Source organism: Capra hircus, chromosome 5 (assembly GCF_001704415.2).
Source record: "Capra hircus breed San Clemente chromosome 5, ASM170441v1, whole genome shotgun sequence".
NCBI lineage: Eukaryota > Metazoa > Chordata > Mammalia > Artiodactyla > Bovidae > Capra > Capra hircus.
Genome location: NC_030812.1, coordinates 104,381,484 through 104,493,311, shown reverse-complemented (window position 1 = coordinate 104,493,311; position 111,828 = coordinate 104,381,484). Strand labels below are relative to the sequence as shown.

Here is a 111,828-nt window from a genome sequence, read left to right as displayed (position 1 = left end):
GCCCCTTGTCCCCTCCTTCAGCCTTGTCCCCTGCTACCCATGTGCACCTTTGACCCTTGCCACACCACACTGGGTGCTGGCACCTGTGGCTCTGGGTTTTTAGATTATTTTATTTGCCTTTTTCCCATTGCTAATTCCTTCTTGTGCTAGAAGACCCATATCCAACTCAGCTGTTTCAAAAAGCTTTATTTGAATGTCTGTTTCCTCCACGGACCACATTGTATTTCTCCAGGTAACTCTGCTGTCATTCAGCTTTTTGGTTTTCCTGCTTTTAAAAGCTGGTGCAGAGTAAGCGCACAGAAGAATGTTCCTCTGACGAATAAATCCTATCTGGAACCTTTACTATGTGCTTCTGATAACCCCAGGGTTTCCCTGGTGGCTCAGAGGCAAAGCCTCTGCCTGCAATGCAGGAGACCCAGGTTTGATCCCTGGGTCAGGAAGATACCCTGGAGAAGGAAATGGCAACCCACTCCAGTACTCTTGCCTGGAAAATTCTGTGGGCTACAATCCATGGGGTCGCAAAGAGCCGGACACGACTGAGCGCCTTCACTTTCACTTTCTGATAACCCCACACTTTTGTGAAGGGGAGAGAGTGAGGGGTCGCTTCACGAGCCTGTTGCATCAACTCGAATCTCTCTAACCTCAGAATGTCCTTCAGTTCTTTTCCCAAACTTTAAAGAACGGAGGCAAGAATACAGGAGCAGGAGGAAAAGAGCTGTCTCTCCCGGCTGAAAGGTGGTTTGGGACCGGCCCAGAGCCCCAGCCTTTCAGCTCAGGAGTCACAAAAAGGGCGGAAACAGTTTCTATAGCGACGGGAGCAGGGTGTGGCCCTCCGCCGGCGCCCGCGGTTGGGACCCCGTAGCGCCCGCAGTCTGCGCAGGCCCGATGCAGCTCCTCCCGTCTCCCACCCACACCGGCGTCAAGTAAGGGGCGGGGGTACACGTCCTGGCCATGGGGATGGAAGGTGGGGCGCGCGAGAGTGGCAGGATGCGGGAAAAGAGACGGGCTGCGGGTCTGGGGAGAAAAGGGCAGGTGTGAATGCACGGAGAAGGCGAGTGCTATTTCAGATTTCAATCCGAGCCCAGCTGCATCCTCAGAACCCAACCTCAGTGTATTTAGGATTCGTTTCATTTTCGGATCATAATATCAAAGTTTGGCCCCATTATCTCCTTGATGACAAAGTGCTCAGATAATAGGCATGTCTCTAAGAAGCACGGATCATCATTGCTGAGTGTAGGACCTATACATAACCCTTCTCTGACATGTATTAAACCTTTTTTTTTTTTTAACTTTTCATTTTATATTGGGGGCTTCTAAAAAGCCTCTTGATGAAAGTGAAAGTGGAGAGTGAAAAAGTTGGCTTAAAGCTCCACATTCAGAAAACGAAGATCATGGCATCTGGTCCCATCACTTCATGGGAAATAGATGGGGAAACAGTGTCAGACTTTATTTTTAGGGGCTCCAAAATCACTGCAGATGGTGACTGCAGCCATGAAATTAAAAGAGCTTACTTCTTGGAAGAAAAGTTATGACCAACCTAGACAGCATATTCAAAAGCAGAGACATTACTTTGCCAACAAAGGTCCATCTAGTCAAGGATATGGTTTTTCCTGTGGTCATGTATGGATGTGAGAGTTGGACTGTGAAGAAGGCTGAGCGCCGAAGAATTGATGCTTTTGAACTGTGGTGTTGGAGAAGACTCTTGAGAGTCCCTTGGACTGCAAAGAGATCCAACCAGTCCATTCTGAAGGAGATCAGTCCTGGGATTTCTTTGGAGGGAATGATGCTGAAGCTGAAACTCCAGTACTTTAGCCACGTCATGCAAAGAGTTGACTCATTGGAAAAGACTGTGATGCTGGGAGGGATTGGGGGCAGGAGGAGAAGGGGACGACAGAGGATGAGATGGCTGGATGGCATCACTAACTCAATGGACGTGAGTCTGAGTGAACTCTGGGAGTTGGTGATGGACAGGGAGTCCTGGCGTGCTGCGATTCATGGGGTCTCAAAGAGTTGGACACAACTGAGCGACTGGACTGAACTGAACTGGTAGCTCAGCTGGTAAAGAATCTGCCTGCAATGTAAGAGACCCCAGTTTGATTCCTGGGGTTGGGATGATCCCCTGGAGAAGGGGTAGGCTACCTACTCCAGTATTCCTGGGCTTCCCTGGTGGCTCAGTTGGCAAAGAATCCACCTGCAGTGTGGGAGACCTGGGTATGGCCAGTAAACAAACAATGTTGTGGTAGTTCCAGGTGAACAGGGAAGGGACCCAGCCATACATACACAGGTGTCCATTCTCCTCCAACTCCCCTCCCATCCAGGCTGCCACATAACATTGAGCAGAGTTCCGTGTGCTATACAGTAGATCCTTGTTGCTTATCCATTTTAAATTTAGCCGTGTGTACCTCTGACATGTATTTCTTAAGCTAAAAACCTTAAATGTGCACTATTTTAATTGCTTCCTTATAGACTTACTAACTTTTGTATAATGCTCTTTGAAAGTCTCACTAACTGCTCTTAAAAATTTTGGGTGTGCGGAGAGTCGAATTTTTATTCCCATTTTCTTATTGAGAAAAGCTAAGTGACTTGCCCAAGGCCTCCTGATTATCAACTGCTTTCTTCAGATTGGAGCTTCTCCCGTTGGCCCAGGTGTGTAGATTAACAAATCTGTACCCCCACAGCCCCAAGCAATATGTTATACTTTTCCATTAAGATAATGTTGCATCACTGGCTTGGACTGAGTGCAGGATGGGGAGAGGTGGGTTTTAGAGAACTCATTAAGACCTACTGGACATGTTTCTAGACCTGACCCCAATACCTTGGGGCCCAGAGCTTTCTTCTCCCTTTCTTTTCTTTTTTTAGAAAAATTTTATTGGCGTATAGTTGCTTTACAATGTTGTATTACTCTCTGCTGTGCAGCAAAGTGAGTCAGCCACATGTATACATATATTCCGTCTTCCTTGGATTTCCTTCCAATTTAGGTCACTGCAGAGCACTGAGTAGAGTTCCCTGGGCTATGCAGTAGGTTCTCATTCAGTTCAGTTTAGTTCAGTCGCTCAGTCATGTCCGACTCTTTGCGACCTCATGAATCTCAGCACGCCAGGCCTCCCTGTCCATCACCAACTCCTGGAGTTCACTCAGACTCACGTCCATCGAGTCAGTGATGCCATCCAGCCATCTCATTAGTTATCTATTAGTATCAATAGTGTATATGTGTCAATCCCAATCTTCCAATTCGTCCCACCCTTCTATTCTCCCTTGGTATCCATATGTTTGCTCTCTACATCTGTGTCTCTCTTTCTGCTTTGCAATTCGGTTCATCTGTACCATTTTTCTCAATTCCACATATATGTTAATATACAATATTTATTTTTCTCTTTCTGACTTACTTCACTGGGTGACAGTCTCTAGGTCCACTCATGTTTCTGCAAATGGCACAGTTTCATTCCTTTTCATGGCTGAGTAATATTCTACTCTCTGTGTGCCACATTCTTATCCGTTCATCTGTTGGTGGACATTTAGGTTGGTTCCATGTCTTGGCTATCGTAAATAGCACTGCAGTGAACGAACACTGGGGCATCTATCTTTTGGAATTATGGTTTTCTATAGGCAAAATGCCCAGGAGTGGGATTGCTGGATCATATGGTAGTTTTGTTTTTAGTTTTTTAAGGAACCTCCACACTGTTCTCCATAGTGGCTATATCAACTTACATTCCCCCCAGGAATGTAGGAGGGTTCCTTCTTCTTCACACCCTTTCCAGCCTTTATTGTTTGTAGATTTTTGATGATGGCCATTCTCTGACCAGGGTGAGGTGATATCTCATTTTGGTTTTGATTTGCATTTCTCTAATAATTAGTAGTGTTGAGCATTTTTCATGTGTCTCTTGGCCATCTATATCTCTTAGTTTGGAAAAAATGTCTGTTTAGGTCTTCCACTCATTTTTGATTGGGTGCTTTGTTTATTTGATATTGAGCTGTGTGAGCTGCTCCCTTTCTTGTCTTCACCACACATCTCATCTGACTTGGTCATAAAAAGTGGGCCCACAACCCCACAGCTCATGTCCAGAGATCTCTGGCTGATACCCACCTCTTCTGAGCAGCCCACGTGCCTGCCATCCTATTGGGGGACATCTGCCACTCGGGGGTGATTCCCAGGCTTAGCAAAGTTTTCTTTTAGAAGGAGATGAGCAGTGCAAGTTTGGGATTTTTTTAAAGTCTGTAATTAACTTGTGCTATTGGAAATGTTCCATCAGCCAATTCAGGGCTTAAGTAACCTGCGGCCCCTTTGACCTGTTTTGGATGACTGATGATCAACAATGTTATTAACTCAGGTTTCACTGTTCAGGCTTAAATGGAGACTTGGCAAAAGTGTGAGGCTGTTTAAACAGGAAGTTCAGGCTACAAAAGAGCAGTGGAAGTGTCCTCAGTCACCGGTCTTGCTTGAGGGATTTAATTGTCTACATGTAGGTACATAAAATCTAGGTGTTCTAAGGAATTCTCCAAACATGGACTCTGCCAAGTTGGTTCTGAGACTCAAGTCTGTTAGTTCCCTTTTCTGTTTTGGACCTTATCAAAGAGAATGATGATAAATGTGAAGGGATTCTGGCATGTCAGCCACTTTCCAACTGCTATTGTTGCCAGCACCTGAACTGTAATCCACACTACTCAGCGTGTGGAGAACCAGTGCTGGCCACAGACAGACCCAACATGGATGTGTTGTAACAGCTGAAAAAAGCCAGTACTGGTTTTGTCTGCTTTAATTGAAGATCAGTGACCATGTTGATACAAGGCAGAAACCAGCACCAAATTGTAAAATGATTATCCCCCAATTAAAAAGAAAAATGAAAAAAATCAGTCACCTGGTGAGGGATGCAAAATTCTGGCTGCCCAACAAAGTGTTGATTAGAAGAGAACATTAATTCCAGCAAACAGTAGGCTTTTTAAGGGAGGTCATTTTTAGTCCAGACTTTCTCTGTCCTGCCTGGATACTCTATCAAATGAAGAGGGATTTGATGTGAAAGCACAGATGCCTGAAGATGAGCAGGTGCTGGGAAGCAAAAAGTCACTGTTTTGAATATTTAAGAGCTCTTGAGTAGAAGAGGGGGTGAGTGTGCTCTTTGTAGCACTGTAGAGGAGAACAGATGTCAGCAGAGAAGAATAGGTGTCAGCAGAGGAGAACAGGTGTCAGCAGAGAACAGGTGTCAGTGTAGGAGAACAGGTGTCAGTGGAGAACAGATGTCAATAGAGGAGAACAGGTGTCAGCAGAGAACAGGTGTCAGCAGAGGAGAACAGGTGTCAGTGGAGGAGAGCAGGTGTCAGTGGAGGAGAACAGGTATCAGTGGAGGAGAATAGGTGTCAGTGGAGGAGAACAGGTGTCAGCAGAGAACAGGTGTCAGAGGAGGAGAACAGGTGTCAGCGGAGGAGAACAGGTGTCAGAGGAGGAGAACAGGTGTCAGAGGAGGAGAACAGGTGTCAGTGGAGGAGAGCAGGTGTCAGTGGAGGAGAACAGGTGTCAGTGGAGGAGAACAGGTGTCAGCAGAGAACAGGTGTCAGAGGAGGAGAACAGGTGTCAGTGGAGGAGAACAGGTGTCAGTAGAGAACAGGTGTCAGTGAAGGAGAACAGGTGTCAGTGGAGGAGAACAGGTGTCAGTAGAGAACAGGTGTCAGTGGAAGAGAACAGGTGTCAGCAGAGGAGAACAGGTGTCAGTGGAGGAGAACAGATGTCAGTGGAGGAGAACAGATATCAGCGGAGGAGAACAGGCATCAGCGGAGGAGAACAGGTGTCAGTAGAGAACAGGTGTCAGCAGAGAACAGGTGTCAGCGGAGGAGAACAGGTGTCAGTGGAAGAGAACAGATGTCAGTGAAGGAGAACAGGTATCAGCAGAGAACAGGTATCAGAGGAGGAGAACAGGTGTCAGCAGAGAACAGATGTCAGCGGAGGAGAACAGGTGTCAGTGGAGGAGAACAGGTGTTAGCAGAGAACAGGCTGTTGTCAGCAGAGGAGAACAGGTGTCAGTGGAGAAGAACAGATATCAGCAGAGGAGAACAGATGTCAGTGGAGGAGAACAGGTGTCAGCACAGAACAGGTGTCAGTGGAGGAGAACAGGTGTCAGCACAGAACAGGTGTCAGTGGAGGAGAACAGGTGTCAGTGGAGGAGAACAGGTGTCAGCACAGAACAGGTGTCAGTGGAGGAGAACAGGTGTCAGCGGAGGAGAACAGGTGTCAGCAGAGAACAGGTGTCAGCAGAGGAGAACAGGTGTCAGCAGAGAACAGATGTTAGTGGAGGAGAACATATGTCAGCAGAGGAGAGCAGGTATCAGTGGAGGAGAACAGGTGTCAGCAGAGAACAGATGTCAGTGGAGGAGAACAGGTGTCTGCAGAGGAGAATAGGTGTCAGCAGAGAACAGGTGTCAAAGGAGGAGAACAAGTATCTACAGAGGAGAATAGGTATCAGCGGAGGAGAAAAGGTGTCATCCAGAGAACAGATGTCGGAGACGAACAGGTATCAGCGGAGGGGAACAGCTGTCAGCAGAGAACAGGTGTCAGCGGAAGAGAACAGGTGTCAGCAGAGGAGAACAGCTGTCGGCAGGGAATAGGTATCTGCAGAGGAGAACAGGTGTCAGCAGAGGATGCTGTTCAAGATCATTTTCTCCAATTGACATTGATGGAGGTCCAACCATGTGAAGGTTAACAGCTGGATGTGAAATGGGTTGCCTGGGAAAACAGTGAGTTCTGTTCCAGAAATATTCAAGCAGAGATGCGTGGTTACTTGGAATCTTCTTGAGAAGGTTATTCACACCAGTGGTGGGATGAGGCGGGGGGGGGTGGGGTGGGGTGGGATAGCTTCTAAAAATTCTTCCAGCTCTTAAGCATCTGTGAATCTGTGGACCATGGAAAGTATCAGGGAGAACTGCATAGAAGCTAAGGAGTTCTCTTTGGCAGAAGCAGCATGTTAAATACACCATCTCCTGTTCCCAGAACTGTAAAGGGACTCCCTGCAAGTTGTATCTTGCCACAGTCTCTTCCCTGAATGTGGTCCCCGGGCAGAAAGATCTACTGCAGTAGAACCTGAAATTACAACAGACGAATCTCAAAAGATGTATTTTCTTTCTGGGCTTTGAAGTTCGGTCTAGATAGATAAAGGCTTCCCTGGTAGCTCAGTGGTAAGCACCCTGCCTGCTAATGCAGTGGACACGGGTTTGATCCCTGGGTCAGGAAGACCCCCTGCAGAAGGGAATGGCAACCCACTCTAGTATACTTGCCTGGGAAATTCCAGGGACAGGTTAGCCTGGTGGGGTCAGAAAGAGTTGGACAAGACTGAGTGACTAACACTTCCACTTTCATACATAGAGGAAACATTATGTATAAGATTGTTGTGCTTGCAATAATGCGGTGTCACTGTTTACAGTCTGTCTTGCCCACCAGATTCTGAACTCTTAAAAGAAAGGATTCTGGTTTATTATATGTGATTCTTCTATGCTTGGCACAGTATCTGGCACACGGCGATCTGAACATTTCAGATAAATTAACCTAAGCTGTTTTAGATGTCTTTCCTTTCAGCAAATTTGTACCAAGAGATTTCAAATGCAAGCTGCTGTCCTTGTCCCCATGATAAATATAAAACATAAAATACCAGTTCACCATTTCTGTCCCCAGGAGATTGACAAGATACAAACAGACACATAAATGGCAACCCACTCCAGTGTTCTTGCCTGGAGAATCCCATGGACAGAGGAGCCTGGCGGGTTATGGTTCATAAGAACGCGAAGAGTCAGACATAACTGAATCGACTTAGCACTAGCACTAACACATGATAATTAACACTAACGCTGTTGACCAAGTGACAAAATGATCTCTATAGACAAAAGTGTTGAAATCCAGAGAAAGGAGATAGTGATGGGCTGTAGAAGCAGGAAAACTCTGACCCATGAAAAATAATAGGAACTTAAAATCTCAGTTCTCAAAGCAGTATTCCTCTGGATAACTTCTCAATCATGGTGCTGTCACCGCTTATTAGCGTGTCCCCAAGAGCTTATTCCCTGGTGGCTCAGATGGTAAAGAAACTGCCTGCAATGTGGGAGACCCAAGTTCGATCTCTGGACAAGGAAACGGCAACCCAATCCAGGATTCTTGCCTGGAGAACTCCATGGGTAGGGGAGCCTGGTGGGCTGCAGTCAGTCCATGGGGTCACAAAAAGTTGGACACGACTGAGTGACTAACACTTCAAGAACTCATGGCTGGCGTGGTTTGCAGAAGCTGTGATAACATTTGCTTTGGTGCCTGATCTGCTCCTATTCTGTGGATTCTTAACTCCCTTGGCTCTTGCTAGAGTGAGGGGCTGGAAAGGGGGCTTCCAAGAGATGGAGTGGAGTCTCAGCGGAGGTCTGCTGACGTGACAGAAGGTTGATGATGGCGTGAGAACCCTCTAAGACTCGATCATCCATTTCCTCAAGTCACCACGTTAGCTAGAGTCCATAAGCTTATGGGAGTTAGTTTTTCATCTTGCCATGAGTTAATTATTTAGGGAGTTGTGCTTGGAAGGAAGAAGATGCAAATGTGACCCAGTGAATCCAGAAGAAGCATGGATCACTTAAGCTAATGAGTAGGTCCATATTTTAGGGGGAAAGATGCTGGCAGCTGGAGAATGGTTTACTCTGCAGTCAGCAGACAGAGGTGGGGCTTTTTGCTTGATGTCCTGAGCTGCTAACCTCCTTCCTAGCTCCTCGTCCTGCCTTGGCCCTGGTCTCCTTCTGCCATGAGCACGTACGGTTATCCAGTGTCCACGTAGGCCACCAGAAGGGAGACAAGAGGAACAGTGGTGCCTCAGCCATAATTAGACCTGCCACCTTCTCTTCTCCAAGGCTGCCCGGCATTCTTCCCATCCTGGGGTGGGGACCATTACTTACAGAGTCAGTCCCCTACATACAAACGAGTTGCCTTCCGAGAGCACGTTCGCTAAATCCAACCTATTTGTAAGTCCAGCAAAGTGAGCCTAGGCACCAACTAACACAATCGACTATATAGTACTACCCTGCAATAGCTTTATGATATTTTCATACAAATAACACATAAAAGGCAAACAAAAAGTAAATAAAACATTTCTAAGCTTACAGTACAGTGCCTTGGAAAGTACAATAGGACAACACAACAGCTGGCACACAGGGGCTGGCATCGAGTGACCAGGCAAGAAGAGTTACTGGCTGGAGGAGGCAGAGGAGGGGGGAGAGGGTGGAGCTGAAGGATGGTCAGCAACAGGAGACGGAGGGCAAGCTGCCAGCTCACTCGCGCCTGATGTTGACAGCACAGCTTCTGGTTCCTTGTCAGATTCAGTTCTATCACCCCTCTTGGAAAAATGATCCAGTGACCTCTGGGAAGTAGCTCTTTTTTTCTCTCATCATGGATGGTGCGGTAGCGCTGGACTTTGTTCTGAACGGCTGCTGCAGCCTTTGTGCCCTGTTTGACATTCAGGTCCTGAACCCCCCAAAACTAACCGTGCCTCCTGAAATAAAGACAGTCCCTTTGTCATCTCCTGCGTCGCGTATCTCTTCTGTTCTTCAGTTTGTTCATCTCCCTCTTGTCTACATTTGTCCTTTCCCTGGGCCTCCAATCCCATCAGATCTTCATTAGCAAGGCTCTCATGCTGTATAGCAACAGGCCCGTAAGGTAAAGTACACGAAAGCATACCCAACTCTAGAGGCTGCATGCACGTGACAATGGACACCAGACACATGAGCTAACTTCCGGGATTGGACGTGTGAACACACGTTTGCATCTTTGAGAATTCGCAACTTGAAGGTTCGTGTGTAGGGCACTTGCTGTGTTTTACTTCTAATACTGGTTTATCTTTTTGTCTCCTTCTGCAGGACTGAAATGGATGCTAAAAAGCCAAGGAAAGGCAGTTTGACATCCTTCCCAATTTTGAAAGCAACAAAGAAACAAAATCTCACCTCTGTGAAGGTAAGGACCCTTGCATTTCATTTGGGAGAAGAAAGGTTTTGTTGTGAAGTTTTGGGGACTCAGGACCCAGTGGGACTGTTGTGCCCCAAGCATCTGTGGTGACAGGGGGAAGGGAAGGGGCAGAGCCAGGTCTGGGTGGGCCAGAGGGAAAACAAGCTGGATGGCCAGTGTATGGTTTCTTGAACTTGAGGACTTCAGGATAATAATCTAGCAGGTGACCTGCATGTGAGGAATCCTGGGTTAATGTCGCTTCCAAAGCACCTTTTATTCTGCTCTGTGTGTTGGTCTTGTTTGGTCACTAAGTCGTGTCCAATTCTTTGCAACCCCGTGGATTGTAGCCCTGCCCTGTTTATCTGGGCTCAGTACTGGAAGTGTCCTGGTTTCGATCAAATAGCCAAGAACTGTTTCAGAAAAGGTCTGTTTCTGTTTTTCCTAGCACGGTCATGCTGTTTTTTTTTGTTTTACTCTGCCTCGAAAGCTAGCAAAATGCCACGGCACCAATACTGTGATACGGTGACACTGTGCCTGCCCTCTGTAAGGTCAACTTCTAAATCAGGTGTATTTTCTAATCTAATGCCTTTAGTATGGATTTTATCACTTACTTACAAGGCAGTATTGCCTGGGATCTTTGTTCTGAAAAATTTGCAGCAGACTTTATCCCAGAGCATTCTGGTTTGACTTCCTGAACCCTGCCTGCATCACTGAGTGGGAAGAGCGAGTCCAGCAGCTACCCAAGGCCTAGTGAAAACTCCTCTGCAGGCCATCACTACCTGCTTCTTCCTTTTAGGCCCCGTCCTCCAAGAAATTTTCCAGATTTAACCCTGGCCTTCCTCCCTTGGGATTATACTTCATAAAATTATACCCTAATGGAAAATCCATTGTTCGCCATCCCTACCCCTACTATTATCATGTACAACAAAAAACATCTTGCAGTGTATACATTTGCAAAAGATTTATGAATACCAAAACATCTCCTTTGATAAAACAAAAATTAATATAACATATTTGAAATAGTAAACCTACAGCAAATATGACATTATAAGAAAGGTAACATTCTGTTCACATTTTAAAATATGCAAACAGAATGATCTTGGTTGTGATTTTACTTTGGCAAAATTGAGTTTTGCAGTTTACCTTTTTTGTTTTAGCTGCTTGAGTATTTAGCTTGTTGAGTGTTTAGATAGCTCCCACAGAAATCTTAGTGGCCAATACTGTTATTGTCTCCATTTTACAGACGAGGAAACTAAGATTTAGGTGAAGTTAACTGTTTCATGGCCATAAACAAGTGAGTGCAGGATAAAATTCAAACCCATATTCTTAACAAGTCTATCCCATGCCTCTTTGATGAGTAATGGCAACTCTGTTATATGTTTCTTCACATATTTATTTAAACTAATTTTAAGGAAAGAAAATTCTGCTGCAATTACAGTCAAAAAATAAAATAAAAAATCATATTCAAGCTAAATTCACATATGTTGTCATTTGTTAACTCACAAATTGACAGCATCATTTAAAAATACTATTTAAATTTATAAGGATAGTCTAACAACTGATGCAAACAAGTCTTGAAAAGATTCACATATTTAAATAAACTAATAATAATTTATATTTATTTCATGATATTTAATAATATGTTATAAAGGTAGCATTATAATAATTTAATATGTAAGTATTTTTCAATGTGGATCTTGATAATATTTCAGTCAAGAAAGTTTTTTAAAGTGTGGCTTTTAAAATTGAATTCAGACAATGTGGAGGGGGGAGGGATAAATCAGGAGCTTGGGATTAATTACAGACACTGCTATACATAAGATAGATAACCAGAAAGGACCTACTATATAGCGCAGGGAACTCTACTCAATATTCTGTGATAACCTATATGAGAAAAGAATGTATGTAAAAAGAAACTGAAAAAGAATGAATATATGTATATGTGTAAATGTAAGTTCACATATGATATGTAATATATGTATAACTGAATCACTTTGCTGTAGTCCTGGAGTGGATTGCCATTTCCTTCTCCAGGGGATCTTCCCAACCCAGGGCTCGAACCTGGGTCTCCTGCACTGTAGACAGACGCTTTACCATCTGAGCCACCAGGGAAGCAACCAAGTTTATATATAATACGTAATATATGTATAACTGAATCACTTTGCTGTACACCTGAAACTAACACACTATAAATCAACTATAATCCAATAATTTTTTTAGAAAATTGATTTCAGCTGTCTTTGAGAAATGGGTGATGCTCTAGATAGTAATCAGTTGAGTTCAGTCGCTCAGTTGTGTCTGACTCTTTGCAACCCCATGGACTGCAGCACGCCAGGCCTCCCTGTCCATTACCAACTCTTGAAGTTTACTCAAACTCATGTCCATTCCTTTCAAAGAAAACAAGCTCACAGCCACTGCTGGGACCGGAGCAGATTCAGAACTCTGGGCTCTCAGGTGGGGCCGTCCCAGGGGACTTACCTGGGAGAGGCGTGGGCAAGGGAGCTCTGCTAACTGCAGTTTCCCAGACAAGTGATTGGGTGCCACAGAGTATCTCAGCACACGTGCTGAGCCTTGGGAGAGTAGGCCCCCATTCTGTTACTTCTCTTCTACCCTTGGGCTGGCCCTGTGGCTCAGTGGTAAAGTATCCACCTGCAATGCAGGGGCTGCAGGAGATGCGAGTTCCATCCCTGGGTCAGGAAGATCCCCTGGAGGAGGGCATGGCAACCCACTCCAGTATTCTTGCCTAGAAAACCCCACGGACATAGGAACCTGGTGGGATACAGCCCATGGGGTCACAGAGTCGGACATGACTAACTGACTAACACTTTCACTTTCACCATTATTTATGGAGTGAACTCATATTTATGGAGTGAACTGATTTTTTTATGGGGCGAACTTTGAATATAACCATAAGCAGCCAATCTAGAATTGATGGTTCCATGAAACATCAGCACATCACACAACATAATATCTGTGTTTGGGTGGACTTGGGGTTCTGAAGTACAGTGCTTACTTGCTGTTTCCCATTTTTCTCCTAGAACCCCACTCTTCCTCCTGAGATCTACTTAGTAAGTACCAGTGGTTTTGTTTTGCATTCCCAGGGTGCTCTCAATGTGGGGAGAGAGGAGGTCAAAGATTGGAGTTTACTTTCCACTGCTGTCCCAAGGACATGGGGCAAGCAGGCATGGAGGCATGTCTCTGAGTACCAGAATTAATCAGAGCAGGTAGATAACTCCTGTTGAATACTTCAGGCCATGAAAATTAGCATCCATCTGCTTGACATTGGAGGTGGGATGAGTTGATGTTGGAAATACAGCCCCAACCCCATATGTGTTTCTGCATTCTCTTTTCTCAACAACATTGAGCAAGTCGGCACCCCCATTTTACAGGGGAGGAAACTAAGAACTAAAGAGATTAAGCAAGTTACCAGATAAAGTAATTCTGCTAATAAAGGCTGAAATAAGAATTCAGATTTTATTCTATAATTCATTCATGCTTTTTATTATTAAATGTTGAGTATGTATAAAAGAATATTCAGGGATTTCCCTGGCGGTCCAGTGGTTGAAACTTCACCTTCCAATACAGGGGGTGCAGGGATGATCCCTTGTCAGAGAGCCAAGATCCCACCATGCCTTGTGGCTCAAAAAACAAAACAAAACATAAAACAGATACAACATGGTAACAGATTCAATAAAGACCTTTAAAATGGCTCACATCAAAAAATCTTTAAAAAAATCATAATAAAAAGAAAATCTAAGTATATGTGTCAGGTCTAAAGGATAGTATACAGTAGGCACTTTTGCATGTTTCCAATGCACAGTTTAAGAAAGATGGCCCCTGTGTGTCCCTCCCCATCTTATTTCACCCTGTCTGTTGACCCCCCCTGAGATAACCAGTCTTTTGAGTTTTACATTTATCATTCCATTAACCGTGTATTGTTTAATTTTGCATGCTTTTATATGTCTTGCATGGTACTGCTCAGTCTCCTCTCAAAGCACACTTTGTAGCTCCGTACTCACAAACACTGGACAGCGTTTGACTGGTTTCACTTGGATTGATCAGGTGTCACACTGATTGATCAGTGCCTGTGCCTGCCCTTTCGATATGTGAATATTGTTCTTGGGAACCTGTTTGAGGATCAATTTCACTGCCATATTCAGTGGTATTGGGTGTACTGCACTTCCTATCAGTTTTGATGGGTGCGTGTTTTTTCCCTTATGTTTTTGCCAGTAAAAACACTGCATGTCTTCCTGGTGCATACATGCAGGGGTTTCTAGAGCGTGAATTTAGGAGGGGTTTGCGGGGTGCCAGGGTATGTGAATGCCTCACTTTACCAGATGACACCAATATTTTCTAAAGCATCAGCATGAATGAACCTGGCCTCTTGTAGGATGTACACGTTTCTGCTGGTACACACCCTTTTCATTCCTTGATACAGTGTGGCTTCTTAGTTTGCCAGTTTAGAAGACATGACAATATTTTCTTCTATTTTAATTTGCATTTTGATGATTATCATGAGATTGAACCTCTCTCTCTTCATATGTTTATTGGCCGTTGGTGTTTCTTCTTCTGTGGAGTGCCTGGCTGTGCCTGATTTTGCTTAAATTTTTCTTTTGTGTTGTCTTTTTCTTACTGATTTGTAGACTATTTATATATAATATATAAAACATGTGAATAAAATAGAAATAAAATATACATGTATTTATTTAATACATAAAAACTGTTTAAAGTATTTACTAATCCTTTGCCAGTTATCATCAGTTTAGTCGCTCAGTCGTTTCTGACTCTGCAACCCTGTGGGCTGCAGCATACCAGGCTTCCCTGTCCATCACCAGCTCCTGGAGCGTGCTCACAGTCATGTCCATCAAGTCAGTGATGCCATCCAACCATCTCATCCTCTGCCGCCCCCTTCTCCTCCTGCCTTCAATCTTTCCCAGCATCAGGGTCTTTTCCAATGAGTCAGTTCTTCCCATCAGGTGGCCAAAGTATTGGAATTTCAGCTTCAGCATCAGTCCTTCCAATGAATATTTGGGACTGATCTCCTTTAGGATGGACTGGTTGGATCTCCTTGCAGTCCAAGGGACTCTCAAGAGTCTTCTCCAACACCACAGTTCAAAAGCATCAGTTTTTCAGCACTCAGATTTCTTTATAGTCCAACCCTTACATCCATACATGACCACTGGAAAAACCATAGCCTTGACTAGACGGACCTTTGTTGGCAAAGTAATATCTCTGCTTTTTAATATGCTATCTAGGTTGGTCATAACTTTCCTTCCAAGGAGTAAGCATCTTTTAATTTCATGGCTGCAGTCACCATCTGCAGTGATTTTGGAGCCCAAAAAAATAAAGTCTGACACTGTTTCCACTGTTTCCACTTTTTTTCCCATCTGCTTCCCATGAAGTGATGGGACCAGATGCCATGATCTTCGTTTTCTGAATGTTGAGCTTTAAGCCAACTTTTTCACTCTCTACTTTCACTTTCATCAAGAGGCTCTCAGTTCTTCTTCGCTTTCTGCCATAAAGGTGGTGTCATCTGCATATCTGAGGTTATTGATTTTTCTCCCAGCAATCTTGATTCCAGCTTGTGCTTCTTCCAGCCTGGCATTTCACATGATGTACTCTGCATATAGGTTAAATAAGCAGGGTGACAATATAGTCTTGATGTACTCTTTTTCCTATTTGGAACCAGTCTGTTGTTCCATGTCTAGTTCTAACTGTTGCTTCTTGACCTACATATAGATTTCTCAGGAGGTAGTTAAGGTGGTCTGGTATTCCCATCTCTTTCAGAGTTTTCTACCGTTTATTGTGATCCACACAGTCAAAGGCTTTGGCATAGTCAATAGAGCAGAAGTAGATGTTTTTCTGGAACTCTCTTGCTTTTTCCATGATCCAACAGATATTGGCAATTTGATCTCTGGTACCTCTGCCTCTTCTAAATCCAGCTTGAACGTATGGAAATTCATGGTTCACTGACTGTTGAAGTCTGGCTTGGAGAATTTTGATCATTACTTTGCTAGCATGTGAAATGAGTACAATTGTGCAGTAGTTTGAACAGTTATATGTGCAGCCGATACCTGGAATAGGAAATGGCAACTGACTCCAGTATTCTTTCCTGGAGAGCTCCATGGCCAGAGCAGCCTGGTGGGCTACAGTCCCTGGGGTCGTAAGGAGTCACACATGACTGAACAACTCAGCACAGCACATTGGTACTCAGAAAATACTGTTTGCCTTCACCTAGCGTAACGACCTCCAAATCCATTCATGTTGCTGCAAGTGGCAAAATATTATTCTTTTAAAGTGGCTGGGTAGTATTCCATGCATATATTTGCCACTTCTTAATCCTTTTATCTCCTGATAGGCACTTTGGTTGTTTCCATGTCTTGGCTATTGTGAGTAATGTTGCTATGAATGCTGGGGTGCATGTATCTTTTTGAATTAATGTTTTTGTTTTGGGGGATATATACCCAGGAGTGGAATTGCTGGGTCATATGTTAGTTCTGTTTTTAGCTTTTTGAGAAGCCTCCCAACTGTTTTCCACATGGGCTGCACCGATTTACCAATAGTGGTATTTTTAAATTATAAAAGCAGCCTGTGTTCATATGAAACATTTGGGAAATAAGGGAGTCTCAAAGATGAGTTTTGGCTGTTGAGCAGGCCTCCTAGAGCTTTGACGGAATACGAGGAGGTCCTGAAAACTGCCTGATGGCCTTCTCCAAGGCCCCATCTTTTTATCTTCCACCCCAGACCCCTCCAGAGGCTTTCTCCAGCCACCTGCCAGGGCCCAGGTCTCAAACAACACAGGAATCCTCTCCAATGCCATGTACCCTTTGAATAAAATCTATTTTATACTGCAGATTCCTAATCTGGACTGAGAGTTCAGGACTGTTAAAGAGACTCCTGTTATATTGGCTCAGAGATCAGTAAGAGGCCACAGAATAATGCATTAAGCTCATAGTCTTAAAGGAAAGTTTCTATTTGCCCTGGTGGATGCAGGCGATCACACGTTCTTCTTCCTACCTCCTGGGGATGCTGCGGTACAATGAGGGTTGTCATGGGCGATGGGTGCCTCTTGGGGAAACTTCCAGAGACAAACAAGCAGGAAGTTCATATATTTGTGCAACCTGCCGGTCCTGTGAGTGGGTGCAGGTGTATAGAGATGCCAGCGGTCCTCAGGGTGGTCAGGCCTGGAGCAGCTGGAACCCGGGGTGGATGGCATCTGTGACCTGCCTGCTGTCTTTACCTGGCTTGTCTTGCAAATATCATTTTTTTATGTGTGGTGTACTGTGACAAAGATTGAGAAGCCCTGTTCTGTGCAGCGGTTCTGAGTCTTGGTTCCACAGAAAGATGAAGGATTGCTTTAAGACACACTCCCAGCGGTCACTTGAATGAATCTTATAGACAGATTGGAATTTTGGAGGTTACACCTACCCAGCCACCCCCAAGTCCGTGCAAATTTCTCACAAATGCTCACCAGGGGGACTCTCCTTCCAGTGATGGGGCACTCACTAGCTCATGAGCTCTAGACTTTAGAAAATCCTTCCTTTTATTATCCCAGAAACGACTTCCCTCTATATTCCACACATTGACCTGACTCTGTCCTGTGGATCACATGTAACAAGCTTTTATTGTGTCCTAGGTAACAGTCCTTCTGATATTGTCACTCCCCTCAGAGATTTTGGGTGTTTTGTTAATAGCCTTTTTAAAGAGCAGTTTTACATTTTCTGAAAAATTTAGCAGACAGTACAGAGTTCCCCTATACCACTCCATACCCCATGTCTGTTCCCCTATTATTATCTTATATTCTTATAGTACGTAGTCACAACGGGGAGCCAATATTGATACATTATTAACAAAACTCCATCCATACTTGGGGCAGATTTCCTTGTTTTGTTTTGTTTTGTTTTTTTTTAACCTTACATCCTTGGTCTGTTGCAGGATCCCACCCAGGATATCACATTACATTTAGTTCCCTCTCCTTAAGATAACGATCAAGTGTCTTAACTTGGCTATTCAGTGCCTTCCACAGGCCACCCTCTGCTCCAGCTTAACCAGCGTGAGTCGTGAAGACCTTCAGAGCATGCCCAGATTCTGTTTTTTTCACCCAATGAGCATGTTCCATATCCTCCCTTCCAATGAAGGCTCAGGTCAAGCCACACCCCTTCCAAGAGCCACCCGCTGGATGGACATCTTCCTGGACGGACTGCATCCACAGCGGTCACTTTCTGCTTTGCTGTCTCTCACTGCCCATGCTTTTTGTTTGGCATTTGCTTTTGGTTGTGTTTTGTAATGTACTTTAAAAGGTAATTTTATTTGTTTGTTTTTCTCTGCGCTGGGTCTTCACTGCTGCACAGGCTTCTCTCTCGTTTCGGTGGGTGGCTTCTCATCGCCGTGGCTTCTCTTGTCGCAGAGCATGGGCTCTAAGGCACTCAGGCTTCAGTAGCTGCAGTTCCCAGGCTCTAGAGCGCAGGCTCAGTAGTTGTGGTGCTTGGGCTTAGTTGCTCCGAGGCATGTGGGATCTTCTTGGATCAGTGATCAAACTGTGTCTCCTGGGATGGCAAGCAGATTCTTTACTACTGAGCCACCAGGAAAGCCCTTGTAATGTTCTTTTAATTTGTCCAGTCTTCTCCCCAGCTCATCCTCAAAGCCAACTTGTCACAACTGTTGATGGCTAATCCCCACAAAGTTATTTGGTGAAAAGTTGGGACTCAGATTTGCAACTGCAGTTTTTGCTCAGACAGCATCATGGTCCATCCAGTAGGCAAGCAAATCCTCCATCTGGTACACGTTAGCCCATTAAATTAGCTTTGTCTGAGGCCATGGTCCATGCTTTATGTAGCCCCCACTTCTTTAGGCTATGTCCCTTTTCTAGGAAATCAAGATGGACTGTTCTGAATAGTCCCATCAGGGACTTCCCTGGTGGTCCAGGGGTTGAACTCCAAACTCCCAATGCAGGATGCTTTGGGTTCCATCCTTGGTCAGGGAACCAAGGTCCTGAATGCTGTACAGTGTGGCAAAAAGATAATACTAATAAATTAAATCGGAGACTTCTCTGGTGGTCCAGTGGTTAAGACTGCACTTCCAATGCAGCAGGCAGAGGTTCAGTCTCCGGATGAGGAACTAAGATCCCACATGCTGTGCCAAAATTTTTTTTTTAAAGTAGTCCTCATCATGACAAGTCTCTGGAGGGCTTAGCTGTGCTGGGTAATACTAAGTTGAAGTATCATACCCAGTTTCTATTTCACTATGGCCCAGATACCAAGTTTTATGGATGTGGGTCTGGCACAGGCTGTGTCTCAGTTTTGGACATCATGAGAAATGCTGGGCTGGAAGAAGCATGAGCTGGAATAAAAATTGCTGGGAGAAATATCAATAACCTCAGATATGCAGATGACACCACCCTTATGGCAGAAAGTGAAGAGGAACTAAAAAGTCTCTTGATGAAAGTGAAAGCAGAGAGTGAAAAAGTATGGCTTAAAGCTCAACATTCAGAAAACGAAGATCATGGCATCTGGTCCCATCACTTCATGGGAAATAGATGGGGAAACAGTGGAAACAGTGTTAGACTTTATTTTGGGGGGCTCCAAAATCACTGCAGATGGTGATTGCAGCCATGAAATTAAAAGACGCTTACTCCTTGGAAGAAAAGTTATGACCAACCTAGATAGCATATTCAAAAGCAGAGATATTACTTTGTCAACAAAGGTCCGTCTAGTCAAGGCTATGGTTTTTCCAGTGGTCATGTATGGATGTGAGAGTTGGACTGTGAAGAAAGCTGAGCGCTGAAGAATTGATGCTTTTGACCTGTGGTGTTGGAGAAGACTCTTGAGAGTCCCTTGGACTGCAAGGAGATCCAACCAGTCCATCCTAAAGGAGATCAGTCTTGGGTGTTCATTGGAGGGACTGATGCTGAAGCTGAAACTCTAATACTTTGGCCACCTCATGTGAAGAGCCGACTCATTGGAAAAGACCCTGATGCTGGGAGGGATTGGAGGCAGGAGAAGGGGATGACCGAGGATGAGATGGCTGGATGGCATCACGGACTCGATGGACATGAGTTTGGGTGAACTCCGGGAGTTGGTGATGGACAGGGAGGCCTGGCATGCTGTGATTCATGGAGTTGCAAAGAGTCAGACACGACTGAGTGACTGAACTGAAATGAACTGAATTGAATAAAGAGCTGGAAACAGAAGCCATGGGCTCAAAGAGCAGGACCCAGATTCAAGCTGTAATGTGTCTTTGCTAAACTTGAGTCGTTTTGGTGCCGCTGTCATGCTTTTTGTCATATCTATGTCCTCACACTCCCTTTTTCACTTAGATTTTAGTTCTGTCCTATATAATAACAACCACCAAATTACAGGTTTAATGTGCTATAGTTTTTTTAATGAATATTAAAGTAAATGCATAACCTTTAGGTAACTGAGGTCTGTTATGCTGGGCTTCCCTGGTGGCTCAGTGGTAAAAGAATCTGCCTGCCAATGCAGAAGACATGGGTTGAAGCCCTGAGCCAGGAAGATCCCCTGAAGAAGGAAATGGCAATCCACTCCAGGATTCTTGCCTGGGAAATCCCATAGACAGTGGAGCCTAGTGGGCTATAGTTCATGGAGTCACAGGGTCAGACACGACTTAATAACTAAAACAACAAAACTGTGTTATGTCACACCCCTGCACTGTGAGCTTACTGCCCTTTAGTGGGTCACAGCTCTGCTATTTGGTCTTTCCCACCCCACCTCCTTCTAGAGGTGACATACACTCTGATCAGGTCATTGGTGTCCAGACTCCTATATTCTGGTAGATTCTGCTAAGGTGAAGAGAAATGGCAACCCACTCCAGTACTCTTGCCTGGGGAATCCCATGGACGGAGGAGCTTGGTGGGCTACCGTCCACGGGTCGCAAAGAGTCGGACACGACTGAGCGACTTCACTTTCACTTTCACTCTGCTAAGGTACCTTCAGAGCCACTCTGAGGGGAAAAGAGGTTCTGGGCAAGATCATAGACAATTTTCTTCTCTTTAGAAAGAGCAGCTCTGCTTTTATGTCCTCCCATGTCCAAGGCACCTGGTTAAGATTTTATCTGAAGCAAGCATTCTGTGAAATTTTTTAAAGTGTGAAAACTCTTGGGCAAGTCAATTTATGATGAGCACTGGTGGAAAGATCATTTGTTTGGGTATTTGTTCATTCACTCATTCATTCTGTTCTTTGAGCCTCTCTCAGCTCTTCCCAGCTTGGGGGTCAGGAGAGCTGGCTTTGTCTGTATTCCTTTTATTGTAATGAAGCAAAATAAGCATTGGGCACTGACGATGACACCAAGTCACATGTTATTCCAATTCTCTCTCACTGGGTCCAGGTTGAGAGTAAGCCTTTGCTTCAAATGCAGAAACCACCTTTCAAGGTCAAGAACTTCAGGGTGACCCAATTCTTGAATCAGGTAGGAAGCGATGCTTCAGGTCTTTTCCCTTGCAGAGGATGAGGAGAGGTGGGTGGCGGGGGATGGCCTTTAACAGGCATTTTGGACCACTCAGCATAGCATGGTGAACACGCTCTACCCGCATCACCACACCCCATCTCTGCCCAATTTTAAATGTTGCTTCACTGACAGACTGTGTGCGTGCATGCTCAGTCACCCCAGTTGTGTCTGACTCTCTGCGCCCCCATGGACTGTAGCCCACCAGGTCTTCTGTCCATTGGATTCTCCAGGCAGGGAGACTGGAGTGGGTTGCTATGGCCTCCTCCAGGGGATCTTCCCAACCTAGGGATTGAACCTGCGTCTTTTGTGTCTCCTCTGTTGGCAGGCAGTTTCTTTACCACTAGCGCCACCTGGGAAGCTCCAACATCAGACTACCTCTCTCCTAATCAATCAGTCAATGCGGGGGAGAGCAGGGATCCAGGTGGACAGGTCAAGTCAGTAGTGTAGAGGAGCTGGAGGACTTCCTTGGGGGTCCAGTGGCTAAGACTCTGAGCTTTCAATACAGGAGACCCAGGTTTGATCCCTGGTCAGGGAACTAAGATCCCACATGCTGCCTGGCATGGCCATAAGAAGTATATATATTTGTTAGAGGAGTTGGGCACTTTTACTGCCCCGAGGAAGGTTTGCATTGTACAGCAGGAAGAACTTCCCCTGGTCAGGGTGGTGAGATCTTGACATGATAATAATAATGGCTAATGTGTCTGGAATATTCTACATAGATTGTTTGGTTTATCTCACAGAAGCCTTGTGAAGTAAGTCCCAGTTTTATCCCCATGGCAGTGCTGAGATAGTTGAAGCTTACAGAAGGGGTCAGTGTGACTGTCCAGGGTCTGCAGCTCGAAGGTGTAGGAGCAGGGGTTTGAACCCAGAGCCCATCTGCAGGACCACTCCACTTTTCTCTCCAAGAACTTCAAAGGCAGATTTTGCCTCGGATTTGGCTCGTTCTTGCTCTGGGGAGGGTGCTTGGAACACGGGGTCCCCCAAGGTGTCTGTAACTTACCAGCTTCTCCTATAGAACACTAACACCAGCTTCACGTCACTGCCTTTCGTGGACACCAAGGGGAAGAAGACCATGGTGAACCTCCCACACATCGGCAGTAAACTCCCACTAAAGCAGCCCTTGCTGTATCAGGTGAGTTGGGAGCAATGGGTGTGGCCTGGGGCAGGCAGGTGAAAAGACCTTTCTGCTTTCAGTCCGAGTTCAGAGAGGCCTAGGGTGGAGGGAAAAGACCATCTTGAGCTGAAGAGTCGGGTTCCGGTCCTGTTCACCTTCTTTACAATGAATGTGTCCGACCCTTTGTGGCCCCATGGACTGTACTCCGCCAGGCTCCTCTGTTCATGGGATTCTTCAGGCAGGAATACTTGAGCGGGTTGCCTGGCCTCCTCCAGGGGATCTTCCTGACCCAGGGATCTAACCCCCATCTCCTGAGTCTCCTGCATTGCAGTCAGATTCTTTACCACTGTGCCACCTGGGAAACTCCCATACTACACTTGGTCTTAGCCAAAAGGCTGAGAAGTGATGAATGTAATGTTTATAATGAATGTAAACTTGAACAGTAAGTCGTTGACTTTCTGTATTAAACAGACTCATGGCAGGACTGTCATGAGGATTCACTGAAACGTGAACTGTCGAGTGTATTAATGGCAGAAGCACGTATAAACAGTACAAAATGTTGGTTTTCCTTCCGTGTCCCCTAATTGTTTTGTGTAAGGACCAAATGAGATCACGTGAGGAAGTGCCGAGTTAAAGAGCTGTTATACGCACCGATGTTCAAGTGTCTGTGCCCTTGGGCAGGTCACTGTATCTAGTTAGGAACTGGCCTTCTCCAGGTCAGTAGGAAAGAACCATTCCCATCCTTGCTGCGGAAGATGTCCCTGGGCTTGTCCGCTGCAAACTGTAATGTACAGGAGTTTCACAGGGAATATGGAGAGTCAGATGGGTCCTTCCTTGGAGAGCAAGATTGTGAAAACCTACTGTCACTTCTTTTTAATTAATTTATATTTTGGTTGTGCTGGGTTTTCGATGCTGTGCAAGGGCTTTTTTCGGTTGTGGCAAGCTGGGGCTGCTCTTCCTTGTGGGGCTCCGTCTTCTCATTGCGGTGGCTTCTTCTGTCACGAGGCACAGGCTCTGAGTGCACTGGCGTCAGCAGCCGTGGCTCCAGGGCTATAGAGCACAGGCTCTGCGACATGTGGGACCTTCCCAGATTAGGGATCGAACCCTCATCCCCTGCGTTGGCAGGCAGATTCTTAACCACTGGACCACCAGGCAAGTCCCCCTACTGTCTTGCAATCACCGTTTTTCTCCCTGGAGAGAAAAAACAGAGTCTGGCTAGCTAGGGCTATTCTTGGTCAGGACCGTAGTTTAGGACACCCAGAAGTGGCCCAGAGAGTCCTTGATTGCGAGTGTCTTTCCCTGAACAGGAGAGTCCAGCTCACCGTCAGAAGTCTTCTGAGCTCAAGCCTTCTGAGACGGTCTTCCCTTTGAACGTGAAAACCCAAGACGCCAAAGCAGAGGAGAAGCCGCCGAAGAAGCACAAACACAAGGTGCCTCTGACAGCGGCAGGTGTGGCTCTGGGGCAGCGGCGGGCTGGGGCGGGGTGGTCACGACGTCCAGCCGGGCCTTGTTACTTACTGTGCTGGTACTGGGTTGGCCAGAGAATTAGGTCGGGTTTTCCTCTATGAGGTTATGGAAAAACACCAACTTTTTTGCCAACTGAATACATCAGGGCAGTCTGAGCGAGGGTTGGAAAAGAATTTTCAGACACAGAGCATTTCAGAAGGGGGCGAGTTTATTAAGAACAAAGAGCAGAGATAACTTGGGCGCTTCATGTATAGGCCCGGTCTCACACACATCTTCATTTCTTCGTGAAATTCCTTCTCTGACTCTTCAGCAGTTTGTCAAAGAACGTGATGTCCCCCCACCTCATCCCTCATCCTGGTTCACCTGCTCTTAATACTGTTTCTCTCTCTTTTTTAATATGACACAATTTAATGCCACCAAATTGCTTTGTTTTAATATGAAATACTCATATATTTTTCTTCCAAACATTCTGTAATTACACATTTGATTTCACATTGATCCAAGATTTAGGGGAGAGAGTTTGTTTCCAAGTGGCTGTATTTTTGTATTGCTTTGCATCATTGTAGCTGATGCTTCAGTTCTTGTTGGTTTTACCTAATATCTGCTTTGGGATCAGTTGGCATATGGAATCTGAATTCTGTGACCAGGGATTGAACCCCATCCCCCCTGCAATGGAAGCATGCCAGGGAAGCCCCTCACAGTCTCTCTTAAAGCTTGAATCCCACCCCGTCTGCCCCAGACACCGGCCCCCGATGCATTGTGGCCAGTATAGCAGATAAGATACAACAGACATCCCTTCCCAGACTGAAACCTCCTGGCTCTCTGCAGATTTGAGCAGGAAGACCTCCTGGACTTGAAAGTCGAATTTATGCCACCTGCCTGCTCCCTAGAAGGCATCGTAGTTTGCGAACTCTCTCAGGATAGACTTAGTGTGGCCCAATGCCAGATGAACTTGAGTGATTTCTGCCTTAACTATACACTTCTGTTGACACAATGCTGACTCCTGGAATCTTCTACCCACGCTGCTGCACCCATAGCTCTTTGGGGACTAAATCTTCCCTCGGCTTCCTTATTTGTTTAAGTGTTTATTGAATGTGTTACAATATTGCTTCTGTTTTATGTTCTGGGTTTTTTTGGCTGTGAGGCATGTGGAATCTTAGCTGCCTGATCAGGGATAGAACCTGCACCCCAGCATTGGAAGGTGAAGTCTTAACTGCTGGACCACCAGGGAAATCCCCCTCCCTACCCTTCTGGTGTGTTTTCTTCCTGGTTGGTTGAAATCAGTACCACACTTTGACACATCCATCCTTGTTCCACTTGGATCCTGTGAGATCCAGGATGTATGGTCCTTAGTGAGGTTCTTAGCCACCTTGTTGAGGAAAGAGCCATCTGGCTCATGAATAGGAAAGGATGCTCTAGTCTAAACCTGGGCACATCCTCACATCACCGCATCTTAACTAACATCTGCAGTATTTTTCACACAGAGGCCCTAAAGTTTTTTAAGAAGCAGCTGTCTTCTTATGAGCAAAGCGAGATCCTGGGCTACACAGAACTGTGGTTCTTGGGTCTGGAAGCTGAGAAGCTCCACATGGCTCCAGAAAAATTCAGCAAGACAAGTTTCGATGATGAACACGGCTCCTACATGAAGGTGATGGGGCAGGGGTTTGTGGAAACTGGCTTTGGGGTTTGGGGCTTAGGGACAAGAGATAGTATGGAAAGGAAAAGAGCATGGGGTATATTACAGCATTTGGTGCCAGTGTATCTGAAATTCTGGGTGTCCTGAAGGATTCTGTTTGGTGCTAAAATCAAAGAAATACCAGGTATAAAAACGGGGAGAAACATGCAGTTAGTACACAAAGCACTCTGTTCACAGAATATTGATTTTCAAGAGTATTAGAGGTGACAGGTTTGCATCCTGGATGAGTCCTCCCTCTCCCAGGTTCCTCTCCAGTGCCGCCTGGACCCATTGGGAAGGCCAGACCATGGACTAAAACGCAATCTTTCTAAGATTCCCTTTTTTTGTTTGTTTCCTCCATACAAGTCCATGCACCTTTTCCTGTTTTATAATGGAGGTCATTTCCTGCAAACGGACGAAAAGCATTTTCCCACTGTCCCCTCGTGCACAGTGCTCCCTTCAGTTTCCTAAAGGTGCGGGAAACTTCTCCTCCCTGTCTCTGTGCCCAGGGTTGCTGCCTCTTCCCCTGTCTGCAGGGGGCGTGTGGAGGCTACAAGATGTTCCTCTCTACCTTGAGGATGTCCAGATGGGTAACGCTTAGTCCGCTAGCCCAGCAGACTGCTGGGAAATTCCTCCTCCAGACGCTTCCTCTTAGATTAGGAGACACAATTGATCTTTGATGACTTTATAAAAGAAGTGAATTTTCTTAATCGAATTCAGGGCCGTGTTTCCCAAGCTTTCTGGTGTGCACAGATCACCTGGGAGTCTCATTACCAATGAAAATTCCTAGCCAGCAGGTCTGGGGTGGAGCCTGAGACTTTACCTTTCTAAAAACCTTCCGGGGGATGCCCACGTGGCTGGTCCTTGGACCAGACCTTGAGAAGCAAGGATTTAGTTTCTGGCACACATCTGTCTAGAGCAGGGGTCCCCAACTTCCAGGATCTAATTAATGCCTGATGATCTGAGGTGGAGCTGATGTAATAATAATAGAGGTAAAGTGCACAACAAATGTAACGCACTTGAATCATCCCCAAACCATCTTCCCCCGCCTCGGTCTGTGGAAAACTATCTTCCATGAAACCGATCCCTGGTGCCAGCAAGGTTGGGGACTACTGGTCTAGAGCTCTGGTTCTCAGCATTTTTAGGTCAAGGATCTCTTTGGAAATCTGATAAAAGTTATAAAATCATTATCCCAGAAGAGACTGCACATACACAAAATTTCAAGGGCAGGGATTATTCATGGGCCATTGGTTAAGAACCTCTGCTCTAAACCTTACCTTCAGTTCAGCCAGAGGCTGTCAACTTCTCCTTCCTCTCATCTCCCTCCCACCAGGGTCTAGAGTCTCTGAGAAGTTCCCCAGGGATGTTAATTCACTGCAACCTAGTTCCTCCATCTCAACTCTTAGAGGACCACGGGGCAGAGGAAGGATGTTTGCTTTCTGTATGCTCAGAATCTCCATCCTCTTTGTGTTTCAGCAAATGCACAGTACGCAGTGCACAGAGCTACATCCCCAGCACAGCCGTACTTCCACATTTATTGTGTCAGCAAGTGTACATGGAACACCTATTTACTGAGAGCCTATTGTATGCTTGGGCACCTGCTGGACTCCTGAAATACAGAGGGAGCTATCAGAAATGAATAGGACCTGGCCCTTGGCCTCAAGTCCACACAATCAGTGTGAATGATGACATGCAAGTGACTAGTTATGACACCGCCACACTGATGATATGTGCAAACAATGCACAAACGCCAAGTGACCTGGAAACCACGGTTTCCTCCCTCACCCCTACTTGGCTTCTGCAGGTCCTGCACGACCACATCGCCTACCGCTATGAGGTTCTGGAGATGATTGGAAAAGGGTCCTTTGGACAGGTGGCCAAGTGCTTGGATCATAAAAACAATGAATTGGTGGCCTTGAAAATCATCAGGAACAAAACGAGGTGTGGCTTGGTGGAAGGCATCAGCTGTGGAGGAAGGGCTACGTGATTTTGGCCCCTTCTTTTTTTAAATTTTATTTTTAATTAACTGTTGTGTACGTTTCTGCAATACAGCAATGTGAATCGCCCATAAGTATACATATGTCCCCTCCCTCTTGAACCTGCCTCCCACTCCCCAGCCCATCCCACCCCTCCAGGTTGTCACACAGCGCCAAGTTGAGCTCCTTCTGTTACATAGCAACTTCCCACTAGCTATCTGTTTTACATATGGTAATGTATGTTTCAATGCTACTCTCTCAATTCGCCCCACCCTCTCCTTCTCCCGCTGTATCCGCAAGTCTGTACTCTATGTCTGCATCTCTATCGCTACCCTGCAAATAGCTTCCTCAGTACAATTTTTCTAGATTGCATATATACGTGTTAATATACGATACTTGTTTTCCTCTTTCTGGCTTTCTTCACTCTCTGTGACATCAGCTGCTCCCTGATGCCAGCCCTTCCTGTCTCTGCTTTTTTCTCTGCCTTTCCTTTTCTTTCCCTCTTTCGCTCTCTACCTGTTGGATTCCATGATGGCACAGAGAGGAGGCAAGAGTCTAGAGCGTTTAGCACCTCCTGTCCTGTGCACGTGATGGGGAGGACTGAGAAGGGGGCCACCTGCTGTAGCTGATGCGACAGCGTGTCTCCTCTCCCCACCCCCACCCTCCCCACTGCTCCCCAACCTCTCCAGATTTCACCACCAGGCCCTGGTGGAGCTGAAGATTCTGGAAGCTCTCAGACGGAAGGACAAAGACAACACCTACAACGTGGTGCACATGAAGGACTTTTTCTACTTCCGCAATCACCTCTGCATCACCTTTGAACTCCTGGGGTCAGCTGCTTCCTCTCTTTAGTTCACTTTGTGTTGATAAGTTGCGTAAGTGACCAAAGGGAGCCTTGGAAGTCAGAGCACTAGACTTGTCTGTATGTGACTATCTAATGGGGTGGAGGGGCTTCCCCTGTGGCTTAGGGGTAAAAAATCATTCTGCAGTGCAGAAGATGCAGGAGATGCAAGTTCGAGCCCTGGGTGGGGAAAGTCCCCTGCAGAAGGGCATGGCAACCCACTCCAGTATCCTTGCCTGGAGAATCCCATGGACAGGGGAGCCTGGCAGGCTACTTACAGTCCATGGGGTCGCACAGAGTCAGACACGACTCAGCGACTAAGCGCCCATGAACCGGCCACCCGCATACCAGCTTTTCTGGTTAAACAGCTATATGTTAGCTTTCAACATTTACAGGTCAGCGTATTTCACTTAATATAGCAGGACTCTATAGGATTCAGTATATATTCTCTCTCTGTATAATATTCTATATACATTCTATATATACAGAGAGAGAGATATAAGATTCCTGTATGTATATCTGTATATGTGAAAGTGGAGAGTGAAAAAGTTGGCTTAAAGCTCAACATTCAGAAAACGAAGATCATGGCATCTGGTCCCATCACTTCATGGGAAATAGATGGGGAAACAGTGGAAACAGTGTCAGACTTTATTTTTGGGGGCTCCAAAATCACTGCAGATGGTGACTGCAGCCATGAAATTAAAAGACGCTTACTCCTTGGAAGAAAAGTTATGACCAACCTAGATAGCATATTCAAAAGCAGAGACATTACATTGCCAACAAAGGTCTGTCTAGTCAAGGCTATGGTTTTTCCTGTGGTCATGTATGGATGTGAGAGTTGGACTGTGAAGAAAGCTGAGCACTGAAGAATTGATGCGTTTGAACTGTGGTGTTGGAGAAGACTCTTGAGAGTCCCTTGGACTGCAAGGAGATCCAACCAGTCCATTTTGAAGGAGATCAGCCCTGGGATTTCTTTGGAGGGAATGATGCTGAAGCTGAAACTCCAGTACTTTGGCCACCTCACGGGAAGAGTTGACTCATTGGAAAAGACTCTGATGCTGGGAGGGATTGGGGGGAGGAGGAGAAGGGGACGACAGAGGATGAGATGGCTGGATGGCATCACTGACTCGATGGACGTGAGTCCGAGTGAACTCCAGGAGTTGGTGATGCTGCAATTCATGGGGTCTCAAAGAGTCAGACATGACTGAGCGACTGAACTGAACTGAACTGAACTGACACACACTAAGGATTCTTTTACATATATATATATTTCCTTATATATAAAGATTTTATATTTCTTTTATCTGGCAAGAGCCAGCCCTCAGTCCTTTCTGAAAGGCGAGAGGTGGGACCAGGCAGGCAGGCTCATTTAGACAGGGTAGGGCTCCTCCCTCAGGCCCTGTCTGCCCACTCCCTTGTCCCCTCATCTATCAGGAAGTTGCCGTCTTTAGACAGATTTATTCTGTGTGAGCAGGGCTGGTCACTTGGTTGAGTACCTGGAGGGCTCCCTGGATCCTTCTCAAGGGGCTGAGGACCTGTGAATTTATCAGAAGTTTGATATACTAACCTCTTAACACACACACCTGTGCAGCAAAATGATTAAAGGATCCTGCATGTAAGAAACAAACATCCGAGAGGCCAGCACATTTAAATGTTACCTTAAAAGTGAAAGTGAAGTCTCTCAGTCATGTCCGACTCTTTGCGACCCCGTGGACTGTAGCCCGCCAGGCTCCTCTGTCCATGAGATTCTCCAGGCAAGAATGCTGGAGTGGGTTGCCATTTCCTTCTCCAGGGGATCTTCCTGACCCAGGGATTGAACCCGGGTCTCCTGCATTGGAGTCAGACGCTTTAACCTATGACCCACCAGGGAAGCCCAAATCAACTATTCAGTTCAGTTCAGTCACTCAGTCGTGTCCGATTCTTTGTGACCCCATGAATCGCAGCACGCCAGGCCTCCCTGTCCATCACCAACTCCCAGAGTTCACTCAGACTCACATCCATCGAGTCCATGATGCCATCCAGCCATCTCATCCTTGGTCGTCCCTTCTCCTCCTGCCCCCAATCCCTCCCAGCATCACAGTCTTTTCCAGTGAGTCAACTCTTCGCATGAGGTGTCCAAAGTACTGGAGTTTCAGCTCTAGCATCATTCCTTCCAAAGAAATCCCAGGGCTGATCTCCTTCAGAATGGACTGGTTGGATCTCCTTGCAGTCCAAGGGACTCTCAAGAGTCTTCTCCAACACCACAGTTCAAACGCATCAATTCTTCGGCGCTCAGCCTTCTTCACAGTCCAACTCTCACATCCATACATGACCACAGGAAAAACCATAGCCTTGACTAGGCAGACCTTAGTTGGCCAAGTAATGTCTCTGCTTTTGAATACACTATCTAGGTTGGTCATAACTTTTCTTCCAAGGAGTAAGCGTCTTTTAATTTCATGGCTGCAGTCACCATCTGCAGTGATTTTGGAGCCCAAAAAAATAAAGTCTGACACTGTTTCTACTGTTTCCCCATCTATTTCCCATGAAGTGATGGGACCAGATGCCATTATCATTTTCTGAATGTTGAGCTTTAAGTCAACTTTTTCACTCTCTTTCACTTTCATCAAGAGGCTTTTTAGTTCCTCTTCACTTTCTGCCATAAGGGTGGTGTCATCTGCATATCTGAGGTTATTGATATTTCTCCAAGCAATCTTGATTCCAGCTTGTGCTCTTCCAGTCCAGCGTTTGTCATAATGTACTCTGCATGTAAGTTAAATAAGCAGGGTGACAATATACAGTCTGTTAGTCAACAGAAAAGTCAAGTTTATAGGACACGAAAACCCCACCTCCTAGCCTTGTCACTGCCAGAGGGCAACCAAGTGATAAGGGGATTGATGTTGCAGGTTCAGACTCGCCATCATATACCTTCTACACTGCTTCATGTCGCTTTCTCTCCCTCTGTCCCAGCATCAACTTGTACGAGCTGATGAAGAACAACAGTTTCCAAGGCTTCAGTCTCTCCATTGTTCGGCGCTTCACCCTCTCTGTCCTGAAGTGTTTGCAGATGCTCTACATGGAGAAGATCATTCACTGTGACCTCAAGCCCGTGAGTACAGCCTCTGTCCTGTCGGGGAGCTGGTTTCCACCCTCAGAAAGGGTTTGCCCAGTACCCATCCCCAGTGGTAACTGAGAAGGGCTCCAGGATGGAGGCCAAGTGTTTGCAGGTTGTGTAAACCACGTGAGATGTAGCAAGGACAAGACAGGGGTACTGGGACATAAAGAGGTGTGGTGTCATCAAGGCAGATGGGACCCGGACGACTGAGCCCTGGGGGGGGGGGTGGGTGGGTCGGGGGTTACTCAGAGACATGTGTCAAGCAGGGAGGCAGATGTCCTAAATCCACCCTGTCCTCTGAGTTGGTCCTGTGTGTGCTCAGTCATGTCCAACTCTTTGTGATCCCATGGACTGTAGCCTGCCAGGCTCCTCTGTTCATGGGAATCTCCAGGCGTAAATACTAGAGTGAGTTGCCATTTCCTTCTCCAGGGGATCTTCCTGACCCAGGGATTGAACCCACGTTTCTTGGCTTGGCAGGCAGATTCTTTATCACTGAGCCAGATCTGGGATACTTCTATTAATTAGAGATTGTCAAGATAGAGATGTTCTCTTGGGCTGACTGGTGGAGCCCCAACAAGGACAGTGGTACACTGATTTATTCTCCACATCCAAGTTCCTAATTCTCCACTCTGCACCTCCAAAGGGACCGTGGTCTTTGGGCTTAGGGGACTGACTCTTAGCCAGGAACCCACAAGATAGGTGATAGCTGAGATACGAGCAAATGGATTTGCTTGAGCAGTAGGTCGAGTGGACAGGAGTATACATGCTCAATAGGAAAGCAGACATACACGCAGGAGAGTTTGGTGAGTGTGGGTTCAAGAATCAGGCAGTTATTCCTGCGGACTTAGTGGTTAGTATCAGTGAGCTGAGACGGCCTCACGCATCCTATCCCTCGAGTCATCTGACATTGAGATTCCTGGAAATACGATTAGGTCTCTAACCTTCCAGCCCCAGGTGGGCCACGCTCATGTTCTGAGAGGAGAGCCCAGTGCTCTGCCTTCTCATCCAGGATTCTGTTGGAACACCTGGCTTCACAGTGTCTGCAAAGTCAGCCCAACGGTCCCAACAGTCCCAACTCTGAACAAATTGCCGTGGGGGATTTTTTGTTTCTGGTTTGGTCCTCGATTGTCATACCAGTATGTTGCTGGGGCACTTAATGGAAGCATCCGATTCAGGCAATGATATTTCTTTTTCTTTCTTTTTTAATTAATTTATTATTTTTGGCTGCACTGGGTCTTCATTGCTGCACAGACTTTCTCTAGTTGTGGTGAGCGCAGGCTTCTCATTGCTGTGACTGCTCTTGTTGCGAAGCATGGAGCACAGGCTTGGCAGTTGTGGCGCATGGGTTTAGTTACTCTGCGGCATGTAGAATCTTCCCGTACCAGGGATTGAACCTGTGTCCCCTGCACTGCCAGGCAGATTCTTAACCATTGGACCACCAGGGAAGTCCCAGCCAGTGATATTTCTAAGGCCTTATGCAAGCAAGGCATAGAACCCCGTACCAAGGAGATGAAAAGAAACTCACCATCTTCAGGAGTCACACCGTTTATGTCAGTAAAGAGTCAGTATGGATGCAAAAGGAATACTGGAGATCAGGAAATACTGGGGCAAGACAAGAGATGCAACCCTGGAAGCAGAAGTCAGAGGAGGGAGACCGGGGTGGGGTTGGAGATGTGGGAGGAGCCCACTTGAAGGAGTGCCGGGGGCCAGTGTGAAGAATCCTGCCCATGACAAGGTCATGCGGAAGGAAGCCTGACAAAACGCAAGGATGTGATCAGGCTTCAGGGATTCCCCCTGGAACTTCCTGAGCATCCACCCCCAAGACCAGAGTCTGCCTGCTTTACTGTGTTATGCTTTCCACCTACTCTTCTGTCATTAACAGGGGGCTGTCCCCCTACCACCTTTTTCTGGAAAAAATTAGAGCTTTTAGATAATAAATCTCCTGGGCATAATATGAGTGTTTCGAACCAAAAACCCCTCTGATGGCTTTCTAGCCTGCGTGCAGGACTCGTACAGCTGCACATGCGATTGTTTGAGGCCTCCTGACCGCAGGAGGCACAGGAAGCTTAAAACATCCAAGGAATGTAGGGCCTTCTGAGGAGTCGAAATCATCAGAATAGGACTGATTAAAGGTTTCATTTGTTGAGCCAATACCTGCTGCCAAATTTTCATATCTTTTATTTGTAGATATAGTTGGTATATAGAAAAACAGGTAGTAGACCTGGTATTAGCAACATTAGATCTTTGAGTTAAGTACTTTCTTTGTTATAACCCACTGCACCTTTGTTCTACAGGAATGCAACTTTATTTAGTACTTTGAGGGTGATGCAGAGTAAAGGAAAAACACTTCTAGGGAAAAGGAGTTTTCTAGTTGATAGACAATTATCCAGGAAGAGAGCCATAAAAATGTTAACAGGCCTCTTGGCCAAAAGAGACCACCTGAGACCTTTTGTATACGGGAAGATATGCAAAAAGAAAGCTTGGTCTCAATGAGGGTCAGGACTGCTGCCCCTGCATAACTTTGCATATTCCATTATTTCTTTATGTACAACTTGGGGTATATAAGCTGATTTTGAAAGTGGAGTCTTCGGAGTCTTGCACCGATGCTGGGCTTCCCCATGTTGTTCTTTTCTTCCCTTTTTCAGCTGAATTCCCATCTGGGGCGGGGAGGCTCGCCATGTCTACTTACTTGTCCTGGCTTTTAAGATCCACGCGAGGGAGAGCCCAAGGCAGGGCACTCCACCCCCCCCCCCCCCCCACCGATATTCAAGTGGGCACCGGTGGCCTAGCGTAGATGGTGCAAACCTCTTGTCTCGAGGTTTTATTGGTTTTCCCCGTACACCAAGTTATTCAGCCTCCTTTTCTCCACCTAAATTTCCTACTATACTATTTCTTCCTAATCTACTCTTATATTTCTATATTAATAAGTAAGTAAGTTTCTCCTCGCCAATGCTGTCCCCGCTTCGAATTCCCTGGATCCACCGGGGCTGGACCCCGGCAAAGGAGGTTCCAGAAGATTGGTGGACAGTTAGGTAAATAGCGTGCCTCAGCCAACATTGTTAGAACTCGACCTGTGTCTGTCTTCCCTCTAGGAGAATATCGTGTTGTATCAGAAAGGCCAAGTCTCTGTTAAAGTCATTGACTTTGGATCAAGCTGTTATGAACACCAGAAAGGTAGGGCCATGCAAGTCACTTTGTCCGAATTTCCCCAGTGCTATTCTCTCCTTTCCTGAAACAAACAGTTCCCACACGAGGTCACCTGGGTTCTCCTCTGGGCTCAGCCATCACAGTTGCTGGTTTGATTTTGAACCAAGCTAGTTCACGTCTCTGAGCCTAAGTTTCCTCATCTGTAAAATGCAAAGGGTGGTTCGAATACGGTAAGGCTGCTCTGCTGCTTTTATACTCTGTGACTCTGGAATTATCCAAAGACCTTTATCCAAATTATCTTTGGGGTCCAGAGAGCACTGGGCCTCTGCTAAACGACAGCTTCTGAAGGCTGACCCCAGCTGTCCCAAATCGAGATTTCTGGGACAGCACCTGGGAGGCTGTACTTTAGAAAACACAGCCATTCTAAAGTTTGGGGTTCACGGCCCTAGATTCTCCAGGTTATTATATTATATAAATGTAATATATTTATATGTTATATATATTATATATGTATATAGTCATGAAAACAAAATATATATATATATATATATATATATATATATATATTTATTTCAAGCTGGAATCCAGAAAGCTGCCCTAGAGTATTGATTGGCCAAAAAATTCTTTCTTGTGTTTCCATGACATCTTACTGAGAAACCTGGACGAACCTTTTGGCCAATCCATTTCTGCAGCTGTCACTGGACTTGGCTCGAGTCTTCTCTTTTGGCTTTTGCCTGGTTTGTTGATGTCAAGAGCATGCGCATTGCACAGGCGTCTGCTGAGTGTCTGCTGTGTGTCAGTCACTGTCTAAGGCATGTGCTGTGTGCCAAGTCTCCTCAGTCATGTCCAACTTTGTGACCCCATGGACTGTAGCCCACCAGGCTTCTCTGTCCACAGGGATTTTTCATCCAAGAATACTGGAGTGGGTTGCCATGCCCTCCTCCTCTATAGGGTATCAGCAACCAGAAATGAGCATTTCCTGTCCTCTGCAGGCTTACTGCCCAATGGGGTAGACAGGAAGATGTGTACAAGGATGTATGCAAGGATGAGAAGTATATATATGGACTGAGCTAAGGCATATGAAAGGGGCTTTGGAACTAGCCTTCATGGGGGCAGGGCGAGTCAGAGGAAGTCCCCTGAAGCTGAAGGAAAGGCTATTAAATGGATGTTTCCGAATATTCTCCAAAACCATTTTTGGAGACGCAAGTCCTTTATTGTCTACGTATGGAAGCCATAATAAATTCCACCTAGAAAACATTATTCCTCCCAGAAAGAAAGCATATGCTCACCCTCCTTGGAGATGAACTCTCTGTAACCCATTACTTAAGACTTATCTTGGCTGCCAAGATGCTCAGAACTGAACTTGTAACGATCTTACCCTTGGTTTCTAGGTGTTTTCTCCCACTTTTATGTTTTCTGACTTCCCTTGATCTTTATTTTAACCACAAAACAGTAGAAAGAACGGATGCTCAGTTAGAACTGTTTGAGTTCAAATCCCAGCTCTGCCACCTGCGGTTGAGAGACCTTGGGAATTTACTGAATCTCTGTATGCCTCAGTTTCCTCATTTTAAAGTGGGTATGATAATAATTCCTGCTTCGACCTAATAGTCCATCAACAGAGGAATGGATAGAGAAGATGTGATACCTGTATACCATGGAATATTACACAGCCATATAAAGGGAATGAAACTGACTCATTTGCAGTGATGTGGGTGGACCCAGAGCCTGTCATACAGAGTGAAGTAAGTCAGGAAGAGAAAAACAAGTATCATGTAGTAACCCATAAACATAGAATCTAGAAAAACGATAGTGATGAACCTGTTTGCAGGGCAGGAATCTAGATGTAGAGGCAGAGAACAAACTTGTGGACACAGCAGGGGAAGGAGAGGGGGGACGAACTGGGGGAGTAGCTCTGACACATATACCCTCTTATGTGTAAAATGGAGAGCTAGTGGGAAGCTGCTGTACGGCACTGGGAGCCCGGCCCAGTGCTCGTGATGACCTAGAGGGTGCGGTAGGGCGCATGAGCGAGAGAGAGGTTCAGGAGGGAGGGGATATATGCACACATATGGCTGATTCACGTTCTACAGCAGAAACTAACACAGTGTTGTAAAGGAATTAGACTCCAATTGAAAACAACTAAAATAAAATTATAACTGTTGTAGGGTAGTTGTAAGGATTCAAAGAGTTAATCCATATAAATCACTTGGAACAGTGCCTGACATGTGGAAGCATCATGTGAGTATCCATTAGATTTACTTTTAATTTTTCTCTCTAATTGAATTATTTTTCATTGAGGTACATTTGACCTTCAGTATAAGTTAGATTCAGGTGTACAGCATACTAATTTGAGTTTTGCCCATGTATAAGAAATGATCACCGTGGTAAGTCTAGTAGTAACCATTTGTCTGTGTAAAAATTATTGCAATATTATTGATCATATTCCATATGCTGTATATTACATCCTGTGGCTTATTTATTTTAGAACTTTGTACTTCTCGATCCCCTTCAGCTAGTTCATTCATCCCCACCCTCACCCCTTCCCTCTACTTTCCCGTCTATTTGTACTTCGACTGCAAAGTGCCTCAAGTCCATTTTGGAAGCAGACAGGGCATAAAAGTCATTTTCGTTAGATCGTCACTTTGTTTTAAATTGCAAAAATTATTACATCCTTACGGTAACTGGTTCAAACAATAGAGAAGTGACTGGACTTCCTCTGTAGTCCAGAGGTTAAGAACCTGCCTGTAGGGGCTGGATTTGTTTCCTGGTCATGGAACTAAGATCCCACATACCAGAAAACACACACACAGAGTGAAGTGACTACAAAAGCCCTGCCCTGCTCCCATCTAGGTAACCAATTAACAGCATTTGCAAAAAACTGTAATGTCCCAGTCCTTTGTCTCAGTCTTCTCAACTATCAAATCTAGGCTGCCTACAGTACTACCTTTCATACATCCTCCTCTGCTGAGATTTTGTTAAGCTTTTCTTTCTATACTTTACATTATACAACACAGTGCACATAATATATTAAATATGCATGTTAAAATTATGCATTTTGCATGCTACTGTGTCGGTTCTTATACACCTCTTCCCTTGCCAAATTGCAGTATTTTGAGAGCATGTCCACCCCAGGTTAATCAAACAGTTTGAAAACTTAGCTTTACATTTGCCTTACGCTTTCTTTCTTAAACGGTCGTCTTGGGATACATATGTTTGTCCTGTACATCTGTGTCTCTGTTTCTACTTTGCAAATAAGGTCACCCATCCCATTTTTCTAGAGTCCACATGTACACGTTAATATATGGTACTTATTTGTCTCTTTCTGAGTTACTTCACTCTGTAAGGGGGAAGGCGATGGGATGAATTGGGAGTTTGGGACTGACACATATAAACTATTGATACTAGGTGTAAAACAGATAACTGATGAGAACCTACTGTATGGCACAAGGAGCTGTTCTCAGGGCTCTGTGGTGACCTACATGGGAAGGAAATCCAAATGAGAGGGGATATATGTATATGTATAGCTGATTCACATGGACATAAACTTGAGCAAACTTCAGGAGATGGTGAGGGACAGAGAGGCCTGGCATGCTGCAGTCCATGGGGTCTCAAAGAATGGGACATGACTGGGCGACTGAACAATAACATCATAGCTGCTCCACTTTGCCGTGCAGCAGAAACTATCACAACATTGTAAAGCAACTATACTCCAATAAGAGATCATTTAAAAAGCTTGCCTGACAAATTTACTTCCTTAGAACAATGCCTTCTTTAGAGCTCTTTATCAACAACTTGAGGATAACAACCCCTCATGATAATCAGGCTGCTGTGATGATGTGATGAGACAGATATGGGATAGACTCATAAGTCATGCTTTCGAACTGCTGTGCTAGACAAGACTCTTGAGAGTCCTTTGGATCACAACGAGATCAAACCAGTCAATCTTAAAGTAAATCAACCCTGAATATTCATTGGAAAGACTGATGCTGAAGCTCGAATACTTTGACCACCTGATTCAAAGAGCTGGCTCACTGAAAAAGACTGATGCTGGGAAAGGTGGAAGGCACAAAGAGACGGGGATGACAGAGGATGAGATGGTTGGATGGCATCACCGACTCAATGGCCATGAGTTTGGGCAAACTCCAGGAGATGGTGAAGGACAGGGAGCCTGGTGTGCTGCAGTCCATGAGGTTGCAAAGAGTCAGACAGAGTGACTGAACAATGGATGAGTCATGAGTGCTGCAGATATGTGGTGCTGTGTGCTCTGGGAGGTTTCCATGTGAGCTTTCTCTTCTCTCCCATGCAGTCTACACCTACATCCAGAGCCGGTTCTACCGATCCCCAGAGGTGATCCTGGGCCATCCATACAACATGGCCATTGACATGTGGAGCCTGGGTTGCATCATGGCCGAGCTGTACACAGGCTACCCACTGTTCCCTGGGGAGAACGAGGTGGAGCAGCTGGCCTGCATCATGGAGGTGAGGGGGCCGGGCTGCCTTCCAGCCAACACCTTCAGGGCGGATAACTTCTGTTCTCAGACACCAAGTGGCATCTGGCTCGCTGTAGAGCGGTGGCTGGCATCTGTTAACAGGGGAGGGTTGCGTGTTTTGAAATTATGTACACGTTTGAGTTGACATCTAACATTTTTATCAGAAATTTAACTAGTTGCAAAGGATGTAATTTCCAGCATATTATGAATCATGATGTTTAAAATAAGACTGGTATAGCAGTCTTTCCAGGCTTTCCAGGTGGCTCAGTAGTAAAAAAAAAAAAAAAATTACTCCTGTCAATGCAGGATCATGGGAAATGCAAGTTTGATCCTTGGATCAGGAAGATCCCCTGGAGGAAGAAATAGCAACCCACTCCGGTATTCTTGCCTGGAGAATCCCATAGACAGAAGAGCCTGGTGGACTACAGTCCATGGGGTTGGAAAAGAGTTGGCCACAACTTAGCAACTAAACAGCTTTCCTATATATTCAAAAGAATCTAAAAACCAGATTGACACAATACCCAACAAAATCTACATACTGTTCAGTCATTAGTTATCATCTTAACTTTCTGGGAAGAATATCTCCCAATGAAAAGGTTTCACCAAGACTCTCATATAATCGTGTATTATGCCTGCTATTCTCTTACTTAAAGGTATCTTGTTATGAAGCCAAATTAGACAACAGAGGAACCTGGTGGGCTATAATCCATGGGGTTGCAAAGATTCAGACACAACTGAGCGACTAACACTTAATTTTTCTTTTCACTATGAAGCCAAGTTAGACAGCACAGGAAAAAGTAATCCCCAAAAGTGGAAATTTCACATTTAGGATTTTCCCAGTGATATTTTGACTGTGAACAAAGGTATAGCTAATTTCTCACTGTCCACCTGTTTATCTATCCATCCATTCCAAATTTGTATTTTCTAGATTTTCTTAAAGATAGTTGGAAAGACACATATAGCCTTGAGAATTAATATATAGATTCATCTCATGGTTAAAACTAATAATAGAGTATTCAAATGCTTTAGGTATTAGTGCTATGGTGATAGCCACGGTGGGATGAACACTACCCTGGAAATCAGTAAACCTGGAAGCTACTCCTCTGTCCCTTTGACAATTCACTTCTGTGCTCTGGGTCTCTGTAAAGTGAGGGGACCAGAGTCCATGGCTTCTGAGGCTGGTGATGGGTGATTTAATGAAGCATCCCTGAGCCAATCATCTTCCAATTCCCAGGAGAATTGGGGAGGGGGCAACAGATCCAAGTGGAGGTTCCCACTGCCCCAGAACTGGTTCAGCTTCCTCTTGATCTCAAGCTGAGGAGCACAAGGGAAGGGACATGGCTGGGAACCAGGCTGGAAAGCCAGGAACCCAGGGCTGATGGGGACACCCCTCGTTTCTCTCTGTGCAGCCCTGTAGGTTGCTGTGCAGATAAGGTGACCAGGCAGACGCTGCTCTTTTCTTTTCAGAAGGTCATCCTGTGGTCTGATGTCCATCTGGTGGTTTCCATCTGCTTTTCCTCCCCTTCCCTTTGATGCTCTGAGCTGGGAGGTGTCACTCCTTCATTCACGGGTGGTGCGCAGCTGCACAGGTTTACTCTCTCTGGCAGTGAGAGCTGGCAGCCACATTCCCACCTGGCTAGTGCTGATGCCTGTTTAGGGTAACATGGGCAATGCCGATCGATTCTCAGGATACTGGAACGGCCCTGGATTAGGAGTCGAGCCTCAGGATGTGGTACTGCTCCACCACTCGCTTGAGGTTATCCCTTCATGCCGCTGTTTGTCGTTTACTCACTCAGTCCTGTCTGACCCTTTGCATCCCCATGAACTCTAGCCCACCAGGCTTCTCTGTCCATGAGATTTCCCAGACAAGCATATTGGAGTGGGTTTTCACTTCCTCCTCCAGGAAATCTACCTGACCGAGAGATCGAACCTGCGTCTCCTGCATTGGCAGGCCGATTCTTTACCGCTGAGCCACCAGGGAAGCCGTATTAACTTCATATCTTGGGTCCTTGTCTGGAAAAACCAGTTTGACCAAAGTCCCACCCGCTTCCAACAGTCTTGGTGAGTGTGACCCCAGGAGTGTGAATCCACCACTTTGCCCTTATTGCAGGTGCTGGGCCTGCCACCATCCCACTTCATCCAGATGGCCTCCAGGAGACAGATGTTCTTTGGTGAGTCCCGGGTCTGACTCTCTTTTTACCACAGTGAATGATAAGATTCCCTAGCCCTCGAAGACACCTTCCATGCCCCACACCCCATGCGATGCTCTTCCTCTGGCCCCACCCCAAAGGGCAGGCTGTGCTTAGAGGTTTCATTCAGAAAAGTGAAAAGATGCTGAGAATGGTACCAGGTGTGTGATGGAGGTGGGTGGGGAAGTCATACCAGGAATGAGGTCTTGGCAGGTGCCTGAGAGTGACCAGGTTCCTGCTTAGAAGACCCATCAGCGGGTCTCAAACCCTCAAAGATTAGAACTCTACCCTCTTTTATAAACTCTCCCCACCTCCCCTAGCAGCTTGCCTGCCCGCTCACATGATGCACTGTGAAGGGAAATCAAACAGCAGAAGAGTCCTCGCAAGAACAGCGGAAAATTCCATCATTCCATTTCATCATTAATGGAGCCCTATTCTTTCCTGCTGAAATTTTCTTAATTGCCCAGGCCCTTACTGTTCCAGGTTCACTGTGACTTTGCTATAAAATGGATAAGCAAGGGCTGTCAGTACAGTTTTGCTGTGGATATGCGATGGCTTGTCAGTTATGCACAGGACATCTGTATAATTGCTGGAATTCAGCCTTATCCATGGTCCCTAGGCTGCCCCCCCATCATAGTTCCCAGGCTCTGGATTTTAGGCTTCTCTGCCCTTCCAGCCGAGTCATGCTGTGTGGGACAGACAGATGAATGAACGAGGTGCAACTGAGGCAGGGCTTCTGGGCCACTCTGAACCGGAAGGTGAAGCCAGTCCCAGGTCTGCAGTCCTTTTCCTAAGGGATTCCCATGGAGCAAAAGCCGTAGTGGCCCTAATGACAGCCAAGAGGAGCAAAACCAGGTGTGAGGGAAGACGGCTCCTTGAAGGGACTCCCCACCATCTGAATAACACATCTTGTCCTGTCAATAGCACAGTCAAAACAAACACTGCCCTGGGGGACCCTCCTGGACAAAAAGATTGCAGTCGTATCAATGATCAGTCCATGTATATTGGTTCAGCCACGTGGGGGGTTAAAATGTAGTCTATTTCTATATCATTTGGTGAAAAAGCCATGGCCCTGAGCCCCTGCCACAGCCACAGGTTCTCTGGCATCTCTCCCAGCACTCCTGGGGAGCCCATGAGCTAGAAACTAAAAGTTTAAGGTCTGGCAAGAAAGAGTCCTCCAGGATCCCCCTCCAATACCAAAGCTGTTGTCCACTCTTGGTCCTGAGCCATCCCAATGACTACATCTTTTAAACGTCAGCATGTAGTCATGGCCAGAGGCGTAAAGACTGCCTCTCTGAGTAGGGTCAGTGTTGGTGTCCCGGCTGCTTAGGGAAGTGCCCGCAGGCTAGAGCTTCTTTGAAAGTGGTCTGATGAGAGCATACCTTCTTTGAAAGAAGGGCTGGCTGACTCACTGGTGTAACTTCAGGACGACAGAACTGGTTGTTTGACGCCAAATATACTTTTCCCCTTCACCACTTTTAACTCAGCCTTTTGAATGTCAAAGGATTTTAGGGAAAGATGAGTAGGCTCGTGCTGTTTCCACCTGCTTGACAAAGACATTGTGGGGAGACTCACCTCTCAAGCCTATAACCCTGAAGTCAGGAGATTGTATTTGGGGGAATCAGAAGGAAGGGAATAGAGGGCATTTTGGTAAGAGGATAGCAAAGGCTCACACATGTCCGTTTCATTGGGAACCTGACTTTTACCATCAGCACCAGGCTTCAGAATGAGCAACGTGGTTTTGGTAGCAGCGTCACGCATCTTCCCTTCCTGCACAAGAAAGGACTTTATTGGGAGCTGCGTCTTCTTCTATGCTTCCCAAACTTTATCTGACTATGAGAATCATCTGGGTTCTTGGAAATAGTGCTAATTCCCATCATCCTCCTATGATGTGGTGGCTTTGAGATGGGAGTCAGGAGTCTGTATGTTGTTACAGCAGCTTAGGATGAGGCGAATTTGGGAAACACTGTGCCAATTTCAGTTCTCGTCTCTCGGGATGTCAACAGGTCCTCGACCGCCCCAGCCACTCCAAGTTAATATCTCTAATTAGCAGCAAAGTGATGTTGCTTCAAGGATAGCAAGAGATGTAGGTGGTCCAGGCAGCAAGAAGGAGGTGGGGAGGAAAATGAGGCAATGGAGAAGAGAGAGGCGGGAAAAACTTGTACAAGAAAAGCAGTTACATAAGGGTTACTGTAGGGTTTGTGTTGTTCTAAGCCCATGATTCTGATTCTTCTTTGATAATCTGTGAAAAGACAGCATAGGATAAGGTGGGAACCTGGTGCCACAGTCAAAAGGAAAGTGGGGATTTGATGAGATGGTAGGATGGCATCACCGACTCAATGGATGTGAGTTTGAGCAAATTCCAAAAGATGGTGAAGGACAGGGAAGCCTGGTGTGCTGCAGTCCGTAGGGTCACAAAGTCAGACACCACTGAGCAACTGAACAACAACAAAAACAAGACCCATGCCCTACGCAGTACCCCCAGCCCATTTGTATCTGTAGAAACACATAGAGATACCCACGTGTGTATACACACAAACACACATTTGTGGGCTCTTCCAGGAATTCAGTAAAAAGAGCAGGTGTTCTGTTGGACACACTGAGAGTGCATGGATTGCACAGCTGGAAGCGCTTCATTGTGTACCTTTCATTGTATGAACCCCACTGAGTTTTTGTGAGGATTCCATGGAGTGTGTCAATTTTGTGTGTGTGTGTGTTTATATAAAGTGAAGTCGCTCAGTCGTGTCCGACTCTTTGCAACCCTATAGACTGCAGCCTGCCAGGCTCCTCTGTCTATGGGATTTTCCAGGCAATAGTCCTGGAGTGGATTGCCATTTCCTTCTCCAGGGTATCTTCCCAACCCAGGGCTCGAACCCGGGTCTACCGCATTGTAGACAGAGGCTTTACTTTCTGAGGCACCAGGGAAGTCCGTGTTTCTATATATCCACCCTTTTGTATGAGTGCTTGTAAGGTATGAGCATACACGGTCATCTTTCTGAACGCGCTCACTGGTGGATGTCCAAGCGAGTGGTCTCACCTGCAAAGCACTGCACTAGGTGTTCTCACCTTTGGAGCTGTCTCCAGGGCTGCTTTTCAGGAATGACAGATCATACATTTGGTGAGGGCTTTAAAAACGGTGGAAATGGCTGAAGAAAGGCATTCTAAGCTGTGTCTTAAGTCACCAGCCAAGTTTGATCATTGCAATTATGGACAAAATGTTCACATGACTGTAAAAAAAAAAAGAAATTAATTTCCTCGTGTGGTTTGTACATGTGTTCTAAGAGCAAATGCCTTCTCCTAAAATGACTTTCTTGTTATCCTCCATGGATGTCCCAAATTCTCACATTTTGGGGTAAGTGAAGGAAGGAACAGGGGCAGAGATAAGCCAAGAATGGACAGTATCCTTTTTGCTCAGAGCTGAATGTTTCTGTCTTTTCATATTTACTTTTAAATGTTTTATTATTTTATTATTATTATCATCATAATCATTATTTTGCATTGGTTGAGGTTAAATCATTGAAATCATTTAATTGATTCTGGGAGGAGGTGGTGGGAAGGAGGCTCAGAACATATGGAGTAGTAGGAAACGTTGTTTGTAAATTGTGTTCATTGGATTGGTTTACATGTGGTTATTTCACACTGGCTGGGGCTTCGGGATGTGTTTGTGTGGGGGTTCTGGGGGAGGGGGCAGTGTGGGACGGAGCAGGGGAAGGCTGCAGAGACCACGCCAAGAAGCAGCCCAGTCAAGCGAACAGCTGTGATGTGATCAGTGCATATTTACACCTGGAACTAAACACAGAATGTTGTATCTCTAAAGATTCCAAAGGTTTTCCTAAAAATATAACCAACAACAGGGGGAAAAAGAGATACCCGGATTCCAAGGATCTCACCGTGTTGCTGAAAACCTGTGACACCAGCTTCCTGGACTTCCTCAGGCGGTGCTTGGTGTGAGTTTGTCAGGGTGTCTTTGACTCTGGGGCTTCCTCTTCAGCTCTGTCCTTTCCCACACGTCTGCGGGTGAAAGCCTGGGAGGCAGTTGATGACCGTGCAATGAACACAGACCGTAGAGCTTCAGGATTTACAGGGTGCTTCCCCATCCATTGCCTGATCAGACTGCATCCACCCACCCATCGTCCTGTGTGATCAGTGGGGCAGGTGACTTGTTCTGTTTTGAGACGCAGAGGCTGACACTCAGTGGGGTTAAGTGATTGCCCTGGAGTACACAGCGTGTGGGTTGAGCTTTCCTGCTTCCTTGGCCTGATTGTCTGGCAGCGAGGTTGTAGGCACGTCCTCCATGTCTCCTGCTTCATGAACTGAAGCCAAGGTCTTCACAGAGCCTGCTGGGACTGTTTGAATCCACACCCAATATAAGCTGGTTTTAGCACCCTCCCTAGAGAAGGCAATGGCACCCCACTCCAGTACTCTTGCCTGGAAAATCCCATGGACAGAGGAGCCTGGTGGGCTGCAGTCCATGGGGTCGCTAAGAGTCAGACAGGACTGAGCGACTTCACTTTCACTTTTCACTTTCGTGCATTGGAGAAGGAAATGGCAACCCACTCCAGTGTTCTTGCCTGGAGAATCCCAGGGACAGGGGAGCCTGGTGGGCTGCCATCTCTGGGATCGCACAGAGTCGGACACGACTGAAGTGACTTAGCAGCAGCAGCGCCCTACCCACCCATTCCCCTAGGATTTATAATCTAAATCCTCTCATATGAGGGAATTAGGGAAAGGGTGAGCTAGAAAACATTTAATATGTACAGTTTTTTAGTATCTTTAGGCATATTTTGAACCTTAGAAAGTAGGTACTTCTGTACTTCAGTCAAGTCATAGGAAAAAAAAAAAAACAGCACACAAATCATTTTAGAACAGGACCTAGTTTAGAAGGTATTTAGAAAGTACTAGCTATTGCCACTATTAAAAAAAAATTTTTTTTACTTACTTGGCTGTTCTGGTCTTAGTTGTGGCATGTGGGATCTTTGATCTTCATAGACCATGCAGGATCTTTCAGTTGTGACATGTGGGCTCTAGGGATGGACTGGGGATCGAACCCAGGCCCCTTGCATTGGGAATGTGGAATCTTAATTACAGTACCCCAGGAAAGATGCCTATTGTCACTATCTTTAAAGAGGTTGAGACTTCTCTGGTGGTCCAGTGGTCAGGACTCTTCGCTTCCCGTGGATAGCGTGCAGGTTCAACCCCTGTTTAGGGAACTAAGATCTCACATGCTGGGTGGTGTGGCCACAAAAATAAAAATTGAAAAAGAACTTTAAAGAATATAAGAAAAGGTTCCTGGGAAGTGGATCTTGGCTCAATCAAAATGAAGAACTTTTAAAAAACTGGAGTGTTTAAAAGTTAGAATAGCTAGTTCTGTGAGTTAGTGCCTTGTCACTAAAATTACTCAAGAAAGGCAAGATGACTCCGTGGTGGGTGTTCTGTCAAATATATTTTGTTACTACATTGGAAGTTTGGATTATCACCAAGTCCCCCTTACAATATTACTATTCTAGCATTCTTTAATTTTCTTTGTGATGTATTTGGAGGTGCAAATTCCAAAGTTTGGGAATAGCAATTAAGTCTCTTTTCATTTTGGTGATCTTAGTATATTAAATCCTGAAGTCCATTGGTTTAGATGTTCTAGACTATTTCTTGTAAGGGAATTGTTAGGAACTCTGGAAGCCTTGGGCTCTGAGATTTTCCTTGGCTTTTTATACACATTTTCTAAAAAGATCACTTCTACTTGTTGCTTCCAGGTACTTCAAAATGAGGGCTTCCCTGGTGGCTCAGCAGTAAAGAATCCGCCTGCAATGCAGGAGACCCGGGTTCAGTCCTTGGGTCAGGACGATCCCCTGGAGGAGGGCATGGCAACCCACTCCAGTATTCTTGCCTGGAGGACTCCATGGACAGAGGAGCCTGGTAGGCTATAGTCCATGGGGTCACAAAGAGTCAGACAGACAGACAGACAGACAGACACACACACACACACACACACACACACACTTTAACATTGTATGTCATAATCTCTGTTCTGTGATATCTCTGAGTTACAACATTGCTTAAATGGGTTCTGTAAAAATGAACCATCTTTATATTTTATTTAAGTTCTTTATTGGGGTCTTTGAGAGTATTTCATTATTAAAAAGGGAAATAGAGCCCTAACCGGTCCTGGGCTTTGTTGGTGTGTAGCTGGGAGCCCTCTCTTCGCATGACCCCTGACCAGGCGCTCAAGCATGCTTGGATTCATGAGCCTCGGAACCTCAAAGCTCGGCCCAGGCTTCAGACCTTGAGGAAAATGAGTCTCTGTTTCCCCTCTGAATCCAGGAAGGACAAGGTTCAAGTACAGCATCACTCTGGCAAAAAAGGTACAGCCTCTCGAATAGCTCATTCTGTCTTCATAATCCCAGGGAGTCAGGTGGCTCTGGAGGACCACATGTCAGTTTCTCTGAGCTCAGCCTTGGTTAATTACTCTGGTTTCATCACAACCAGCCAGACATTCCTTTCTCTTTTTTTTTAAAGATTTTTGATATGGACCACTTATTGTCGTTATTGAATTTGTTACAACATTGCTTGCTTCTGCTTTCCTTTTTTTTTTTATGTTTTGAATTTTGGCTGCGAGGCATGCGGGATCCTAGCTCCCCAACCAGGAATCTAACCCACAGCCCCTGCACTGGAAGCCAAAGTCCTAACCACTGGCCCTCCAGTGGCAGTCCTGGCCCGCCATTTCTTCATTTGGGAATTTTCCTCTTTCAGGAAACTTGGTTGTGGCTAGGTTCTCCTTTTTAATCCCCTCTCATCATTAAGAATTTCCATTTTGCTCCTATCTTCAATTCACTTTCCTCTCCTTTTCTTTCAATCTGTCCTCCTGTGCGTACCCTATAATTACCTTTTGAATTTTTACCAGACAGATTATAAAATTATGCAAATATCTTTTATCTGCAATATAACCTCAGGGTTATGTACTTGATCACTGGAGTCAGGATATCTGGGATAGAGTCTGGCCCCACCACTCACCGGGAGTGAGCCCTTGGGCACTTTACTTAGCCTCTCTGTTCCTCAGTTTCTCCACTTATGAGAATGAGAGTAAGGCTGATTCTGTCTAGCTGCAGGAAAGAGCGAAGGAATCAGTGACTGTCAAGAGCCTAGAATGATGGGCTTCCCCTGAGGCTCAGCGGTAAAGAACCCACCTGCAGGAGATGCAGGAGATGTGGGTCTGATCCCTGGGTCGGGAAGATCCCCTGGAGAAGGGCATGGCATCCCACTCCAGTATTCTTGCCTGAAGAATCCCATGGACAGAGGAGCTTGGCGGGCTACAGTCCGAGAGGTTGCAAAGAGTCAGACAGGACTCAGTGACTGAGCACGCATGCTTAGAAGGATGTCTGGCACGTAGAATGTGCTTTACCAATGAACCGTTTTTGTATCGTTACCACCAGGGTTTCCCAGAAGTGATTTAGAACCTGTTGGACAGTTAGAGCATAACTCACGTTTGAACACTTACTTGTTCTGGCTGTCTTCTCCTTGGCAGATGTGGTCCTCCTAGCAGAGGCTAAAGACAAAATCAAAGATGGCGCCACCAAACAGGATGAGAATCCAGGCAATCAGCGAGGCTCTGGCCAGCACACGGCCGAGGTGATCCAGCTGCCTCATCTGGCAGAAGCTTCCAGAAGGCCAGAGGCGGCTGTTGGGCCCGTGGAGTCCAAGACCTCCGCGGGACAACAGAACAAAAAGTCCTCCCCCAAGAACACAAATGCTTTACCACCTATTGTGTGACCCAAGCGGAGGGTGTGTCTGCTCTTCCCCCCGACCATGATTTGTATTAGAGACAGTGCTTATATTGTACAATACTTAAGATGGTTGTTTTTTTTTTTTTTAAACCCATAAAGGTTTGTTTAAAAAAAAAAAAAGGACCTCTATTCACCTGGCTGATTGGCATGATTTCTGTGATGAGGGATTGGAAAGAATAACCTTGCACCCAGGCTTCTTCCTTCTGCCCTTAACCCAATCAACAATGGGTGCATGGGGTAGGGTGGGGGTTGGGGGGTGGAGAGGATGTTACTGACCAGAGTTCTTGGCCCTCCCCAGTAACTAGAAATTGACTGGAGGCCAGAGAGGAAATTCAGGCAAAGTTTTATTGGGGTCCCTGCTGCTGGAGTGGGGGGCGAGCACAAACAGCAGATTCCCTTGCTCACTCCCTGGGTCCTTAAGTGTGGGGTAAGGGTACAGGGTATGGGTGTGTCCAGGGTTTGGGCTGGAGGAGTGGCTTGCCCGTCTCTTAGGTGGTGGTGTGGGCAGGGGATATGCTCAGTACCCTGCTTTTGCTCCTGACCCCCTGTTTTGGCTCCAGGCTCTTCAAAAGTGACAGTGGATTTGTTGGTCTCTTTGTATCTTTTGGGTCCAGAGTGCATACACATGGTTATTTTTAGTCCCATACAGTTTCTTTGTATTTGGTTGCTGGAGGAGAGGTGTATCCAGGTGCAGCACTGCAACTAAGGGTCCCAGGTCCCGGTCTGTCTCAGGGAGACAGCTAAGTGCTCAGTGTTACAGCATCACTAGTAAAAGGGAAAGTGTTAGTTGCTCAGTCATGTCTGACTCTCTGTGACCCCATGGAAGGTAGCCCACCAGGCTTCTCTGTCCATGAGATTCTTTAGGCTTTTCAGTCCAGTACTGGAGTGGGTTGCCATTTTCTTCTTCAGGGGATCTTCCCGACCCAGGAATTGAACCTGGGTCTCCTGCTTTGCCAGCTTCCCTGGTGGCTCAGAGGTTAAAGCGTCTGCCTCCAATGTGGCAGACCTGGGTTTGATCGCTGGGTCGGGAAGATACCCTGGAGAAGGAAATGGTAACCCACTCCAGTATCCTTGCCTGGAGAATCCCATGGACAGAGGAGCCCGGTAGGCTACAGTCCATGGGGTCACAAAGAGTCGGACACGACTGAGCGACTTCACTTCATTCCTGCTTTGCAGGGAGATTCTTTACCTTCTGAGTCACCAGGGGAGCATCACTAAGAGTACTAAAAGAACAGCATCACTGAGAGAAGTCTAAAGAATAATCAACTTTTCCCCTCTTGCCCGAGTTAACCTATGCCAGTGAGAATTCTGGTCTGGGAATGACTGAAGCCAAGTTCCAACTCATTTAAACAACAGGGCATTTATTGGTTTTCATGACTGTGGGGAATCAGGATGGGTAAACAGGGACACAGCAGGAATTCAGACAAGATCATGGAGCTCAGATGCTCTCACCCCCTCTTAGTCTTGCTTCATTTATGGTTGACTTCATTCTGAAGAGAAGCTCTGCCCAGGAGTTAAGATGACCACTATCATCCCATCAAAAGTAGCAGTCTTCCTGCTAGTAGGAAAGTCTCATAAGTAATTGGATTTGAACCCATCACTGCGTCTGAGATATTGGGGTCCTCCAATTGGCCAGCCAGGATTACAAGCCCCATGACTGATGCTTCTGTAAGACCACATGGAGCAGGGGATGACAGGTTTCCCGAAGGTAGGAAGATGAGCAAGCTACAGGATGTGTCCACTCACCCACCACCTGCCCTTCTAGTCTGCCTACTGAACTCACAGTCTATAATTACAGTACAGATAAATGTGTGCAAGTCAGAAACAACCTGGGATATATACCTGGCTTCATAGTTTTCATTTTAATCACTGTGTAATAGTCCATGAAGGGAGACATTGGGTGATTGAAGCCGTTGGGTTCAGGTGAGATCACCTGGGGAAGATGATTGAGAACAGTGGAGGGTCAAGAGGGTCAAATCCTGGGAGAGAGAAACATGTAAGGAGTTGAGTAGAGCCCCAGAGAGATGCAGAAAAATAGGAAACCTAGAAACCAGAGGAGGAGGAAGTTTCTAGAAGGAAGGAAGGAGAATGTAAAATTGCTGGAGAACATATAATTCAGAAAGTGCTTCTAAAGTGGGGTGATGTGGACATTAAGTCAGAGCAGTGTCCTAACAGGTGACTTGTCCCATGTCTTCTATCAGGAGAGGTACAGGACTAGCCATTGAACTCAGGTCCTCTGGGCCTTTTTGGACCCCAAGAGTCTGCAACCAAGGATAAAGGTGAGATGGACAGTTCTGGGGAGATAGGACAAGGAGCCAGGTCCTGGTAGCCTAATTTAAAGGATTCAGATTGGATATTGAAAAGTACACACATGGTTACAAAGGGCTGAAATAACTCTTGACAAACGGTGGCTTATTTAGGGACCCCTTTAAAGCAGGGAAGTCACAAGTCACTGATGGGTCGATGGGAAGTATGTATCCATAGACAACAGGCCCACCAGCGTTTGGCTGGGCTCTCCGGCAGGCAGTACTTTTACCCTGCTAACCATTGGACTCTTTTTCATTCCTGAGACTGCTTCTTCTTGTTGTCCCATTGAGGCTTCCCAGGTCTCGAACTGACTAATTGGAAAAGACCCTGATGCTGGGAAAGACTAAAGGCGGGAGGAAAAGGGGACAAACAGAGGATGCGATGGTTGGATGGCATCACTGACTCAATGGACATGAGTTTAGGTAAACTCTGGGAGTTGGTGATGGACAGGGAGGCTTGACGTGCTGCAGTCCATGGGGTTGCAAAGAGTCGGACACAAATGAGCAACTGAACTGACTGAGGTCTCGCTAGGAGTAAAGAACTGGCCTGCAAACGTAGGCGACATGATGAGACATGGGTTTGATCTCTGGGTCGGGCAGGTCCCCTGGAGTAGGAAATAGCAACCCATTCCAGGATTCTTGCCTGGGAAATCCCATGGACAGAGAAGGCTGGTGGGCTATATGTGGTTGCAAGAGTCAGACATGACTGTAGTGACTTGGCATGCATGCAAGAGGTTAAATAATAAAGGACATTCTCCTTGAAGAGACTTAATTGACCATAGCTCTGTGGCTCAGACGGTAAAGCATCTGCCTGCAATGTGGGAGATCCAGGTTTGATCCCTGGATCAGGAAGATCCCCTGGAGAAGGAAATGGCAACCCACTCCAATACTCTTGCCTGGAGAATTCCATGGACTGAGGAGCCTGGTGGGCTACAGTCCATGGAGTCACAAAGAGTCGGACACGACTGAGCGATTTAGCATGCAGGCGTTGGTCCCATTGGATCCCAAGGAAACCAAACACTCGGAGCCATTTATTTGTAATTTTTATTTTACGTCCTTGCTCGCATGGACAAGAATATCTGCAAAATCCAGGGACTAGCGCACGATGACGTGTCTTAGATGTAAGTGGTATGAAGATAATGTTGGGGCTCTGTGAGGAGACGGGAAAGGGGGGCTGCGGCAGTGAGGACGGAGGGAGGGGTGAGGGCGGGGCCCACTGCGGGAAAGAGGGGCAGCGGCGGGCCCCCATCACAGGTTCACCATCAGCCAGTCCAGCAGCTGCAGCCGTGTGACGTTGCCCACCGCCTCGTCCAGCTGTCGCTCCTTCTCGTACCGCAGCACCGACTGTAGAACCTCACCTACGCTGCGTCCCTTTTCCACGGCGGCTGCCGAGAGCTGAAGTAGCTGAGGGAGGGAAGGAAAGCGGCAGTCGAGGAGGCAGAGCATCCCAGCGAGGGTCCGGCGGGCCTTCAAGGCCAGCGAGCAGGGGGCGGTCCCTGGCCGCGGGAGGGCCTCCCGGGAGATGCTGAGACTACTTCCAAAACCGAGACACTCGCTGGCTTGTCTGACAAAAGAAAGTGGGTTCCATCGCCCTTCATTTAAAGGACAACCCCATGTCCGTGATATGGAAGATGTCCCACAAAGACTAAAGCTTCCTGCTTCCGGTGGCTGTTTGGTCAATGGTGTTCACGCCTTCTAAGGATTCTGACGTTCTTAAGCTCACTGTAACATCATAAAATGGGCTCCCATCACCGCCCAGAGACCAACAGAGACAGGAGAGAAAGAGCCATAGGATAATGTAGATGCTGCTTTCTCAGCCCCTTAGGCCAGAGAGCCCTGGGATGATAGAACAGGAAGGTGACTCAAAGATGCATTCAACCCCCATGAAAATATTGCCCGGAGAGGTGACCGTTATCAGTGATACAGTGCCCCAGAAGTCAGCGGAGGCACTGCTCATACCCAAGTCTCTGAACCCTATGTTTAATCCTCTTACCAGGCATAAAATGAGAAAAGCCCAAGCAAGTATTCTATATGAGCCCAGTATATTGCCATTCATCTGGAATCTGTGTGGCAACAAATGAACCAGCTTTCCATTTTGTGTGTTCTGCAACTGACTCTATGAGAAGTTCAAAGGGCAGATTAACAGGCCAAATATCAGGTGCTTTCTCAGGGGAGATTCCAGGCAGAAACTGAAGTGCATAAGGATACTCTTGAAACAGATGGAAAGACAAATCTCCGCAAAGAGGAGACAGAACGAAGACTCATTGTACAGCTGGTCACTGTACAGTTAAAATGGTCATTGTACGGCTAAACAATAATACCAAATCCAAAATGAAGACTGAATAGATGGAAATGAGTAAGGAAACACAGGAAAACCAAGGACAGAGCAATAGAAATTAACTGTATTGAACAGTGTAAGAGATAGATTAAACCTCCTTCAAAAAGATTGAGAAAATAAGCAGAGTTCAGGGGCCTGTGGGACAGTTCCAGAGGGTGTTACATTTATGTCCTTAGAGAAGAAGAAGGGTAGTGCAGAAATACATTTAAAGAAATAATGCATGAAAGCTTCCCCAATTTTCTAACAGACATACAGACAAATTCAAGAAGCATAGTGAACTTGAAATATGATGAACCCCCATAATTCACTTCAAGACCTATCACCATCAAATTGCTGAAAACTAATACATTGGCCACCTGCTGCAAAGAGCTGACTCATTTGAAAAGACCCTGATGCTGGGAAAGATTGAAGGCACGGGGAGAAGGGGACGACAGAGGATGAGATGGTTGGATGGCATCACTGACTCAGTGGACATGAGTCTGGGTAAACTCCAGGAGTTGGTGATGGACAGGGAGGCCTGGCGTGCTGCGGTTCATGGGGTCGCAAAGAGTCAGACATGTCTGAGCGACTGAACTGAACTGAAAGAAAAAGAGGAAGAGATCTAAAAGCGGCCAGGGACAAAGGGCACAGTATACATGAGGGAACAGCAGTGCCAGTGACAGCGAATTTCTTATCAAAACCCAGAGAGGACAGAGGAGTGAAACAGCACTTTCTAAGCCTAAAAGAAAAGAACTGTCAAACCAGAATTCTATGTCCAGCAAACATATGCCTCAGGAATGAAGGTCAAATGAAACTTCAGATTAAATTAAGATAATTCATCGCCAGAAAAATGCGTTCTGTTTCCTTGCACAGAAAGAAAACGGTATCAGAAAGAAACTGGGAACATGAGGAGCAAACCAACAACAACAGAAATGGTAAAAATCTCAGGATAAATGATGAACGATTTGTCTCCATTCTTTAAAATATGATTTTATGGTTGAAAGCAAAACTAATATTGCCTAAGGATTTTAGGCAATAAAATTAAATAGATTTTAGGCAGCTAATTACATAAAATAATGGCAGTCTCAGGCAGAAGGGTGAAGGGCCCCATAGGGCAGGAAGATTTCTACATTCTAGCCTAAGTGGTCACTGTTGACTCTAAGTAGACTGTGACAAGTTAAGTATGTGGATTGTGGTACCCAGAGAAACCACTAAAAAAACTACACAAAGAGATATAGCAAAACACAACAGATGGATTAAAAGGGAACACTGAAAAATGTTTAAAAATAATTCAAAAGAAGACAATAAAAGGAAAAGCAGGCTAAACATAACTACCTGTTCAATCACTGGGTTGGGAAGATCCCCTGGAGAAGGAAATGGCAACCCACTCCAGTATTCTTGCCTATGGGGTCGCAAACAGTTGGACAACAACTGAGTAACACTTTCACTTTCACTTGGCTTCTTCCTGCTAAACTCCCCTCCTTTCCCAGGCATTGCGCCAAATGTCCCTTAGGGGCAAAACTGCCTCCAGCAGAGGACAGTGGAGCTAGGCAAAGATTTATTTGATATGACATATCTCAAGTGCAAGCAATGAGGTAAAAACTAAACTAGATGTCATTGTTAAGAACTTCTGCTCCTTGGAACACTCCATTAAGTAAAAAAAATAAAATAAGCTACAGACTGAGAGAAAGTATTTGCAAAATATATATATCCGGTGAAGGACTTGTATCCGGAATACATCAAGAATTCTTGTAACTAACAACCCAGTCAAAGTATGGACAAAAGATTTACAATTTACATAGACAACTCACCAAAGATTATATATGAATGGCTAATCAGCACATGAAAAGATGCTCAACATCTTGTCATTTTAATGTATGTATGTCAAATTAAATCCACAATCAAAAACCACTATAACAGTTATAATGAAAAACAGAACAGAATAATGTTGATGAGGATATGGAGAAATTGAAATCAACGAAATTGCTGGTCGGAATATAAAATGGTACAGCTTATTTGGAAAACAGTTGAACAGTTTCTTAAGAAATTATACTTACCATAAAATGCAGCAGTTACACTCCTTGTCACCCAGGAGAAGTGAAAATGTATATCCATACAAAGACTTGTATGTGACTGTTCATAGAGGCATTAATCATAATAGCAAAATAATGGAAATAACCCCAATGTCCATTAATTGATGAGTCAATAGAAAAAACATATACAATGAAATTCTATTCAGCAATAAAAGGAATGAACTGCTGATACATACTGCAACATGGATAAACCTCAAAAACCTTATGCTAATAGTGGACAGCCATATGTAAAAGGCTACATACTTTATGACTCCACTATTTTCTAAAATGAAAGGCAAATCTGTAATGACAGAAAGCAGGTTGATGGTTACCAGTGGCTGGGGGTGAAACTGAGAAACATAGCCTAGAAAATTCTGAGACAGAGAAATAAGGAGTCTCTAGTCCTATCAATATGAAGACATATGACAGAATTACAATAATTAAAGCAATATGCTATTAAAATAGTATTAAACTTAGTAAGAACAGATGAATGACTCAATGGAATAGAACAGAAAGCTTAGGGAAAAAACAAAGACATATAGGTATCTGGAAAAAAATAAGACTGAATTCCTATGTCACACCTTGTATAAAAATGAATTTGAAATGGATCAAAGCCTTAAACATTTTTTTAAAAATCATAATTGTGCTAGGAGAAAGAACACATGGGGAAGTTTTGTTACTATCTTGTAGTGGAGAATGTTTTCCAAAATATGACATAAAATCTAGGAAAAATAAAATATGAACTATCATATTTGACCATGTAAACATTTAAAATAATTCTTCATGGCAAAAGCAACAAAATGAAACATCAATCAAGTCAAATGATTTAAAAAATCATATGTAATATCACAAAGGCTATTTTCCTTGTATTATGTAAAACTCTCACAGATCCATAAGAAAAAGACCAACAACCTAGCAGAAAAAAAATGGGCAGAGTTTACAAACAAATGATTCATCCATGAAAAAGGAAATTCAAAAACAGCTCTTAGGAACTTCCCTGGTGGCTCAGTGGCTAAGACACTGAGCTCCCAAGGCAGCGAACCTGGGTTCGATTCCTTGTCTGGGAACTAGATTCCAGAGGCCACAACTAAAAGTTCACAAAAAGGGCTCAGTGCAGCCAAACAAATATTTTTAAAAACCAAAAATGGCTCTTAAACACATGAAAAGGTATTCACCCTCATTCCTAAAAAGATAAGTGCAAAGTAAGGCAACACTTGGTAAAGACCAAAAGTTTGGCATGGACCGTAGGTTAGTTACTATGTGGGAAACAGGTGCTCTCATTTTATTTTAATAGGTGTTGGAATTGGTGCACCCTGGAGAAGGAAATGGCAAACCTGTTCCAGTATTCCTGCCTGGGAAATCCCAGGGACAGAGGAGCCTGGTGGGCTACAGTCCATGGGGTCGCAAAGATTCAGACACGACTTAGCAACTAAACAAACATGTATTAACTTGTATGCTGCATAAGTATTTTTGGAAAGATAAACAAGAAATTGATCTGAATGGTTTTCTCCAGGGAGGGCAATGGAATGGGGAGATAAAAATGAGAAAAAGTCCTTAATTTTAATTGTGCATTTTGTGTGTGTGTGCCTTTGGATTTTGAAGTATGCACACATTACCGATTCAAAAATGGATACAGGGACTTCCATGGAGGTCCAATGGTTAAGCCTCCTCACTGTCAATACAGGGGGCCTGGGTTCCATCCCTGGCTGGGGAACCATGATCCTATATGCTGCAGGGCATGACCAACAGTTTTTTAAAATGGATACAAATTTGTTTAAGGGAATTGGGCTCATGGATATGCTGGTATGACCAGATTTAATCACCAGCATTAGCATGAAAATAGTTGCCTATATTAACTAAGTCTCTTTCCCCCCCAAAATTCACAACTTATATTTACATAATTTCTTTGATGTATATGCCATCCAACTTTTCTTAAAAATATGCTGCTGCTCAGGACAAATCTACTCACTAGGTGACATTTGCATGTGCTGTTGCCCATGTTTCCCATTCTTTTCCTTTAAGAAAATGTGTGTGTGTGTGTGTGTGTGTGTGTGTGTGTGTTTGTGTGTAGAAGGAAGCCTGCAAGTCTATTGTCTCATTCTAGAGAATTGTATCATAGACATTCTAATTCAAAATAATCTAAAACTAGAATGTATTATGATTGTTACATAGGATGAGGTAGACAGAACAAAGCCTGATTCACACACTGTACATGTGAAAGCTATGCTTCTTTTTAGATTTTTTCATTAGTCTAAAGCTTTCCTGAATATTGGCACCTCTGCTAATTGCAACTTATGAAAATAATTTGGTGGCTCAGAGAGTAAAGAATCTGCCTGCCATGTAGGAGACCTGGGTTGGATCCCAGGGTTAGGGAGATCCCCTGGAGAAGGGTATGGCAACTCACTCCAATATGCTTGCCTGGAGAATCCCATGGATAGAGGAGGCTGGCAGGCTAGAGTCCATGGGGTCACAAAGAATCAGAAACGACTGAATGACTAAGCACACACACACAGAATAATTTGTTTTACAGACTGGAAAAACTGTGAACAGACAGAACTTGCCAAGCAAGTACTCTCAGGGATAAATCAAAGATTGGATCTCCATGTTCTGTCCTCTGGCCCAATGTGGAACAGGCACACAGATCAACTGGGGGTTTTGCTAAAGGTTCTGATTCAGTAGGTCAGGAGTGGAGCCTGAGGCTCTGCACTTGGCAACACTGTTGGTGTACAGACATGCAAGGAACAAGCCTACAGAGTCCTGTTGCTGCAAAAGGAGCAAGTCTACAGGAGAGACAGTTTCTCGTTTAAGCTGAGTGTAAACTATTCTGTGTGCAGTACAGTCCTGTGTCTTCCTGGTCATCAGATACACCAAGTAACCCAGTTATAAGTGCTACTAACCCTGTGCATCAAACAGAGAAAGCCTCTTCCTCCATATCCTCTGGTTTCTAAGAAGATGGGTGCTTTTTATAATAATCCCAGCCTCTGGTGCCACCTCCTATTACTTAATTGGTAAATGTCATTGTTCCACTTCTCTTAATTGAGAGGAAGTAATATTGAAAAAAAAAAAAAACCCTGAGAGAGAGAAAGAGAGAGAGACTGTGTATATTGTGGGGATGGCCTCTTAATTCCCCCTCATTAGCATGGAGCACCAACTACGTAAACAAAAGCTTCCCAGACTCAAAATTTCCCTTCCGTGAGCAGTTTTGAGGCCTAAACTGGGAGAAGAAAGGAGGAAGAAAGCACACTTACCTTTATCAGTAAGAACAATAATAAGCTGATTTTTCTGTCTGCCTTATTCTTTAGTCTTACTTATCAATTGATTCAGAACTTAGGGTGAGGGGAAGATGGATGCTATTTACTGAATCACTTCAAATCCCCAACGGCTCCTAGATCACCAGCAAGGAGAGGTATGATGGGCTTGAAAACACCATGAATCTAAACCCTTCGCCTCCAGCCAACAAACACATCCCTGGGACGCTTCCCAGCATTTCCTTCTCATTCTTTGGGCAAAGCTGTCCTACCCAGAGTTCAGTCTGAGCCCAGCCCTTACTCTGATTCTTTCACCAACTCACTTGGAGGCTCCTTATTTGTGCATTCCCATCTAGATACACAGAAAGAAAGAGAGAGAGAGAAAAAAAGTGTATCTTCTTTTCCCTTCAACACACCTCTTATTGGGCAAAATCTAGTTTTAATTTACCCATTGGCTAGGCTATGAGTTTTGAGCTTCAAATGTTTACTGTTCCCATCCTACCCTTCTTGGGGCTATCTTCCCATTTAGAAAGAAAAAGCACTTAAAACCCTAATTAACCCTAATCAATCTTCTCCAAACCCCTGGCTCTACCGCCTTACCTTCTCCTGGATTCCTTCATCGTCACCGGCAAAGTACAGAATAGGGACGTTGAGCTCAGAGGCGGCTACCCACTGAAGAACGGCTTGGAGCTGCTTGTTCTGTACTGTGTCCGTCAGGTTGTGGTTGCTGACAATCACTTTGGGTGCTGTGCACCCTTCCGGGGGCTGTGCTGATAGACTCCTCAGTTCGTTGTGGATAGCCTGATAGGCATTCTGTAGGAGCGTCTCTGCAGTCCCTGTGCCCTTGGTGGACAAACACTCATATAAACTCTCTGGGAAGGCTGACGTCGGCCTGCTGGCATCCCCGGACTTGTCGTCTCCCAGTTCTGCCAACGGAGAGTCGCAGGACTTGGCAATGATGAGACACAGCTTCATCACTGAGTCCATCAGATGGTCTACCATCTGCCCGTTCATGTGGCTGTCAAGTTTGTTAGCCACCATCTTGGTGAGCCCTGCAAAAGCACCCCCAGGCTCATCACATTCATTTAATTTGGCAGGAGAAGGGGTGGCGGGTCTTTCATACTGGGGGCCGTCTTCCTTGGCTGCCTTGGAATCACAGCTATGGTCGCTCTTGAAAATGGTCTCACTGAGCAAGTTCCGGATAAAGTTGAAGAAAACGCTCATTAGGTCCTTCTTCTCCACTTCTTCTGGGTCAGCTCCCACTCGGGGAGACCGGAGGCTGGACTCATGGGAAACGGCTGGGGACTTCATGGGATACAGGTTGGAGGTGCCGGCAGCTTCGAGGAAGCTCTGTGCATCCATGTTCCCTCCCTGGGCCAGGTGGTACTGGATCAGAAGTAAGGCAGACACAAGCAGGTCCTTGGCCCAGGAGTCTGAGTCGCACAGAAAATTCTCAGGTTTTTCTGGGCACTGCATAGGGAGGCTGAAGTGGCAGGGGTCAAAAGGGAACGCCAGGGGAAAGTCTGGCCCAGGTTTACACTGTCTTTTGGGAGTTACGAAGGGTGAGCCCTGGAGGCATGAAGGTATGCCTTCCTTCTGCTGGCTGTTGTGCCACAGGGTCAGCCCCTCTTTGATAATGTGTTCCCCCACAGTCTCCACACAGGACTTCTCGGGTTTGGGCGTGGGGGTGCATACTTTCTCCCTCACTTTACCTTCTGTTTTCATGGAGGCAAAGTTGACATTTCGGTGTTTAGGATCGCCCATCCCTTTCATAGAGACGAGGGAGTAACTTTCAGACTTATCCTTGGTTTTCCTGACCGTCTCAGGGGTTTTCTTGGCAAATATCACCGAGTAGAGTTTCCCCAGCATGGCGTCCATGATGTCCGTGGCCTTCTGGCTTCCGTGAGAGAAGAAGCTTCTTTTCACGGCTGAGACAAAGTCCGTGTCCGTCATGAGGCTCCCCGTGACGTTGTGGAGGTTCTTCATGAAGGAGTCGATGAGGTCGGAGACCACCTCTTTGGCATGCTTGATCAGGACCCTCTTCAGCACGATGGTGGCAATGGTCGTGTCCTTCACCTGGATCTTCAGGGTCTTCATGATGGAGACCATCATGTCGGACACCACACTGTTGGCGTAGGTCATGATCCCTTGACTGACGGAAGTTGTGAAGTCATCGGGCCTTTCATGTCCTCTGAACATCTTTCTCTCCGCCGGTAAGGCCCTTCCTCCCTCTTTGGCATCGCCCGCGTTACGAGATTCGAATACTTCCTTGTAGAAGAAAGACTTCTTAGAGCTAGGCCTGTCCTCGGGGCACCTGGCTCCCTTGCTGCTCTCCTTGATCTTCAAAGTGCTTTTGTATTTTAAATTAGGGGGGCTCTGTAATGTCCCCGAGGCTCTGTCACCGGAGCCCGGAGCCTTATTCGATGGGGTGTTTTTGGAGCACGCAGTGACGGTCTCATTCACCAGCTCCGACGCCACCTTGCTCAGGCTCTTGTTGGGTGGGGGCTCATCCCCCATGTACACTGATTGGTGGACACACCTGTTCTCAGAGCCGTCAATCTTTTCGTTGATCTCCTTACGGGCCATGGCGATGACAAGATTTGTGAGGCGGTTGGCGTAGAAGGAGACTTCGTCTACGGAGCTCCCATTACCGGGGTGCGTGCTGGGGCCCTGGTGCGGGTTCTCTCTGTGACTCATCTCAAAATGCAGCCTCCCTGGACTGCCCCTGGAGGTGGTGTTGTAATAGTCCACGCAGAAACCTTTGCGTGGGTCTCCTGAGCTGACCATTTCCCTGCCGAGAGATGATTCTCCGGGCTTGAACCTAACGTCTTGGAATCCTGCTGTGCTTTTTTCTAGGTCTCTGCGGAGCCAGCTGAGCACTCTGATGGGATCGTGTGAGGCTTCCTTAAAAATAGACAAGGATTCATCCGACTATAACAAAGTAAAGATACAGGATATTCAGGACAACCTCAAAGAGCAGTCACAAAAATGGTCGCGCCTCTCACGTCTCAACTCCTCCATCAACCCAACAGATGGAAACAACATTTACCGAGTGCTTACTATATATCAACCTTCCCTAGTGGCTATCAGTAAACAATCTGCCTGCAATGCAGGAGACCCGAGTTCAACCCCTGGGTCGGGAAGATCCCCTAGAGAGGAAAACGGCAACCCATTTCAGTAATCTTGCCCGGGAAATCCCATGGACAGAGGAGCCTAGCGGGTTACAGTTCATGGGGTTGCAAGAGTTGGACACGACTGACTGACTAAACCACCACCACCACCTACTATATATCAGGCACTGTTCTGAGTACTTTAAAACGAGGACCTCATTTAATATTATTCTGTGTGTGCACATGTGTGCTCAGTTCATGTCTGACTCTATAAGCCCATGGACTGGGCTCCTCTACCTGGATTTCCAGGCAAGGTTATTGGAGTGTGTTGCCATTTCTTCCTCCAGCAGATCTTTCCAACCCAGGGATTGAACTCGCATCTCCTGCAGGCAGACTACCACAGAGCCACCTAGAAAGCCACTATTATTCTGGCAATAAACTTAAATGCTAGCTTTCTTATTATCCACATTTTAACAGAAGAGGAAATTGAAGAACTGAGGGATCCTGTTAGTTACTTACCAGAGGTTAGATAGCTAATCACTGATGGAGGAGGAGTTCCAACTGGACCAATGACTCCTGGGCCCCTGCTCTCAGCCACTGTACTCCGACACCTCTAACGACATAGATCCTTAAGATCTGACCCTCATCAGCTACAGAGTTCAAATCTGCATTAAATCAGATTTTTCATGTGTTGCTATTGATTACTATTTTCATGGTTGATCTCTTTTATTTAGTTAGGTCTCTTATGTCAAGTATAGGGCTTCCCTGGTGGCTCAGACAGTAAAGAATCTGCCTGCAATGATGGAGACCCAGGTTCGATCGCTGAGTCAGGGAGATTCCTCTGGAGAATGGAATGGCAACCCACTCCAGAATTCTTGCTTGGAGAATCTCGTGGACAGAAGAGCCTGGCAGGGTACAGTCCATGGGGTCACAAAGAGTTGGACACGACTGAGTGACTAACACTTTCACTTTCATTAAAAGTATAGTTTTCAAAATATCAGAAAATTCAAGGACAGTGGTGCATAATTAACCCCTTTGCTGGGCTACGCAAGCATCATCCTGATATGCTCAATGGCTTCCAGTGGACTACTGGGGATGCTTTTAGGTTAAGAATCTGATTTATAAATGAGGAGTTAATATCTGTGGGACAATTTATTAGTTTTGAGTGAATGCAGAGTCTTTGATGGATGCTAGCTGTGCTGAGCACATGCACATGTTTATATGTTGGCTTAATTTATAATCTTCACTTGAACATAGGCTAAAATAAGAATGTATGTGAAAGTGTCCTATTTACCATCAAATGTAAGGGATCACTGTAACTGTTGGAGTTACATCTCTCTGAGGATAACCACAAGTACTGCTGATCTTTAAAGAATAATTTGGTATTTTAAAAGGGGAAAAGGGGAGGTGGTAGGGATTGGGAGATTGAGATCGACCATATACGCTATTGATACTACGTGTAAACTAGACAACTGATGGCAACATACTTACTACACAGCAGAGAACTCTACTTACTGCCCTGTGGTGACCTGAATCGGAAGAAGATCCAAAAGGGAGAGGATATGTGTGTGTGTGTGTGTGTGTGTGTGTATGTGTGTGTGTACACACATACATATACACACACTAAATACTAAGTCACTTCAGTCTTGTCTGACTCTTTGCAACCCTAAGGACTGTAGCCCTCTAGGCTCCTCTGTCCATGAGAGTCTCGAGGCAAGAATACTGGAGTGAGTGGCCATTTCCTCTTCCAGGGGATATTCCCCACCCAGGGATCGAACTCACATCTCTTGTGTCTCCTGTATTGGGAGGCGGGTTCTTTACCCCTGGGAAGCCCTGTATACATGCTGCTACTGCTGCTAAGTCACTCCAGTCGTGTCCGACTCTGTGTGACCCCAGAGACGGCAGCCCACCAGGATCCCCCATCCCTGGGATTCTCCAGGCAAGAACACTGGAGTGGGTTGCCATTGCCTTCTACAATGCATGAAAGTGGAAAGTGAAAAGTGAAAGTGAAGTCGCTCAGTTGTGTCCAACTCTTAGCGACCCCACGGACTGTAGCCCACCAGGCTCCTCCATCCATGGGATTTTCCAGGCAAGAGTATTGGAGTGGGGTGCCATCACCTTCTCCGGTATATATATATACACACACACACACACATATATACAGCATCTCACAGCTAGCACATGGTGGGGGCCAGGATTCAAATCCAGTTGACTCTGAAACTGGTTCTCTCCACCCCTACAGTCAACAGTCTACTGTAATGTCTGGATGAACTGGGAAGAAGACAAAAGCAGCTGGACCTCTACAGCCTGGTTTAAGCTGCTTGTGGGCCACAGAACTTGGTTCACAGTCCTCTAAATTGTTCTCCTAATTTGAATAATAGCTCCTATAAGGAAATTTGTACTCGAGTAGAAAACTCTGCACAATCTATAGCATACTCCTCCATGTTTTCTGATTCTGATTCTCTTGGAAACATCTGATAACTCTGGAAACTATAGATAACTGTTAGCAATGCAGTATAATTTTTGTCTACACACATGTTAATTCTGACCAGGAAAGAATTGCTGACTTTCTCGCCCACTTTGGAAGATGTCAGTTTGGCTTCCATTTGCACAGTTCATTCCAATACTCCTGATCTACATACAGGTGTTTTTTTTTTTTTTTTTGACTCTCCTTAGAACTGCACCATTAATGAATTAAATAAAATCTCATTAATGAGTTAAATAAAATCTTTCACATGAGTCTATTTTATGTTCATAGGAGAATCTTTATTTCACCTTTCTCTGAAAATGATCTTTTAACAGTTTTGCAAATTTGTCAAGATGTCCAGCAGATCTGCTTAACAGAGGTGAAGGTCACCATGGGAGTACTGTACCTGGTGTGTCCTTTCTTGCCTCCCCCAAGATGGTGTTTTAGGCACCATTTTAATTTTATTCTCTTTTTGCCTAATTTAGTTTTTGATTTTCATTTTAGTCCTTCCACAGCCACCAATCATTGGTGGCAGCAGTGCTTGAGAATTTTGGTTTTACTATCTCACCACTTGGTGATTTCTTTAATGGATTAGTGGTTTATAGAGATCTGCTCTCTGTTGGTGAGAGACAACAGAAAATCTACTTGGCTAGTATTTTTTGCTCATCTTAAGGCTCAAATCAGTGTGGAACTTAGTGCCCAGTTGGAAGGAGAAGGGCTCTTTAATCTCTGGACAGGGGAGTTTAGTTTTGCATCTTGGACCCTAAGACTCAGCACAGTATCTGTGCCAGTCCATTCATTGCTGTCTCTCAAATCCAAGTTGACCCTTTCTAGTCTTGCTTTGTGAGTCGGGACCTGGACCCTTTAAACATTTCTCCTTGGGTGGCCGGCTTTGCTGGCAGAGGGCACTGGAGGGGCGCTACCTAGTCATCACAGGAGGGAGGGGCTTCCCTTCCGGTCCCCTGTGCCCTCTGGCAAGTGTCTTGAGTGTCACTGGGATGCAGGCTGCTGTCCAGCTGCAGGGCACGCTCTCCAAGGAGATCGGAAGCAGCCTTTGTTGAGGGCAAGGGGACTTCGTGAGCCTTAACTTTCTTCCTCATTCACTCTTTCAGCCGAGGGGTAGTAGCAGCTTTCTGCATTTGCTGCTTCTGGATCTCTTATTAGAGTCCTTTTTCACAGCTTTTAGTAGTTAACTTAGTTAAATACCTCTTACTTAGTTAAATACCTCTTACGCTGTCAGTAATTTAATACTAAAAAAACTGACGTGGTTTCCCTTTTCTGATGGGACTCTGACTTAACAGTGCCTGATACTAAGTAAGTGTGGAATAAATGTTTGTTGAAGGATGAGGGCAGAACAATATCACTTAGATGAGAGTTAATGTTTCTGAGAATTTTGAGCCATCCTACGCATCTACTCCACATTCAGGTCAGGATGGGCGGCGGTGAGGAGATATCCCTCATCTAAGGTAAGGAGCAGCGGCTGCGCTTTGCTGGAGCAGCCGTGAAGAGATACCCCATGTCCAAGGTAAGAGAAACCCAAGTAAGACAGTGGGTGTTGCAAGAGGGCATCAGAGGGCATACACACTGAAACCATAATCACAGAAAACTAGTCAATCTAATCATACTAGGACCACAGCCTTGCCTAACTCAATGAAACTAAGCCATGCCCTTGGGCCACCCAAGATGGGCGGGGCATGGTGGAGAGGTCTGACAGAATGTGGTCCACTGGAGAAGGGAATGGCAAACCACTGCAGTATTCTTGCCTTGAGAACCCCATGGACAGTATGAAAAGGCAAAATGATAGGATACTGAAAGAGAAACTCCCCAGGTCAGTAGGTACCCAATATGCTACTGGAAATCAGTGGAGAAATAACTCCAGAAAGAATGAAGGGATGGAACCAAAGCAAAAATAATACCCAGCTGTGGATGTGACAGGTGATAGAAGCGAGGTCTGATGCTGTAAAGAGCAATATTGCATAGGAACCTGGAATGTTAGGTCCATGAATCAAGGCAAATTGGAAGTGGTCAAACAAGAGATGGCAAGAGTGAACGTCGACATTCTAGGAATCAGCGAACTAAAATGGACTGGAATGGGTGGATTTAATTCAGATGACCATTATATCTACTACTATGGGCAGGAATCCCTTAGAAGAAATGGACTAGCCATCATGGTCAACAGAAGAGTCTGAAATGCAGTACTTGGATGCAATCTCAAAAATGACAGAATGATCTCTGTTCGTTTCCAAGGCAAACCATTCAATATCACGGTAATCCAAGTCCATGCCCCAACCAGTAATGCTGAAGAAGCTGAAGTTGAACTGTCTTATGAAGACCTACAAGACCTTTTAGAATTAACACCCCAAAAAGATGTCCTTTTCATTATAGGGGACTGGAATGCAAAAGTAGGAAGTCAAGAAACACCTGGAGTAACAGGCAAATTTGGCCTTGGAATGCGGAATGAAGCAGGGCAAAGGCTAATAGAGTTTTGCCAAGAGAACGCACTGGTCATAGCAAACACCCTCTTCCCACAACACAAGAGAAGACTCTACACATGGACATCACCAGATGGTCAACACCGAAATCAGATTGATTATATTCTTTGCAGCCAAAGATGGAAAAGCTCTATACAGTCAGCAAAAACAAGACTGGGAGATGACTGTGGTTCAGATCATGAGCTCATTGCCAAATTCAGACTTAAATTGAAGAAAGTAGGCAAAACCGCTAGACCATTCAGGTATGACCTAAATCAAATCCCTTATGATTACACAGTGGAAGTGAGAAATAGATTTAAGGGACTAGATCTGATAGATAGAGTGCCTGATGAACTATGGACTGAGGCTCGCGACATTGTACAGGAGACAGGGATCAAGACCATCCTCATGGAAAAGAAATGCAAAAAAGCCCAATGGCTGTCTGGGGAGGCCTTACAAATAGCTGTGAAAAGAAGAGAAATGGAAAGCAAAGCAGAAAAGGAAAGATATAAGCATTTGAATGCAGAGTTCCAAAGAATAGCAAGGAGAGATAAGAAAGCCTTCCTCAGTGATCAATGCAAAGAAATAGAGGAAAACAACAGAATGGGAAAGACTAGAGATCTCTTCAAGAAAATTGGAGATACCAAGGGAACATTTCATGCCAAGATGGGCTTGATAAAGGACAGAAATAGTATGGGCCTAACAGAAGCAGAAGATATTAAGAAGAGGTGGCAAGAATACACGGAAGAACAGTACAAAAAAGATCTTCATGACCGAGATAATCATGATGGTGTGATCACTCACCTAGAGCCAGACATCCTGGAATGTGAAGTCAAATGGGCCTTAAAAAGCATCACTACCAACAAAGCTAGTGGAGGTGATGGAATCCCAGTTGAGCTATTTCAAATCCTGAAAGATAATGCTGTGAAAGTGCTGCACTCAATATGCCAGCAAATTTGGAAAACTCAGCAGTGACCACAGGACTGGAAAAGGTCAGTTTTCATTCCAATCCCAAAGAAAGGCAATGCCAAAGAATGCTCAAACTACCGCACAATTGCACTCATCTCACACGCTAGTAAAGTGATGCTTAAAATTCTCCAAGCCAGGCTTCAGCAATATGTGAACTGTGAACTTCCAGATGTTCAAGCTGGTTTTAGAAAAGGCAGAGGAACCAGAGATCAAATTGCCAACGTCTGCTGGATCATTGAAAAAGCAAGAGAGTTCCAGAAAAACATCTATTTCTGGTTTATTGACTATGTCAAAGCCTTTGACTGTGTGGATCACAAGAAACTGTGGGAAATTCTGAGAGAGATGGGAATACCAGACCACCTGACCTGCCTCTTGAGAAACCTATATGCAGGTCAGGAAGCAACAGTTAGAACTGGACATGGAACAACAGACTGGTTCCAAATAGGAAAAGGAGGACGTCAAGGCTGTATATTGTCACCCTGCTTATTTAACTTCTATGCAGAGTACATCATGAGAAACGCTGGGCTGGGAGAAGCACAAGCTGGAATCAAGATTGCTGGGAGAAATATCAATAACCTCAGATATGCAGATGACACCACCCTTATGGCAGAAAGTGAAGAGGAACTAAAAAGCCTCTTGAGGAAAGTGAAAGAAGAGAGTGAAAAACTTGGCTTAAAGCTCAACATTCAGAAAACAAAGATCATGGCATCTGGTCCCATCACTTCATGGAAATAGATGGGGAAACAGTGGAAACAGTGTCAGACTTTAATTTTGGGGGCTCCAAAATTACTGCAGATGGTGATTGCAGCCATGAAATTAAAAGATGCTTACTCCTTGGAAGAAAAGTTATGACCAACCTACATAGCATATTGAAAACCAGAGACATTACTTTGTCAACAAAGGTCCATCTAGTCAAGGCTATGGTTTTTCCTGTGGTCATTTATGGATGTGAGAGTAGGACTGTGAAGAAAGCTGAGCGCCAAAGGACTGATGCTTTTGAACTGTGGTGTTGGAGAAGACTCTTGAGAGTCCCCTGGACTGCAAGGAGATCCAACCAGTCCATTGTGAAGGAGATCAGCCCTGGGATTTCTTTGGAGGGAATGATGCTAAAGCTGAAACTCCAGTACTTTGGCCACCCCATGTGAAGAGTTGACTCATTGGAAAAGACTGTGATGCTGGGAAGGATTGGTGGCAGGAGGAGAAGGGGCGACAGAGGGTGAGATGGCTGGATGGCATCATGGACTCGATGGACGTGAGTCCGAGTGAACTCCGGGAGTTGGTGATGGACAGGGAGGCCTGGCGTGCTGCGGTTCATGGGGTCGCGGAGAGTCGGACACGACTGAGCGACTGAACTGAAGTGACTCATCTATAAACTTTGAGAACATTTCTGTTGAGTCTCTTTCTGTTAGAAGAGTAGTTTTACAACTGTTACATATGTCTTTTTTTTTTTAATTAACTGTGGCATATTTCTCCTGCTAAGTATATTATAGGATTTTTTACCCCTGAAAATTATACGCGGAATTTTTTTTTTTCTAAAGGAGTTCATTTTCCCCCCAGGAATTTCATCTTCAAAAATAAGAGGTGGTGGGACTTCCCTGGCAGTCTGGTGTTTAAGATACTGCATTTCCACTGCAGGGGGCATGAGTTTGATACCTGGTCAGGGAACTAATTCTTTTTGGTAATTACCCATAATGTTTCAGCTAACAAAAATAATAAACCTGCTCGTTATTGTTGCTTAGTCGCTCAGTCGTACCCGACTCCTTGCGACCCCATGCTGCAGGCAGCGTGGCCAAAAATATGATGGAAAAAAAAGAGGTGGCGGTGGAGAGAATAAGGCTACTCTTAATGGCACTTCACATATTCCTAGGTCCGTATTTATAAGGAGGCTGACCCTTACCATTTTCCAGTCTTGGGGTTGGCTGTCTCCGGGGGAATAGACGTCAACTTTGCATACTCCATTTTGGCTTTGTAACCAGTCAACCCTATCCGACATCTGAAAGTAGGAAAAAGGAGAAGGATCATCAAAAGGGCTAGTTTCATGGTGGTGAGGAGTAATAAGACAAATGACTGAGATGAGGAAAACAGGAGTGATGCTCTCCACAGACATCTGTCCTGAGAGTTACTTCAGACCCACTTACCTCTGGACCTCTGCATTCTCAGCTCCAAACCACAGAAGGACTTCGTTAGAACATGTATCTCTAGTACAGGACCAGAGGCTGGTGTCTCCTAGAGGTGGTTAATACAGATTTGCTCATGAACGAACCTGAGCATATTCTGTGTCCTAGCTTGACCACCCTTTCTCATCTTGGATTTTCAGTATATGCTCGAAGCTCAATTTGATCAAAATAGAATTAACTGACTTTTCCCTCTCTGCTCTTGCCCCACCAACTTTTCTAAGTAATGTAGGCTTCATTGTAATTGATTTCTAGAGGACTAACTTACTTATATTAGCAGTAAGTCTAGGATGGCTTCCTTAAGAATAATCCCTCTTCCAGTTAGTCAAAAGTCCTGGGGGAATTCTCAGCCTCCATGGTTCCACCAAACTTCTGAATGGTAAGAAAAGGGAGATGTCTTATGCACCATCCAAAGGGCCTTGGAGGTAGTGATGTCCTGGCTGATGTTGGTTTTTTCATAACCCTCCCAACTCTTGGTTCTATTTCCTAATTTCTGTCATGGCACCACCTGGTCTTCCAGAAAGCTGGTCTTTATTTCACATGTATTCTTCCATCCCAAGCCTTCCTCTAGCTACTGTTTCTCTTTTTTCTTATTTGTAGTCATTTTTCTTGAAATAATTGCTTATGCTTACTGCTTTTTCTACTTCATCTCACCAGTGAGCACCAACCGCTCATCCATGGGGGATTAGACTGTGGGCTTAATCTCATCGACTTTCTGCAACACTGCATCTTATCTGATAGTTCTTGGAAACGTGACTAATTATCATACTTGCCCACCGATAACCTACAAGTATGAGAAGCTTCTCTTTGCCCTCTTTTGTCAAGTCAGAATTCCATTATCAGGCCTCCTCACTGAAGTTTCCTTTCTTTTGTTGTAAATGTTGCTTAGGCCTATATTTCTCAATAAACAAGGTGGAATGAGATGGCCAATTTTTTCTCCTCAGTGCCCCCAAAACATCTTTGTGAATAGACACACATATTTATATCTTGTTTTTAACAAATACACTGGCTTAAAATTCTGTCAAAATAAAGTCCAAAAGCTTATCCTAAATTTTTTTAGACAGTGAAATTATGTCATATAAATAATTGCTTGAAATGAATGGAACATTATTCGTGATTTAATGTCCAGTTAATTGGAAATATTTGATTTAAAGGACTTTAGGTTTTATTTGTGGATGGTAGACATCTCCCCCACAAACAAAACCAACACAACGCAAACACAGATTATACACAATTTAAACTTATTTATATGTGGGTTTCCAGGTGGCTCAGTGGTAAAAAAAAAAAAAATCCGGTTCAATCCCTGGATTGGGAAGATCCCTTGGGGAAGGAAATGGCAACCCACTCTGGTATTTTCGCCTGAGAAATCCCATGGACGGAGGAGGCTGGTGGGCTACAGTCCATGGGGTGGCAAAGAGTTGCACACGACTGAGTGACTGAACAACAATAAGTGGGTTTATCATTTTTGTTGCACAAAACATTATGGGTAATTATTAAAAAGAAAATATAAGATCTTTCCAGAGAAGGCAATGGCACCCCACTCCAGTACTCTTGCCTGGAAAATCCCATGGATGGAAGGGCCTGGCAGGCTGCAGTCAATGGGGTCACTGAGTCGGACACGACTGAGTGACTTCACTTTCACTTTTCACCTTCATGCATTGGAGAAGGAAATGGCAACCCACTCCAGTGTTCTTGCCTGGAGAATCCCAGGGATGGGGGAGCCTGGTGGGCTGCTGTCTATGGGGTCACACAGAGTTGGACACGACTGAAGCAACTTAGCAGCAGCTGCATAAGATCTTTCAAGAGCTACCTGTTCATGCTCCCAAAAGGATGTGGACTTGTTTTTATATCTCAATCACTAACTTAGGTCACTGATCTGGTGAAAGAGCTTTCACTCTTCTTAACACTGTGATACAATAGATTCCTTGAACAAGCCATGGGTTTTACATCTTTCAAGAGCTACCTGTTCATGCTCCCAAAAGGATGTGGACTTGTTTTTATATCTCAATCACTAACTTAGGTCACTGATCTGGTGAAAGAGCTTTCACTCTTCTTAACACTGTGATACAATAGATTCCTTGAACAAGCCATGGGTTTTACATTGTGATTAGACCCTAGAAGGATCTTGCTTAAAAACCCCGAATCAACTATTTTAAAATACCGAATCTGAGAGACTAATCCTCAGAGAACCTTATTTCACTGGTTTTAGGGTTTGGAAACAAGTGGATAAAAGTTTCTTTTTTCTTTTTAATATTTATTTAATTGCACCAGGTCTTGGGCTTCTGAGGTAACTCAGTGGTAAAGAATCTCCTTGCCAGTGCAGGAGCAACAGGAGACATGGGTTTGATCCCTGGGTTTGGAAGATCTCCTGGAGGAGAGAATGGCAACCCATTCCAGTATTCTTGCCTGGAGAATCCCATGGACAGAGGAGCCTGGAGGGATACAGTCCATGGGGTTGCAAAGATTCAAACACGACTGAGGCGACTGAGTATGCGCACGCACACCGGGTCTTAGCTGCAGCATGTGGGATCTAGTTCCCTGGCCAGGGATCAAACCCAGGCCCCCTGCATTGGGAGCCCAGGATCTTGGCCACTGAACCACCAGGGAAGTCACAGCGCTGAATTTCTTAAAAGCTCCTTGGGTGATTCTAACGGACACCTAGAATTGAAAATCCCTGGGCTTATATGGAGAGATCCTCTCTGCAACAGACTTGCCAGCTCCAGAAATACAATTGTTTATTCTTCGAAACATTTTTTTCTGAGATTTTGTAAGCTTCTTGGTACCTTATTTTAATGTTTTTTTAAACCCCTAACAATGAAGTTTTTACTGTCTATGAAGTTAAACCTTGTTTTGTCTCTCAGCAGCTCATTGTTTTATGTAAATATTCATATGCTTGAATCATCACCATGAATAAAGAAATGGAAGGCACTGTTCCTTGTCCAAAGAAACAAAAGACTTAGAAACAGGTTGCCTAGACTGTTGACAGTGCAAGTCTCTTAATCTCCGATTTACATTCCATCTTAATGCATGACTTCTAATGGAACATGATGATGTCAGTAGGATCTACTGATTTATTTAGGCTACGTGTCTGACTCTCTGCAACCCCATGGACTGCAGCCCACCAGGCTTCTCTGTCCATGGGATTTCCCAGCCAAGAACATTGGAATGGATTGCCATGCCCTCCTCCAGGGGACCTTCCTGACCCAGGGATCAAACCCGCATCTCTTGTGTCTCCAGCACTGGCAGGCGGATTCTTTACCACTAGCGCCACCTGGAAAGCCCTATTTAGGCTATACTGCACAATTTAAAAGCAGGGATGAAAACAGAGAACAAAAAGTAGGGAAGTTGTGTGGTCACTTACTCTTACTGAGGACAGGTTCCGAGATATGAGGAAAGCTCTGGATTAATTTCTTGTTGTCTTCACTATTCCTAAGTTTACCCACTCCTTCCATGAAATATAAGGAATCTGCAATGGAAAGACACAAATAAAAATGACTACTATCACCTCTGAACTTTATTGCTCTCATTACCAAATGATTTTGACCTATTATTTTTCACATATGATTCACAAGTGATGAGCACGAAATGATATTCATGTTCAAAGTACAGATATCATTCTTGCAGTCTCGTGGTTCCTACATGACAATGAGAGAGTCATTTCCTAGGTGGGTTGATAAGAAGTCCAGGGGTCCCCAAGGAGAGAGGGGTCTGGAATTCTCAAGGAGGGAGAAAGGACAAACTTTTTCCCCCTCTACATTCCATAAGGATTATATAACGATAATGTATCCTGCTTGAGGACAGTCTCTGAGAAAAACCTTCCGGCTAATCCTGTTATCTTAAAATGTAAATTATGGGAGTAGGTCTAGTGAGGTCTTTGCAACCTCCAGACATTCTTTTGACTCATTGTAATAACTAATTGGAGAGTATATATCTCCATTGCTAACACTAACAAGGGGGTACTCTTTCTGCCCCTTCTGATGTCTTTGTCAGAAGCTTTCTCTACCCCTTTTATACTTTAATAAAACTCTATTGGACAAAAGCTCTGAGCGATCAAGCCTTGTCTCTGGCCCCAGATTGAATTCTTCTCCTCTGGAGGCCAAGAATCTAGGCGTCTTTTCGTGGTTCAGCAATAACCTTTCAACAACAAGGGTTTTTATCATCTGACCAATTATTTCTGAAATGACTATAGTTATTCTCCAGTTTCCAATCATTGGCAGACAGACTTATTTAACAACAAGGACACTGAAAGCTTTTAGCCTAATCTCAAACTTGACTTGAACAGGAAGTCAGAAGTTCAGTAGCTAGAATAGAGAGTAAGTGCCCTGAGTTCCTGGATCTCAAAACACTTTGTAAGTTCTCCTCTGAGGATTCAGGAGAAATGAGTCCTTTTGTGACAAAGGGAATTCACAATTAATGTCAAAACCAGCTTCCAGATCAATTATCTTCCTTATAATTGTCTGCTAATGAATATATATGAACATTGCCTATTGCTAATTCTGGATAGCTCAATTTTTCTTTCTTTCTTCAACTGGAGAATCTGAGAAAAAAAAATGACTTGCTCAAGTTTGATAAGAGTGGTAAGGCTTTCACAAAGCTTGGCTCATTTTGAGGATATGCTCACCCCAGAGACTTACCAAAGGTACAAATATTTATCTAATGATTTATTAACGGATCTCCTATCCCAATAATAAAAATGAATCAATTATCTCAAAAGGGCTCTTATACTTATTTCACACTTACTCATTACATAGATTCAGCAAACACTTCCAGAGGTTTTTATTTATTTTCTATATCCTCTGCACTTTTGTTTGCATCCATGAAGTTGTTTTAGACTTTAAATTCCATAAATTGTCCTGGATAATAGTGTATATAACAAGGTACTTAAATGCCTTTTGATGGTAATGCTATTCAGACTTCTAAATATGTATACATGTCTCATAATGAAATGGAAAAGAGAGAAGGAAAATCTAGAGATTTGAGTTAATGAATGGATTCATCCATTTCCTAACTTCAAAGTGGGTGAGTAATATCCTGGAATTAAATGGAAAATAAATGAGACAAACGACACTGTTATCTATTAACTTTGATGAGGAAAGAAGGCTAACTACACACAATGTGAAGATAAATGGACCTTGGGAATCATTTATTGTAACATTCTCGTTTTAAAGATAAGGAAACTGACACCCATAAAGTGACTATTAAAACCAATCGATAGATTCATTGAGATATTTACAGCTCTGCAGGTTAACCTTCTGGAAGCTAAGAATTTTTCTTATGGCCAACAGGGGGACCCAATGGAACAACAGAAGGACTGACCTAAAATGTTCCTTTAAAAGGTCAACGTGATCATCACCTCAGTGATAACTGAGGAGTGCAAACCATGAACACCAGCCAGGGAGGCATAAATAATAGAGGGGCTTGTTTACGGAGCTGTATCCCAGACCCCAGTTCCATCTCAGGACATGTTTCCTGTGTTCATCACAAGCAAGAGCTCCTGTTTACTCAAGGTTCCTAAGCTCGCGGAAATACTCAAATTACAGGCAGCGTATGTGAAGCTTTTGCAGAGTTGATATGTATCTGATCAAGTTTTGAAATTTACTAGACCACTTTTTATTACTAATTTTAAAAAGGAAGAATATATTCTAATGTTTTATTTTTCTCTTATTCCCTTTCTCTAAATGTGAAGCATACAATAGACACTCCATAAATGTGGCTGTTGATGAAATCAGTCTCATGCGATTTTGTTTAAATTAAGGATTAGAAGACTGTGAGTCTCTCTCTGTGTGTATATCTTTTTCTCAGTGGTACCATTCAGTGTAAAGCTTTCCTGTGGATTTCCTATATTTTCACTTCCCCTTGTTAATAACTTCTCTCTCCATTGCCCTGTTAGTACAGATGTTTTGTTAGTACAGCTATATATATTCTGCTTTGCCCCAGTTCTTTGTTGTCTAGCCAAGAAGTCAGAAATAAGAGAGGATGAAAGTGGATGAGAATTGGGACTCAGAGCAATACTAATCTGATTTTGCTATTAGAGCGCTGGAAAAAAATCAAACAAAAAAACAGACAGAAAAATCTACCCCACTCCCAACTTTTAGAATAGCCCACACATGAATAGGAAAAGTCAGCAGGTAGTCAAGCTTCCAGTCACATCATGAAATTGAAAAGCAGACACCCTCATGTCTGCAAAAGTATGGCCAAGGAGATCTAGTCCATCTGAAACAAAATTAAAACTTACAGCAAAGATGGTAGGTAGCTACCATCTACTATCATTGTGTTGAAGGAGAGGCTCATTTATTTCCAGAAGATTCTGACATGACATTAACTGGGACAAGAGGGAGATGAGGGTGACTGTTAAGAGTTACCCATTCCTTGTCACTGAATTTTCCGTTTTAACCACAGAAGATCAGAAAATGGGCTGTCTCATCAATCCAGTGGGATCTCCTACCTCTGCAGCACTGGAAGAGTGAACCACAGAAGGCTCCAGAAGATACTTTTAAAGTCAACGAAGATGCTGGGATGTTTGTGCTCAGCTCAAGATCTTGTTTCCTCCCCCAGCCTTCCATGTACCTCCCCCTTGCTGGGACTGGAGAGTGACATCAGAATCACAGCTGGTGATATCACTGCTTCTATAGCAACAGTGGTGACACCACCAGAAATTGAGTGATCATCAGACAAGGGGAGGGGTGAAGATACACTGCAAGGCCCTGATGCTTAGTTTGGAAGAACTGGGCTTGCTTTCTCCAGATTGATTTTCTCGTTTAAGTGTCTAATTTTTGGTAGGGAATACGGGAGGGGGAAGGGGCTTCCCAGCTTGGCTCACTGATAAAGAATCCACCTGCCAATGCAGAAGACCCAGGCTCCATCCCTGTGTCGGGAAGATACCCTGGAGAAAAGAATGGCAACCCACTCCAGTATTCTTGCCTGGGAAGGAGTCTGGTGGGTTACAATCCATGGAGTCACAAAGAGTTGGACATGACTGAGCACACACACATAGGAGAGGGGTATGCATAGTTTTGGAGAAGGCAATGGCACCCCACTCCAGTACTGGAAGGCTGCCGTCCAGGAGACTTCCCTTTCACTTTTCACTTTCATGCATTGGAGAAGGCAATGGCACCCCACTCCAGTACTGGAAGGCTGCCGTCCAGGAGACTTCCCTTTCACTTTTCACTTTCATGCATTGGAGAAGGCAATGGCACCCCACTCCAGTACTGGAAGGCTGCCGTCCAGGAGACTTCCCTTTCACTTTTCACTTTCATGCATTGGAGAAGGCAATGGCACCCCACTCCAGTACTGGAAGGCTGCCGTCCAGGAGACTTCCCTTTCACTTTTCACTTTCATGCATTGGAGAAGGCAATGGCACCCCACTCCAGTACTGGAAGGCTGCCGTCCAGGAGACTTCCTTTCACTTTTCACTTTCATGCATTGGAGAAGGCAATGGCACCCCACTCCAGTACTGGAAGGCTGCCGTCCATGAGACTTCACTTTCACTTTTCACTTTCATGCATTGGAGAAGGCAATGGCACCCCACTCCAGTACTGGAAGGCTGCCGTCCATGAGACTTCACTTTCACTTTTCACTTTCATGCATTGGAGAAGGCAATGGCACCCCACTCCAGTACTGGAAGGCTGCCGTCCATGAGACTTCACTTTCACTTTTCACTTTCATGCATTGGAGAAGGCAATGGCACCCCACTCCAGTACTGGAAGGCTGCCGTCCATGAGACTTCACTTTCACTTTTCACTTTCATGCATTGGAGAAGGAAATGGCAACCCACTCCAGTGTTCTTGCCTGGAGAATCCCAGGGATGGGGGAGCCTGGTGGGCTGCCATCTATGGGGTTGCACAGAGTTGGACACGATTGAAGCGACTTAACAGTAGCAGCAGTACACATAGTTTATGCCAAGGGATTCCACTAAAAAGAACAATAAGTATTAGGTATTATCATATCCAGATGGGTGCAGAGAAACAAAAAATTGAGGGTTTACTAAATTTTTTATGCAAAGCCCATGGAATTACATCATTCTGTGGGATCCAGCTTGGACTCTTAATTATGAGCCTCTTTCATTAAAAAAACATTCTGAGGTAGTTTGTCTAAACTGACCACCTCTGGGTTATAATAAGTCTGAGATCAGAGATATAGTAGCACTACAACTCTCGACCTGAGAAACAGTACTGAGATTAATTGGTCCAACAGCGTTTAGTTGGCATATTTCTAGGCTTGAGGAGACTTTGTTAGTCGTACATTCTCTTTGGAATGTTATAATACCTTAGGTATGCTTAACGACTCTCTGAGCAAAGTGATAGGGTAAAGATTAAAATTTTTTATGATTTTAAAAATGACTTACTGGTTTATTACAAGTTTCCTTCAACAAAGTTATGTATTGATGACCTTTTATCTTATGTTTCAGTTTCTTTACCTTTAAAAGAAATTGGGTTTGTCCATCTCTTAAGAACCCTTCCAGCTCTGACATTCTGTGATCCTGTATGTTCATTCAGATGCTCAGTTACGTCCAACTTTTTGGGACCCCTAGCCCCCCAGGCTCCTCTGTCCATGGGATTTTCCAGGCAAGGATACTGGAGTGGATTGCCCTTTTCTCCTCTAGCGGATCTTCCCAACCCAGGGATCGAACCTGAGTCTCTTGTATCTCCTGCACTGGCAGGTGGATTCTTTACCACGGCACTAAGATCCCTTCCAGCTCTAAGTCTATGATCCTGACACTTGAGTGGGATGTAAACGGAAAGCATGTACACAGGTATGACACTTTGTAGCTGACAAGGCACCTTCACATCTGTGTCATCTGATCCTCACAGTAACATTTTGAAGAAATAGGACAGGTGTTCTTGTGCCTGTTCACCAGGTGTAGAATCTTTTTTTATTTTCTTAACACCAAGAACATTTTGTATTGGGGTATAGCCGATTAACACTGTGATGGTTTCAGGTGAATAGTGAAGGGACTCAGCCATACATATACATGTATCCATTTTCCCCCAAACATTCCTCCCGTCCAGGGAGGCAGGTGTAGAACCTCACCCAGTTCACCACACACACCTGGTAGGCTAGAACTGGGCTCTAATATTCTGATTTTTAAGTTGATGATCTTTCAACAGTATCATGCCACCTTGAAACTAGTATTGAGCATACATGGCACTGTTTGACTTGGAGATGAAACATATTTGACAACAGTACACAGGTGTTAGGATTGTGAAGATGACAGTGGGATCTGTCAATTTACCAGAACCAGGAAACTGTTTCTATTCATATGGACTCCAAAATCAAATATTAGCAAAATATAAGTGCTGAGTGAACACAGGATGAGGCCATTGAAATATAAGAGTGCAGCATTAGGAAACATCTTTGATATAATCAAGTTACTTTCCTCTTCCTATTCACTTGGTAGATGACAGGTCAGTTAAGTGGTGGAGGTGAGGCAGAGTGGGACCAACCAACCTTGCAAACCTAGTAACAAGCCACTTCCACTCACTACATGTCTTTTGTTCATCCTAGCAAGGCACCCTCCTTTCTTCCTGAAAACACAAAGCACTGAAGAAATGACCAAGTCTGGAAAGATTCCCCCAAACCCAAAGGAGCTTGTTTTCTGATATGCTCTAGGTAGATATCTCAGGACATGTTGCTGATGGCTGTTCTTATTCTGGGATCTTGAGAGGCTGCCACGAAGAAAGGATTTAAAAACACAAGTCTTCATCTTCTCTTTCTGGAATTTCGTCAAGCTCTAGATACTACTTTCTGCCAAGGATCCACAATTAAAATACTACACACTCGTTGCTCTAGAGAGAGCCATCTTGAGTTTCTTCCTAGAAAAACATGCAGATTGCGTGTGCGAACCATCTGTCATGTCCGACTTTGCGACCCCATGGACTGTAGCCCGCCAGGATCCTCTATCCATGGGGATTCTCTAGGCAAGAATACTGGAGTGGGTTGCCATTTCCTCCCTCAGGGGAGCTTCTCCAACCGAGGGATCAAACCTGTGTTTCCTACAGGTCTCTTGCATTGCAGGCGGATTCTCTACCGCTGAGCCACCGGGGAAGCCCTACTAACTTTTACAGGACATTTCAGGAGGTTCACAGACTTCCGGAAGCCCGCTCCTGTGTCCGAGTCCAAGTTAAGAATCCCTGGATTCATGTCGGGTGGTGAGATAAGGGCTTTGGTAAATCATAGTACTTAAAACACAGGTGGAATGATACAACACGTCAGAGAAGTCGTCTTCGAGGTCATCCACGCGCAGAGACTTGAGCTCGTGACACGCCGCAGGAAAAGGGAACAGCAAGAGCCAAGGCCCCGGGGGACGTAACCTGCTCTTCTGACTCCACGAACGCATCCTTCCTCACGTGTTATTTCTCTCCCTCACCTTTTCTCCCCGCGTCCCCACCCACTCCAGTCCTCGGGGCCCCGGCTCTCTCCTGGAAAAGTTTCCAGGACTCAAGGGCCGCCCCAGCGGACACTTTCAGGGAGCGATGAACTGAGAGTTGGGGAAGCTGAGCTGCTGCCCTTGATTCGGTCTGTGGCTTACTCTGACCTTCAGGTTCCTCGATACTCCGACGTCATCTTTACGGTCAGCTCCTGACATGGAACTCTGATCTCAAGACTCCTCTCTTTTCCCTCCTTTCCTCCCGGTCTCCGTCACATCCCTCAACCCCTTCCCGCGGTTTCCTAAGCGCTCTTCTGAGCCACCGTCCACCCCACCCTCCAACTCGCCCCTTGCATTCCTAGTTGGCGCCTGCGCAGATGGCCGGGAGGAAGCTTTTGACCCAGCCTGGTAGCCGTAGTCGGCTGGAGCGCCGGCCGCCGGGGATTCTGGGAGAAGATGGCGGCTGCCGTTCACCCCCGAGTTGTCCGGGTCCTGCCAATGTCACGTAAGTGTCACCGGGAACGGCGGCCCCGGATGGGGAATCCGAGATGCAGAGCTAAAGTTTTGGGAGTGGCGCCGTGTGCTGCAGCGGTCGCGCTGAGTCCCTGGGCCCCCTGTTTTTTCTAGGTCCGCAACTGCCTCTGTCCGGTTTCTCCTTTCTTTCTCCTTCTCCGGCTCTTCTATTAAGTTGTGCCCTTGGGAAAGGGCCTTTGCGGAGAGAACGTGAGCAACGCGAAGGGAAGAGGAGAAAAGAGGAGAGAGACTCAGAGTACTGATAACGGCTGTAAGGTTGCTGTTTAAGTTGCTTAGTTGTGTCCGACTCTTTTGAGACCCCAGGAGCTATAGTCCACCAGGCTTCTCTGTCCATGGGATTCTCCAGGTAAGAATACTGGAGTGGGTCGCCATTCCATTCTCCAGCTGATGTTTCCGATTCAGAGATCGATCTCGCGTTTCCGGTGTCTCCTGCATTGGCAGGCGGATTCGTTACCACTGAGCCACGGGGGAAGCCTTGACTTTGATGTTATAAGAAATACTGGGCAGAGGAAGAGACATGCCCTATGATATAGTTTATATGTAGAATCTAAAAAATAATAATGTAAGTGATGAACTTATTTACAAAACAGAAACAGACTCACAGACATAGACAAGGAACTTATGGTTACCAGGGGAAAGGATGGATGCGGGGGATAGCGCGTTTGGGACTAACACGTACACACTGCTATGTTTAACACAGATTGGCTCAGATGACAGAGAATCCGCCTGCGAAGTGGGAGACCTGGATTCGATCCTGGGTTGGGAAGATCCCCTGGAGAAAGGCATGGCAACCCACTCCAGTATTCTTGCCTGGAGAATCCCCGTGGACAGTAGCCTGGTGGACTACAGTCCATGGGGTCGCAAAGAGTCTGACAGAACTGAGCGACTAAGCACAGCACAACCAACAAGGACGTATTGTATAGTGCAGAGAATTCTGCTCCACATCATGTAACAGCCTAAATAGGAAAAGAGTTTGAAAAGAATAGATGTAAGTATATGTATAACTGCGGAGAAGGCAATGGCACCCCACTCCAGTACTCTTGCCTGGAAAATCCCGTGGATGGAGGAGCCTGGTGGGCTGCAGTCCATGGGATCGCTAAGAGTCGGGCACGACTGAGCGACTTCACTTTCACTTTTCACTTTCACGCATTGGAGAAGGAAGTGGCAACCCACTCCAGTGTTCTTGCCTGGAGAATCCCAGGGACGGGGGAGCCTGGTGGGCTGCTGTCTATGGGGTTGCACAGAGTTGGACACGACTGAAGCGACTTAGCTTAGCTTATGTATAACTGAATCACTTTGCTGTACACCTGAAACTAACACAGCATTGTTAGTCAACTATACTCCAATATACAGTAAATTTTTTTTTTTTTAAAGAATATTGAGGGGCAGGATAGGAATCTGAAACGAATGGGGAAAAAGAGATATTGGAGGAAAGATTGACTTCATGACTTTGTGAAAATTCTGAATCAGTCTAAACTTCAGATTCTGTGTATGACAGTGGAAATGATCATACCACATCAGGGAGTTTCTGAGAAGATTCAATAGATTCAAGTAGTATTTGTAATAGTACTTTTCCAAATCAAAATAAAGGAAGAAGAATAAAGGAATACCTTAAGATTTGTCTAAGTAGAGTTTATTGTCCCTTCTGTTCTGACTGGATCTTCTGTGGTCCTCAAGTTGAAAGCACACATTTGCTCTTCCACTCACTAAGAGAGACTAGAAAGGCAAGGAAATTGAGAGTACAGCTTCATCATTATTTCACTCTCCTATCCTTCACCAACATGCCCTGTGTCAATCTCCAAAAATTGCATTTTCCCATTGTGTATTTCGGTTATTACAGAATATCATTTGCTCTCAAAATTAGGTGCATGTCAGAATCATTCTTAGAGCTTTATAATATTAAACAGAAATAGGGACTCACTGAAGAGCTATTCAATCAGAACTTTTGAGACTGGCTTCTTCCACCTTACATTTTAAAAAGCTCCACAGGTAGTTCTAATGCTTAGCTGAGTTGAGAGCAGCAGTATTTGGGAGATTCCTTTTTATTTTCCATCTTGGGTAGAACAACTCCACACCACTGGGCAGGTGTTTGGTGCACGCCATTTACAATGAATGGTTTCTTAGCCTGACTTCTTCGCAGAGACATTTGCTGGCTCTTGTTAAACAGTTACGTTGGTGTCACATAATGTAGGTTGTGAATCAAATAACTGCAATTTATTGAGTACCTGCCATCGGCTAACCACAGTCATAGATATTTACATACATTTCTTTTCCCCTTTAACTCATTTTTTTCCCCTAACTGATGCCGTACCTTATACTCTACCACTCGGCTTTGCTATCTCTGGTAAAGTAAGCTTTTGAGTAAACTCTGGAGAGTTCAGTCTAGTGTGTAATGTAATCAAAACACTACAGAACTGTGTAAAACACAGTGAAATGCAGAGACTGTTAAGTACCAGAGGAAGTCAGAAGAGGGAGAGATTAAATGGGAACCCACTCCAGTATTCTTGCCTGGAGAATCATATGGACAGGGGAGCCTGGTGGGCTATACAGTTCATGGGGTCGCAAAGAGTCAGATACGGCTGAGCGACTTCACTTTCACTTAGGTCATCTGAAGTTGGGAGGGAAAATTGGAAGGCTTGTGGAGAATTTCAATACTTCCACTGATTTTTGTTTGTTTAGAGCTGTTATGATCTGGAGAGTCAGAGGGGTTGGGCTTTTTCCTGGCACTGGCAAGGACAAGGGGGTGAGAAGGGAAGCAGGATGTAGAATTCTTTGGAAGCAGTGAAATGACTTCCTGAAGATCTGAAACAGTAGGAAAGGAGGTTGAATACCTCCTTGGCATGTACGCCAAGTCGCCTCTGTTGTGTCTGACTCTTTGTGACCCAATGGACTGTGGCCCGCCAGGCTCCTCTGTCCATGGGATTTCCCAGGCAAGATTCGAGAGTGGGTTGCCATGCCCTCCTCCAGGGGAACTTCCCAACCCAGGGATTGAATCCTTGTCTCTTACGTCTCCTGCATTGGTAAGCAGGTTCTTTACCACTAGTGCTACCTGGGAATCCCCATTAGATGGAATCAAATAATGGAGACCTTTGAAAGCCAAGCAGAACGTAGACCAGTGGTCATCCAAATGGATTTTAAGAGGAACCAATGATATATAAAAATACAGTATTAGGACTTAAAAAAAATGTTTTCTGTAATACCTAACACATAGTTCAAACTATATACCAGACACTTTTCTAAGTGCTTTTATATATGTTGAATAACATGTATAACATATTGGAACTACGTAGAAGGTGCATGTAATTTACAAACGATACTTAAAAAACAAAAACACTAATGCAGTATGCCAGCAAATGTGTTTGGAGACTATTGGTTTAGATATTAAGTAGGAAGCCAAAGGAGGTTTAATGAATAAAGAATATTATTTCCCTGATGGTGTTCCCAGTAAATGGAAGAAAATGGAGAGCCTGGAGTCAGAGGGTAATAACTTGAATTTGTGGAGGACCCCAGGGGCACTAGTGGTAAAGAACCTGCCTGCCAGTGTAGGAGACAGAGGAGACCCCAATTCGATCCCAGAGTCAGGAAGATTCCCTGGAGGAGAAAATGGCAGTCCACTCCAGTATTCCGGCCTGGAGAATCCCATGGACAGAGGAGCCTGGCGGGTTACCGTGGTGAAGAGTCAGGGGTCGTGAAGAGTCAGGCAGGCTGAGCTACTGAGCAGCCATGAGCTTGCATAGAGTGCAAGGTAGATACGTGTGCAAGGCACTTAACCATTTGTTACTGATGTTCATGCCAGCCCCGTAACATGTAAGCTCCGTGCAGCCAGGGGCTGTGTCTTTCTTACTGTGCTAGCCACAGTTTCTTGAAGAGTGCTCAGTCTATAATTGTTGAAAAAACAAACAACTGTGTGAGATGAGTGTAACATTACCTTCTGGGGATTTTCACAGCAATAGTATCAATAAGTGAAAGTAGCTGTTACTCACGGAATGCTTCATGTGTGCCAGGGTTACGTGCTACATGCTTTGTACACATTTACTCCCTTGGAGGAGATGTTCATACCTTGACTCTGGTAATTCTCCTGATTTGGTTTGCTCTGGTCTTTATCCTGTGCCCTAACTTCCTTACTCATTATTTCTGATCATTCCCATTCATACACTCTCAACTCCCCAGTCTGTATCCCTTTGTCATAAAAGGAAAAGAAAAAAAAACAAAGCTGATTAAATCAAGGTTTCTGCATGTTTCCTACCTGCCCCCGAGCAGTGGAGAGCTGAGTTAAGGAACACTCCACATGAATTGACTGTTCCTATTTTAAATTCATGAATAAAAATCTCAAGTTAATTTTCAGCATATTTTTCTAGGAAATTTGCTTTCCCTTTCTCCATATGACTAGTTGATGTTGCCAGTCTCCTAAGACTGCCAGCACATGCTTCTGTCCTATTCTCAGCTTTACAGAGAATGCGAAGGAATCAGATGGGAAGCATCTTTTCCCCACTGTAAAAATCTGAGGGCTGAGTTGGGGTGATTCTCGGCTCTCCCTCCTCTTACAGTGGATGAGCTTCTCCTGGTCTGATGAAAGGGCAGTCAGTTCCCTCCCTTGGCCTTTGGTCTCTTCCCCCCTCACCTCTTCTTTCCTCTCCTGGGTCATTGACATTTTCCCTCTGCTGGGGGTTTTCCGTTAGCATATGAATATGCTATAATAGCTGATGTTAAACAAACCCTTCCTTGTCTGCTTGTTCCTCTAGTCCTGTTTTTCTTAGTCCCATTACACCGCATCCCCCAAGAAGACTTTTCAGTACTCCTCCTAGGACCTCCCCACTGCATTCCTACTCCAGAAAAATTGTTCTTGTTCAGGCCACTTACAGCCAACATCTTCTAGATCCTAGCTATCTGCCCTCTGCTTATTTCCCTTTTCAGCAGCATTTGATAGAGTTAACTATTCTCTCCATCCATCACTTTCTTCATTTGACTTCTGGATTACCATTTTCTTTTGTTTTCTCTCTTTTTCAATCTCCTTTGCTGGCTCTTTGGTTTAGGCACAGAACCTCTCCGAGCTGTGGTTTTCTGGTCTACAAAGTGGCAGTAAAGATAATGTGAAATAAAATAATACCTAAGAGGGATGCCGGATGCCTCTGTAAGTTTAGGTGTTATTTAGATGTTATTATTTTGTTACTATTATGTGTCTGATCTGCAGTGTTTGTTTTTAATGTCTGTGGTTTCAGTACCTGTCTGGTAAGCTAGGCTCTTTCTCCAATTCCACACTTTTGGATAGGGAAAAACTGGTTTCTGGGCAGTCATCTCTAGTAAGCAGACACAGCTTTACTTTCTTAGTAGCTTACTCATCAACTTTGGATGATTTTTAGTAGTGTTGTACTAAAGGTACAGTCTGAATTGCACTCTTAAAAAAAAACAAACATCTTTTATCTCTGCCTCCAGCCCATATCACCGACTCTGTGTTCATTCATCATCAGTTTCACAGTCTGCTCCAGGCGCGTCTTTTGCTGTTCCCTGCACCGGGCTTATTCGTTTCTACTCCTGCGTTGTTAGATGTGTTAGGTGTTTCACGTGGAAATCTATCTTTTCTGTCATTAACCCCTCAAACCTTTCTCAGAATGCTTTATTCAGGAATCCTTCCTCAAGGTCATCTAACTTATGGTGCCTTTAGTTTGCATTCTTTCTGCTCCTTTCATGGGGAGGTTTATACCCTCTTAATTTGTAATTGCTCATTAGTTTTCATACGGTGATTTATCTTTCTAGGTAAATTATAGCCTATAGGACAGGGAGTTTGTGTTCTAATCTTTATACAGTTTCCTTATGTCCTGTGGATTCTTTGTTGCAGTCATTTGTATTTATTGTTGCGGTTGGCACTTCAGTTATAACTTGTAATTCAAAAGTTAACTGCACTGTTACCTAAGTAAGTGAAAATACTGAGAGCAAAATAATGTTGCGTTTCCAGGAAGGGAAGCTGTCTGTATTCATGGTCACTTTTATGTGCGTTCTGGGTTTTCTTCAAGGTTCTTCTGTTCCTGCCCTAGCTGCCTCTGTGTTTCACAGCCCACCCCAGCGCCAGCTTCATCATGCAGTCATACCACATGGGAAAGGTGGGCGTTCCTCCGTCAGTGGGATTGTGGCCACTGTGTTTGGAGCAACGGGATTCCTGGGCCGCTACCTTGTCAACCACCTTGGTAAGTCAAGTTCCTCAAGTTCAACAAACTCCAAAGCTCTTTATTATGTTTATCTACTGAGAAGCTGTGAGCTCTGTTTCTTTTCATTGTCACAGTGTTTTGAATTCCTCCTATCTTGGATTTATGTAGTTTTGGACTCCTGTACATTCAGAGCAGGCGCAGACTTCTTGTACAGGATGTTAATACAGAAATAAGGAACCCTGAAAAATTACAATATCTCTGTTGCTGTTATGTGCTCTGTGGTGTCTGACTCTTTGCAACCCCATGGATTGCAGCCCTCAGGCCCCTCTGTCCATGAGATTTCCCAGGCAAAATACTGGAGTGGGTTGCCCTGCCCTTCTCCAGGGGATCTTCCCCACCCAGGGATCAAACCCTTGTCTCTTGTGTCTCCTGCTTTGGCAGGTGGGTTCTTTACTGCTACGCCACTTGGGAAGCCCTATGACATCTCGAGCATAATGGCAAAATATATTTTTTAAATTAAGCATAGAAGTGATTCATGTATCATTCTAGAATATTCATTGGAAGGACGGATGATGAAGCTGAAGCTCCAGTAATTCAGCCGACTGATGCAAAGAGCCGACTCATTAGAAAAGACCCTGATGCTGGGAAAGGTTGAAGGCAGGAGAAGGGGATGACAGGACGAGATGGTTGGATGCCACCACCGACTCAATGGACATGAGTTTGAGCAAGTTCCAGGAGATAGTGAAGGACAGGGAAGCCTGGTGTGCTGCAGTCCATGGGGTTGCAAAGAGTCGGATACAACTGAGCGACTGAAGAACAAAGACAGTCATGCTAGAACTGAAATGTTTACAAAACCACTGCTGTATAATGTAATTGTATTACATTAACATTGATCCTTGCTTCAACCCGTTCTTTTCTAGGTCGCATGGGGTCACAGGTGATTGTCCCCTACCGGTGTGAGCCGTATGACACCATGCACCTTCGTCCCATGGGTGACCTGGGCCAGATCATCTTTATGGTGAGAGCCCGGGTTTCTGATCATCGGAGCCGACTAATGTAAACTGCTAAGGTCATTTCCGGGAGAGAGAGGCAGTATAACCAAGCAGCAGTTTCCTGCCAAAGTGGACCAAGGGTGTCCTCCATTCACAGGCCATTCTTGTAAACCCTAGTCCAGCGCTTAGCAGACTTTTTTCCCTAACGAACCAGACAGGAGATATTTTAAACTTTGCAGGTCATGATTACCCAGCTCTGCCCTTGTAGTTTGAAAGCAGCCATGTGCGTGCTTAGTTGCTAAGTCATGTCTGACGCTTTGCGATGCCATGGACTGTGTCCCGCCAGGCTCCTCTGTCTGTGGAATTTCCCAGGCAAGGGTATTGGAGTGCATTGTCATTTTCTTCTCCAGGGGATCTTCCCAACCCAGGGATTGACCTGCATCTCCTGCACTGGTAGGAGGGTTCTTTACCACTGAGCCACCTAGGAGGCTCCCAAAACAGCCATAGACAGTGTGTGAACAAATGGGAGTGGCAGTGTTCCAATAAAACTTTATTTACAAAGTTAGGTTGCAGGCTGGATTTGCCTGCGGTCATAGTTTGCCAGCCTCTGCTCTTACCCCATGCTGGACGGTAACCTTTGGCCACATCGGCTCTTGAGCCCTTGAAATGTCACTTGGTCTGGATTGAGGTATGCCGTAAATGAAAGACTTGGTTCTAAGGCAATACTATTCAATATATTGTTAGTAATTTTTCACATTTATCACATATTGAAATAGTATTTTGAGTATGTTGGGTCCAATAAGGTAAATTATTAAAATGAATTGCTCCTGTTTCTTTTCATTCTTTTAAATGAGGCTAATAGAAAAATCAGAATTACATGTGTTCCTCATGTTACATTTCTCCTGGACAGTGTTTCTCTAGACAGAGAAGATTACAAACAGGGTGGTTTACAACCTGGCTAGCTTTGCATAGATGTCACTTGAAACACTTCTTCCTGAGCGTTCAGTGTTGTTACTCTGCAGCCTTCAGGTTCGTCCTTTAGGCCAATAGTTGCCAGGAGGGCAGGGCAGCGGGGTGGGGAGGGGAGAGCCTGCAAGGGAGTGGTAAAAAATGTGTGGCCCTTTTTGGTTGTCATGTGACTGGAGTCCATATGGTTGATTAGGTGGGGACCAGGGATGCTGAGCATCCTCAAGTGCACAGCATGGTCCTTTCCACGCAGAACTGTGCTGTCCCAGTGCCCGCAGTTTCTGTGGAGAAACACTCGGGGCCTGGGTGCCTGGCTCAGCTGTTCACTAGCCGACTTCTCTTTCATCATCCTGTCTGGGCCTACACTCTTCCACTGACACACTTTGCTCTTTTAAAAAACGTTTGTGTTACAGGACTGGAACGGGAGAGACAAGGACTCAATCCGAAGAGCCGTGGAGCACAGCAATGTGGTCATCAACCTGGTCGGGCGAGAGTGGGAGACCAAGTGAGTCTCGGCCTCCTGTCTCTTCTTTGCACACGGGCTGAGGGCTCAGTGGATGTTTCCTGGGCACATAACATGCCAGAGATTGTAGCTGTGACATTTTTGGGTAGTTCATCAGTGTTGATTGAACAGCTTTTTCACACCCAGGGGCCACCCTCCCCACTTGACCCCTCCCTTCTTCCCACACACCCCGGCCCCCCAGCTGGGGATTTAGTTGGTGGTAAGTCCAGTGTGCAGACATTGTGACATGCTGCTCATGAAAATCCAGGATAAATCGTGCGAGCGCAGTGGGTGCCGTCACCTTGCCGGCCTCCCCACTGTGGGTCCTATGTTTGGATCTTTCCAGCTGGGATGGGATGGGAAGGTGGGTTTTCCTGTTCCCCAGACTAGCAAGCCACACACTGGCTTTTCTCGAGTGGGCAGTCTTCTCAGTCTGTTCCCCATGTTGTTAATCAAGGATAGCATGAGTGCCTGTTTGAAATTGATTTTTAGACCCTGTGTGTGTGGTTTATCAACAGATAAGGTTGAGGGGTTTTTTTTAACTTTTTGTTTTGTATTGAAGTATAGCCGATTAACAACGTTGTGACAGTTTCAAGCGCGTAGCTGAAGGGGTTTAATCCTGGGGTTCTGCAGCTCTTTGTTTATGCTCTTTCTCCGCACTTGTGAGAGTTTAACTTGGATGTATTTAGGGTGTGCCTGCCTTGTCGCATATTTTTAAGTTCTCTGATGACTTGCGGGCCTTATTCAGCCTTATTAGTCCCTGAGATGACTATCACAGCCCTTTGTACAGAGCAGGCTCTTAGTTTATGTTATTGCATCAAATTGGTGAGTGATGTATTTTTTTTTTTTTAGTTTCCTTTTTTCCTTCTGAGGGAAACAAAGGCCCAGGAATAAGAAATGATTTCCCGTCCAGCACCCAGCACTTCCCCCCTCCCCACTCAAACAGTGCAGCCAGACGTTGTTAAAGGGCCTCAGCCTTGGGGAGCCTTGAGGGCAGAGGACAATACCTCTGCTATTTGATCACTTACAGTCAGCCTGACATTATGGTAATGACAGTGAGCAGGCCTGTAAAATTTAAAAAAAAAACCTATTACCTTTGACTTCGGGTTAAATCGTTGCTATTTAAAAGCTTAACTATTATGAATCCCAGCAGTCATATGGAAACCAGCTTATCATAGAAAGCTTTGCAATCCCAAGTCAAGTGTTCTTAACCACCCCCTGTTTTTTCCTTCCAGAAACTTTGATTTTGAGGATGTTTTTGTCAAGATTCCCCAAGCCATCGCTCAAGTGTCCAAAGAAGCTGGAGTTGAAAAATTTATTCACATTTCACATCTGAATGCTGATATTAAGAGCTCTTCTAAGTATCTGAGAAACAAGGTACAGGACAAGTCAATTTGGAAAGAGGTTCACAGAGCTGGGGTTTCCTGGCCCCTTAGGCGTGTGAGTTAAGTGAGAAAGGTCTCTCACCGGCGTGTCCAGAATTAGGGGATTTCTAGTTCTCCTGTCCAGGATGTGATTGTCGTGTGGATGAGGCGTGGTTGGGTGTCTTCTGTTTGCAGGGAACTGTGCTAAGCAGCTGTAGAGATGGGTGGCTCATCCTGTTACCTGCGCTCAAGAGTGTAAAGTTTCTTAGCGCATAACAGAATTACAGGCTAAACACAAAAGGTAGAGGCTGATTCCTGTACCAGAGTCGTACCCAGAAAAGCTCAAGGACTGTCTTTCCTTCTCTGATCCCTGCATAGTCATGCCTTATGCCTTTGGAGGAGTGATGTGAAAGCTGGGGTGACAGGATAAATATCTGCAAGGGAAAATGGCTGTGCACATTGTAGTTAGCCTTCCTGGACTCCCAGAAACCCCACTGTGGTCCCAGTTGTGCCTGGAGATGGACCAGCCTGGTTTGGAGTCGGCCTGTAACCAGAGATGTTTTATCAGCAGGAACGCAGGAGGGGCCCTGGTGCCTGGAGCTGCCTTCGGCATTTGGTTCCTACCGTGAGGGGTCTGCTTGGGGTCAGGCTGATAAGGCCCTCAGGGTTCCTTGACACTGGCTCCAGCTGTTGGATCCACTGTGATCTTTAACTGAACAAATCATTTATTAAGCACCTTCTGTGTGCTCCATGGTATAGTGGGTGCTGGGGAGACATGGCCTTAGCTCACGTCTAGTTTCTAATCCATTGACGAAAATAATTCCATATGCTCCAGGTGTTGCTGAGTAGCTTGGGGAATCTTATAAAAACATCCTCAATATCAACATTCCTGGAAAGAAAAAATAGGAATTTGTTAAGAATACCTGACTCAGGATTTCAAAGCTATCTGTGAGAAGCTGGTTTTCACTATGTTGTTTGAATTCAGAATATAATAATTAAACTTTTAAATAGCAATGGTTTAACCCAAAAGTCAGGAGAGTGAAGGCAGAGGTGGGCCATGGACTCTAGCCTGGAGCAGATGTCAGTGAGGGCTGGTATGGAGGAAGGCAGAAACAGAGGACTGGGGTCCTGGGCAGGTGAAGGGTTGCATCTCAGGAGCAGAAGAGCAGGGAACAGGCAGGCTGGCAGCCCAGGAGCTTGTCAGCAGAGAGCAGCTCAGAGGAGGGGTGCTTGGGGATGCTCTGATCTGCGGCATCCAAGTTGAGAGTGGGGGGAGTCGGGTGGAGACGAGGTTTTTGGAGTTGAGAAGCTCAAGAAACTGAGGTCCGAGTCCTCTGGGCTCTGTTGCCACCCCTGGCAGGCACGGGTGGGAAGAAAGGCCAAGCGAGGCGCTGACAGCTACACTGACCGAGGGGCCTTGTCTCAGAAGGGACAGGGAGCCCGAGAGAGGGTGTCGCAGCAGAGGAGCCGAGGAAGGAGGGCGCCGTGCCCACTCCTCTGGGCCGGCGTGCCCTGCTGCCGCTCCCGTTGCTGTAGCCTCCTGCGCCCCACCCTCCTTTCTCTGGCAGGTTGCTCATAATTGACACAAACCAGAGAATCTGTGATTGGAAGGAAAAATGGAGGCCAGAAAAAAAATCTCTTCTGATTTTTCTCCTTCCTTCTTCTGCATAAGTTTCCCTGGAATCAATATGGAAGGAAGCCCATGTGGAAAGAGCTAAACGATGCAGGGCTCTTGTGTGTGTCGTTTTCTTTTTAAATTCTGTGTGCATGAATCCCCCCACTTACTGCCGGGATTACATTCCCAGACCCTCAGTGGCTGCCTGAAACCAAGGATGGTACAGAACTCTCTAGTATATGCTTTGCTTACCCTGTACATACACACCTGTGATCAAGTTTCATGTATAAATTAGGCACAGAAAGACTGACAACAGTAACTGCTAATAAAAAAGAGCAGTTATAATCAGTTCAGTTCAGTTCAGTCGCTGTCGTGTCCGACTCTTTGCGACCCCATGAATCGCAGCACGCCAGGCCTCCCTGTCCATCACCAACTCCCGGAGTTCACTCAGACTCATGTCCATCGAGTTTGTGATGCCATCAAGCCATCCTCTGTCATCCCCTTCTCCTCTTGCCCTCGATCCCTGCCAGCATCAGGGTCTTTTCCAATGAGTCAACTCTTTGCATGAGGTGGCCAAAGTATTGGAGTTTCAGCGTTAGCATCAGTCCTTCCAATGAACACCCAGGACTGATCTCCTTTAGGATGAACTGGTTGGACCTCCTTGCAGTCCAGGGGACTCTCAAGAGTCTTCTCCAACACCACAGTTCAAAAGCATCAATTCTTCAGCGCTCAGCTTTCTTCACAGTCCAACTCTCTCATCCATACATGACCACCGGAGAAACCATAGCCTTGACTAGACGGATCTTTGTTGGCAAAGTATTGTCTCTGCTTTTGAATATACTGTCTGGGCTGGTCATAGCTTTCCTTATAATAGATTGTAATAACAGTGGTGTGAATGCAACCCCCAATCCTGTCTGTCGCTCCATCTGCTAACTGTGCTCACCCTTCTTCTCATGATAATGTGAGATTCATGTGCCAGCAGGCCCGAGGAGGAGGACATGAGATTTCCCCACACCACTCAGAGCAGCGTGCACTTTAAAAACTTAGCAAGTATTTCTGGGATTTTCCATTTAATATTTTTAGGCTACAGTTGACCGTGGGTAACTGACAGTGGGAAGCAAAACTGCACATAAGGTGGGGCGGGGGGTGGTGTGCCTATAACTGAGTGTTATCATAGGGTGCCCTTAGCCTGGAGGCAAACATGACCTGGAAGGACCCGTGGTGTTCTGATAGCGGAAGGACGTCCTGGTAGTGGAAAGATGGAAGTTTCGCTCACTCACTGCAGAGCTCTGTTGTGTTTGGCTGTCTAGGCTGTTGGAGAGAAGGAAGTGAGAGAGACGTTTCCAGAAGCCACCATCATAAAGCCGGCTGACATCTTTGGCAGAGAGGACAGATTCCTCAATTATTTTGCAAGTAGGTTTCCTTCCTTCAAATAGGAGAATGACCGTCTTGGCGTCATCTGTTAAATACTTCCATTTTCTGTGCATCTGTGGTGCTACATAGATCGTACGCTTCGTGTCTGTTTCCACCTGCGTCTTTCTCCGGGCTTCTTGTGTTGCTGGCCTGTTGATTAGAATGGGGCGCAGGTAGAGCTGCGCCTTGGGAGTGGCCAAGCAGTGCAGAGTGGCCGACAGTAGCCAGGCCGTGGTCCTCTCTCCTTGTTCTATCCCTAAGTGTTTGACCGACCTTTCACTTCCTGTGTTTGTTGTGTGAAGAACAAATAAAGGTGGCTGCCTCTTAATAAGATCGTTGACTCCCGCAGAGTCAGCTGCATTTATTTATTTTCACTATGCAAAATAGCTCGGGACACCCAGAGAGAGGAGGGTCTTCAGGCAGGTGAGGCCTTCTAAGATGTTGCCTTTGTTCTGCCAGATATCCGCTGGTTTGGTGGCGTCCCTCTTATTTCCTTGGGCAAGAAGACTGTGAAACAACCAGTATACGTAAGTACCCTGGATAAAGGAGCTTTTGCCGAATTCAAGATTCAAATGATCGGTTTTCAAGTTTTATCCTAATTCTGTAAGTTCTGACATTTTTGTCTCTGTCAGATTGCTTTGACTGACTGTTTCTCAGTGTACCTGAGAGGTCCAGGTACCCTGTGCGTTTTCACTTGTTCGTTCACTCAAGAGAAGTGTCTTGAGGAATATCACTGGGATATTCACAGTGTCTCTGGGTATATCTGTGAAGACACAGATGCGTGCTGCCTCAACGCTGGCCCCAGTCAGGGGCAGGTCCGCATGGCAGTCGTCGGGCAGTGTGACAAGTGCTGACAGGGAGGGGATTTCACGTAGGTACGGCAGAGGACAAATTTGGAGGTCAGGGAAGTGACATCTTAGGAGAGACCCTGAAGATGACTCGCAACTGGTCAAAGGCAGTGGGTGGGGTGGAGTGGCCCAGGCAGAGGGGACCGGATGTCAGGGAACAGAGGTGAGAATCCTGTGGATTCCGTGTGGTGATGAACCAGGGTTTCTCAGCTGGAACACTGCACTTTCTGGGTGGGATTACGCTTTGTTGTGGGGCTGCTGTGGAACGGCCTCCAGCCACCAGATGGCAGTAGCTCCCCCGCAAACTGTGCCGATTAAAACTCTCCAGGCGTTTGCCCGAGACTCCTGGGGGCCCGAATCACCCCCAGTGAAAACGGTGGGGTCTGATATCATATGGATTATTATGTTATATGTATATTATATATTATTATTTATCATAAGTGAAGTGAAAGTGGAGTCACTCAGTCGTGTCCGACTCTGCGACTGCATGGGCTGTAGCCCACCAGGCTCCTCCTCAGTGGGATTCTCCAGGCAAGAGTGCTGGAGTGGGTTGCCATTTCCTTCTCCAGAGAATCTTCCCAACCCAGGGATGGAACCCAGGTCTCTCGCATTGCAGGCAGACGCTTTAACCTCTGAGCCACCAGGGAAGCCCTGAATATATATCATAAGATTATTCTAAAAGTCAAAATGGTAGAATCTTGGGTGTTCCATGTGGTTCAGCCTCATGGTTTGTGACAGCGCGGTGACAGACGAGGAAGAGGAGGAGGAGGATGACAGGGTGAGATTGGAGCTGGTGGGACAGGCCTGGGCACGGCCTGGAGATAAACATGCTCCCACTGGAGAAAGTATTAATTTCCGTGACCCTTCCACATGGAGCTGATTTGAGTCCTTGAGAAGTGGCTTTTAGGAGTTTTCTGAAAGCAGACAGTGATGTCATTTTAATGGCATTATTTTGTGTGATCGATGTGGCTTGCTCTCCTTTCTCCCTCCCTTTTTAAAATTCTCTCCCGCACCTCTCTGTTGCTCTCTCTCTCAGCAATTACTGAAACATGTGTTATAATTTCTTGTAGATTGTGGATGTCACCAAAGGAATTATTAATGCAATTAAAGACCCAGATGCCAGAGGGAAAACTTTTGCCTTTGTTGGGTAAGTGACTGGAGTTTGACTTTAAGATCGTACAGTCTATTAAAATAAAAGGATTGTGACTTACAACAGCAGTAATTTCTAGACATGTCACTCACAGGCTTATTTGTTGCCTTTTCCAGAAATGAACAACTTGAAAATACATAAAATAAGTTTATTTACAGTGCCATCAAAAGAATAAAATACGTATGTATAAATTTAACAAAAGAAACACAAGGCTTGTATACTGAAAATCACATAGCACTGAGGAGGAAAATGAAGGAAAACCAAAATAAATGGAAAGACATTGTGTATTCTTGGGTTGGAAGAGTCCATATTGTTAAAGTGGCAATTTTCCCCAAATTGATCTGTCTATTCAACTTGATGTTACCAAACTTCACGCAGGTTCTTTTTCTTTTTTTTGGCAGAAATTGACAGATTTATTCTAAATATACTCGGAAATACAACAGACCCACCATAGCGGAAACAATTTTGACCAAGAGAAATAAACTTGGAGCACTTACGCTTTCCAATTTCAAAACTTACTTGAAAGCTCTAATTATCAAAACAGTGTGACACTGGCAAAAGAATAGACATGTAGGTCAGTTAAGCAGGATTGATAGTCTGGAAACCAGACTCCATGTTTATGGACAGTGGATTGTTGAAGAGGCGCCATGACACTGCGAGGGGGAAAGTAATCTTCTTTTCAACAAATGGTACTATCCACATGCAGAAAGATGCCACAGATTCTGACTTCACCCCATACGTGAAAAAATTAACCCAAAATAGACCAGAGACCTAACTGTAAGGGTTAAGCTAGAGAACTTTTGGAAGGAACATTTGGACCTGGGGTTAGGCAGAGATGTTGTAGACGTGACGTCAGAAGCATACGCCACCAAAGACACAAGTGGATAAATTAGACTTCATTGAAATTAAAAACGTTTGTGCTTCATAAGGCATCATTAAGTAAGGGATGAAACAACAAGATCATCAACTAAAAGGCAGAATGGGGTGGCAGAGAGAGGTATATGGAAAATTTGAGGATGGAGAGGAAGATAGGAGGCACCCCCTGAGAAAAGAGGGAAAGAGCACTCCCTCCACCCCAGGAGCACCCAGTAGGACCGCAGAGCAGAGCTGAGCTTCTCCTTGAAGCTCAGATCAGAAATGTAAGAGGAGGCCCAGGAGTATGTTTCTGCAACTCTGTCTTGCTGGGGGCTCAGGTGCAGATACTTGGATTAACCAGAGAAGGGTTTTGCTCTGCAAGGATGGGAGAGGAGCCGGGGGGTGAGGTTTTTTCAGGACATGTACGGAGGAGTGACTACAGTGCTGAGCCATGCGATCTAAGCTGGGAAGGACACAGCCTTCAGTGTCCCTTTCTCTGTGAGCAGAGACACTTAGACCATTCTGAGTCACAGTTAATGGAACTCAGAATGATGGGGGTTTGATGTTAAATGAAAGACATTATGGAATAGGATGACCTGTGTAATCTTATATTTATAAAAGCAAAAAATGAATAAGGGAATAAGAAGGATATATTAAGTTTATTAGCTTCATCTTAGGCAGATGGTTTTTCCTTGTGCTAATCTGTATTTCCTATAGGACATACATGTTTTCCATTTTCACAAGAATGATGTTATCTTGTTACACTAAAAACAGAAGTGTGTGAGGAGCAGGTAATCTGAAGAACTGTGAACCTTCTGTTCATAGGCCCAATCGGTACCTGCTCTTCGACCTCGTGCAGTACATCTTTGCTGTGGCTCACAGGCCCTTCCTGCCGTACCCTATGCCACACTTTGCCTATCGGTAAGTAAAGCGCTGCTTTTTTGTGCTTCTAGAAAAGAGCTAACCGGATACTTCCCTTTGTGATGCTCCCCTCCCCAGGGGTTATAGGGAGTGTGTCCCTTGTGGTGAAATCTCAGAATCTCTAACCAGGAGGGGCTCCTGACACCTTCTTGACATCCATCTGGGAAAGAACCAGAGGAGCTTAAGAAAGGGAGTGTGGCTTCATGGGTGAATAAACACCGTGGCAGAAGATGGAATCTGTAGATCTTCACATTCTCCCGCTAGAAGTCCTGGGTGTCATTGGCAGTGTCTTGCTTGGCAGATGGTATAAAGGAGCAGTTAGGTTTCCCTGTTTATCCGCTTGCCCAGGAGTGGGAAAGGGACCCTCCTTCATCAAGGCAGTCTGATCACATGGCTGGGGAAAGGAACTTGGTTGATGTAGCCGCTTCCTACAGTTGCTTGTCTGTTTTTCCTGCTTCTTGCCTCACTCTTTCCCGTGTAGGTTTGTTGTTGTTGTTTAGTCATTAAGTCGTGTCTCTTTGTGACCTCATGCACTGTGGCCCACCAGGCTCCTCTGTCCATGGGATTTCTCAGGCAAGAATAGTAGCGGGTGGCCATACCCTTCTCCAGGGCATCTTCCTGACCAAGGGATCAAACCCACATCTCCTGCATTGGCAGGCGGGTCCTTTACCCCTGAGCTACTAGGGAAGCACTCTGTAGGTTTAGCACCTTGGAATGATCACGTCACACAGTAAGGTCATGGTTAGGGACACTTTCACGTCCAGTTTGTCAGAGATTGATGAACCAGCATGGCAGCTGAATTCTTCATTTGCTTGATCACTCAGTCACTCTGCAAACATTTCTTGAATGCCAACTGTGTCTTAGGCAATGTTCTAGGTGCTCAGAATGTTACAGGAAACCCTCAAAAAGCCCATACACTAACAGGTGTCAGAAAAATAGAAAATTAGAAGGCAGTGTGGTGGTAAGATTCATTAATGTGTTAGCATAGAACCAGGGCACAGACTTGGAGGATTGTAAGCAGTGTGTTTTTTTTTTGTTTGTTTGTTTGTTTTGTTTTAAGCCAAAACTATCCTTTTTGCCAGTGAAGCAGGTTGGACAGAATCTGAGGCTTGCTGAGTTCTTGGAGAACTTTTGACCTGTCTTCAGCTTCCTTTTCATTTTTTTCTTATCTCCCATTGGAATAATGTTGTTCCGGCTTTTAAAAAGCAGCAGAAGCCTGGGTTCAATGACTCTTTGCATAAAAGCCCCTTAGGACAAGCAGATTGAAGTAGAGCTGGCCACATGCTCCTTGCTCCACCTCCAGTCCTCTGTGGGATGTAGGGGCCCCCAGGAATTCCTCATGTGCCTCCTGTCCCAAGGACACAGGAGACCGGAGCTCAGGTGACAGATGAGGAATCCCCCAGGTTTCAGTAGGATGAAGAGATGGCACCGAGGAGGCAGGTGGCCCTCTCGTCTGGGTTTTCTCTCGGCTTCCTGATTCAAACCCTAGATCTTAGGCGTCTCCTCACTTTTGGATCTCCTGGATCCTCAGGGCCTCTGCCTTAAGGCTCACGCTTTCTATCTTGCACAACACCTGCCTTGCCCCTTAACAGAAGCATATCTGAATATCTGGGGCTTAACTCTGATTGAATTTGATAGGCGTCACTCAACAGTGGATCTGTTTTGTTTGTCTTGTGGGCGGGGCAGCTGCACTCTCTCTTGGTTTTCCTGATTCATTGTCCCTTTGGTGGGGCCAAGGAGAGCCAGCGCGAGGCAGGCGGGTGGGCGGGCGGCTTGAAAGGAGAGGTGACCTCCCAGGCTGGGAGCCGGGAGGTTTGGTGCTCGTTGGTTTCTTTAAACGCACTCAGTGACTTCCCGGCTCTCTGGCAGCTGCCGTGCCTGCCGTGAACAGGGAGCAGAGATGCTCATCACATGTGCCCTGTTCGTTCCTCTTCCAGATGGATCGGTCGGCTCTTTGAAATTAGTCCATTCGAACCCTGGACCACAAGGGATAAAGTGGAGCGGGTGAGTATGAGGGTGACCAGCCCTTGCTGGGTGGGTGATGGATGAGCGAGTGTTGAGTTTGCTTCAGGGACCTCCTGGGTCAACTCCACGGGCTTGTCTGCAGTCCCTGTGTCTCAGGTCAGCCCCGCCATGTGCATGAACCTCACCCATGCCGCCCCGCCCATGTGCATGAACCTCACCCATGCCGAGCCTCTCCAGGCCCTGTCTTGGAGGTTTTCAGGTTTTCTCTCTCCCCTGGATCATCTCCACCAGCGTACAGACATGCCTTCTGAGCTCTGTGTGTTAAAGGCCAGAGTCCTGCCCTTGGCCCATCCCATCTGCTGCTGCTGTGTCCTTGTACATCAGACTTTCTGGAAGAGCGGGCTGTACCTGGGGCTGCTAGCTTCTCACCTCCTCCCTGCTTTAATCCATTCCTTTCAGTTTTTATCTCCACTGTCCCCCTAAACACTGCTCATCCCAGGTCACCTGAGGTCTCTGCTGCCAGGCCTGGCGGTTAGCGCCCTGACCTCCTCTCACCCGCGGGGAACCATGCTAATCAGAGGTGGCCCTCCTTCCTCTTGAAGCCCTGACTCCCCTCACTTCTCCCCGGTTCTCTTGCTGCTCCTGCCCGCCTCGATCTCCCTGGCTCACCCTCTGTCCCTGGTCTCTGGTGTTGGGGACCAAGGGCTCTCTCTTCTGCCCTTGTCTGTCCTGGCTCTTTCTCTGGAAGACTCTCACCTTGTTCCGTTTGTGCACTCATGGCGGCAGATTCCCCACCTGGACTGCCCCCCGCCCACCCAGCAGCAAGCCTCCCATCTGTTTAGCTGTGTAGTCATCATCTAAAACCTGGCTCGTCCAAAAGGAGAGCCGCAAACCTGCTTTTCTCCCAGGCCCTCTCAGCTCAGTTGATGGTATCACTGTTCTCTGATACTCAAACCCCAAATCGAGGATTCCGCCTTGATTCCTTCCTTTCCTGACCCCTCTCCATGTAAACAGGACTGCCCTGTCCTTCCTGCTGGGCTGGGAGTGTTCTGTCCCCGAGTGTGCTCGAAAAGCAGCCCCCACAACAGTGACTGCGGAGCACTTGAGACGTGGCTTGTGTGACGGCAGAAATAAGATTTGAATTTTGTAAAATTGTAATTACATTAAAGTCACTGCTTTGGCTGGTGGCTGTTGTTCTGGACAGCACAGACTGGCCTGTTGGTACTGCTAGGCGACACTCTAGTGTGCCAGCTCGCACCTCCTTCTTCCTACCTTTTTGTTCAACGTTTTATTATGGAGCTGTGTATCACAGTATTGGTAATTTTCCACTTCTAGGAAAGTGGGGGATTGTGTCCCCTCTACCCACTCCAGTTCACGCGGTAGGTCATTCCATCCTCTGGCCCGGCTCCGGGTGCCTCTCGTCCCCTGCAGTGCGCTGGTCGCTCCTGCCTCGCTGTCTCCATGCTGGTCTCCCTCACTGGTCGTTTGCCCACTGTGCGTAGAAGTGTTTCTAGAGAGGAAACAAAATAGATACACTCTGCTGCCTCTGCCTTTGAAAACCTGTTCCCTCTTACGACAAGCAGCGGGCATATTGTCCTCTGAGTGTTGTTGTTTAGTCGCTCGGTCACGTCTGACTGTGCGACCCCATGGCCTGTAGCCCGCCAGGCTCCTCCGTCCGTGGGACTCTCCAGGGAAGAATACTGGAGTGGGTGGCCACGCCCTCCTCCAGGGGATCTTCCTGACCCAGGGATCGAACCCTCTTCTCCTGTATCTCCTGCACTGGCAGGTGGATTCTTTATCACTGAACCACCTGGGAAGCTCGCTCTGAATGTTACCTAAAAGAGAAGATGAAACAGTCCTTGGAGAATGATGTGAACAGGCAGCCGTTGTCCCTGCTCTGACGGGCTGGGTCTAGAATCCAAGACCAGTCTCCAGGTGTCCTTTCTATGTTCAAGAAGGATCGGGCGGGAGAGCTGGTGGGCAGGACGCTCCAGCGTGTCTGACGGCTGCACCTTGTACATTTGTCACTGAGGAGTGTTGGGGCAGCAGGCTGGTGGGTTTGGGATTTGGTCTGGGGGTCACTGGGCAGCTCTTGGGGGAAGGATGGTGGACGTGCCTGGTCTGGAGAGGGTTGACGCTGCTGCGGGTGAACACCCAGCCTCCTCGTTTGCTCGTGGATGAGCTGGAGTTTTTGGAATCTCCAGGCGTAACCTCTTTCCCTCCAAACAATGTGGGTTTGGGTTTTGAGATCCATAGTCAGCATTAGTCAGCCAGGTTAAGGAGAGCTGGAGCATCAAGGTTCATGGATTATTGCTGAGTGATCTTGATTCAGCAAAACCGAGGCAGAAAGCCATGCTTAGAGAACCAGCCGGTCCCATTTCTCTGCTGAGCCTGTGGATCTGACAGTCCCTCTGCTCTGTCCCAGACTGACTGCTCCTTACCGCTCACCTGAGCCCTGCTCTGTGCTCGGGGATAGACCTGGAGCTGACCTGTGAGGCCTTGCCTTTTCCTCCGCACGTAGGCCCTTCTCTGTGCTCTGCTTTCGGTAGTCTCTGCCCACTATCCACCGAAGCCAGTGAAGTCTCAGCAGCGGGACTCAGGCCAGCTTGCGGGTTGGAGCGTCTGTGAGGCTGGCCCTCAGTGCTCTCTGTGCCTCTCGTCTATCCGCAGATTCACACCACAGACAGGACCTTGCCTCACCTGCCAGGCTTGGAAGACCTGGGCGTTCAGGCCACGCCCCTGGAACTCAAGGCCATTGAGGTGCTGCGGCGTCACCGCACCTACCGCTGGCTGTCTTCTGAGATTGAGGACGTGCAGCCGGCCAAGACGGTCCCCGCTAGTGGCCCCTGAGCCGCCTGGGGCTTTTGGTGTCGTTCGGGTCGCTACCCACCAGGCCACCTTTGGCAGAGAATCCTGTATATAGTGAATGAGAGCCTCTATTAAAACCTGAGATGAAATTCTGTGGGTGCGTTTTCTTTCTTGATTTACAAAGGGAGAAACTCAGCCAACTAGAATTTGAGCACAATTTCCTTTAGTCATGTATATTTAATACACGTACATCTTTTATTCTCTGAAATGATGGAGGATTTTAATTTCCTTCCGTCAGGCCACTTCTTGTGAATGTTCTAGAAGACTAGAACCCCTTTTTAAGGACAGAATATTGTGAAGGCCCCATGTGATATGTGACTGCCTGTTGACACACGGTAGTTGAGAAAATACGCACTGTCCCATAAATAATCCGAATTCATCCACACTTTGGGTATTTAAAAAAAATTATCTTAATGCTCTCTAAACACGCTTAAAACATCCTACATACACAGAAAAACATTGTCCGTAGCCATGGATCTGCCCGCGGTAATCCCCCAGTCCCCTGCTCAGATCTGAACTTGTCAGGGGCTCCACCCTGCCATGGTCAGGACAGCACCCAGGCGGTTTCAGACACATGGGTGGATGGGACCCACCCCCACTCACCTGGTGTAAAGGAGGCCAGTGCTTCAGAATTAGGATCACTGCATAAGCTTTAACATCGCAGCCAAGACCCAGACCCAGAGTTGGTTTCTTGACTGCAGATCCCTCAGGAGTGTGAGCAGAAGCCCCTAGGAATTGTGGGTGAAGCTAACGCACCGCCTTTCTCGGCGGTCCAGGCTTGGTCACTTGGTCACCACCCTCCTACACGGCCCAGCCCCTTGCAGTGCAGCCCTCCATCTGTGGAGCAGGAGGATTGGGCAAAGCCCTGTTCAGTTATAGCAACACCCGTCTCATCCTCGTGGAGTGAGGAACATGAGGGCTGAAGTGAGCTCTCTTCCCTGCCCCCTCTGCAGGCTCCACAATCTTTTGTCCCCAAGTGGATAGAAATGTGCCATTCAGAAGGTGGTTTCTGGACCAGCATCCCCTGGAAGCTTGTTGGAAATGCAGAATCCGAGGCCCTCTCCTGGCCTGTTGAATCAGGATCTGTCTTTTAAAAATCTTAAAAAAAATTTTTTGACCACACTACACGGCATCTTGAATCTTAGTTCCTCGACCAGGGATCGAACCCATCCCCCTGCACTGGGAGCATGGAGTCTTATGAATGGGACCAGCAGGGAAGTCCCAGGATCTGCATTTAGAAACTATCCCTGGGAGATGTGTGTGCACACTGGTGTGAAAAGCACTGATATGCAGAAACCCTGAGTCTTGAGTGTGATTCCTGTTACTCATTCAAGTGACTGAGCCCCTCCCCAGACCTGCTGAGTCAAGAATCTCTGGAGACATCACTGCATGCCAACGAAATCTCAATAAAACCAGAGGATAAACAAAACAATAATATATGATGAATCCGGGAAAGTCAATGGACTGAGGAGCCTGGTGGGCTATAGTCTGTGGGGTCACAAAGAGTTGGACACGACTAAGACTAAACATACATATGATGAATCTGAAAAATAATCTGGAGAAAGGGCCCAGGTATTACACACATGGATTTATCCTCATGCACACACATACGTGAGTCAGTGTTCTAGGAAAAGGAGCCCAACCTCACTTTTTTTCTTCAGTTGAGAGAGCTCTTGGTTTGGATGGTATTTCTGCTGGCCACAAGCCAGCCAGCAGGCACAGAGGTGGTTTTGATTTGAAAACAGTAACTAAGTACGGTATCTGCATGTTCCAGTGACGCTATGGCTCATCAGTTTGTATTGTAACTCATGACGCTGCACACGTGCTTTCTCTAGAAGTGTAGTTAACCTAGGAGCGTGCTTTCATATCACACCCAGTGCCCCCCTTTTATATTTTATAATACATCTTTTATTAGCCTTATGTGAAAGCTGTATTATTACAACCTATCTAATAACATGCAATCAAAATACAATGCCTTATCTTATATAACATATATAATAACATAATATTGCCAGTAATAAAAAGGCTTCCCTGGTAGCTCAAACGGTAAAGAGTCTGTGTGCAATGCGGGAGATCCAAGTTCGATCCCTCGGTAGAGAAGATCCCCTGGAGAGGGGAATAGCAGCCCCATCCAGTATTCTTGCCTGGAGAATCTCATGGACAGAGGAGCCTGGCGGGCTACAGTCCATGGGGTTGCATAGAGTTGGAAACAGCTGAGTGACTAAAACACACACTCACCAGTAATAACACGTGAGCACAGGTGCACTGAAGGACAAACTGAAGTGGTCAACAGCTTTCGTCCGGTGGGCAGCCAACTCAGGCACCCTGGTATGCTGGCCAGATGTAAGGCTGACTCTGCCCCTTAAATAAGTGGAGCCTCATTGTTCTTCCTGACATCAGCTTCTGAATCAGTGAGCAGCTTCTTGTAAAATGAAAGTGAAAGTCGCTCAGTCGTGTCCAACTCTTTGAGACCCCCATGGTCCATGGAATTGTCCAGTCCATGAAACTGTCCAGGCCAGAATACTGGAGTGGGCAGCCTTTGCCTTCTCCAGGGGATCTTCCCAACCCAGGGATCTAACCCAGGTCTCCCACATTTCAGGTGGATTCTTTACCAGCTGAGCCACAAGGGAAGCCCAAGAATACTGGAGTGGGTAGCCTATCCCTTCTCCAGCAGATCTTCCCAATCTAGGAATTGAACTGGGGTCTCCTGCATTGCAGGCGGGTTCTTTACCAACTGAGCTATCAGGGAAGCCCTTCTTATAAAGTTCAGAACAAAACAAAATAGAATTTGTTTTAGATTTACAGAGTAATTGCATTCTTAGAAATCTCAGCATATGTTAACTATATATGCTAGAAATCCTTTTTAACTGTTAAACAGTTAAATTTCCAGTTCAGTTGACTTGAAGTTGGCTTTTAAGTCATGAGAGATGTGTTTCATGTCTTCATTTGTGTGTTCTGACTTTTTGCACCATGTTGACCACTCCTGGTCCCCTGCCACCTGCTCCAAATGCCCACAGTCCCCTTCAGTCACTGCAATAACCAAACATGCACCCACAGACTTCCTGGGTGCCCTCCAGAGGCTGTGCCACTCCTGAGAATGACCGCTATGACCCCTGCCAGGGACACCTTTGAAGGAGTGCCGCCATCCTGACTTGGGGGCTGACTTTAGGTGAGGTGACCGTGGCTTAGTGCGAATGTATGAGACACCCTTTGAGCAGAAGTGTGGGATTCCACTGACCTCCCCACCAGTCATGCAATACAACATGGTTTCCTTGGCTTTTCTGACAGGTGGGCCTGATCTCCGCAAGGCAGGAGTGAGCGGTGGTGTGAAGCGACATCTTCTTTTCCTGCCCAGGAGGTGAACCTGGGGAGCCTGGATGAAAACCAGGCATCCTAGCCACCCGACCAGCAAGGGTTAGAGGCTAGAAGCTATTTGTCCCTGGATCTTTGCCTCCAGTGAAAAATGCATTTATCCCAGAGGCAGAAACTGTAAGTTCAGTTCACTTCAGTCACTCAGTCGTGTCTGACTCTTTGCGATCCCATGAGCCACAGCACACCGGGCCTCCCTGTCCATCACCAACTCCCAGAGTTTACTCAAACTCATGTCCATCAGGTCAGTGATACCATCCAACTATCTCATCCTCTGTCGTCCCCTTCTCCTCCTGACCTCAATCTTTCCCAGCATCAGGGTCTTTTTCAAATGAGTCAGCTCTTCACATCAGTTGGCCAAAGTACTGGAGTTTCAGTTTTAGCATTAGTCCTTCCAACAAACACCAGGACTGATCTTTAGGATGGACTGGTTGGATCTCCTCACAGTTCAAGGGACTCTCAAGAGTCTCCTCCAACACCACAGTTCAAAAGCATCAATTCTTCAGTGCTCAGCTTTCTTCACAGTCCAACTCTCACATCCATACATGACCCCTGGAAAAATCATAGCCTTGACTAGATGGACATTTGTTGGCAAAGTAATGTCTCTGCTTTTTAATATGCTATCTAGGTTGGTCATAACTTTTCTTCCAAGGAGTAAGTGTCTTTTAATTTTATGGCTGCAATCACCATCTGCAGTGATTTTGGAGCCCCCCAAAATAAAGTCAGCCACTGTTTCCCCATCCATTTGCCATAAAGTGATGGGACCAGATGCCATGATCTTCATTTTCTGAATGTTGAGCGTTAAGCCAACTTTCTCACTCTCTACTTTCACTTTCATCAAGAGGCTTTTTAGTTCCTCTTCACTTTCTGCCAAAAGGGTGGTGTCATCTGCATATCTGAGGTTATTGATATTTCTCCCAGCAATCTTGATTCCAGCTTGTGGTTCTTCCAGTCCAGCGTTTCTCATGATTTACTCTGCATGTAAGTTAAATAAGCAAGGTGACAATATACAGCCTTGACATACTCCTTTTCCTATTTGGAACCAGTTTGTTGTTCCATGTCCAGTTCTAACTGTTGTTTCCTGACCTGCATATAGGTTTCTCAAGAGGCAGGTCAGGTGGTCTGGTATTCCCATCTCTTTCCAAATTTTCCACAGTTTATTGTGAGAACACACACTAAAACATAAAGAAAATTGTTTTTCTTCACCATAATTTATGTTGTCAGATTAACAGATGCTTTGTAAATGACAAAGTGCATTCCATAAAAACCCAAAGAAAGTGTTTAATTAAAAACTATAGCCCCAATGCTAAACTTTTAAACTAGAATTAATAGTAAAACAGTAAATATTCCAGATAAAATTAAACTTGAGCAATCTAGATGTCAAAACCACCTGAAAAGACCAAAAGTGACATTACTTAGAAAACAAGGAATGAAATTGAAATCTTAAGACGGATTTGTTAGACTCCAAAATGCTAAATTTTTAAAAGTTACAGATAGTTTCAATCCTAAATATACACAGTTTATCCCCAAATTTAACATAAATATGAATCGAGCTTTGAATTCATTCCATGTATTTAATTTTAAGTAGTGGAGGTTGAAGACTTTTACCAACTTGGGAAACAATTGTTCTATCCCAGGCTTTTTTTAGAAGTTTCTTTCTTTAAAAAAGAATTTTTTTTTCTTTTTGGCTGTGCTGGATCTTCACTGCTGCGCTCAGGTTTTCTCAAGTTGTGGCAAGTGGGGGCTATTTGCTAGCTGCAGTGTGACGGCTTCTCATTGCAGTGGCTTCTCTTGTTTCGGAGCACCGCCTCAGTCGTTGCGGCTCCCAGACTCTAGAGCACAGGCTCAATAGTTGTGGCGCATGGGCTTAGCTACAAAGGGCTTAGTTGCTCCGTGACATGTGAGATCTTCCCAGATCAGGGATCGAACCCGTGTCTCCAGTATTGGCAGGCAGATTCTCTACCACTGAGCCACCAGGGAAACCCAGGAATTCCCTTCTTAGTGCATGGAGATTGCGTGCAACCAGGGATGTGCCCTGGGCACAAGATCTCGACCTTCAACACGGGGTGATTCTTTTCATGGCAAAGAAGAATGAGCTAAGTGTCCATCCATAGGGGCTTTTCCTAGAGGGACTTGGCATCTGCTCTGGGTTCAAGCTGCATATGACTTAATTATCAAAGCTGATTTCAGCCACCCCATTTACCTGCATGAGTCTTTACCTGTGTCATTTACACTTTACCTGCGAGAATCATTATACCTTTAATGCTACAAATCTACTTACCCTATGACCTTATTCTAAGTTCCTACACCAGAATCTAAAGTCCTGTCTTCCCCGGGCCTCCTGTATATCTATCTCCCTTGGCTTTGCTTGGCTGTTTGATCTTATCCTAAGGACACTTACAAGTCCTAGAGTGGAAGGGACTGTGGCAAAAGTGTGAAGAGTGTGGAGAAGAGACTTGCTGACAGGGTTAGGGAACACTAACTGATCCAGAAATTGTGCTGGTCATAGCAAACACCCTCTTCCCACAACACAAGAGAAGACTCTACACATGGACATCACCAGATGGTCAACACCAAAATCAGATTGATTACATTCTTAGCAGCCAAAAATGGAGAAGCTCTATAGTCAACAAAAACAAGACCAGGAGCTGACTGTGGCTCAGATCATGAACTCCTTATTGCCAAATTCAGACTTAAATTGAAGAAAGTAGGGAAAACCACTATACCATTCAGGTATGACCTAAATCAAATCCCTTATGATTATACAGTGGAAGTGAGAAATAGATTTAAGGGACTGGATCTGATAGATAGAGTGCCTGATGAACTATGGACTGAGGCTCGCGACATTGTACAGGAGACAGGGATCAAGACCATCCCCATGGAAAAGAAATGCAAAAAAGCAAAATGGCTGTCTGGGGAGGCCTTACAAATAGCTGTGAAAAGAAGAGAAGCAAAAAGCAAAGGAGAAAAGGAAAGATATAAGCATTTGAATGCAGAGTTCCAAAGAATAGCAAGAAGAGATAAGAAAGCCTTCTTCAGTGGTCAATGCAAAGAAATAGAGGAAAACAACAAAATGGGAAAGACTAGAGATCTGTTCAAGAAAATTAGAGATACCAAGGGAATATTTCATGTCAAGATGGGCTCAATAAAGGACAGAAATGGTCTGGACCTAACAGAAGCAGAAGATATTAAGAAGAGGTGGCAAAAATACACAGATGAACTGTACAAAAAAGATCTTCATGACCAAGATAATCATGATGCTGTGATCACTCACCTAGAGCCAGACATCCTGGAATGTGAAGTCAAGTGGGCCTTAAAAAGCATCACTATGAACAAAGCTAGTGGAGATGATGGAATCCCAGTTGAGCTATTTCAAATCCTGAAAGATGATGCTGTGAAAGTGCTACACTCAATATGCCAGCAAATTTGGAAAACTCAGCAGTGACCACAGGAGTGGAAAAGGTCAGTTTTCATTCCAATCCCAAAGAAAGGCAATGCCAAAGAATGCTCAAACTACCACACAATTGCACTCATCTCACACGCTAGTAAAGTAATGCTCAAAATTCTCCAAGTCAGTCTTCAGCAATATGTGAACCGTGAACTTCCAGATGTTCAAGCTGGTTTTAGAAAAGGCAGAGGAACCAGAGATCAAATTGCCAACATCTGCTGGATCATGGAAAAAGCAAGAGAGTTCCAGAAAAACATCTGTTTCTGCTTTATTGACTATGCCAAAGCCTTTGACTGTGTGGAGCTCAATAAACTGTGGAAAATTCTGAAAGAGATGGGAATACCAGACCACCTGACCTGCCTCTTGAGAAACCTATATGCAGGTCAGGAAGCAACAGTTAGAACTGGACATGAAGCAACAGTTAGAACTGGACATGAAACAACAGACTGGTTCCAAATAGGAAAAGGAGAACGTCAAGGCTGTATATTGTCACCCTGCTTATTTAACTTCTATGCAGAGTACATCATGAGAAATGCTGGGCTGGAAGAAGCACAAGCTGGAATCAAGATTTCCAGGTGAAATATCAATAACTTCAGATATGCAGATGACACCACCCTTATGGCAGAAAGTGAAGAGGAACTAAAAAGCCTCTTGATGAAAGTGAAAGAGGAGTGAAAATGTTGGCTTAAAGCTCAACATTTAGAAAACAAAGATCATGGCATCTGGTCCCATCACTTCATGGGAATAGATGGGGAAACAGTGGAAAGAGTGTCAGACTTCATTTTGGGGGGCTCCAAAATCACTGCAGATGGTGACTGCAGCCATGAAATTAAAAGACACTTACTCCTTGGAAGGAAAGTTATGACCAACCTAGATAGCATATTGAAAAGCAGAGACATTACTTTGTCAACAAAGGTCCATCTAGTCAAGGCTATGGTTTTTCCAGTGGTCATGTATGGATGTGAGAGTTGGACTGTGAAGAAAGCTGAGCGCCGAAGAATTTATGCTTTTGAACTGTGTTGTTGAAGAAGACTCTTGAGAGTCCCTTGAACTGCAAGGAGATCCAACCAGTCCATTCTGAAGGAGATCAGCCCTGGGATTTCTTTGGAAGGAATGATGCTGAAGGTGAAACTGCAGTATTTTGGCCACCTCATGCGAAGAGTTGACTCATTGGAAAAGACTGTGATGCTGGGAGAGATTGGTGGCAGGAGGAGAAGGGGACGACCCAGGATGAGATGGCTGGATGACATCACTGACTCGATGAATGTGGGTCTGAGTGAACTCCAGGAGATGGTCATGGACAGGGAGGCCTGGTGTGCTGCGATTCATGGGGTTACAAAGAGTCGGACATGACTGAGCGACTGAACTGATCTGAACTGAACTGAACTGAACAGATCCAGAAATGGATCTGTAAAACTGTCTCCAGGATAACCAGGGGGCAGGTAAGAGCTTGTGTGAGGAGGGAGCAGCCACTGGGAGTGAAGAGAACCGTGTGAGCAATGCCCTGGGTTTGGAGAGATGCCCTGGGGTGTGGGAGCATAGGTGGTTACAGTTGTGGGCAGGGTTGGGGGTGAGGGAGGGGAGGAGGGAAGAATTTAACCCTTACCTTGGGAGTGATGCCCTGTGATTTAGCAAGTAAACTCTGTACAAAACTCCACTCCCTAGCTCTGAAATTTGGATAAATTCCCAGCCTCTGTTTCTCAACCTCAATATCCTCGTCTGTAAAGTGAAAAATAATGATAATAATAGCTACAGACACTGCATCAGAGGATTGTGGTGAGGAATTAAATGAAATAATGGGTCTAAAATGCTGAGCCTGGCCCACAGTAAACTCTAAGTAAGTGTGAGCTCTAATTCTTTAAGTAGCAATGCCATGACTGAGTTCTCACGTTTCATTTCGTGAACAAACAGCTGACTTTATTGTGGGAGGGAGTGTCCCTATTTTTGAAATGATGGAAAGAGCAGCTTAATGACAGTACCTTATACAATTAGCAAGTAGTTGAGCTGGTTCTGACCTTCTAGGAAAGTCTTATGGATTCTTGGGAGAAACACAGGCCCAGATTTACATTCTAGAAGGTTGTGTGGTGAGTGGGAGGTGGAGGGGACAGAAGGGAGAGTTGAAAACAGGTCTAGGCACCTACTTGAGCATGCTCATGCCGGCTCAGTCGCTCAGTCGCGTCTGACTCTTTGCAGCCCCA

At 45.5% G+C, this 111,828-nt stretch overlaps 3 protein-coding genes across 5 annotated transcripts; 2 read left to right on the top strand and 1 right to left on the bottom strand.

Moving 5' to 3' along the window:
• Positions 5,926-49,163, top strand: DYRK4 (dual specificity tyrosine phosphorylation regulated kinase 4). The gene is given in 15 exon segments (XM_018049063.1): positions 5,926-6,557; positions 9,862-9,955; positions 21,290-21,349; positions 22,395-22,541; positions 23,831-23,972; positions 25,475-25,638; positions 27,470-27,606; positions 28,331-28,471; positions 31,429-31,567; positions 34,666-34,747; positions 39,027-39,199; positions 41,321-41,381; positions 45,217-45,346; positions 47,583-47,775; positions 48,939-49,163. Coding segments are annotated over 15 exon segments (2,520 nt in total).
• On the bottom strand, positions 52,510-81,048 carry AKAP3 (A-kinase anchoring protein 3). Of its 3 annotated transcripts, XM_018048611.1 has the most exons (6): positions 80,846-81,048; positions 73,673-73,777; positions 70,276-70,363; positions 70,035-70,130; positions 59,721-62,051; positions 52,510-52,887 (listed from the first exon to the last, which is right to left on the bottom strand). In XM_018048611.1, exons 4-6 carry the CDS (start codon positions 70,128-70,130, stop codon positions 52,732-52,734), a joined length of 2,583 nt encoding a protein of 860 aa, XP_017904100.1. In that variant the 5' UTR covers positions 70,276-70,363; positions 73,673-73,777; positions 80,846-81,048; the 3' UTR covers positions 52,510-52,731. The 3 variants fall into 3 exon arrangements, with proteins under 3 accessions (XP_017904100.1, XP_017904099.1, XP_017904101.1); XM_018048610.1 differs by lacking the exon at positions 70,276-70,363 and having other exon boundaries at positions 80,846-81,047; XM_018048612.1 differs by lacking the exon at positions 70,276-70,363 and having other exon boundaries at positions 59,721-62,024; positions 80,846-81,047.
• On the top strand, positions 81,082-102,905 carry NDUFA9 (NADH:ubiquinone oxidoreductase subunit A9). The gene is made up of 11 exons (XM_005680980.3): positions 81,082-81,182; positions 87,223-87,393; positions 88,275-88,372; positions 89,726-89,817; positions 91,050-91,191; positions 94,104-94,206; positions 94,666-94,733; positions 96,125-96,201; positions 97,885-97,980; positions 99,918-99,984; positions 102,616-102,905. Exons 1-11 carry the CDS (start codon positions 81,134-81,136, stop codon positions 102,793-102,795), a joined length of 1,143 nt encoding a protein of 380 aa, XP_005681037.1. The 5' UTR covers positions 81,082-81,133; the 3' UTR covers positions 102,796-102,905.

What these genes read in the sequence shown, in the direction of transcription:
- AKAP3 (XM_018048611.1), bottom strand. Translation starts at nt 70,130, where the DNA reads ATGTCGGATAGGGTTGACTGGTTACAAAGCCAAAATGGAGTATGCAAA. An exon ending in AACCCCAAGACTGGAAAATG is followed by an intron (nt 62,052 to 70,034) that starts GTAAGGGTCAGC and finishes ACTTTGTTATAG; the next exon opens with TCGGATGAATCCTTGTCTAT. An exon ending in ATGAAGGAATCCAGGAGAAG is followed by an intron (nt 52,888 to 59,720) that starts GTAAGGCGGTAG and finishes TCCCTCCCTCAG; the next exon opens with CTACTTCAGCTCTCGGCAGC.
- NDUFA9 (XM_005680980.3), top strand. Translation starts at nt 81,134, where the DNA reads ATGGCGGCTGCCGTTCACCCCCGAGTTGTCCGGGTCCTGCCAATGTCA. An exon ending in CCGGGTCCTGCCAATGTCAC is followed by an intron (nt 81,183 to 87,222) that starts GTAAGTGTCACC and finishes GTTTTCTTCAAG; the next exon opens with GTTCTTCTGTTCCTGCCCTA. An exon ending in TGGGCCAGATCATCTTTATG is followed by an intron (nt 88,373 to 89,725) that starts GTGAGAGCCCGG and finishes TTTGTGTTACAG; the next exon opens with GACTGGAACGGGAGAGACAA.